Raw genomic sequence first — 144,179 nt, 5'->3', positions numbered from 1 at the left:
AATTTCTTCTTAAAAGAAGTATCTGTTCAGATCCTCTGCCCATTTTTTAATAGGGTTATTTGCTTTTTGGTTGTTGAGGCATGTGAGTTCTTTATATATTTTGGATGTCAATGCCTTATCAGATATATCATTTATGCATATACTCTCCCAAACTGTAGGATGCCTTTTTGTTCTACTGATGGTGTCCTTTGTGGTACTGAAGCCTTTTAGTTTGATATAGTCCCACTTTTTCAATTTTGCTTTTGTTTCCTTTACCCGAGGACATATATTCATGAAAAAGCTGCTCATGTTTATATTCAAGGATTTTGCCTATGTTTTTGTCTAAGAGTTTTATGGTGTCATGACTTTGATTCAGGTCTTTGATCCTTTTTGCATTTACTTTCATTTACAGAGTTAGACAGTAATCCAGTTTCATTCCCTTATATGTAGCTGTCCAGTTTTGTGAACACCATTTGTTGAAGAGGCTGACATTTCCCAATTGTATGTCCATGGCTCTTTTATTGTATACTAATTGACCATGTATGTTTGGATTAATATCTGGACTCTAGTCTGTTCCATTGGTCTATGGGTCTCCTCCTGTGCCAGTACCAAATTGTCTTGATTATTGTGCCTTTGTAGTAGAGCTTGAAGTTGGGGAATGTAATCCCCATGCTTTATTCTTCCTTCTCAGGACTACCTTGACTATTCAGGGTCTTTTGTGGTTCCATATGAATTTTAGAAGTATTTGTTCCTGTTTGTTGAATTCTGTCAGTATTTTGAGAGGGATTGCATTGAATCTGTATATTGCTTTAGGCAGCGTTGCCATTTTAACAATATTATTTCTTGTTACCCAAGATCATAGGATGCATTTCCATTTATTAGTGTTCTCCTTAATTTTTTTTGTGAATGTCTTGTAGTTTTCAGAGTACAGGCTTTTCACTTCCTTCATTAGTTTTATTTCCAGGTATTTTATTCTTTTTAATGCAATTTTGAGTGGAATTGTTTTCATGATCTTTCTTTCTGCTAGTTCATCATTAGTGTATAGAAATGCAACACATTTCTGTGTATTAATTTTGTATTTCTGCAACTTTGCTTAATTCAGATATTAGTTCTTGTAGTTTTGGAGTGGATTCTTTAGGCTATTTTTTGTACAATATCATGTCATTCAGTTTGCTTATATTTTGTTGAGTATTTTTACATCTATGTTTATCATGGATATTGGTCTGCAGTTTTATTTTTTTTGTTGTGTCTTTACCTGGTTTTGGTATTTGAGTGATGCTGGCTTCAGAGAATGAGTTCAGAAGTATTCCCTCCTCTTCGATTTTTTTGGAAAGGTTTAAGGAGAATGGGTATTATGTCTTCTCTAAATGTCTGATAAAATTTAGCTGTGAAGCCATCTGTTCTGGGGGTTTTGTTCTTTGGTAGTTTTTTTTATTACTGACTCAATTTCTTTGCTAGTAATTGATCAGTTAGATTTTCTGTTTTTTCCTGGGTCAGTCTTGGAGGGTTGTATATTTTTAGAAAGTTGTCCATTTCTTTAAGGTTATCCACTTTGCTAGCATATACTTTTTCATAGTATTCTCTAATAATTCTTTGTATTTCAGTGGCATTTTTTTACTTGATAAGTCTATGTAGGGATTTATCTATTTTGGTTATTTTCTCAAAGAACTAGTTCTTGGTTTCATAATTCTTTCTATTATTTTATTCTTCTCTATTTTATTTCTTCTCTGATCTTTATTATGGCAACACTTCTACTAAGTTTGTGCCTCATTTGTTCTTCTTTTTCCAGTTTCAATGACTGGATTTATACTGTTTATTTGGGATTGTTATTCCTGCTTTAAATCATCCTGGATTGCAATAAAATTTTCTTAGAAATGCCTTTGCCACATCACAAAGACAACTTGTTTCACATATATAGGTGCTCCTGTGTTGGGTGCATCGATATTTATAATAGTTATATCCTCTTGTTGGATGGACACCGTTATCATTATGCAATGTTCTTCTTTGTCTCTTGTTATTTTCTGGTTTGAAGTCTATTTTATCTGATACAAGTATTGCATCTCTGCTTTTTTCTCTCTTTTGTTTGAATGAAATATCTTTTTCTATCCCTTCACTTTCAGTTTGTGTATGTCTTTTTTTTTTAAGTGAATCTCTTGTAGGCAGTGTATAGGTGGGTCTTGTTTTTTTATCCATTCTACAACTCTGTATCTTTTGATTGGTGCATTAAGTCCATTTACATTTAGGGTGATTATCAGTAGATATGTAATATTGCCTTTGCAGGCTTTGGATATGTGGTTACAAAAGGTACTAGGGAAGTTTCTTTACTAACTAGCAGTCTACCTTAAGTCACTTATTATACTATTATAATCAGTCTTATTATTCTTTTTTCTCTCCCTTCTTTTACTTCCTCCTCCACACTTTATATGTTAGGTGTCATATTCTGTACTCTTTGTGTATCTCTTGATTGATTTTCTGGGTAGCTGATTTAATTTTGAATTTTTTTATTATTGGGTATGTCTACTTCCTTTGCTGTGGTTTTATTTTCTCTGGTGACAGCTATTTAGTCTTAGGCACATTTCTATCAAGAGCAGTCTCTTTAAATACAGTGTAGAGATGGTTTGTGGTAGATAAATATCCTCAACTTTTGCTTATCTGGGAATTGTTTAATCCCTCCTTCAAATTTTAATGATAATGTTGCTGGGTAGAGTATTCTTGGTTCGAGGCCCTTCTGTTTCTGTGCATTGAATATATCATGCCACTCCTTTCTGGCCTGTAAGTTTTCTGCTGATAAGTATTATGATAGCTTGATGGGTTTTCCTTTGTAGATGATCTTTTTTCTCTCTATGGCTGTTGTTAATACTCTGTACTTGTCCCTGATCTTTGCCATTTTAATTATTATATGTCTTGGTGTTTTCCTTCTTGGTTTCCCTGTGTTGAGAGCTCTGTGGACTTCCATGGCCTGAGAGACTGTTTCCTTCCCCAAGCTTGGGAATTTTTCAGCAATTATTCTTCAAATAAACTTTCTGTCCCTTTCTTTCTCTCTTCTTCTTATGGTACCCCTATAATGTGAATATTGTTCTGTTTGGATTTTTCACACATTCCTCTTTATATTCTTTCATTCTTAGAGATCCTTTTTAATCTCTCTGCTGCAGCATCTCTGTATTACTGTTCTCTGATTTCTATTCTATTCACTGTCTCCTCTACCTAAACTAGTCTTCTTTTAAATCCATCCATTTGTTTCATTTCAATTATCTCCCTCCTGAATTCATCCCTTACCTCTTGAATATTTTTTCTGTAGCTCCATAAGCATGCTTATGACTTTTGTTTTGAAACACTTTTCAGGAAGATTGGTGATTTCCATCTCACCAAGCCCTCTTCCTGGTGTTTGATTGATTTGGTATTGAACAAGGTTATTCTGCCTTTTCATATTCCTGGAGCTAGGGAGTAGTTGCAGGTGAGTGGCATTTGTGTCAGCTGGGAGGACAAAGTCTTTCCTGCTTGCCCTTCACAGTGCCAGTCTCTGCTGTCAGAGCCTTTAACTGCACACAGTGTGTGGTCTCTGGGTTAATTCCCTAAACTGCTGTGGGCAGAGTGGCCCTTGTGATGGCGTAGGATGATGGCAGGGTTCACAGATGAGCAGCGTGGGATCTGCCGTGGTTACAAAACCCCTTCTTGGCTTCACATTTCAGCATCCATCTACCCTGTCTGTGCCATTCAATCATGTACAGTGAGCAGGCTCTGTGTAAGCTGTGTTGTTGTTTTAGGTGGGGCAGCCCTCTGGCTGTTTTGCAGCTATGGCAGGGACAGCTAGTTTGCACTTAGGTGCCAGAAGGGAGGAAGGAGTGGGACGCTGCTTATCACTTGAAGAGCCTCAGTGCTTCATTGCCAACCAGGGGAATAGGGATCCTGGAGCTCCTGAAAGTTCCCAGCCTGCTGGGATGAGTGTGCCAGGATGAATTTTGTTCACCTTCTTCTCCAAAACCCTTACCCCTTTTGCAGTCCTATGACTGTTGACAGGTCCCTTTAAGTGCCTGCTTTTCTTTAGTCTCAGGGCACCCAGTTGTGGAAACTTTTTCCCAGTCTTAGTATCAAACTTTGCTTTTCAGCCCCTCTAATCTCCATACCACTACACAATGTGGGTCTGTGCTCCCAGTGTAGATTTATAGGGCTGGATATTTAGTAGTCCTGTGCCTCCACTCCCTCCACACTCTGATTCTCTTAATCCCACCAGTGACCTGGGTGGGAGGAATGCTCGTGTCCCAACAGGTCATGTCATTTTTACTTTACCCTTTTCCATGAGATGTTGACTTCTCCCAGATGTAGAGTGGTTGGTGTACTGCTACTTCTGTTCACTCATCTAGGAATAGTTGTATTTGCTGTATTTTCAAAATGTGTGTGGTTTTGAAAGGAGATTTCCACCACAACTCGAGCCACAATGTTTTCTCTACCTCCACTCATATTATAGTCTTAATGACACTTGTTCAGTCATTAGGAAGTATGTTCTGTAAACATTGATGCTGGGTAAGTATAATGCAGGGTTGCTAAATGTTCTTGCCTATTTACCAATATGTAACTCCATGTTGTGACATCCTTATTACTGATGATGCAATTAGTTTAAAAAGATACTTATGAGGGAAGTAGTAATAGGGAATACATGTTTCTTAAATGGATACATGAGGGCAAATCTTTTCTATTGAAACAAGCAATATGCAATTTAAATTACAATGCTGTAAAACAAGAGAATTTGAATACTTTTATCCTGTTTAGTCAGTACAAAAAAGTTGATGAAATACCATTATTTCAAGGAAAACAGCTTGTAAGAATAGAGTTGAGAAATCTATTTACATGGACTTAATGGGTTGAAGTGGAATATACATATATCAGGAGAACTTACAAATTTTTTCTTCAGTAAAATGATGCAGGCAGCTGATCTTATATACATTAAGGATATTGGTCTGTAGTTTTCCATTTTTTGTATTTTCTTTGTATGTTTTTAGTGTTAGAGTAATGTTGGCCTTAGAGAATGAGTTTGGAAGTGTTTCCTCTTCTATATTTTGGAATACTTTAAGAATGGGTATTAATTCTTTAAATGCTTCACAGAATTCACCTTTGAGTCCATCTGGTGCTGCTTCTTTGTTTGTTGTTTATTTTGATTACCAGTTCAAATTTTTTAATGGTAGGTTGTCTGTTCAGATTTTGTGTTTCCTCCTGTATCAGTCTTGCAGGATTGTACATTTCTGGGAATTTGTCCATCACTTTTTGCTTCTCCAATTTACTGCCATGTAATTTTTCATAGAATTTCCAATAATTATCTATATTTCAGTATTGTTGATTGTACCTTCCTTTTTCTTTCTGATTATGTTTACTTGTGTCTCTCTTTTTCCTTGTTAAGTTTGGCTAGGTGTTTGTCTATTTTGTTTATCTCAATGAACCAGCTCTTGGTTTCATTGATTTTTTTTCTCTTTGCTACTTTCTATGTTACTTATTTCTGCTGTGATATTTATTATGTCCCTCGTTCTACTACATTTTGGCTTTGTTTGTTCTTCTTGTCCTATTTCCTTTTCCTTTAGTTGTTGGGGTCTGAGCTGCCAGTGAGGGAGTTGGTGCATTTGCTGCTGGCTTGTGCTTTTCTTGACCAGTTGTGCTGAAGGAGGCCTGGAGAACCATCATACTTCTGTTCTTTCTCCTCTGGAGGGAGTTCCCTCAGACCCCTACCCCTGCACCACTATTCTCAAGACTAGCCCATTTATCAAACTGCTGCTTCTGTGTTGGGTCTTAGTGGGACCAACAGAAAATACCTGTCTATAAGTGAGAGAGACTTAGTCCCCAATAGTGCCCCTGTTCTCCCTGCTGTCCAGCCTCATTAATTATAAAATCCCAATGAATTGTGGACTTGTCTTTCCAGAGAAGATCCCCAGGGCCAGGTGTGACAGGCTCCTGAGCATTTACCTGTTTTCCAACCCATTTGTATCCAGCAGTATGCAGCTCTATTAATGAGTTTCTCTGCCCTTGTGGGATAACAAAAATTGGCCCCACAGCCTGCATTGCTCATTGTCTGTGGACCCAAATTGGGTAAGACTGGGCACTGGAATCCTTGGTGGGACAGAGATGCATGTTTCCTCTGCAGGTGGTAATCCATGGGCTATGCTCTCTGTTTAATTGCCACTGCCAGGAAGACTGTTGCCTTGCTATGCAGCTTCCCTTTTACTCCGATTTGGATCCTTATCCAGGTGGGCTGTGTTATCTATTCAGCAGTCAGTGGGGCTGCTATTAGATCCCTACCCATGAAGAACCAGAGGGCTGGTCCCAGTTCCCTGCAGGTGCTCCTGGTCTTGCCTTATAACCATGTGGTCCTGGAACTCCATTCAGCAGGAGTGGGATTTGAATCAGCTCTTATGCCTGAGCAGCCTGAGCTTCAGTTCTAATCAAAGTCTTTGTTGGTTTTGATCAAGTACGTCTGCTCCCAGGTTCTCTGCATAAATGCAGCCCCCACCTTTGCTGTGAAGATGATCAGTGTGATGGCCATGCTGTCTGGTCGAGCCCTGCTGATTTATACAACTTCCAGGTGCTCCAACAAGGCATCCTGGTGGCAGGGCCACTAGCTACACTCAGCAGTGCTCCCAGCTGTGATCAGCTCCCCTTCTTGAAGGGAAGGTAAAGCAGGTTCCAGGGGAATGGGAGCCTCCACTGGAGACCTCGCCCATGCAGACCTTGCTCTGCCACAGCCTTTGGTTGGAATGAGGCACTCTCATGGCCATGGACATAAGCAAAGCTATGACTTTGGAGACCTCCTTGGAGGTAAGAGCTCTGTCTGCTAACACCTGAGTCTTGGTGGTGGGAAAACTCCCCCTTCTCTCGGACAAGGAGTCTCCCAGGGGTTTATGGTATGACCATGTTTAGTTTTGCAAGAATATGCCTCACTTTCTTCCAAAGTAAGTGTCATTTTGTTTTCCCACAAGAAATGTATGAAAGTTTCTGTGGCTCAACATTCTTAGCAGCATTTGATGTCAATTTTCTGGGATTTTGACATTTCTTAGTGCTCAGTGGTTATCTCTTTGCGGCTTTAATTTGCATTTCTGTGACAACACATGATGTGGGATATTCACATGCTTATATTTTACCTCTGTAAAGAGGCAACTGTGAAGGTCTTTGGAACATTTTTTAAATCATATTGTACTGTTGGATATTTTTAAGTTTTTTAAAAAAATAGTTTGGAATATTAGTCTTTCATTAGGTGTGGTTGTTGCCAATATTTTCTCCTAGTGTGTGGCTTGTCTATTCATTCTCTTGACTGTGGTCCGTAAAAGAAGAACTTTTAATTGTGATGACATCCTGATTGTTGATTATTTGTTTTGTGGGTCATACCTTTTTTGTGTATGAAACTTTATTAGCAAACACATGGTTATTTATGATTTTCTTGGTATTTCTGTTTTCTACATAAATATCTGTAAGTGCTGCATCAGAAATATTTTGAACATTGTATTTCCATTCACATTTGTGTCAATGTATCTATTTTGTTTTGCAACACATTGGCTGTTTATTAGAATGTTGTTTAGTCTCGCTCTGTCTGCATTTTTTTGCTTTACTTTTGTAGTTGATTTCTATTTTCCATTGTGGTCAGAAAAGATATTTGATATTATCCTAGACTTCCTAAATTCATTGAGACTTGTTTTGTGGCCTGACATTGATCACTACAGGAGAATGTTCTATGTGCACTTGAAAAGAATTTATTTTCCTGTTTAGATGGAATGTTCTGTGTACCCCAGTAAGTCCATCCGTTCCAACATGTACTTTAAGGCCAAAATTTCCTTATTGATTTTACTGGGTGAGCTATCCTTTGATGTAAGTGAAGTACTATATGTTCTACTATTATTGTATTAATGTCTCTTTATTCATTCTTGTCTTTTAGTATTTGCCTTATATATTCAGAAAGAGATCGTGAGGATACAGAGAGAGATAATGGGAACAATTACTGAATGGATTCCCTAGAGTCTGGAAAGGGGCTGAGAGCAAAAGCTCAAAGGCAGTGATTGGGTTTAGGCAGGAGGACTGACACGTCATCTAAGGTCACAGAGTAAGAGCTGTGTGTGTGATTCTGAGTCTTGTAGGTAATAGTTGGAGCACTGGAGGAACTGCCTGTGAGATATATGATCACTTCTATTTTCTCAGCTTGAATTAACCCTGTTTTGAGCTGATTCTTGATAAACAAGATGGACAGGACAGAGGCGAGACATGGGGCTTTGCCTCCAGGTCCTGTATCCTGGAATTCAGTGGCTGAAACTGCTGCTCTGGCTTAATTAGTACCACAGCTCTAATGAGATCCTATTGGGCTGACCCCCAAGTTTTTCTTTCACTACCCCTGCGTTTATCCAATCAGCCCACATCTGGATCCTATTAATCCTCATGGGGCCCTTGGCACCTCTCCTTTCCATTGTATCCTGTCATTCCTACCATGATTTTATTGTTTCACCCTCCCTGAGAACCTCTAAAGTGCAAGTAGCCTCACTTATGGGGTGCCTTATATGGGGCAATAATAGTCACTAGAGACCTAAAGCAAGATGGGGGAACTCTATGGAGCACCAGATTTCTCATTCCCATGATGAACAAGTCCTTATTGGGGCCCTAGAGGTCCATAGTATAGATGATATTTTTCTTGCCCAGCTCCCATAACATGTACTGGAGCTCTGCATACATTTTCCAGCTAGTGGTAAATATGGTAAATCTCCCTGATTAGGCCAAACTACCCTGATGCTGTTGTCATCCAATCCTGAAGGGCATTATTCCCTGGTGGGTGATGGGCACTTTGCAAGTGCACCTGGAGGGAAAGGTGAGTCCTCTGGGAAGCCAGTCAACCCATTTCAGGACTCAACATAACAATTTCTCCACCCCCATATAGCAAATTGCAAAAGCCATGTAGGCCAAGGTTCTGACGGCTCCTACCGAAACCGTATGCTCATGTCCGCCAGCTCATCCTGGGTATACAGGTGGAGTATGGAGTGGTCCATAACCTGGGGAGGGGATGGCTCCTCTCACTGAGGAGGTGTGGTAGCCTTCGCGATGGCCCAACAACAGGTAGACCCTTAAACCCACCCCCCATTCTCTCCCAAATCTCCTCTACCGTCTCCAAGGCTGAAGGCACGGCCATTTCCTCCACCTACCCGACAGCCTCCTGCAATGTGGATTCTCCTGCTGCCTCCTCCGTTGCTGCTAACATATCTTCTATGAGTGCAACCTACTTTCTCAATAACTGTCTCTCTTTCGGAAGGGCATCCTGTAGGTTATCATCCTGCTCCTCCACATGATGCTGAACTGTGAATCTGTCCCGCTGAAGTCTCACTCTCTCTCTTTGATAATGCTTCCCAATATCTTGAGAAACATACATCCCACAATCCCAGCTGCCATGTGGCCACTCACGTCCTCTAAGTAATCTTCTATCTCATGGAGGGCTAATTACACAGCTTCTGGTGTCTCCACCCTTCTAGGAGGTGCTTTACCCTTGAGCAATTTCCACTGGGGTCTCCCCAAATTGAAGCCCCATGGATTGGGGGCTCTTGATTGAATCATCACCCCCCACTACAGCAGCAGCTGGGGCCTTCCCACAATCCACATGGGGGTTCCTGAGTATCACCCAACCATCCCTAGGGGCAGTCTGGCATAGGGTTGCTTCCATAATGACAGACTTTGTGTTTAGAGGTCCTGCTCGCTACCAGCAGGTGTAACTCCCTGCTGGATTTATGTTCACAGGCTCAATTAAATAAACCTTTGAAACCAAAATCAGTCAAAGGGAGAAATAAAGTGGGAGAAATATGTTTTTTGCTTATAAGAAATTGCCTACATTTGCTTGCCTATGTCTTTCATGACCAGGCTGTAAAGGACCCCACCATACCTCTCTGGTCCAGGTGTGCCCTCCCTCCCCCTTGTAATCACCTATTGATAGTGAGATGGACTAAGACCAGTGAGAGATTATGGAAATATCAGTTTTACCCACAATTACCATGTGAAAACTACCAAATTTTATTTTAATGAAATCATAACACTCAAAAAGATACTGAAAAGAATAATGATAGGAAAAATAAATGCTAAACTGAACTTTGTTCTGTGACATATTAAAGACAATAATTTGGAATATGACTTACATAATTCAGCAGTTTTCAATTTTTCTGTTATTATTGGGATAGTCCACTCTTTGAAAGATTTGAAGACACCAGACTTTAAAGTTACTTGGCTGGGATGTATTGGTTGATATTTAACATATTTGAAATGATACATTTTATTACAAATATTGAATTTAATAAGGTCATAAACCATTTTGATACAAATTTAATATCTGATATTGTTGACAAGTGGTTTTACAAAAACACGAGTGAGTAACAGAAGAGGCATTATTTTACATTTTCACAAATCTGTTTAATATCTGCCTTAATAGAAGATAAGTTATTCTCAGATATGCCTCTTCACTCACTCTATTGCAATTATTGTGGATTAAAGTATATAGAGAAAATAAGGCCTCATACAGATGTATAGCTGGAAATTGGAAGCATTGATTTAACATCACCAAATAATAGTTAATATTCATCATTGATAGTATGCCAAACTCAACAAGTGATATATTGAAGATTAGTTGGTTTTATAATTGAAAACCACATATTGAACTTTTTATGTGCTGATTTAAATCTACTTAGCACTTTGGATTTTACCAATTCTGATTTTGTAACATATTGTCAATTACCTGGAAGAGATTGGCTCCCAGAGACATGTAAATATTACAAATATGACATATTTCATCATATGTCAAAAAAAGCACTTAAATATCACTACTAATTTCATTAGAAAAGTCTTTAAGTACTATAAAATTGTCAAGCTCATGTGGGGAACATAATCATTAAAATTATAGTTTCGACTTAAAACTCAAATATTATCATGAGCAGCTCAGTTTTAATATTACATTTGCTTCAGGTTTGAGAAAATGTCTGTCAAACACCAAAGTGTGTCAGAAACAGCACCTATTTTTACTAATATATGTAATTTATATTTCCCAGCTTGATTGAGATATTTTTGACTTCTGACTTTGTGTAAGTTTAAGTTGTACATAGTGATAATTCAATTCACATGTATATGGTGAAATTATTACCACAATAAGGATAGTTAGCACATTATCAACACAAGTTTTCCAATACAATCCTGTTAGAATGGCTATCATCTTTTAGACAAGAGATAAATTCTGATGAGGATGTAGAGAAAAAAGGGAAAGTTTGTGCACTGTGGGTGGGCTTAAAACTGGTACATCATTATAAAAACAGTTTGAAGGATCCTCAAAGACATAAAAAAAAGAACTACTAGTATTTCTATTTCTTGGAATATGTCCAATGGAATCAATAACGCTACAAGCTATCTGTAGCCCTGGTTCACAGCAGCATTATTTACAGTAACCAAAACATGAAAAAAAAACCTCAGTGCCTTTATGCAGATGAATGGATCATGATAAAGATTTCAGCCATAAAAATGAGGATTCCTGATATTTACTCTGAGAGAAAGAACACTGCCGCAGGTGGACCCAGAGGGAACATGGATTCAGACTGCAAAGAATATGGCATTTAGGGAGCACAGTGTAAGGGGGCCAGGGAATATCAGGGCTGGAAGGGATCTTGGAAATTGTCTAGTCCAACTACTTCATTTAAGAGTTGGGGAAATTAAGGGCCTGATAGAATAAGTGATTTTCCCAGGATGAAAAAAGGTAGTAAGTAGCCCAGCCAGGAACTCCGCTCATCACTTTTGCCCCTCCTCTGAGAGCTTCCTTTTACTGGTAAGATTTAGCTGACTGGAGCCAAGGAGTCGAGATCGATTAAACAAGTTAAACTGAGAAAAAAACCATTAGGTTTTCAGTGTGATTTCTGCCGGTGTAGGGAGCCTTAGTGGAGTTTTAAGGAAGATAACTGCAAGAAGAAGTGGTTCAAGAATAGTGTGAATCATGAACAGTAATGGGTAAGGGTTGAAACTGCAAGCTAACACAGATGGCTGTGGCCCTGCCTTGTGTGGGAGGGTGTAAACTCCCCCAGAGGCACGCTCATGCTGGCGGGTTGGAGGAAAAGAGGAAATTCTTCAGGGGGAGAGTACAAGCTGTTGATGGCCAAACTGAAATAACTGTATAGAACTGCATAGGACTGTAAGTAGATTCATATACTGTAGAAGTTTGTACAAAAGGTACAATTAAGAAATTATATAGCCATCCCTATCTGAGTCCTCTATGTAATAATCATTCAACAAACACAGCAAGGAACCTGAAACTCAGAGAGAAGAGTTGATTTGTCCAAGGTCACATGGATGACAAATGACTGAGTCAAACTCAAGTCTAGTGCCATGTCCACAACTAGGATGTCTTAACCTGGGATCCACGGATCCTCAAAGAGTTGATGACTGAGCCTCTAATGTTTAATAAACCTTGTGAAGATAAAAAAAAACATGGATGGATCTTGAAGGCAATATGGTAAGTGAAATGTCAGAGACAGAAAAATAATACCATTTGATTTCACTTATTTGTGGGAACTAATAAGTAATCATTACAGAAACTGAGATCAGACTTGTGGTTACCTGGGGCAGAGGGTATAGAGAAATGAAATTGGTAAATACATACTGGGATGGTATATCCAAAATTATGACCAGAGTTAATGCAGGTACAGCATGGTGGCCGTAGTTAACAAATATTGAGTTGTATACTTGCAAGTTGCCAAGGGACTAGATCTTAAATATTTTCACCACAAAACTTTCAGATGATATTTCATTGTGGTTTTGTTGTGCCTTTCCTAATGCCTAGTGATGCTGAGCATCTTTTCAAGCACCTCTTGGCTATTTGTATGTCTTCTCTGGAAAAGTGTATACTCAGGTCTTATGTCAATTTTTAACTTGGATTATATAGTTTTACTATCCATGGGTTTGTATAACTAGCCACTTGAAGTACTGTTATAAATTACTGGCACATTAGGGAGAACTGATGGATTGGGAAAACATGGCCTGAGTATAATCTGGCACAAAACATACATTTTTTTGATACATATTTTTCCTGAGGTGTTGTTGATATACAAAATTATATTGGTTTCACTTATACAAAAGAGTGATTTGACAGTAATCTACATTATTAAATCCTCATCTCAACCAGTGTAGTTAATATCTGTCAATAAAGAAAAGTGTTACAGAAAAAATTGATGATATTCTCTATGTTATGCTTTCATCCCTGTGACTAATTTGTTATTGATATTTTGTGCCCCTTTATCCCTGTCCCACTGCCGCCAAGGTAACCACCAGTCACTTTTCAGTATGTATGAGTCCACCACTGTTTGGGTCCTTTTGTTTTGTTTGTTCTTAAAATTCCACAAATAAGTGAAATCATATGGTATTTGTCTTTCTCTACCCAGCTTATTCCAGTTAGTATAGTACCCTCTAGGTCCATCCATGTTGTCACAAATGGCAGGATTTCATTCTTTCTTATGGCTGAATTATATTCTTCTGAGTACGTGTACCATTTCTTCTTTATCCATTCATCTATTGATGGATTTTTTGGTTGCTTCCCTATCTTGGCTATTGCAAACAATGTGGCAATAAATATAGGGGTGGAAATACTTTTTCAAATCAGAGATTTTTTTTTATCTTTGACAAATGCCTAGAAGTGGAATAAGTGGATCATTTGGCATTTCTATTTTGAGTGTTTTTGAGGAACCTCCTTAAAGCATTTCCTGCATCAATTTATTCTCCACATCAGTGCAGGAGAGTTCTCTTTTCTCCACATCCTCAACAGCACTTGTTATTTCTTGTCTTGTGAATGGTGGCCATTCTGACTGATGTGAAGTCATACCTCATTGTGGTTTTGATTTACATTATCCTGATGATTAGTGATATGGAACATCTTTTCTCATGCCTATTAGCTATCTGTCTTTTATGGAAAAATGTCTATTCAGGTCCTCTGCATACTTTTTAAATTTTTATGGGGTTTTTTTGGTGTTGATGCATGTGAGTTCTTTATATATTTTGTATGTTAACTCCTTATGAAATAAATCATTAAGAATATATTCTCCTATACTTTAGGATGCCTTTCTGTTCTGCTGCTGATGCCTTTTGCCATAAAGAAGATTTTAAGTTTGATGTAGTCCCACTTGTTTACTTTTTATTTTGTTTCCATTGCCCAAGATATGTCCAGGAAAAAAATTGCTCATGCTTGTAGTCAAGAGTTTATGCCTATGTTTTCTTCTAAGATTTTTATGGTTTCCTGTCTTACATTCAGGTCTTTGATCCATTTTGTCTTTACTTTTGTGTATGGACTTAGACAATAATTCAGTTTTATTCTCTTGAATGTAGGTTTCCAGTTTCCATTACACCAGTTGTTGAAGTGGCTGTGTTGTCCTCATTGTATATTCATGGTTTCTTTGTCATATATTTATTGACAATGTATGGGTTTATATCTGGGCTTTCTATTTCACTCCATTGATCAATGGGTTTGTTCTTGTGCCAGTAACAAGTTGTTTTGTTTACTGTAGCTTTTTAGTAGAACTTGTAGTCAGGGAGTATAATACCCCCAGTTTTGTTCTTTCTTTGGACTACATTAGTTATTCATGATCTTTTGTGGTTCCACATGAATGTTAGAACTATTTGTTCAAGTTCATTGAAAGATGTACTAAGCTACAAAAAGAGCCTCAATAAATTAAAAAAGATTGACATTGACATTCTCAGACCATAGTGGTATGAAACTAAGAAGAAATTACTCAATAAAACAAAAACGCCTACAGGTAAAGGGAGGTTAAACAACATGCTTCTAAATGATCAGTGGATAAATTTATTAAAATAGAAATCAAGTAATACATGCAGACAAACAAAAACAAAAATTCAACAGCTTGAAATCTGTTGAGCATGGTGAAGGCAGTTCTAAGAGGAAAGTACAAAGTGATACAGGCTTATCTCAAAAACAAAAACTAATCCCAAATAAAAAGTCTAAACACACAATTAAAAAACTAGAAAAAGAACAACAAATGAAACCCGAAGTTCATAGATGGAGGGACATAATAAAAATTAAACCAGAAAGTAATTAAATATAGAAGGATAAAATAATAGAAAAAATAAGCAAAGCCACAAGCTTCTTCTTTGAGAAAATGAGCATAATAGATAAACCCCTAGCCAGACTTATCAATAAGAAAAGAGAGTATACAAACATAAACAAAATAGAAAACAAAGAATAGTCACAACAGGCATCACAGAAATGCAAAGAATTATGGATTTCTATGAAAAATGATACACAAATAAATTGGACAAAGTAGAAGAAATGGACAACTTTATAGAAAAGTACAAATTCCAATTTGATGCAGGACAAAACAGAAAATCTTAACAGATGAATTACCAGCAATGAAATTAAATTGGTAATTGAAAAAACAACAGTTCTGCAAACGAAATTCCTGAACTAGATGATTTCACAGTTGAATTCTACCAAACATTTGAGGAAGTGCCAATACTCATCCTTCTCAAAGTATTCCAAAAAGTAGAAGAGGAGGGAATACTCCCAAACTCATTCTATGAGATGTGTATCTCTTTGATACAAAAACCAGGAAAACACAACACAAAAATATAATATTATAAACCAATATCACTGATGAATACAGATACAAAAATTCTCAAAATATTAGTGAACAGCATTCAAAACTACATCAAAAAGTTCATCCCTCATGCCCAAGTGGGATTTATTCCAAGGATGGTACAATATTCATAAATCAATCATTATCATACACCCCATTAACAAAAAGTATAAAAACTATCATCTCAATAGTTGCTGAAAAATCATTTGAAAATATTCAACATCCATTAATGATAAAAATACTCAACAAAATGGGTATAAAGGGCACATAACATAATTAAGGCCACATACGACAGCCCCACAGCCAACATAGTAATTAACATGAAAAGCTGAGAGCTTTTTCTCTTAGATCAGGAACAAGACGAGGATGCCCACTCTCACCACTTTTATTCAACATAGTTCTGGAGGTCCCAGCCTCCATATAGATAAAAGTCATCCAGATTGATAAGGAAGAAATTAGACTGTCACTATTGGCAGATGACCTGGTATTATATATAGAAAACATTAAAGATCTTACCAAAAAACTTAGAACTATTGCTGAATTCAGCAAGGTTACAGAATAAAAAATTAATGCACAGAAATCTGGCATATTCCTATATATTAAGAACAGACTAGCAGAAAGAGTAATAAGGAAAACAACTTTTTTACTATCATTAAAAAGAATAAAATATCTAGAAATAAACCTAATCAAGGAGGTGGAAGACCTTTACTCTGAAAATTATATGTCACTCATGATAAAAATTAAAGAAGACACCAATAAATGGAAATCCATGCCATCCTCATGGATAGAAAGAATTAACATTGTTAAAATGTCCATCCTGCATAAACCAATTACACATTCAAAGCAATCTCTATCAAACTGACAACAGTCCCCATATTACTAATCCTCAACCCTACTAGTGTGGTTGCTATCTCTTATCATAGAAAGATGCTACTGAATCATTGACTATATTCTCCATTTTGTACTACTGTACTATGATCACATTATATTATGATTGAGAATTTTTGTGCCCCTTTATACTACACACTTTCCAAATCCTCCCTCTTGGTAACCACTAGTCACTTCTCAGTGTCTAAGAGGCTGCTGCTGTTTTGTTCATTCTGTTTTGCTTTGTTTTTACATTCTACACAAAAAATGAAATCATGTGGTATTGTCTTTCTCTACCCACCTTATTTCACTCAGCATAACACCCTCTAGGTTCATCCATGTTTTTGCAGAATTTCTCTTCTCATTATGGCTAAAATAATATTCCATGTTCCATATTCTCTCTATTGATTCATCTACAGATGGACAGCTCAGTGGCTTCCATATCTTGGCTATTATAAATAATGTAGTGATAAATAGGGGCATGGGTATCTTTTCAAATCAGGGGTTTTGTTTTCCTCAGGCAAATTCTTAGAAGTAGAATCACTGGGTGGAATGATTTATTTTTTAAAGACAGGTTGGCCTATCCCCAGAATTGGGGAAGGGTGGAGACACCAGAAGCTGTGGAATTAGCCCTCCATGATAGAGAAGACTGCTTAGTGGCACAGAGTAGCCATGTTGAGGTCAGGAATGTGGGATGTTTGTGTTTGAGACAGTGTGAAGGGTTATTGAGAAGAGAGTCACACTTCAGTGTCACTTAGAGGAGCTGGGCAGCAACCTATCTGATGTCTTTAGGAAAGAGAGGCAAGTATTGAGAATATTGAGAACTGAGATTTTGCTCCTGGAAGATGTGTTGGCAGCGAGGGAGGAGACAGCTGGAGAATCTGTGTTACCAGAGGCCAAGGGAAGAGGGAGGAAAGAGCCATGCCTTTAGCCCAGGAGATTGTAGAGGAGATGTTGGGGGATTATGAGGGGTTGGCGCTGAGGGAGGAACTTTTGCTGAGGCCGCGCCTGACGTACCAACCCCTCCCATATTAAAGGCCCACCCAGGCTATGACTGAATGGAGAAGTGGCAAAGAGCCCCATGAAGGTCTTGAGTACCCAGATGTGGGTTGATGTGATAAAGGCTGGGGTAGTGAAAAAGAAACTTGATGGGAAGCCCGAAGTATCTTGTCGGACCTTCAGCACCAAATAAAGCCAGAGTAGCAGTTCCAGTCGCTGAGGTCCAGGACACAGAAACCAGAGGCAAAGCCCCATGTGCTGCCTGGGTCCCTGCAAGACTTCCTGTGGGACAGTACTCAGGCTCTGCCTGGGCCCTCACCCCCAAGGAGGACACCTGGGTATCATGGTTTGACTTGGGAAGGAAGTCAAAGTCTGTATCTTGGGGGACATGCTTGGGTCTAGAGACTACATGTAAAATCAGTAATCATTGGTCCCCATGTATGTACGATGAGTCCTGGTGCCAGTGATCACCGTAGCTCAAAGTTGTCTAATTTATGGCGATGCTGAGTATTTTCTTGAGACCCTTCCACAAGATGGCCATGGGGATAAGGCAATCAGAGTGATTAAATCCCAAATACCACTACGGATAGGTTGTTTACCCCCAGAGGACTATGCAGTGTACATTTCTCCCATCCCTGAATATGTTTTCGGGGTTGATATCCTGCAGTACCTGTGGTTACAGACCACTGCAGGTGAGTTCAGACTGAGGGTAACCTAAGTAAAGGCAGTTCTGAGGGTATATGCTAAGCACCCACCTATAGCTCTGCTTATACCTAGGTAAGTGACAAATACTACTAAGCAGTATAAATTGCCTGTAGGGCACAGTGAAATTGGAGAAACTCTATAGGAGTTGCAGGAGGTGGGAATCATGTTGCTCACTCAGTCCTTTTAATTCCTCGGTATGGCCAGTGAAAAAGGTAGATGAGTCCTTATGAATGATCATGGATTACAGGGAATTGAATAAAGTTAAAACTCCTTTGCATGCTGTTGTTACCTCTGTAGCAGCTGTCATGGACACTCTTAGTCATGAACTAGGGATGTATTATTTTGTTGTGGACCTTTCTAATGCTTTCTTCTCTATTGACATAACACAGGAAAGCCAGAAAGAGTTTGCCTTCATGTTGGAAGGCTGGTATTTGACATTCACTGTCTTTCCACAGGGATATCTCCATAGTTCCACCATTTGTCACAGACTTGTAGCCCAGGACATGGCCACATGGAAAAAACCACCGACAGTGTGTCTGTATCACTGCATTGATGATGTCATGCTCATGTCTGATTCTCTTGCAGATTTAGAAGGGGCAGTTCCTAGGCTGCTCCAATATCTACAGGAGGAAGGATGGGCTGTGAACAGCACCATGGTTCAGCGACCTGGTTTCTCAGTAAAATTCTTGGGGGTTGTCTGTTTGGGTAAAACTAAAGTCATCATAGAAACCATAATAGACAAGCTTCAGGCTTTCTCCACCCCTACAACTATGGCAATATTACAAAAGATTTTGGGTCTTTTGGGCTACTGGAGAGTGTTTATCCCATATTTGGCACAAACTTTAGAGCCATTATACTGGTTGGTATGAAAGGGCATCAGGTGTGACAGGGATGAGACATGTGCAGCTGCTTTTGCTGCTGCTAAGCAGGCAGTCAAGGCTGTACAGGCCTTGAGTATAATGGACTCATCAAGGCCCTGTGAGCTGGATGTTCATGTAACCAAAGGTGGTTACGGATGGGGCCTTTGGCAGTGGCTTGGATGGACCTGCCCACCTGTTCGATTCTGGCCACAACTATGGAAAGAAGCAGAGTTCTGGTACACTTGACAGAGAAGCAACTGCCTGCTGTGCTCCATGCCTCACTGGCTATGGAGCCCACCACCGGAGCAGCTCTGACCAAGATAATAACCACCTTTCCCATCGCGGGGTGAGTGCAAGCCTGGACCCAAATGCCATGGAGTGGTGTGGCACAGATGGCTACACTGGACAAACGTGCCACATATTACAGCAGTGTAGCATCCTTTCCAGTAGCCCCTTAAGCAGAGAACTCCAGTGCTTATTGATGCCAGTGATGTACCAGTGGGAAGCAGAAAGAACTTGCTTTTGTTCTGTTAGTAGCTAAAGCATCATGAAGAACACAGGGAATCACAGCGGAATTGGCACGTGAGGCAGATCAGAACGTGCAGTGTCAGCAGCATGTGGAGCTGTGAGTGAGCACAGCACACAGTGGCCTGCAGCCCCGTCATCACATGTAGGGTCCTGCTTGGGCACCAGGCTGTTGTCTGGAGGAAGAGGATTTAATAATACAGGTGACTGTTGAAACACTGTGTTGTACACCAGAAACTAATATCAGATTGTATATCAGTGATACTTCTATTAAAAAAAGAAAGTAAACTCCTGGTGGAAATGAGCCTTCCCTCCACCCTCCTACCCCTGCCATTTCTAATTGCATATGAGCCTAGGAGGGGTAGAAGAACTTCATTAGGATATGATAAAGATACAATGGAATCTTACAGTCTGGATTCCAAGGGCCAGGGATACACTTTTCAACCCCTCTGTGCACACTGAGTTTCTGGGAAAAGGTAGACCTGCTTCATTAGCCGTGAAATGATACAGCAGTAAGGTCACACCAAATCTAGGAAATATGTAGCTCAATATTATTTTCTAAATTATAGAATCATTGTGGCTTGTAGAGGTACGATTATAGTGGGTTTTGTTAATTAAAAAAACACCACTGATGCAATACATTTTCAAAACTATTTTACTAAATAACAGTGATATTATTAATATCTTCTTCTGTTGGCATGTCAAATAGGAATTCTAGATTACTTTGAAAAGTCTTTATTAATATTGCTAAATAAATTTGCCAGCCACTACTCAAAATATGCCACAGTAATGTTCCACTGATATCTCTATATGTTATTTCCATGTGTCTGAAGAACATTCCCAAGTGGTAAAATGCTACATTAACTTTAAGACACTTCCTCATTATTTAAGTGGTAAAATATTAAAATGATATATCTTGTAATTAAGGAGGGACCTCTCTCTAAAATAATCAAATACATTAATCTGACTTAAATTGTATAATTCCAAGGACTTTCCCCACAGTCAATTTTATGTCCCTGTTTCTAAGGCTGTATATGATGGGATTCAGTGATGGAGGCACCACTGTGTAAAACACAGACAGCGTGCTATCTAGGTCTGACATCACCTCAGAGGCTGGCTTCAGATAGACCACGGCACCTGTTGTTAGAAACACAGTCACAACAATCACATGAGGGAGGCAGGTGGAGACGGCTTTGGACCCGGCCTCCAGGGAGGACATCCTGAAGACAGCAGCGAAGATGTGCACATAGGAATATAAGATAGAGATGAAACAAACCAGTGTAATACTTGTACTAAATGCAGTTATTGACACTTCTTTTATATTCAGTTTAGTTTCTGAAATCAAAATAATTTGAGGAATATCACAGAAGAAATGATGGATTTTATTGGAACTAATAGTTGTGGAAAAAGTCAAGGCAGTGTGTATGGTTCCATAGACACCCACAGTGATGTATGATGCCACCACCATCCGCCCACAGGCGCCCTTGGTCATGATGGTCTCGTAGTGCAGTGGGCGGCAGACGGCCACGTAGCGGTCATAGGACATCACTGTGAGGATGACTATTTCAGCAGAACAAAAACTCACAAAGAACAGCACCTGGAAGATGCATCCAAGGAAGGATATTTTGTTCCTATTCATCAGGGAGTTGAGAGCAAATTTAGGAACAGTGACAGAGATGTAGCAGAGATCTATGAATGACAGGTTCTTCAGGAAGAAGTACATGGGTGTGTGAAGCTGAGGATCCCAAGTGATGAGAATGATGATGAGGCCATTTCCTAATAGGGCTGCCAGGTAAGCCACGAGGAACAGGCAGCCATGGAGGGTTTGCATCCTCGGGTCCTCAGAGAATCCCAGTAGGAGGAACTCAGTGACACTTGTTTGGTTGATCACTTCATGCAGTGACATATTCACAAGAGGAAACTGTTTTCTGTAATTATAATCATAGGGATAAAGGAAAATAGTACCAGCAGTGCTAAAGGATATATTAATTATCTTATCTGTGGTCAGTATTTCACAATCTTTGTGTAAGTATATACATAATTCATATGTATATCTCTATGTAAGTTGTATACATTAAAAATACATTTTATGTGCCAATTAATGTTAAAAAATTGAAAATAAAATATAGGGTACAATTTTAGTGAAACATTAAGTTGATAAAGTTGTAATTCTAGCAGTGTAATTAACTTTAATGATTGCAAGCTTCAGAGATGCTTTGGTTTTCTATTATAGTGATGGGTGCATAAATGTTTAATAAGTGACTAGCATAGCTGGATAGGGACACCATTTAATGTTCGTCAAATCCAATGATGTTATTATCACCATTATGGCTGCAACAGCTCACCAATGTGCCATACCTAACACTGAGTTAGGAAGAAATGCTCCAAATTTCTCTCCAAGCAGTTACAGGAAACTGTAGCTTAAAACAGTTACATAGCATAAAACAGGTACAAAGAAAACCTCAGGTGCAAGTAAAGACTAAGGTATTTCTGGAAACTTATTTACACATCCTCATTAAGTGCATAGATATTTAATATTGCTCCCTGGTGTTATTTGTTATCTTTAAAAATGAGTTAGCCTTGAGTACAGCATGGTCATTGAAATAATCCAGAAACAAAATGCGATATGCTATATGATTCCATTTATATGGGATCCCTGAATAAATTCATGTAAACAGAGACTAGATGGTGATGGGAAGGGCTTGGGGAATAAAGGAACTTGAAGTGCTTGTTAATGGATACAGAGTTCCAGGTTTGCAAAACAGAAACATTTCTGGACATGAGTGTGAAGATGGTTGCCCCACTATGTGACTAGTTACCACCATTTGACTGGACACTTAACAATGGTCAGAATGAAAAATTTATGTGACCTATATTATAACCACAATTAAGAATAGTTTAACATTGAAGAGCCAAATTTTTCTAACACTCGGAATAGATTCCCGTGATATGAATGTTTGAAGGAAGATAAATGATAGTTCTTATTGTAAAGTCACATAATTAAAAATATGCCCAATTTTGAACATTTCTCAGATATTTTGTTGGAACTTTTCTGATTTGTGAAGAGGTTATTCAGAGAAGTTACTCCATTTCTGAATTTCAGCCAGCTTACTTTGGGGAAAAAAGGGGAATTTTTTACAAGTTTATAATGAGGACTATAAGATTCTTGTGATATAGGAGAAATGACAGATCAGGGGCCAGAAAAATTCTGGTTTTCAGTCTGAGTCTACCACGTAGGGGGTGAATTACCTTGTGATACATTTTAACACTATAGGTGAGTAATTTGTGTAACAGTTATCAAGACATTACGTGTGGAGTCCCATGGAAGTTTCTAAAGAGGAATAGGCATATTGTTTATACAGTATTTGGAATGAGGTGAACATCAGTGTCTATATGAAGCTAGTATAAGAGTGAAAGGCATAGATATTTATTATTAGATATTGATAATAGACATTTATTTAGTATTTACTGTATATCAGATAAAGTTAAATGTAGTGGTTAAAAACAAGGTTACACATTTTTGTGTGTGTTCCTTAATATTGTTCCTTCTAGTTCTAGACATTTGTCAGAATACATAAACCTTCTGGGACTAAGTCATCAAATTGATGCAGGACAATTCTTGGCACTAAATTAATTAATATGTATTTAGGAGTCTGAAGTACTTTACTAATAAAATAATTTTGGCATTGCTGATGGTCATCAACACTAATGAATTGTTGAAGATATTGAAGTTGTTATTTCTTAATAATTTTAGTCTGCACAGTGAACAAGAAAGTAAGGTGCCAATACTGTTATAATTTCACAATTTAGGATAGTAAGAGAGAGAGGTTGACTGTTGCCCCACTTCCAGACCCAATGTAAAGGCATATAGCCAGTAAAATTGCAGAGATGGGAGAGGAAGGTGGTTTCATTGACTTCTATGCATCCCTGTTCTGTGAAGAGACACAAGATTACAGAGATACTGGCAGGTTGAAGACAATAGATGTAGTTTAGAAAACAATAAAAGGTAAGTTTAATTTTAAGCCAACATGAATATTAATGTATAGAAAACTAGAACCAGGCTATGTGAGTGGTGCAAATAATTTCATCTTAATAGTTCCTGCCATTCTTATGAATGGAAAGCATGTTTGTATATGTATGCAGCTGGTGGGCTTAAATATTGGTGAATGGACAGGAGTAATAGAACATTGTCTCAATTAGAGCATGTTCAATCTTTGAGTTTTGTAATAAGAATTAATTATGTATCAAATACTACTTGTGTTTGCACTTTCAGAATATATTCTTCCCAAATCGTTTACTTCACTCTGGGCCTAGATGATAGGATCCTCCACCTCTAATTTCAGCTTTTTCCAATTTATAAGAAATTTTATGAATTCAATAGGAACAATGGCTGAACTTCTAATTGAAAATTTCAGGACTCAACAAAATTATGTTTTCTCCTCTTCTGACCAGGGCCTTAATTAGCATTGCCTGTTATTGAGAGATGATGTTCTTAACTCTTTGTTCAGTGTCTCTGTATTATTTATCTAAGATATAATTTAGCAGTTTTTCCTCATGTCTAAATGGCTTTATAAAGTCCAATCAAATAACAAAGGATGTATCTATAAAATGGAGTCCATGAAGAAAGTGCTGGAAACATTTCTGATAAGGTCTGAGTGCAATTATAGATTTCCAAATCCCACCTGAACCTGGATTGCATATGTATATGAATCAGCAAATATAACTCAGTCCCCTAGTCTGATGTGTCAGCACGAACTATTGCTGTGGCTTAGAAAACAGTACTGTGCTGGATTCCACATCATGACTGCCCACTGATGCCGAATTTGGCAAAGATAGTTGGCAGGCTCATTCCCAGGTCGAGCTGCTCCCAGTCTATGTGGTCCACTGGGGTTGGAAGCTCCCTCATCCAGAGCACCTGAGTGCTGAGACAGGAAATGCTGTTGTCACTTTTGTGGATCCTGGACACCACTTCTCTTGGTGGCAGAAGAAATGCTGAGATATAAAAGCACTGTGTTTTAATTGCCATAATGCAATTCTGCACATCAAACTAATTTCAGGGATAAAATATTCACAATTGCTCATTCTCTGACAAGGATAAAACATATTCTGGTAATGGAGATGCACTTTAAAACACATATGAAAAGCCCTAAGATGTTGATACATTTTTCAGATAAATTATTTTATAATAAATCACTAGAATAGTGGGATATTTCTCTCCACATCTATTTTAGAGCCTTGTACAAAGAGATAAACAAAGAGAAACCTCTTGTCTGTATTCTAATTTTGTTGTGTTTTTTCTTATCACTGTTTAATCATGATGGGTGAGAGCTTGCGAATTATTTTCCTTTCTGGCTTACAGGATGATCTGTAGGGTTAATTTATGTGTAAATAAAAATATGCATATCAGAATACATTTTGAATATGTAACATTAAAATTTTCACTTTCTCACAAATTAAACACAAAAAATGCAATAATTTTTCTCAACAATGAAACTGAAAGATGGTTTTAGGCATACATAAGCAAAGGTACCCAAAACTGCATGTTCTTGCAGGATATGAAAAGTGTTTAGATTTTTAACTTTACTGTATGATTTTTTCTTATATTTGGGAACACAGTGGGACCAGAAAAAGTACTACTTACTGTATTTATGTGTAGGTTTTGACAGAAGACTTTATCCATATCAAACCCTAAGTATATTTTCCTATTTTTGTTTATATGAGTGTGCGTTAGCACCCACACCTGTGTATGAGTGTGTGTCTCTTTTTCCTTCTGCTCACAACTACCTTTTTTTAACTCTGAGCTTTTTCTCTTTTAACTGTATCTGAGACAAAATAATTGAAATTTTCAATAAAACTCATGATCATTTTAGAATAAATGTAGGATATTGAATCAGAGTCTACAGATGTACAGGTGAAAGAATCACATCTAACCATTCAATTGGACAACATGTTAGAAAAATAATACTTTCTATAGTCAAGGAATATTTTATCCTATCCAAAAGTGCTAAATCAAGGTTACTTACATTTTGACCATGCATGAATCTCTGAAAAGCTTTGCTATGAAGGAGACTGTTTCCTTATTACAACAATTTTACATGTGACTTGAACTCCCAATCTTCAGATATTCTCTTCATCCAGGAATATTTGTTCTAATCTATTGTAATGGGAAGTTGTATTCGGCTTCTATCCCACCAGGAACTAGGGGAACACAGCTGTTCTCTCACTGAGAGATCACATTATGTCTCTCTAAAAAGAGGCACATGGTTGCAGGTTGGAAGCTGTGGGGTCTCCCCTGAGTCCTTCCCAGAACACCCAGGAGAGGAGGAGGAGGGAGCAGAGCAGGAGGGGCAGCTGCCAGTCAGGGACCTGGGGCATCAGGCCAGGGAAAAAACCCACAGGTCTGCCTCAGGGAAAAGTCTTTCTTTGTGATGCTGGTTGGTGGGAAAGGACAGGCTTTACAAAGTAGCTCAACATTAAGCTAGGAAATCTCTGAGAGAGTTAAAGTCCCTGATGCTGATCTACCAAATTAATTTTTCCATCACCTAAAAGTACGAAACCTTTTCTGAGAGCCACTACAAAATGCTATTGTTTAGAACCAGAATTTTTATAATTCAAATTTAAATAGTGAGTCTTTACAATATGTCCATATCTATCACAGACATATTCTTAATTGAATATTCATAATATGAGGAATATACTGCAGAGACCATTTGAGCTAATTTCTGCCGTCATTGTACATGTTTCTTTGGTTTTACATTAAAAATTATGTTACCTTGGGATATTAAAGAGTATTTATCTCATTTATATTTCAGTGACAGGTATTCATTTTTAAAATTAGGGTCTAGTGCTAGTAATGAAATGTGATTTAAAAAATGTAGAAAAATTAATGTATTTTCTGCAAGGATTATCAGTTTCATGAATTACTATTTCCTTCTGCTGAAATAGATGTGCTAATTATTATTTGACATATTATCTTGTTATATTTTTCCTTTAACATGATAAAACCAAGAGTAATTATTGAAAATGTATAATGAGTAGGAAATGCTTAACATTCTGCCTGAATCACACAAAGAACATAAAATTCTATTTCAGAGAAAGGTTTTGAGGAGGGAATGCACTGCTAAGAAACCTACAAGTAGCTTCCAAAAGTGTGTAGAAATATGAGATGCACATTTCAGATATGTAACATTTAGAAGGCTGAAATTGTGGACAAAGAATAAGAGAGAAACCCTTCTTTCTATCAGAAGGAGATTCTCTTATGTGAGAAATTCTCAAGTTGGATGGCACCTCAGTCCACTGAGAGGAAGAACAAGTAGCTGAGAAAAGAAATCATGGAAATACTTGCTAACATCAAATTCAAGTTCCAAACCCTCCCACAGGGCCAGTTTGTTACGGCTGCTGCATGCACAGGTCACAGATCCCAGAATTATCATAAATTACTCAGGGCCTTGATGTTCCCAAGTAAAAAGCAGGGTCATATTTTTGGGGCTTGGGGATCTGGGGTCCACTTCAGGGCTTGTCTTCCTGGTGCCAACCCAGGGTCAGGGTGTCTGATGTGGAACACAATCCCTTCAAGTGAAAGTGCCATATTTTGGGATCCCTCTTCTGTGCAGGGTCAGTGCATCTGGGTGGGGATCCATGAAAGACCTTCTTTGTGCCTCTCCTAACTTTGATATCTCTCTTTTGTCTTTTGCTGTGGAGGCGCTGTTCTTATAGTTCTCAGGTTTTTATCAGTGGATAATTATTCTATGTGAACATTGAATTTGCTGTGTTCATGGGTGGAGGTGAATTTTGGGTCTTCCTACTCTGTCATTGTGAAACACCATCCAGTGTTTGTATTTTACATTTTGGTATACCACCCATTTTGTATTAACCTTTATTATTTATACATTAGAAATTTATCATTTGATGGGTTTTCAAAAACACATACACACTTTCAGTACAAATCCATATCAGGAAATTCTTTCACAAAATATTCCTGATGCCCTAATTCAGCCACCCTCTGTATCTTCCCTTCATTAGCAGCAACTATTAGGAATTCTTTTCCAGAATAGTTTGACCTGATCTTCATATATGTGGACTCCACTATATGACTTTTTAGTCCAAATAACATTTTGATACTCAGCTACTTGTTGCCGATGTCAGTAGGGTTTTCTTTGTTTCCCTTTATAGTGTGGCTGATAGTAAGACACTGAGGGAATGTGCCAGAATTTGTTGATTCTTTGATTGACAGACTCATCAGTTGCTTACATTTTGGGGCTACTACAAAAAGCATTTTATGAAAATTCCTTTAGAAGCATTTTATTCAAAGAGGCTCATTTCCATTAGACAATATCTAGGAATAAAATTGATCTGCATGTGTTTGATAAGTAACTGCCATTAATTTAAGGAGATATTGTTGTACATTCTCACAATGCCACGTAAAAGAAATGAGAGTTCTTGTTGCAGAATATCCTCATCAAATTCAGTATTTTAATCTTATTTTTAATTATATAATTATAATTTTGGGGGGATTATTATCTGTGCTTATTGGGCTTTGCTCATCTTACACTGTGAGATGAGTTTTCCGGTCCTTTCCTACCTTTATTTGGTCATTTGTCTATCTCTGAGTTGCAAACATTTAAGGGCAGGTGTTTTAAAGATTTCAAGATCTAACAAATCACTAATGTGTATTGTTCTGGGAGACAATTTCAGAAGTTATTTCAACGTGTAGGAGTAACTGAAGTGCTATTATTTTCATGGGGATTGACCAGGTAAGATGTGGACTGAAAACTACTAGAATCAACAATTTGAAGGTCATTAACTGCCTTTGATGAGAGGTGCAGGGTGCAGTATTTGGGACACTGACTGGTCATTGTGTGCTTAAGAGAAAATAGCATGGGATGGTTGGAGACAGAACAATAATATTTGTGGTCCTGAAGCGTGTTTTAGTAGTTCCCCCAACATTTGTCCAGTACTGTATTTAAAAATCTGTTACCTTTACTAATAGTGTGTTAGCCTCTTAAACTCTATAAAGTGTGAGTTTTTCTGGCCCAGGTCAGGTCAGTGCATTCTCTAGTCCCTCAGTGATATGCCTCCTTACTGAAGGGCTGACTCGGAGATGGAGATGGGTCTCCCTTAGTAATGTCTCCATCTCTCCTGCCATTTTTTATTTGGTTATTTATCCCACATTGGGTAGAAAGTGTCTGGTCAGGCCTCATTTCTTCCTAGGAATGATTTGCTCTGTGTGTAGGAGTAGATTTGGTGTATGTGTGTGGAGCAGGACGCTGTGTCTGGCTCTTTATGTCCTGCAGACTTGGAATGCCTCCAGGAATGAATATTTTAAACAGTAATATTTCCATGGTTAAAGAAATTTTTCTATAGTGAGTAATGAATGCAACAGTTGGTGCATTAAATTTCAATTAAACAAAGATCCTGTCTTCTTTGGGTGTTGTGCATATTATAATATTAATGACACTTGATAAATCCTTAGGAAGTATTTTCTGTAAATGTTGATGCTCTGGAAAGGATAATGTAGGGTTGCTAAATGTTCTTGCCAGTTTATGAATGTGTAACTTGCATGTTGAGATATCATTTTTACTGGTGATGCAATTATTTTAAAATGCTACTTATAAAGGAAGTAAGAATAGAGAATACATATTTCATAAATATTTAGCTAAATATTTTTTATTAAAACAAGCAATATGCAATTTAAATTACAATGCTCTAAAACAAGGCAACTTGGATACTTTTATCCAGTTTACTAAGTACTAGAAAAGGAGATGAAATACCATTATTTGAAGGAGAATGGCTTTAAGAATAGAGTTGGGAAATATATTTATATGGACTTAATGGGTTGAAGTGGAATTTACAAATATCAGGAGAATATAAAAATTTTTTTCTTCAGCAAAATGATGCAGGCAGCTGATCCTTGTCTTTCATAACAGGGTGATTGGCATTCATAAATGTGAGGTTGTAAAGTGTATGAAGTTGTAGGGGCTCTTGAAACAACATATCAACAAATCCATGCATAAGTCATCCAATTTATATTTTTGATACTAAGCTAGTGATTCAGTTGAAAAATTGCATGCACATAACATGTTTGCTTTATTTAATATTTGGCTCTTAGTTTTCCTGGACATTCTAAACATGATAAATAAAAGGTAGATCGCACAAGAGCCAAGCGATTCTGATATGTTTGTTGATAAATTATGTAGTTCTGTAAGTGTGTATAGATGTGTGTGTGTGTGTGTGTGTGTGTTCTAATACATTAAGTTTCTAGTCATGAAGTAGAAGAGGTGTTTAGAGAAAATACCCAAATGTCTGTCCATTTGTAGTGCCCATGAGCTACAAGGAAGTATTTAAGACAGTGCCATTTATGCAGTTCCTCATAGATTCTCCTTAAGTGGCTTCTCATTTTTTTATACTTTTGTGGTATCTTTCAAAATTAATCAAATTTAATATATATCAATTTATCATTACTAATATTATGATAACTGCTTCTTTCTTTAGTGTAAAAAATTCTTTTGTAACCACAAGTTTGTGAAGATATATTTGTGATCTTCTAGATGGTTTATTGTTTTGCTCTTTACATTTCTATATTCCTTCACTACGGTCTTTCATTTCCTCATGACAAGGGATAGAGATCAAGAATAACTGCTTCTATAATAATTAAGAAGGTCTTTTTACCCATGTCTCTGTAGCAGAAATTTTTTATATGCCTACTGTGCAAAATTCTTATATGCCTAGTGCCTGTATTTGAGTGGGTCAGTTTTTGAATTCTGTTTTTTCAACTAATCTGTGTTTCTCTGACCAAGTCCTTTAACTATGGGCATAAGAAGTCTTGATATTTGATGACATAAATCTTCCAGGTTTTTTTAATTACTCGAGGATCTTTAAGTAGTCTCAACCATGTGAACTTCTTTAATACTTCTTCATATTTGGCTTTTTCAATTTCAGTGTGAACTTTAGGGTGAACATTAAATCCTGTTGAATGAATGTACTTAAACTGAAGTTTTGATCCCAAGAAAAAACTATGTTTCAGTTAAGTAGGTGCTTTTTTAGTGGTGTACCTTCTGTGTAAACACTTGGGAATTTTCAGTAGTGAACTTACACTTGGGAATTTTCAGTAGTGAACTTCCAAGTTTTTAGTTTGGTCTTGTGAATTACATTTAATCATTTTCTAATGGCATTTTATTTCATAATAGAATATTTTCTACATATAGAATTATATTAATTCTAATAGTTTGTACACAGAATTTTAAGAAATCACTTTACTGAGGTATGATGGACATAATGGTTGATGAATACAACTCAATGATCTTGGGGATCAGAATAACCCATGAAACCTTCATCACCATGACACCACAGACACATCCATCACCTCTGGAGGTTTCTTCATCCCCCTGAGCAAATTTGAAGTACACAATAGAGTATTTTTACTTATAGCCACTGTGCTGTACAGTGGATATACAGGATGCATTGACCTTGCATAACTCAAGGTTTGCACCCTTTGGCCATTTCCGCCCCCAAGTTACCTCCATTTTATTCTCTGCTTCTATGAGTTTGACTATTTTAGCTTCCATATAAAAGTTAGATAATTTATGGTTTATCTTTATGTGTCTAGCTTTTTCCACTTTATGTAATATCCTCCAGGTTTATAAATGTTGTCAGGAAGGACATATATTCCTACATTTTAGAGATGGAATATTTTTGACAAATATCCCTAAGCACACAATAAATACACTTAAAAGATTTTTTCCAACATTTACTATAATTATTTTACATTTTTTATTTCGTTGTCCATATAATCCGGAGCAAGTTTAGATTATATTATCTCTATCTTTTTCTTTAATTTAGAATAATAATTGTTCCTTAATCATGAATTAGGTATATCTATGAGAAAGAATATTTGTAATATATCTCATGATATTTTATCTAATCTCTTGATTTGTGGATATTGTGTTGGTTTTACTATATATAAAAGAGTAACAATATGAGTAATTAATAAAAAATAAAGCATACAGCTTGATCATTTTTGTAAACTTACTAAGACATTGAAACAACCTAATAAATCAAGAATAAATATTACTTCCATTGCAACAGTAGACATTGACCTTTCAAAGTGAAATAATTGAATGACTTCAAACTGTCAATTATTATGCATGACTTTATGTCTTTTATTAATGGAATTATCCTGTGAGGTTTGCTTTTATAACTCTCCTTTTTATTGTGATTTTGATTGTCTGAATCAATATTGTTTTTCTCAATGTCACCATCAGTAAATCATAATATAACTGTTTAACTGGGTTTCAGCATTGTGTTCGTTTCCAGTATGGGTCCCATGAATTACTGGACATGTGTTTTCATGAATGTAGGTAGGCATTTCTGCTGGAATCCCACAGATGGCTGTGTCCTGGGTAAGTGGATGCCCAAGGCATGCCCCCAAATGCCTCCACACCAGAGCTGAATTCAGGGGGGAAGCAGGAGGGGGCTCCTGACCAGGAGGACAGGCCCCTTGAGTTTCATGTGACATCACCTCTGACATTGCCCAGAACAAAATCACATGTTCTTAAACAGTTGTAATGGAGACTTTTTTTGTAATGTCCAACTGTCAACTGTCATGAAGAGCACGGGGAAATATCATCACTGACATAAGGCACTTACTGAATGTGTACTGTAAACATATTGTAGCAGTGGGACAGTGTGGTGCACAGGTGGTCTTGCCTCCTTGTCCTGGAGAGGGACATACCTGGGAAGCCTCTTCTCAGGAGGAAGAAGGTAAAAACGCTAGGAGAAAGTAGCCTTCACTCCACTCACACATCCCTGTATTTTCTATTTAATTGTGAGCCTAAGAAGTAAAGGAAAACTGCATTTTTCTGTTATAAGGATAAATGATCTTTCATTCTGACAGTGTGAATATTGAGGACCAGTTTCATACCTGGTCCAGGCTGTCAATACTGAGGTGCTGGGGACATTAAAGATAGGGTGTGGGTTCATATGATGTGAAAAGTCATAGCAGTAAGGGCACTAAAATATAGGAAATGTGAGCAACATATTTTCTGAACTGCAGGATTGTTCTTTTGAAGGGCAGGTTGTATCAACTACATTGGATTTGGTTTAATAAAAGATACTGCAAATGAATGTTTTTCAAAAAAGGAATACATAATATGTGTTACTCATATCCTCCTAAACTATTTTGCAATGAGGAAGTCTAGATTTACTTTTTTTGGGGGGGAGAGAGCATCTCTCATATTTATTGATCAAATGGTTGTTAACAATATAATTCTGTGTAGGGGACTCAATGCACAATAATTAATCAACCCCAAGTCTAATTCTCAACAGTCTCCATTCTTCTGAAGCATAATGAACAAATTCTTACATGGTGAACAAGTTCTTATATAGTGAATAAGTTATTAGATTTTCTTTTTTAAAAAACATATTCATATTGCAAAATAAATTTTGCTAGCTACTGCTCAAAATATAGCACAGTAATTGTGCCCCACTAATGTCTTTGTTTTTTTCCATTTGTAGAACATTCTGCACTGACAGCTCTACTGCTTTCCCAAATTACTAAGATACTACATTAATAATATGATACATGACCTTAATATAAATGGTATAATTTGAAAGGGATATGTGTTTGAACAAAGGAGATAACTCTAAACTACCCAAATATATTTAATCTGACTTAATTACTACAACCGCAAGGAATTTTCCTAGAGTTACCTTTATGTCCAGGTTTCTAAGGATGTATATGATGGGGTTCCCTGATGGAGGAACCACCGTGTAAAATACTGACAAAACCAGGTCTACAATGGACTTCAATTCAGAGGCTGGCTTCAGGAAGACCACGGCACCAGTTGAAATAAATACAGTCACAACTACCACATGAGGGAGTCAGGTGAAGAGGGAGGAGATCCTTGAGACAGCAGAGAAGATGTGCACATAGGAATATAAAATAGAGAGAAAACAAAGAAGTGAGATACTTGCACCAAGTGCAGTCAGTGATGCTTCATTTTTGTTCATTTTTGAGTCTGAGATCAACATAATCTGAGGGATATCACAGAAGAAATGATGAATTTTATTGGAACTAAATGTTGTGGAAAATGTCGCTGCCATGTGCATGGCTGCATAGATTCCCACACTGGTGTATGAAGCCACCACCATCCGCCCACAGGCCCCCTTGTTCATGATGGTCTCATAATGCAGCGGATGACAGATGGCCACATAGTGGTCATAGGACATCACTGTGAGGATGACTATTTCAGCGGTAACAAAAGTCACAAAGAACAGCACCTGGAAGACATATCCAAGGAAGGATATTTTGTTCCTATTTACCAGGAGTTGAGAGTAAATTTTGGGACAGTATCAGAAATATAGCTGATATCTATGAATGACAGGTTCTTCAGGAAGAGGTACATGGGTGTGTGAAGCTGCGGATCCCATGTAATGAGTGTGATGATGAGTTTATTTCCTAACAGGGCTGCCAGGTAAGCCATGAGGAACAAGACACCATTCAGGATTTGCATCCTTAGGTCATCAGAGAATCCCAGGAGAAGGAACTCAGTGACACTTGTATTGCAGATCATTTCATTCAAGACTGTGGACCTCAAGAGTGAACTTTGTACTGTAAACAAACATACACAATAACAGAAGATGTTACTTAGTTGTGTTGATGGACATGAGAATTACCTGTAGTGACCATTTCACACGTAGCATGTGTATGTGTTTGTCTATACCTTTTCATTGTTCATACCAGTTATAAACATTTGCTAAGTTACTGCAACCCTGTGTACCTGTTTCACCATTTTCTACCAGGACTGTTCTAAATTAATTAATACAGATGTTTAGAAGTTTTTGAAAAACTTTGAAAAAGAAAAAAATGAGAATTGAACAAGTGGGACTACATCAAACTAAAAAGCTTCTGAACAGCAAATTGTACCATCAGCAGAACAAAAGATATCCAACATTATGGGAGATTATATTCATAAGCGATTTATATGATAAACGGTTATCATCCAAAATATCTAAAGAACTCATTTGCTTCAACATCCAAAACACAAATAACCTGATTAAAAAAATGGTTGGAGGACCTGAAGACCCTTCTCCAAAGAAGAAATAAAGTGACCAACAGGCACATGAAAAGAAAGGCAAGTCAGAACAACAGTGTGATATCACCTAACACCAGTTAGGATGAGCGATATCACAAACACAAGAAATAACAGATTCTGATGAGCATGCAGAGAAATGGAAATCTCCTACACTATTGGTGGGAATGTAAATTGGTGCAACTGCTGTGGAAATTACTATGGAAGTTCCTCAAAAACTAAAAATACAAATATATTTGAGCCAGTAATTCTACTTCTATGAATTTACCAGAAGAAAACAAAATCCCTGTTTCAGGAAGATATAAGCACCCCTATGTTCATTGGCACACTATTTGCAATAACCTGTATGGAAGGAATGTAAATGGATAAAGAGGTGGTACATGTACCCAATGGAATATTATACAGCCATTAAATGGAAAGAAATCCTGTGATTTTCAACAAGGATGGATCTAGAGGGTTTTATGCTCAGTAAAATAAACCAGAGAGAAAGAGAAATGCCATATGATTTCACTTGTATGTGGACTATAAAAACAAAGTAATACAGAAGGGACAAAACAGCACTGGGCTGAGAGACACTGAGAAGTGATGAGTGGTTACAATGGGGGAGGGTTGATGCAGTATGGGTGGGGGAAGGGGATAAAGAGGCACAATATTTTCAATGACAATATAAATTTGTCACAGCATTGAGAATATAGTCAATTATTCTTTAATATCTAAGTTGAATGTAACCACAGTAGAGGTGTGAGGATTTAGCAATACAGGTAAACAGTTGAACCACTGTATTGTATATTTGAAACCAATATAAAATTGTATGTGGACAATAATACAATAAAAATGATTTGGCAAATGCGATGTTCATCATCAACATTGGGTGTTGAAGATATTGAAGTTGTTATTTATTAATAATTGTAATCAGCACAACAAGAAAGAGAGGACAGTACCAATACTATTATAATTACACAGCTAAAGAAGTAAGACACGAAGAGGTTGGCAGCCCCCTTGCCCCACCGAGGTTCAAGGGGCATAACCAGCAAGAGGCACAGATAAGACTGGGCAGTGGTTTCTTGGACTTCATGCCTTCCTGTTTTCTGTTTTCTGCAAAGACACCATGTATATACAGTTGCTGGCCAGCAGAAGGGAATGGATGCAGCTTAGTAAACAATAAATAAAATTTAACATAACAGGAATTATAGTTAATTGGAAAATAAAACCAGGCCATTGGATTGCTGCTAACTTCATCTCAGTAGTTCCTGCCATTCCCACTGGACGGAAAGGGTGTGTTTATACATGTGCACCTTGTGCACATAAACATTGGTGAGTAAAGGAAAAAACAGGATAATATTATCTTAATTAAAGGCTTGCCTCAATTTGGCCACATTTTTTAAGTATTTGTTATCAATTACAGAGTATTTATACATTTTAAGAATAATTTCTCCTAAGATCATTCATTTATTTCAGTCTGGGTCTAAATGGCAATGACCCACCACCTGTGGTTTCAGCTATTTCCTAACCTGTGGGAAGTAACTCAAAATTCCAGGAGTCGACAAAATGTACACATTCATTTCCTCTGGTCATGGTCTAAATATGACTACCCATTGTTGAAAGACATAGTTCCTGGCTTTGTTTTCCAAATCTGACTGAACCTGAATTTCATGTTTGTACAAATCAGAAAAATGTAATTCAGTTTCCCAGTAAGACATGTCACTGTAGCTATTGTGCCTTAGAAACCCCTGCACTACATCTGAAGGCTTGATTAACACTCACCTGATGATGCAGACCTTTCCAAAGAGAACAGGTAGGGTATTCCCAGGTGAGGCCACTCCAGTCCAGCTTACTGCTGTCTGATACTTCCTAATCCAGGGCACCTGAGGGTTGAAGAATGAAAAATCTGTTGTACTGTTTATGAACCCTGGACATTTTTGTCTTGGTGATAGATTTATATGCTGAGGCATTGCTACGTAAAAGCACTGTTTTAGTTACCACATGCAATTACACATCAAAATAATTTGGTGTAATGGCCTAACAACTCCTCATTTCTGACAGGTATAAAGCATAGTTCTGTAATGGAGGTAATACTGTAAAACATAGATTTACAAAATATGATGTGATTGCATTTGGCAGATAATGTATTTTATAAGGGAAGCCCTAAGAGTGAGATTGTTTCTCCACATCCTCTATTTTACAGAGAGTCAAGGATAAATGGATAATGAAAGAGGAATCCATTTTTTCTTTGTTATAATTTTGATAACCATTGCTTCTGATGTTTGCTCAGTCATGACTGGCAAGAGCTTGTAAATCATTGCACTTTCTTGTTTTCAGAATGATCTGCAATATTATTTAATGCATGAATGAGAAACATTCTTATATTTTCGACTGTAACACTAATTAATAATGCACACTAACTTTCTCATAATTCAAATTCAAAATATTATCAGAATTTATTTTTAACCATTAATTTGGAAGATGATTTTTAAGAATATGTGTAGTGGCAGAAGTGCCAGATTCTAGAAGTTCCTGTTTGACATAGGAGAATATATTTTTGTTTTAGTTTACTATAACAGATTTAGTATTGGGCAGTAAAAATGCAATTGCATATTATATATCAGTGAGTTGGTTATGATTTGATAAAATGACTTTGTGCCACATTCCTAATTCTATTTTTCTATTTGTATGTATATATGTGTATATCGGTGTGAATGCATGCATATGAGTCTCTGTGTTTTCCCTTATGCTCACTGAGTTTTTAACTCCAGGCTTTTTCACTTAATTGTATCAGAAAAATATTTAAATTTTTCAATAAATTAAAGTGAGAATAATACAGGTTTTAGATCAGCGTCTATATATCTAGAGGTGAAAGTATCACACTTATGTATTTACTAGATAATATGTTAGAAATATCATATTCTCTATCATAGAAAGGAATATTTTTCTGTCCTTTAAACTAACAAACAAGTACTACTCACATGGTGATCATGTTTTAAACTCTGAATATGTGGGATTTAGAGAGAATACTTCCTTATTATAGTACCTTCACATGTGCCTTGAACTTTCCAATCTCCATAGAATGTATTGATCCAGGAATATCTGCTCTCATCTAATGTCATAGAAGCAAGTAGCAGGCTTCATGCAACCTCAGGAGTTGGAGAACCTCAGAAAAGGTAAATGATTACAGCTCTGAGGCTGTGATGTGTCTCAAAATATTTCAAGAACACCCAGGAGAGGAAGAGGTGAGACAGGAGGGACCAATATAGGTTGCTGTAGTTTGGGGATCTGGGAAATTTCAACAGATTTTCAACTAATTTCCCTTGGGTAATTTCAGGGTAAACTATTTCTTTTATGGTAATGACTATGGAAAAGGGAATATGCTCAAAAAAACAGGTCTGTTTTGGCTCAGAATTATCATGGAATCTGGGGTCATCAGAAATCGGAACAATGAATAAGGTCATGCTGTCAGGGCTCAGGGACCTCGGGTCACCTACAGATTTCGCTTAGCTTTCACGTATCTGTGAAAATAACCAGGGAATTTGTATGCATGTCTTTTCCCTTTGAAGACTTTTCTACTTATTTTTTAATATAGTTATTGCTACTTAATTGGTGTTACCATTGCTGTCATTGAGGTTTATTAAAATTATCTTTTTATGATACCACTTCAGATAAAGATTTATTTAATAAACTTGTTATGAAGACATACCCATGACACTGGATTATCTGAAATTATGTAAGTACTCCACTCTGATTTAAATAAAGTTCTCATTTTCTTAAACTATCATCAAATCTTGTCATTGTTAAAAACTTGTAGTACAATCCAGACCATTTCTTTATTTTATGAATGCTACTAACAACCAATAAAATTATTTTGAGTATCTATTCGAATAAGTCTAAGTGCTTTAAAAATGCATAAAAGTGGTGAGTTGAGAAAAAGGAGGAAGAGCGTGTTGGCAACGTAGAAACCTCCTCCCAAGGAAACTCTCTCAGAGATGCAGGCTGACTCTATATTGCACATTTCTCTTTGTCAAAGGGAGAAAATGTTAAAACATTGGGAATAATCTATTCAGAGTGTAACAATTAATGTCATTGGGAAAATACTCATTACGTTCTCTGTCTGAAAATATGAGGGTAATTGCAAAACACTGGTTATGTCGATTGTCAACAACGTGCAATCATATGTGCTTAGAAAAGCCAAGGTACATGTGGTAAATAATACAGAAACAGCAATACATGATTCCATTCATTGGTTGCTCAATTTGGGAAGATAATCTTTATATTCACATCCCCCTGTATATTATTCCATTTCTTCATTTATCAGGATATTTCTGTCTTCTCAAAATCTCTATTTCACATCATGGTTGTCCACCAGTCTTAGATTGGGGAAAGAAACAGATTATTAATAAGCCCAAATACATTTCCTCAGCAAGAATTCTGTTACAACACAGTCTTCCCTTAACCTTCCATCCTATTGGGTATTGTCAGCTATGGACTGTATGCTGAATAGTGCATCTCCAAAACTTACTCATCGTGCATGACTGAAAGTTTTCTATCCTTGGCCTTCACCTAAGTCCGTTTGACCATCATCCTCCCTCCCCACTTCCTGGTGAATGCCACTTAAACCGCTGCTTCTATGAGTTTGTCTATTTTAACACCTATGTGAAAGTGAGTTTATACAGTATTTGTCCTTCTCTGGCCTAGATCATTTAGTACAATATCTTCTTGGTTTATCCATTTTGTTGCAAATAGCAGGTTTTCCTTCTTCTTTTGTGGTAGAATACTTTTGATAATTTACACAACAGGTACAATTTTGTTTCTTTTTTTCCCAGTGTTTGTTATATAAATTATTATTTTCTACATCTTACTACATTGTCCAGGAAATTCAGAGTAAGATTGAATTATAACATCAATATGTTTTTCTTGCATTCATAACAGAAGAAAAGAATATTTCAAATTTATGTTTGAAGTTTGATGTTTGTTGCTATAGTTACTCTTTATTAGAAAAAACATGGTCCTAGCATTCCTTTTTTCTGAGATATTTTTAATTAGAAGGGGTTATTGAATTTTACTCAAATAGCTTTGATTCATTTTTGATATACTTTTCATGAAGTATAGTTGATGTACAGTATAATATTGTTTAAAATATGCAATGTAGTTGTTCAACAGTTATAAACTTAATTAAATCCTCACCCTTACTAGTGTCATTACTATCTGTCAACATAGAAAATGTTCAACACTGAATGAGTATATTCTCTATACTATGCCTTTATTCTATGAGATCTATTTTTCTCAAATATTTGTTAGAATTAAATAATGGTGTTTTGAATCATCTCATGTAGAATGTGTTATTTGAAATTTTGATTTATTTAAAAGATGCAGAAATATTTCTTCTATTATATTCTTATGTTAACTTTGCTGAAGATGCTTAGAATGGTGTTTCATTTTTATAATTTTATATGTATGGTGTAATATTTGTAATTATACCTTCATGAAATATTTTCCCATAAAAATTACACCCCTCACAAGTATAAATCTATGAAAGATAATGAAATTAATATACCCTACATGGATCACTTATGAAAACCAATAGAACACATCTTGAGTAGAATAGAAACCTTACTTTGACCCTTTGCAAGAGGTAGTAACTAGACTATTTCTTCATCTGTTTCATCAGGAATTTCTTAATTTTATTAGTGTTTTCACACTTCCAATCTTTTTACCAATGTTTAACATATGCAAGCTTTATTTGCTATTTTGCTTTTTACTGATATTGTCTTTGTTATACTGTTTATACTATTTATATGTGATAATTACTAGCTACTGCCCAAAGCACAGCACAATAATAGTGTTCCACTTATATATCTAATGTTATTGTTTCCATATTTCTCATCTACATTTTGCAATGATAGATCTATCAATAATTTGAAATGCTTCAAATGGTACATTCATGTTGTGATACATACCCATTATATCAGTGGCAAAGTTCAAAATAACGTTTGTGGAACTAAAGAGCACCTCTCCCTGAACTACCGAATTGTATTTAAATAGTCTTAAATACTACAATTCCAAAGACTATTCTCAGAGTCAGTTTTAATCTTTGTTTCTAAGACTGTAAATGATGGGATTCAATGATGGAGGCACCACTGCGTAAAACACAGACAGAGTGATATCAAGGTCTGACCTCACCTCAGAGGATGGCTTCAGGTAGACCAATGCACCTGTTGAAACAAACACAGTCACAACAACCAGATGAGGGAGTCAGGTGGAGAGGGCTTTGGACCTGCCCTCCAGGGAGGAGATCCTTGAGACAGCAGAGAAGATGTTCAAATAGGAATATAAGATAGAGATGAAACAAGCTAGTGAGATACTTGCAGTGAATGCTGACACTGACAGTTCGCTTATGTTGATTTTGGAGTCTGAGATCCAAATAATCTGAGGGTTATCACAGAAGAAAGTATGGATCATATTGGTAGTGAAAGTTGTGGAAAATGTTGCTCCAGTGTGCATGGCTCCAGAGACCACTGCACTGATGTATGAAGCCACCACCATCCGCCCACAGGCCCCCTTGTTCCTGATGGTCTCATAGTGCAGTGGACAACAAATGGCCACATAGCGGTCATAGGACATCACTGTGAGGATGGCTACTTCAGCAGAAGCAAAACTCAAACAAAAAAGCACTTGTGAAATACATCCAAGGAAGGATATTGTGTTTCTGTTCATCAGGGAGTTGAGAACATATTTAGGAACAGTGACAGAGATGAAGCAGAGATCTATGAGTGACAGGTTCCTCAGGAAGAAGTACATGGGTGTGTGAAGCTGAGGATCCCAAGTAATGAGCGTGATGATGAGTCCATTTCCTAACAGGGCTGCCAGGTAAGCGATGAGGAAGAGGACACCATGGAGGATTTGCCTCCTCGGGTCCTCAGAGAATCCCAGAAGGTGAAACTCAGTTACTCCAGTGTGATTGATCATCTTGTTCAATGGCAAGTTCTCTGAGTGATCTGTATATTGTAATCAAACACATGGAAAAGAAGGAAAAATTTACCTTCCCGTGTAAATACATACATTCTCTGCACTGATTATTTCACAATATGCTTGTGTATAACTACACATATAAGTATGTATATATATATATATGTATATTTACATATCAAGTTACACGTAAAATACATAAAATTTTGTTTGTCTAATAGACTCTCAAAAGTTACAAAAAAAATAAATGGAACAGCTTCTAAGAAATTTAAGCTATTTGGTTGTTTCTAATTGAGGATATTAATATTTCTACATCCCAGTTGCAGAGAGAGATTGGTTTTATGTTACTGTAATGGGTTCATCCATGTTTAGCAAGTGCTGGGATAATAGGATGAGCTGATCTTTCAGTGTTTATCAGTTTCTGTGGTGTTAATGTTTCCATCATGGTTGTGTCACTTCACCAACATGATTCACAACAGTGAGTAACATGCTCGGAATTTCTCTTCAGCTGTTACCAGAAACTCCAGTGCATCATTATAATTTCAAATAAAACCAACACAGCAAGCTAAAACCAAGGAATTTCTGGAAATTTATTTAAATATTTTCATTATGTGCATAATAATTAGTTTTCTTGTTGGTTTTATTTATAACTTTATGGATTAATGAGCCATGAGAACCTTATACTAATTTAAAAAATTGCATCACAAAATGACAAATATTGTGTGATCCCCCTTGTATGAGGTACCTAGTGTAGTTCAATTCCTATGAACACAGATTAAATGGTGATTGGGAGGTGAGGAGTTGGTAATGGAACTTGGAATTCTTGTTTAGTGGGTACAGAGTTTCAGTCTTGCAAAGGTAAACAGTTCCGGAGATGGACAGTGAACATGGTTGCTGACCACCAGGCTGTACACATAAAACTATTTATGATGGAAATCATATGTCATTGGTATTTTGCCATAGTTACAAATAATTTAGCCTAGATGTGTAAAAGTGGGTTTTTTTTTATACTTTCAAAATGCATTCCCTCTAAAATGAATGGGTCAGGAAGGGTAAATGTTAGGGTGTATTTTTAAGAAAACACCCTGAAAATCATATTGTTTTCCTACATGTCAGAAGTTTTTCAGAAATTTCCTGATTTGTGCAGGAGATATTTTTAAATTTTAAGAAACTTCTGAATTTCAGACAGGTCGTTTGGAGAAAAGGGGGAAATCCTTTTCAGGCTTATAATGAAGTCTCTGTGAATTAGTTTAATGTAGCAGAAAGAACACAGACCAGGGATTAGAAAGTGTCTAGTTTACAATCTGAGTGTCTTCTACTCACGAGTTACCTTGTAAAACTTGCCTAATATGTTAGATGACTTAGTTTTAGATCTAGTTAGTAAGAGATTATAATGTGAAGTCCCATGGGTTTATGAACTAGAAGGGGCATAATCTGTATTCACTATCTGACACAGGTAAAAATTCAGTGTATAAAAAGCTACTAAATAAGAAAATTTGTATAATAGGTAACAATCATTTAATATTTATTGTTTCTGATGAAATGTAAAATATAGTGGCAAAAAGCAAGGCTGCTGAAGCCAAAATTTTTAGGTGTGTGAGTTCCCATTGTTCCTCACAGACTACGGACATTTGCTAAATTACATAAACCTTCTGCTCCTAAGTAATTGTTTTATTTCAGGACTATTCTAGGTACTGAATTTGTTAATAGATACTCAAAAGTTTTTGAAGCACAATATTAAAACAAGATTTGGCAATGGGGATAGTATAAACTTTGAGTTGTTGAAGATTGCTTATTATTAATTTTAATCTGTTCAGCAAACAAGAATGTAAGGCACCAATATTATTGTCACGTCACAGGTGAGAATAGTAATACATAGGTAGGTGGACAGCTTCCCTGCCTCCTGCCCCAATGTCAAGGGGAAAAGCAAGTAAATGCCAGAGTGGGTGGGGAAGTGTTTTTTTTTTACTTCTGTGCCTGTCTGTTCTCTGCAAAGTTGCACAGTATAAGGAGCTGTTGGCAGCCTGGAGGCTCTAAATGTAGTTTAGTAACGAATAAAAAGATTACTTTTTAACACAAAATACATTTTAATGATTGGAAAATGAGACCTAGCCAGTGGATCACTGCTGCAGCTCCACTTCAGTTCCTGCCATTCTCACTGGGGCAGATGGTGTGGTCATGAGCAGCTGGTGCACTTAAATATTGGCGAGTGACGGGGAGGAAGGGAAACCTCATCTCAATTAGAGGTATGTTAAATTCTTGTGTTTAAAAATAAGAATTTTTTTGTAGATCACATGTTATTTATGTTAACATGTTCAGAATATTTTCTTCTCAAAGTCTGCTTACTTCATTCTGGGTCTGGATGGCATAGTTTTGCCACCTATAGTCCTATTATTTCTTAACTAATAAGAAATATATTGTCTTAAGTAGGATGAATGGTAAGAATTCTAACTCAAAATTACAGTTCTCAGCAAAAATTGTATGTCCTCTTTCTCTGGCTATCATATTGATTACCATCACCTTTTATTGGAAGAAACAATTCCTGACATTTGTTCCGTTCTTGTGCCTTAATTGTCAGTGATGTAATACAGCCAATTCTTCCTCATTTCAAAATGGTTTAATAAAGACCAAACAATTTCATGAATCACAAAGGATCCATTAATGAAATGCAGCCCATGTAGCTGGGGTGGAAACATCTCTGTTACTCCCTGACTGTATGGATTTCCCAATCTCATGTGCAGCTGGGTTGCATGTGTGTGTGAATCAGCAAATATAGCTCAGTCTTCCCACATTATGTGTCACAGAGTCATCAGTAGCTGTGACTGAGAAAACCGTAGCATGTCCAAAGACTGGATCCACACTGTCCCAACGGTGCAGTATTTGCCAAAGACAAGGCTGCCTCATTCTCAGGTCAGCCCCTCCCACTTTGTCCAGTCTCCGGGCTCTGACACTCCCTGAGCCAGAGCATCCGAGTGCTGAGATGTGAAATACTCGTTGTCATGTTTGTGGACACTGGACACACCTATCCCGGTGGTAGATTGAACTGAAGCATCTCTACATAAAAGCGCTGTGTTTTAGTGTCCACACTGCAATTCTACAATAATTTCAGGGCTGAAAACATACAATTGTCTGTTTTCTGACAAGGAGGAAGCATAGTCCTACAAAGGAGGTAGTACTCTAAAAATATATTAAAGAGCCCTGAGATGGGAATACATTTGTCAGATAATTTCTTTTGTAAGAGGAGGCTACAAGAGTGACAGAGTTCTCTCTAAATCTACTATTTTAGAGTGAGACATGGTCACAGGGAAAATGAGAGAGCAAACCCATTTGTTTCTGCATTATAATTTCAGTAAATGCTGTATCTCTTAATTGTTTAAAAATGATTGGTGATAGATAGCAAATAATTTCCCTTCCTGGCTTGCAGAATGACCCATAGGATTAATTTATGTGTAAATACAAAGCATTCTAATGGGAATATATTTCGAATATGTAACAGTAACTTAAAATGTACACTAATTTGTTCTTATATTAAAAGTAAAACATTCCCAGAATTTATTTTAATAGTATATTTGGGAGTAGATGAATTTTAAGAATGTGTGAGCAGAGGTAACATATTCTACAGGTTATTGTGGGTTAGAAGTGAGAATATTTGATTTTAACATTTTATGTGTTATACTTAGAAGTACATTTAGACAGAAAAATTTTCCATGTACTGAATTCTAGTGAGTTCATTACAATTGGGCAAAATCAATTCATATCACATTCCTAAGCAAATTTTACTATTTGTGTGTGTGTGTGTGTGTGTGTGTGTGTTTGTGTGCATGTATAGGCATGCAAGCATGAGCTTTTGTGTGTGTCTTTTTCCATAAGCTCACACTTTTGTTGTAACTCTAGGGATTTTCTCTTTTAGTTGTATCTGAGATAAAATAATTGTAGTTTTTAATAATATTCAAGTTCATTTTAGAATAAACATAGTTGTTAAATCAAAGTCTAAATATCTACAAGGAAAAGGAGCACATACAGCCATTTAATTGCAAAATATGTTAACAAAATAATAATTTTTCTTCTCTAGATAAGAGTATTTTATCTCTTCAAAAGTGCCATATAGATGTTACTTACATGGTGACAATGGATCAGTCTCTGACAGTATGGGATAAAGAAGGGGCTAACATCCTTATTCCAGCAATTTCACATGTGACTTGAATGCTCTGATCTTCAGAGATTCTCTTCATCCAGGAAGATTTGTTCTCATCCAGTGTAGTAGAAAGAGCTGGTGGATTGTGTCTCAACAGGAACAGGGTGAACTCAGTTACCCTCCTGTGAGAAGAACCATTTCTGTGTGGTCTGAGGAAAAGGTGAATTGTTGTAACTATAAGGTGGTGATGTGTCCCCTAATTCCATTCAAGAACACCGAGGAGATGGGAGATGGAACAGGAGAGGGAGCTGTAGTTTGGCAACCTGGGGAATTAAAGCAGAGAGTGAATCCCCAGGTCAACTTAAGGGAAAGTATTTCTTTTGTGATGTTGGTTTCTGAGAAAGAGACTGGCTTAATAAAAGCCCATCGTTAAGCTAAGAAGCCTCCAAGAGAGTTAAATCCCTGATGCTGAGCTAAAAAAAAATAGTTTGCCTATGAACCATTATAAAAATCTGTTACCTAGATCTATAATTTTTATAAATAAATGTTAAGTATTAGGTCTCTTATATGTTTCTATATGTGTACTTACACAGACATATACCCTTAACTGAATATTCATAATATATGGGATATATTAGAGTCCATTTAAGCTTATTCCTGACTTTACAGTGCATGTGTCTTTTAGTTTTATACCAAAATTATATAACCTAGTATTTCTTTAAAAGTTTCTTTCCTTCCTTCCTTTTTTTGAAAATTATAGTTTATATACAATATTATATTCGTTTCATGTTTTAAAACAGTGATTTGACCATTATATATATTACTAATGCTCACCCCAACTAAAGTAGTTGCTATGTTTCAACACGGGAAGGTGTTACATGATTACGGCCTATATTCTCTATGCTGTACTTTCATCACCATGACTAATTTTATAATGATTAAGATGTTGTGCCTCTTTAACCTATTTACCTATTTCACCCACAGACCTCATACCCTCCCCCATGGGAACCACTAGTTACTTCTCAGTGTCAATGAATCTACTGCTGTTTTGTTCATTTTGTTTAGTTCTCATATTCCACAAATAAGTGGAATCTATGGCATTTCTCTGTCGCTGCCCAACTTATTTCACATAACATAATACCCTCTAGGTCCACCCATGTTTTCACAAATGGCAAGATTTCAATATTTTCTATAACTGAATAACATTCCATTATGGATATGTACCACCTCTTCTTTATCCACTCACCTTGATGGACAGTTTGTGTGTTGTCCTGTGTTGAGTATTATAAACAATGCTTCAGTAATCATCGGGGTGCATGTATCTTCAAATCACAGATTTTGTTTTTTTATTTATATTTCAGTTACAGATATTAATATTTTTAAATTAGGATCTGATGACTAGACAAAACTAATTTTAATTATATAACAAGATTAACATGTGTTTTCTGCAGACAGAAATAATGTCATATAATTACTATTTCCTCCTTCTGAAAGTGATGATCTTACCCCTACTATATTAGTTAAATTCTGGCATCTTTTCTCTTTACACTGATGTAAAGTAATCATTGCAAATGTACAATGTGTGAGTAGCTGCTTGTATTACTGCCCGAATCACATAAAGAATATAAAATTCATATCTAGAGAAAATTGTTTGAGAAGGAAATACTCTGCTTAGAACTCCAGAAATAGCCTCCAAAGTGTGTAGAAATATGAGGTGCACTTAACAGATATGCAGCTTCTACAAGAAGAAATCTTAAGAAGTGTAGAAAGAATTGCAGAGAACCTCTTATTATATCTAAAGGAGATTATCTTTTCTGAGAAGGAGCTCGAGAAACTGGAAGTCATCTCTCTCCACTGGAAGGAAGCTCAAGGAGCTGAGAAAAGACAATGATCCAATCAGGGAAATACTTGTTAACATCAAGGTCAAGTTCTCTGCACAGCTCACAGGGGCCCAGGGCTGTCATGGAATCCCAGGGTCATCAGGTCCCCAAGGAAGGAGCAAGGGTCAATTCAATAATGACATCTTGAGTTTTCTCATTTAGAATGTTTTTTAATTGAAAATTAATTTCATAAATACAAAAAGATTATTTTTCTTATGTCAATTTTGGTAAAGTTGTATATTAGAATAATGTTTCATTTATCCAATATTTTATATTTTGACATAAAACTTATTTTGATCTTGGTTGATTTTCCCATAAAATTGTAAATTCATAAAAGCATATGTAAATAAAATATGATATAAATATACCCCTTTATTGACCACACAAGAAAAGCAACAAAACACATCGAAAGAGTAGAAGCCTCCTTTGACTCTTTATTACTACAAAATCAGTTTCAAAATGGTTTTATTAATTTTATTAGTGTTTTCAAAGTTCCAGCATTCTTCCATTTTAAGCATTTGTAATGTGTTGTATTTTTTAATTTACTTTTTACTAATATTATCTGTTCTATATTGTTTATTCTCTTTTCTTTGTGATAAGTTACCTGTTTCTTTAAATTTTCAGATAATGATGTGACCTTTGATATTGATTCTTTTAAAATTTGTTATATATAAGGTTAAACATGACCATTTTTCTTTTTTTTAGTTTTGTATCATTAATGTATAATTACATGAAGTACATTATGTTTACTAGGCTTCCCCCTTCACCAAGACCGCCCACATACCCCTTCATGGTCACTATCCATCAGCTTAGTAAGATGCTGTAAAATCACTTCTTGTCTTCTCTGTGTTGCACAGCCCTCCCCGTGCCTCCCCCCACATTATACATACTAATCGTAATGCCCCCTTTCTCCCCCCTCCCTTATCCCTCCCTGGCTTCCCACGCATCCTCCCCAGTCCCTTTCCCTTTGGTAACTTAGTCCATCCTTGGGTTCTGTGATTCTGCTGCTGTTTTGTTCCTTCACTTTTCCTTTGTTTTTATAGTCCACTTATGAGGGAAATCACTTGGTACTTGTCTTTCTCCACCTGGCTTATTTCACTGAGAATTTTTCTTTAATCATGACTTAGGTGTAACCTATGAGAAACATTATAGTGTATTTTCAATATATCTCAGGTCAATGTATGTACAGAGATTTTTCTGTATTTGACTTTGAATTATGTCCGCACTCGTAATTTTTTCTTTATAGCAAAGTGTAAAATAGAACTTCATTCCCGTGTCCTTGCCAGAATTCCTTTGGAGAGTGAGTGATAGTCTGAGATGTTGCCTCTTCTCATGCACAGATGGCGCCAGGAAGTACACAGGCATGTAAGACAGTGACCAGATGTACCCCGGACACCCTGACTGATGGACTGATAAATAACATATCCCAGCTTCAAACCGCATGTAACCTGTCTCCAAACAAGGAACATTGTTTTTTAATAAGTAAAACCATTCTATGAGTTTTACTTTATGTCAGTTTCTTTTTGCTTATGGTGGTAATTACCTGAATAATTTTTTCCTCAATGTTGTCATCAATAAATCATAATACTAGTTTTTAGCATTATGCTAGTTTCGTTTGTGCAATGTGAAATTCCTGTACATGTCATTTGGTTCATTTAGACGGGCACTTCTGTTGTCATGGGCCGGTAGATGCCAGTTTCATATGCATGCTCCCCAGGGCTCCACACCACAGCCGTATTCCTGTTAGTATCATAGGGGTAAGGAGCAGACCCTGAGCTGTGAGGACAGCTCTCTCAGCTTCCGTATCCCTTTGAGTCAGACTGTTCCCTGACCTTAATAAAATGTACACAAAGAGCTGCAATGGCGGCCTTGTGTAGTAACAGAATTTCATGAGCAGCACAGGCAAATCAAAGCACTCCTGACTCGTAGCGCTTGCTGAATGTGCACTGTGAGCAGTGTGGGGGTGCAGTGGGACAGCATGGTGCGCAGGCGGCCTCAGCCTCATCACCTTGTGGAGGCTCACGTATGGGCAGCCGGCTGTTCTCAAGAGGAAAGAAGTGAAACACTAGGAAAAAGGAAGCTTTCCTCCGGCCTCCCTTCCTAGCAATTTCTCTTTACGTGCATTGGAGTTGTAGGGAAGCTTCACTTATACATTATAATGATAAAAGGATATTTCTCAGGCTGATGATAAAAATACCAATGGCAAGCATCTCATACCTGGACTGTGCTGAGCACAGAGATCCCGGGACCTGATGGATGTGCTCCCACTTGCTAGGAAATGATACTGTAGGAAGGCCACTCAACACTGAGGAAATACATATCTTTCTAAAATGTAGCATCATTCTGGCTTCTGGAGACCCAGGTTGTACAAATTACATTGGATTATATCTAGTAAAGAAAGCAGTCAAGGCAATACTATAAAAAACATTGAATTAAAAAGTATATTAGTAACTTCTGTGTTATCAGTTAGAAAATCTAGGTTTTAAAATTCTATATATATATTGCTAAGTAAATGTTGTTAACCACTGTCCAAACATACCACACTAATTGTGCTCCACTGATATTTGTTTCCTTCTGTTTCTCTGAATAATATTCTGCAATGGGAGCTCTATCACTAATCCCAAAGAGCTAACATACCACATTATTGCTAAGATACATCTAACCTGGGTAAACGGAAAAATTTGAAAAAATAATGTGTCTTAAGAATGAAGAATCTCTTTTTAAACTACACAAATATATTTAATTTAACTTAAATGCAACAATTCCTAGGACTTTTCCCAGAATTACTTTTATATCCTTGTTTCTTAGGCTGTATATGATGGAATTCAAAGACGGAGGCACCACTGTGTAAAATATAGACAAAATATTATCAAGAATGGTCCTTGACTCAGAAGCTGGCTTCAGATAGGCCAAGGCACCTGTTGAAACAAACACAGTCACAACAACCAAATGAGGGAGGCAGGTGGAGAGGGCTTTGTATCTGCCCTCCATGGAGGAGATCCTTAAGACAGAAGAGAATATGTGCACATAGGAATATAAAATGAAGATGAAACAAGCTAGTGAAATACTTGCAGTGAATGCTAAAACTGATGCTTCATTTATGCTCATATTGGAGTCTGAGATCAAAATTATCTGAGGGATATCACAGAAGAAATGATGCATTTCGTTGGAAGTAAAAGTTGTGGAAAACGCTGCTGCCATGTGCATGGCTCAAGAGACCCCTCCACTGATGTATGAAGCTACCACCATCCATCCACAAGCCCCCTTGTTCATGATGGTCTCATAGTGCAGTGGATGGCAGATGGCCACGTAGCAGTCATAGGACATCACTGTGAGAATATCTACTTCAGCCAAAGCAAAACTCAGATTAAAAAGGACTTGGAAAACACATCCCAGGAGAGATATTTTGTTCCTCTTCATCAGAGAGTTAAGAATGAATTTTGGAACAGTGACAGAAATGTAGCAGAGATCTATGAATGACAGGTTCTTCAGGAAGAAGTACATGGGTGTGTGAAGTTGAGAATCCCAAGTAATAAGGGTAATAATGAGTCCATTTCCAAACAGGGCCTCCAGGTAAGCCATGAGGAACAGGACACCATGTAGGGTTTGAATTCTTGGATCATCAGACAATCCCAGAAGAAAAAACTCCGTGACACCTGTGTGGTTGATTGACATCCAGTGGCTCCCAAAGAGTAAGCTGTGTACTGCAACCAACACACAGAAAGAAAACAGTATGCTGCCTGCTTGTGCTAATGGATGTGTTGATTATCTTACCTGTGGTCAATATCTCACAAACCATGTGTGTCTATTTATATATATAGAAAGTATATGTATGCCTATGTATCAAGTTGAACCCTATAAATATATACAATATTTTTATTTTCTTATACCTCAAAAAGCAGGAAAAATAACATACATGTAGTGGGTTCTTTCAAAATTAAGGTATTAATTTGTATGTCTAAGGATGGAGATTATTCTTTCAAATTCTCAGTTGCACTGATCTATTTATTGGTTTTGTGTTATTGTGACTGGCTCATGTATGTGTGACAACATCTGTGATGGATGAATGGGTTGATATTTCAGCATTTGCAAATTTATGTGATGTTTCCCAATAATGGCTTTATCAAATTACCAAGGTAATATCCACTAACACAAAGTAAGTTATGCTCAAAATACACGTCTAGCCGTTAGAAGAAACTCCAGCATATCCGTATAAAAGAGTTTCAAATGAAACCAAAGTAGGAGGCAAAGACCAAGGTGTTCCTGCAAAATTATTTACTTGTTCATAGGTTTTAATTTTACTTCTTGGTTTTATTGTCTTTGAAGATGAATGAGTTTTGAATCCATCAAATAATCTAGTTAGAAATGATTAACACAGTGATTCCATTGAAGTGTGGTAGCTACAGGAAGTGTCTCTACACAGAAAGCACATGATGATTGCTGAGGTCTTGCGGAGAATGGAATGTGCAGTTATGCTTTATGAGGTTAGAGTTTCAGCTTCTCAGTATGAAATAGTTCTGGAGATGGATGGTGAATGGATGCCCAGCAATGTGAGTGTAGTCACCAGCACAGAAATACAGTTAAAAATAGTTAAGAGTTCTTATTGTTCCTGCCATTTCCCAAAATATATTAGTTTAAAAACCTTCTAACTTTCAACAATGATATCTCTGAAATGAATGAAGTATGAAACATAAATTGTAAGGTACATTCTAAAATAATAGCCAGATAAATATTCCCATTATCAGAACACTTCTAATTTGTACAAACGATATTAATTTCATGAACTTCTAAATTTTAGTCAGCTTCATTGGAAATAAAGGGGGAATTCTGTATTGATTCATAATAAAGAGTCTGAGAATCAGTAGAACATAGAAGAAAGGACCAGGGGTTAGAAATATTTTGGTTTTCAATCTGTCTGCCTTGAACTGGGTGAATTACTTTGTGAAACTTTGTGAATATTTTAAGTGACTAAATTTTACAGCTAATTAACAATAGGTTATAAGTGAAGTCCTATAGAAATTTATTCAGCAATTTGAGTACTGTGTGCACAGTATTTGCCACAAGGTAAACATTCACTATAAACAGATACTAAATAAGACAAAAAACAGGTAACATTTGCTTAGTATTTATTGTGCCTCAGAAAGTTAAGTATAGTGATTGAAAAAGCAAAGCTACAGAAGTCAGAACTGTGCCCTTCTCACTGCAGCTCACCACACATAGGCAGTTGCCAAGTTGTGTAAACCCTTGTGTTTGTTTTCTCACTTCTTGCAGATCTGTTCTAGACACTAAATTAGTTAATGTAAATAAGTGACTGAAACCCTTTGTTGACTGGAAGATTTTGGCAATGGTGATGGTCATCATCAACACTGAATTGTTGGTGATGCTGAACATGTTATTTATTATTAATTTTAATTTCCTCAGTAAACAGAAGAAGATTTACATACTACTCTCATTTCACAGCTGAGGACAGTAACACAAAGAGAGGCCAACAGCTCCCTGAACTCCCCCAGTGTCATGGGGCATGGCCTGTAAAAGGCAGAGATGATACTGGAAAGTGGTTCTTCTGGTTTCCATTCCTGCCTTTCCTCTGCAAAAACACAAAGCACAGCACGGAGAGTTCATGGCAGAAAGGGGGCAATGTGTGTATAACCTAAATGAAAGGTTGTTTATATAGCCCAAAATATATGTTAGATAATAGAAATATAGGATCGGTCCATCTGGTTACTGCTAACAACTTCAATGCAGTAGTTATCACCATTTACTCAGGACAGACATGGTGTGTTTATACGTGTGCAGCTTGTTCCCTTAAATATTGATGAGTGAAGGGGAAGGAGAGAACATTATCTCAATTACAGCCATGTTTAAATACTCCTAGATGTGTTTTTTAATTGAGTTAATTATCACATACTATGTGTCTTCTACATTTTCAGGTTAATTTGCAAGACTATTTGCTTACTTTAGATGTCATTGTTCCATCACTTACAGTTTCAGCTGTTTCATAACACATAGGAAACTTCCTGTCCTAGGTAGGAGTGATGGCACAAATTCTAACTCAAAATTACAGGGCTCCAGAAGACAATGGCATGATATAATTAATGAAATGAAACAGAGGGCCTCGAACCAAGAATAATGTATCCAGCACGATTATCATTAAATATGAACAAGGGATTAAACAATTCCCAGACAAGCAGAAGTTGAGGGAATTTGCCTGCCACAAACCACATTTACAGGGCATCTTACAGGAGCTGATCTAGATGGGAGCACTCCTAAAAAGAGCACAGAACAAAACATCCAAAATATGAAGAAGGGAGGAGAAAGAATAAGAAGGGAGAGAAGTAGAGAATCATCAGACCATGTTTATAATAGCTCAATAAGCGAGCTAAGTTAGACAGTAAGATAGTAAAGAAGCTAACCTTGAACATTTGGTAACCACAAACATAAAGCCTGCAATGGCAATAAGTATATACCTTTCAATAATCACCCTAAACGTAAATGGACTGAATGCAACAATCAAAAGACACAGAGTAATATAATGGATAAAAAAGCAAGACCTATCCATATGCTGCTTACACGAGACTCACCTCAAACCCAAAGACATGCACAGACTTAAATTCAAGCGATGGTAAAAGATATTTCACACAAACTAAAGAGAGAAAAAAGCAGGTGTTTCAATACTAGTAACAGAAAAAAATAGACTTCAAAATAAGGAAAGTAACAAAAGATAAAGAAGGACATTACATAATGATAAAGGGCTCAGTCCAACAAGAGGATATAACCATTATAAATATGTATGTACCCAATACAGGAGCACCAACATATGTGAAACAAATACTAAGAGAATTAAAGGAGGAAATACAATGCAATGCATTCATTTTAGGAGACTTCAACACACCACTCACTCCAAAGGACAGATCCAACAGACAGAAAATAAGTAAGGGCACAGAGGCACTGAAGAACACACTAGAACAGATGGACCTCATAGACATTACAGAACTTTACAGCCAAAAGCAACAGGATACACATTCTTCTCAAGTGCACATGGAACATTCTCCAGAATAGACCACATACTAGGATACAAAAAGAGCCTCAGTAAATTCCAAAAGATTGAAATCCTACCAACCAAGTTTTCAGACCACAAAGGCATAAACCTAGAAATAAATTGTACAAAGAAAGCAAAAAGGTTCACAAAGACATGGAGGCTGAACAACATGATCCTAAATAATCAATGGATCAATAACAAAATTAAAATGGAGATGTAGCAAAATATGGAAACAAACGACAACAACAACACAAAGCCCCAACTACTGTGGGATACAGCAAAAGCAACCTTAAGAGGAAAGTATATAGCAATCCAGGCATATTTAAAGAAGGAAGAAAAATCGGAAATGAATGGTTTAATGTCACAATTATCGAAATTGGAAAAAGAAGAACAAATGAGGCCTAACGTCAGCCGAAGGAGGGACATGATAAAGATCAGAGAAGAAATAAATACAATTGAGAAGAATAAAACAATAGCAAAAATCAATGAAACCAAGAGCTCGTTCTTTGAGAAAATAAACAAATTAGATGAGCCTCTAGCCAGACTTATTAAGAGGAAAAGAGAGTCAGCACACATCAACAGAATCAGAAATGAGAGAGGAAATATCACGACAGACCACACAGAAATACAAAGACTTAATAGAGAGTACTATGAAAACCTATATGCTAACAAGCTGGGCAACCCAGGAGAAATGGACAACTTCCTAGAAAAATACAACCTTCCAAGAGTGAGCCAGAAAGAAACAGAAAATCTAAACAGACCAATTACCAGTAACGAAATTGAAGTGGTAATCAAAAAACTACCAAAGAACAAAACCACCGGGCCAGATAGATGTACCTCGGAATTTTATCAGAAATACAGAGAAGACATAATACCCATTCTCCTTAAAGTTTTCCAAAAAATAGAAGAGGAGGGAATACTCCCAGACTCATTCTATGAAACCAACATCACCCTAATACCAAATCCAGGCAAAGACCCCACCAAAAAAGAAAATTACAGACCAATATCCCTGGTGAATGTAGATGCGAAAACACTCAACAAAATATTAGCAAAGCGAGTTCAAAAATACATCAAAAGGATCATACACCATGACCAAGTGGGATTCATCCCAGGGATGCAAGGATGGTACAACTTTTGAAAATCCATCAACATCATCCACCACATCAACAAATAGAAAGACAAAAACCACGTGATCATCTCCATAGAAGCTGAAAAAGTATTCAACAAAATTCAACATCCATTCATGATAAAAACTCTCAAAAAAATGGGTATAGAGGGCAAGTACTTCAACATAATAAAGGCCATATATGATAATCCCACAGCCAACAGCATACTGAGCAGCAAGAAGGTGAAAGGTTTTCCTCTACGATTTGGAACAAGATAAGGATGCCCACTCTCCCCACTGTTGTTCAACATAGTACTGGAGGTCCTAGCCATGGCAGTTAGACAAAACAAAGAAATACAAGGAATTCAGGTTGGTAAAGAAGAAGTTAAACTGTGACTATTTTCAGATGACGTGATATTGTACATAAAAAACCCTAAAGTCTCCACTCTGAAACTACTAGAGCTAATATCGGCATTCAGCAACGTTTCTGGATACAAAATTAACACACAGAAATCTGTGGCTTTCCTATACACTAACAATAAATTAATAGAAAGAGAAATCAGGAAGATATTTTCATTCACAATAGCATCAAAGAGAATAAAATACCTAGGAATAAACCTAACCAAGGAAGTGAAAGACCTTTACCCTGAAAACTATAAGACACTCGTAAGAGAAATTAAAGAGGTCACTAACAAATGGAAACTCATCCCATGCTCCTGGCTAGGAAGAATTAATATCGGAAAATGGCCATCCTTCCCAAAGCAATATACAGATTCGATGCAATCCCTATCATACTACCAACAGCATTCTTCAATGAACTGGAACAAATAGTTCAAAAATTCATATGGAACAGTCAAAGACCCCGAAGAGCCAATGCAATCCTAAGAAGAAAGAATAAAGTGGGGGGGATCCTGCTCCCAAACTTCAAGCTCTACTACAAAGCCACAGTACTCAAGACAATTTGGTACTGGCACAAGAATAGAGCCACAGACCAATGGAAGAGAATAGAGACTCCAAACATTAACCCAAACATATATCGTGAACTAATATTCGATAAAGGGGCCATGGACATACAATGGTGAAATGACAGTCTCTTCAACAGATGGTGCTGGCAAACTGGACAGCTACATGTAAGAGAATGAAACTGGATCACCGTCTAACCCCATACACAAAAGTAAATTCAAAATGGATCAAAGACTTGAATGTAAGTCATGAAACCATAAAACTTTTGGAAAAAAACATAGGCAAAAATCTCTTAGACATAAACATGAGTGACCTCTTCTTGAACATATCTCCCTCGGCAAGGGAAACAAAAGCAAAAATGAACAAATGGGACTATATCAAGCTCAAAGCTTCTGTACAGCAAAGGACACCATCAATAAAACAAAAAGGTATCCTACAGTATGGGAGAATATATTCATAAATGACAGACCCGATAAAGGGTTAACATCCAAAATATATGAAGAGCTCACACACCTCAACAAACAAAAAGCAAATAATCCAATTAAAAAATGGGCAGATTAGCTGAATAGACAGTTCTCCTAAGAGGAAATTCAGATGGCCAACAGACACATGAAAAGATGCTCCACATTTCTTGTCATGAGAGAAATGCAAATTAAAACCACAATGAGATATCATCCTACACCAATAAAGATGGCTACTACCCAAAATACAAAAACAACAAATGTTGGCGAGGTTATGGAGAAAGGGAAACCCTCCTACACTGCTGGTGGGAATGTAAATTAGTTCAACCATTGTGGAAAGCAGTATGGGGGTTCCTCAAAATGCTCAAAGTAGAAATACCACTTGACCCAGGAATTCCACTTCTAGGAATTCACCCCAAGAATGCAGCACTCCCGTTTGAAAAAGACAGATGCAAGCCTATGTTTATCGCTGCACTATTTACAATAGCCAAGATATGGTAGCAACCTAAATGTCCATCTGTAGATGAATGGATAAAGAAGATGTGGTACATATACACAATGGAATATTACTCAGCTATAAGAAAAAAACAGATCCTACAATTTGCAACAACATAGATAGAGCTAGAGGGTATTATGCTCAGTGAAATAAGCCAGGTGGAGAAAGACAAGTACCAAATGATTTCACTCATATGTGGTGTATAAGAACAAAAGAAAACTGAAGGAACAAAACAGCAGCAGAAGCACAGAACCCAAGAATGGACTAACAGTTACCAAAGGGAAAGGGACTGGGGAGGATGGGTGGGAAGGGAGGGATAAGGGTGGGAAAAAAGAAAGGGGGCATTATGATTAACATGTATAGTGTGGGGGGCCATGGGGAGGTCTGCGCAACACAGAGAAGACAAGTAGTGATTTTATAGCATCATACTATGTTGATGGACAGTGACTGTGAACGATTATGTTGTGGGGACTTGGTGGAGGGGAGAGCCTAGTAAACATAATGTCCTTCATGTAATTGTAGATTAATGATACCAGAACAAAACTAATGAAAAAAAGTTACAGGCATCAACAAAAAGTACATTTCCTCCTCCTCTCTCCTGGTGGTCTTAAACACCCTTAGCCATTAATGAAACACTTAGTTCCTGGCTTCTGTTCATTGCCTACACCTTAGTTATCAGAGATATAGCACAGCTAATTCCCTAATTATGTTAATACATTTCCAGATTCCACATGCACCTGGATTGTGTATGTACATTAATGAAATAGCAAATATCGCTCCGTTTCCCAGTATACTTTGTCAGTGTCAACGATTTCTGTGGCTCTGAAAACTCTTACATGTCTGAGGGCTTTGTTAACTGTGGCCTAATGGGCAGCTTTTGCCAGAGGTAGTGGGCAGGCTCCTTCTCAGTCTGGCCTCTCCAGGCCTGCTCAGCCTCCTGAAGTCTGACAATCCTCAATATGAGGCATGAAATGCTGTTGTCATTTTAATGAACTCTGGGCACCACTTGTATGGAGGTAGTTGAAATGATGAAGCATCTCTGCATAAAAGTGCCATGTGTTAGTGGCCATATTGCAGTTCTGCCCATCAAAGTAATTTAAGTGCTAAAAACTCACAATTTTTAATTTTTCTGGCAAGAGTAAAGCACAACAATGTATTGGGGATAATGCTGTAAAGCACACATTTATAAAGCCCTAAGATATGTATACGTTTGTCAGTATCTTTTGTAAGGGAAAAATGGAAGAGAAAGAGTTCTCCATAAGTCCTCTAATTTAGAGAGAGCCATGGACCAAGAGATAAAGAAAGACATACCCATTTCATTTGTATTATAATTTTGAGAAACAATGCTTCTAATAATTACTTAATATGATTGGTGAGAACTTGTGAGTCATTTCCTTTCCTAGCTTGTAGAATGCTATGTGGAAATAATTTATGTGTAAATAAGAAATTTCTAATCACAATGTATTATGAATACATAACATTATTTAAAATGTATACAACATTCTCATAAATGAAATGCATGTGTCAGAATTTATTTTGTCCATCTGTAGGATAGGCTTAATGAATGTAGAAGCTACAGGGTCCCATATATGATGTATACATTTTTATTTTTACTGGCAAAATTTGGTTATATTTAGTAACACATTAAAGCAGGAAAAAACCAAACTTACTGTGTTTCTGTGAAGTGATTATATTTACAAATGATTTTATCTATATCATATTCCTAATTCTGTTTTCCTTTTTATGTGTATATGTGCCTGTCTGATTATCCCTTATGTTCGCAACTGTCATTTTTAACTCTGGTTGTTTTTTTTTATTGTATCTGAAGCAAAAGTTGAAATATTCAATAATATTCATGTTCATTTGAGAATAAATGTGACTTTTGTATTAGGGTGTACACATGTACAAAGAAAGGATCAAAGTAATTTAATTGGATAATATATTAGAAAAATAATGTTTTGAATACAGATAAGGAAACTTTCATCCACCCTCAAATATCAAATAGTTGTTACTTACATGGTCCTTACGTGTTTATCTCTGAAAATCCAGGCTGTAAAATAAAGTATTACCTCACTACAGGAATTACACATGTGTTTTAAGGTCCTCAGTCTTCACCGATTCTCTTCAAGGAAGGTTTGTTCTCATCTAATGTAATAGAAATTAGTAGCAGGCTGTATCCCAGCAGGAACTGGGAGAACTGTTATCCTCTCACTGAGAGAAGAAACTCCTCAAGTTATTCTAAGGAAAAGGTGAATTGTTCCATCTATGAGGTGGTGGTGTGTCCTGTAAGTCCTTTCAAGAACACCCAGGAGGGGTAGAGTTGGAACAGGAGAGATCAAACGGTGGTGGTTGTAGTCTGGGGCCCTGGGGAAATAAAACTGACAATAAGCATGGAAGTATATTGAGGGGAAAGTGTTCCTGTTGTGATATTGGTTGGGGAGAACATGACGGGCTCAACAGAGCAACTTAACATTAAGCTAAGAAATCTCAAATATCCCTGATGCTGGGCCACCAAATTAATCATTTGAGTATATAAATGTACAAACATTGCTTATGAGTGATCTAAAACACTTGTTCAGCTAGAACAATAATTTGTATAAGAAGTTAAATAGTAGATCTTTACTATATATAATTATTGTTAGTAAAATATTAATTATATGTACAAGTAATTATATGTCTACTTTCACAGACATGTACATTAAATGAATATTCATATTATGTGAAATATCCTAAAGAATCTATTTAAGCCCATTTCTGACATCATGGTTCATGATTCCTTGGTTTTAAATGAAAAAATATATTGATTAGGTGTTCTTTAAAAATTACTCACTTTATTTATATTTCATTTACAGATGTTAATATTTTAAATTACAATCTAGTGGTTAATTACAACAACTGCTTGTGAAAATGTAGCAAGAGTAAAATGTTTTTTTCTGGGATGATTAATTTCATGCAATAATAACTTACTTCTGCCCACTGAAATAGATGTAATTATTTTTCTATTACTTGTGATACTGTAATACTGTTCTTTTAAATTAGAAAAATAAAAATAATAATTGTAAATATGCAGTGTAGAAACTGCTTAAAATAATTCCTGCTTCTCGTAAAGAACATATAATACAACTCCAGAGAAAAATTGTTTGAGCAGGATATACCCTATTTAAGAATTCAGTATTAATTTGCCAAAGTGTGTGGAAATTTGAGCTTCATGTAGCAGAAATGTAACAGCTGTAAGAAGACTCAAGTCTTGGAGAAAGGATTGGAATGGATCATTTCTTTCTCTCAGAAAGATAAATTTTCTATAGGAAAAGAACTCAGGAAAGTTGGAGGACAGCTTTGTAAACTGAGAGAAAGCTCAAGGAGCTTGGAAAAGAAAATGACCACATCCAGCAAATGCTACTTAACATTGGGTTGAAATTCCAGGCTTTACCAAGTGACCCTTTTATCATCTGCTCCATGCACAGATCACAGAGTCACAGAATTAGTATGGGATCATGTGGGTCATCATACACACTAGGAAGGAGCAGAGCCACACTCTCCGGGGGCAGGCATCTGGGGTAACCTGGATTTGACTGGCTTTCTCAGCACCTGAGCCCGACACCCGCAGTCACAGTGGAAATTCTACCTCTGTAGGCAGGTTTTTTTACATTTGATATGTAGAAAAGTATTCTTTATAACATAATATACACAATAAGAATGCATTTGTTTATTACTACCTAGTGTTTATTATACTAAATTATTTTATATATTTTATTGCATTAATGAGGAAATCCTGAGTACAAGTAGGTTATAGCATCAGGTACATGTTGGAAATTCCTAAATGGCTGGGTCACTGGTTAGGTGAATATCCAGGATGCCAGGCTCATGGGCATGCTCCCCAGGGCCCCACACCACAGCTGCATCCCATGAGCACCATGGGGTAAGGAGGATGGGGGCCCCTGACCATGAGGACATGTCCCTTAAGTTTCATGTCACATTATCTCAGACATTGCACAGAACTTAATTACAAATTTACAACTAGGTGCGATGGAGGGTTTTGAAAAAACAAAGCATCATGAAGAGCACAGGGAATCCCAGCAGGGTTGGCACGTGAGGCAGATCAGGACGTGCAGTGTCAGCAGCATGTGGAGCAGGGAGTGAGCACAGCACACAGTGGCCTGCAGCCTCATCACCATGTGCGGGAGCCTCCTTGGGCACCGGGCTGTCATCAGGAGGAAGCAAGCACAGTTACAGGAGGAAGGAGCCTTCCCTCCGCCCTCCCAGCCCTGCCGTTTCTAATTACACATGAGCCTGCAAGGGGAGAAAAACTTCACTTTGATACAATAAAGATAAAATTTCTCTGTCTAAAAGTCTATACACCAAGAAGCAGGGGCTCATATCTGGGCCAATCTGTGCACACTGAGATTCTGGGAACAGAAGGACATGCTTCATTGGTCAGAAAATGATACAGCAGTAAGATCACCCAAATCTAGGAAATATATAGGAAAATTTTGTTTTCTAAATTGTAGAATCACTCTCATTTGTGGAAGCCCAGGTTGTTCCAATTTCACTGGATTGTGTATATAAAGAACACTGCTGATGCAATAGTTTCTGAAGTTATTGCCCAAAATAAAAATATTATTAATACCTTCATTTGTTGGCATTTCTACTACGAAGCCTAGATTTGTTTTCTTTTTATTAATACTGCTAAAGTGACTTTGTGAGCCACTGTCAAAAACATACCAGAATAATCATGTTCCACTGATATCTGTATTTTCTCCATGTGTCTGAAGAACATCCTTCAATGTCACCTCTATCCCTTATCACAAGTGGCTAAAGTTATATGTTAATTTTATGATACATCCCCATCACATAAATTCTAAAATGTTAAAATAATATACCTTGGTACTAAAGAGAAACTTCTTTCTAATCTACCTGAATATATTTAATTTGGCTTAAATGCTACAATTCCAAGGACTTTCTCCAGAGTCAGTTTTATGTCCTTGTTTCTAAGGCTGTAAATAATGGGATTCAGGTATGGAGGCACCACTGTGTAAAACACAGACAGAGTGCTATCCAGGTCTGACCTCAACTCAGAGGCTGGCTTCAGGTAGGCCAAGGCACCTGTTGAAAAAAACACAGTCACAACAACCAGATGAGGGAGGCAGGAGAAGAGGGCTTTGGACCTGCCCTCCAGGGAGGAGATCCTTGAGACAGCAGAGAAGATGTGCACATAGGAATATAAAATAGAAAGGAAACAAACTACTGAGATACTTGTAACAAATGCTGTCACTGATGCTTCATTTATGCTCATTTTGGAGTCTGAGATCAAAATAATCTGAGGGATATCACAGAAGAAATGATGTATTTTGTTGGAAGTAAAAGTAGTGTAAAAGGTTGCTGCCGAGTGCATGGCTCCAGAGATGCCTGCACTGATGTATGAGGCCACCACCATCCACCCACAGGCCCCCTTGTTCATGATGGTCTCATAGTGCAGTGGACGGCAGACGGCCATGTAGCGGTCATAGGACATCACTGTGAGGATGGCCAGTTCAGCAGAACAAAAACTCACAAAGAACAGCACCTGCAATATGCATCCAATGAAGGATATTGTGTTCCTGTTCATCAGGGAGTTGAGAGCAAATTTAGGAACAGTGACAGAGATGTTGCAGAGATCTATGAGTGACAGATTCTTCAGGAAGAAGTACGTGGGTGTGTGAAGCTGAGGATCCCAAGTAATGAGCGTGATGATGAGTCCATTTCCTAACAGGGCTGCCAGGTAAACCACGAGAAACAGGACACCCTGCAGGGTTTGCATCCTCGGGTCGTCAGAGAATCCCAGAAGGAGGAACTCAGTGACCCCTGTATTGTTGGTCATCTCATCCAGTGGTGTGGTTCCCTAGAGTGAGCTGTTTTCTGTAATTGAAATCATAGAAATAAAGGAAAATGGTATCTACATGTGCCAATATATTATCTCAACTCTGTTGATTATTTCACAATGTGTATATAGTCATATTTATAAAATGTATATGAGTATGTTTGTATTAAGTTAAATATTAAATACTAATAATAGACATAAATATCTGTATTGTCCAATTAAACTAAAAAATGTGAAAAATAAAAAAGGAGAATAGTTCCAAGAAATAAATTAAGATGTTAAGGTTGTAATTCCAGCAGCGTAATTAACTTTAGTGAATCCAAGCTGCAGTGACGCATTGGTTTTCTGTTATAGTGATGGATGCACAAAAGTAAGAGAGGCAGAGATGGATGGATGAGGTGACCATGTAATATTTGTAGGATCCAGTGTTTTTTTTTTTTTCATCATCGTGGCTGCACCAACCCCCCCAACGTGTTTTACCTAACAGTGAGTTAGGAAGAAATGCACCAAAGTTCCCTTCAAGCTGATACAGGAAACTCTACCTCAGTGTGTAAAAACAGTTCCAAGAAAACATAAGCAGAAGGCGAAACCAAGGTCTTACTGGAAACTTACAAACACATTGTCATTATGTGCATAGGTATTTAATATTGTTTGTTAATGTTATTTGTTATCTTTAAACATGAATTAGCCTTGAGTACAATATGGTTATTTAAATAACCTAGTCACAAAATGGGAAATGCAGTATGATTCCATTAATATGGGGTTCCTGGAATAAACTCATATATCCAGAGACTAAACTGTGACGGGAAGGGCTGAGGGGGTGAAGCAGCTCGGAGCTATTGTGTGATGGATGCAGGGCTCCAGTTTTACAAAAGGGGACCATCTGGAGGTGGGGGTGGGAGGCTTGCCCAGCGACGGGACTGTTGACCACCACGTGGCTGTACACTTAACAATGGTTAGACAGAAATATATGTTACCTGTATTTTGCCACAGTTAAAAAAATACTTTAACATTGAGAAGTCAGAATGTTTCACACTCAGAAAGGATCCCTGTGATGTGAATATTTGAAAAATAATAAATGGTAGTATACATTTTAAAGTGATAGCCAAAAAAATGCCTAATTTTCAACATTTGTCAAATACATTTTGGAATATTCCTATTTTGTGCAGAAAGTTTACAAATAATTTAATACCTTTCTGAATTTTAGCCAGCTCATTTGGGAAAAAGTGGAATTTCTAAAGGCTTTAAAGACTCTGAGATTCACGTAATTTAGGAGAAAGGAAAGATCAGGGATTAGAAAAATTCTTGCTTCAGTTTGAATCTGTGTTGTCGTGGGTGAGTTAACTTGTGGTATTTGATTAATGTTATGGATTACTACATCACTTACTTGTGGTATTTGATTGATGTTGTAGATGACTAAGTGTTATGACAGTTAAGAGATTATATGTATAGTCCATTAAGAGTTTATCAAGGGCAATAGGCATACTTTTATATAACGTGGAATGTAGTAAACATCAATGTCTATAAGCAGCTACAAAATAAGACAGTTAAAATAAGAATTTATTATTTATTTTCATTATTATTAAACATTGATAATAGACATTTAGTATTTACTGTGCATCATGCAAAGTTAAATGTTGTGGGTAAAAGCAAGGCTACCCACATTTTTGTGTATATTCCTTATTGTTGTTCCTTACTAGTAATAGACTTTCATCAAGTTACTTAAACTCTCTTCCTATATCATCAATTTGATGCAGGACTCTTCTAGGCACTAAACTAACATATATTTAGAAGGCCCTGAAGCACTTTACTAACAAAATGATTTTGGAATTGGTGATGGTCATCATTGTTAATGAATTGTTGAAGATCTTGAAGTTGTTACTTATCAATAACTTTAGTCTGCACAATTAACAGAGAGTAAGGTGCCACTATTGCAAGGATTTCAGAATTGAGGATAGTAGGACAGACAGAGGGTGACTATTCCCCCACCTCCAGCCCCAGTGTAAAGGGACAAAGCCAGTAAATGGCCTAGATGAGAGAGGATGGTTTTTCACTGACTTCTATGCCTCCCTGTTCTCTGAAGAGACACACAGCATAGGGAGATCTTGGCAGGCTGTAAGCAATAGATGTAGATTAGAAATCAATAAAGTACATTTAATTTTAATCCAACATGAATGTTAAATTATAGGAAACTAGAACCAGGCCATTGATTGGTGCTAACAACCTCATCTCAGTAGGTCCTGCAATTCTCACCAATGGAAAGGGTGTTTAAGGACATGTGCAGCTACTGCACTTAAATATTTGTGTATAAACGGCAGGAAAAAGAGAATGTTCTCTCAATTCAAAGCATGTGTAAGTCCTTCTAGTTCTGTTTTTTAATAAGAATTAATTATGCATTACTTATTGCTTGTGTTTACACCTTCAGAATATATTCTTTCCAGTATATTTGTTTACTCCACCCTGGGTCTAGATGACAAGACCCTCCACCTCTAATATCAGCTTTTTCAAATTTCTAAGAAATTTTCTGAATTCAATAGGAAGAATAACAAAACTTCTAACTAAAATTCCATGGGTCACCAAAAGTTACATTTCCTCCTCCTCTGGCCATGACCTTAAATACAATTGCCTATTATTCAAGTGTTCCTGATTTTTGTTCAGTGTCTCTGTCTCAATTATCTAAGATATAAAACAGCAATTTTTTCCTCATCTTCAAATGGCTTTTATAAAGTCCAAACAAATAACAAAGGATTCAACCGTGAAATGGAGCACATGAAAAAGTGATGGAAACATTTCTGATAATGCCTGAGTACATTTATAGATTCCCAAATCTGACCTGAACCTGGATTGCATGTGTATATGAAACAGCAAATATAGCTCAGTCTCCTAGGATATGTCAGCATCAAGTATTGTTCTGGCTTAGAAAACTACTGTGTCTGGAGTCCAGATAATGACTGTCCAGTGAGTGATGCACAATTTGTCAAGATAGTGAGCAGTCTCATTTCCAGGTCGAGCCATTCCCCGTCTATGTGGTCTCCTGGGTTTGGAAGCTCCCTGACCCAGAGCACATGAGCGCTGAGACAGAAAATGCTGGTGTCCTTTTTGTGGATCCTGGACACCACTTCTTTTGGTAGCAGAAGAAATACGGAGTCACCTCTACAGAAAACCACTGGGTTTGAGTGACCACACTGCAGTTCTACACATAAAACTAATTTCAGAGCTGAAATACTCAGAACAGCTCATTCTCTGATGAGGATAAAGCATATACTGGTAATGATGATGGTGCTGTAAAACACACATATGAAAAGCCCTGAGATGTGGATACATTTGGCAGATAAATTCTTTTATAACAAATTTCTAGAACAGTGAGATATTTCTCTTAAATCTATTTTAAGGAGAGCTTTGGAAAAAGAAATAACCACAGAGAAACCCTTTTTTCTGTATTATAATTTTGATAAATGTTTCTAATCATTGTTTAGTTGGCAAGGGCTCATGAGTCATTATCCTTTCTGGCTTACAGAATGATCTGTAGGGTTAATTTGTATGTAAATAAAAACATACTTATTGGAATATATCTTTAATATATAACATTAATTAAAATGTTCACTATCTATTTCATAAGTTAAATACTATATATTGACAGAATTTATTCTCAAAAATGAAATTGGGAGGTGATTTTAGAATACATAGGCAAAGGTATCCAAAATTACAGGTTCTTGAAGGATACGAGAGAGGTGTTTTGATTTTTAACTTTACTGTGTGACTTTTTGTTATATTTTGTAATTCATTGGGACAGGAACAAATGCTACTTACTGTATTTCTGCGTATGTTTTGACAAATGGCTATATCCAAACCACATTCTTATACTTTTCTATTTGCATATATATGAGTGTGCTTTTGCATGCCTACATGTGTATGCATGTGTGTCTGCTTTTTCCTATGCTCACTACTATCTTTTTTTAACTGTGGGATTTTTCTCTTTTAATCGTATTTGAGACTAATTGAAATTTTAATGAAACTCATGATTATTTTAGAGTAAATATAGGTTTTGAATCAGGGTCTACATATATACAATATCAGATGAAAGGATCAAACTTACCAGAAAACTTTGTTAATATGTCAGAAAAATAATCCTTTGTATAGACAAGGCATATTTTTTTCTATCCAAAAGTGCTAAATAAAGGTTACTTACATTTTGATCATGCTTTAATTTCTGAAAAGCTTTGCTATAAAAGACTGTTTCCTTATTAAAAAATTTTGCATGTGATGTGAAGATTCTCTTCATCCAGGAAGATTTGTTCTAATCTATTGTAATAGGAAGTAGTATTAGGCCTCCATCCCACCCGGAACAGGGGGAACTCACTTATCCTCTCACTGACAAAAGACCATTTTGTGGATCCCTAAGAAAAGGCACATGGTTGCAGCTCTGAGGCTCTGGGGTCTCCCCTATGTCCTCCCAAGAACTCACAGGAGGGGAGGAGGAGGGAGCAGACCAGGAGAGGCAGCTGCCAGTCAGGGACCTGGGGAATCAGACCAGAGAATAAACTCACAGGTGTGCCTCAAGGAAAAGCATTTCTTTTTTGATGTTGGTTGGGTGGAAAAGGACAGGCTTAACAAAGTAGCTCAACATTAAGCTAGGAAATCTCAGAGAGAGTTAAAATCCTTGATGCTGATCTACCAAATTAATTCTTTCAGTACCTAGAAGTGTAAATGTATTCTATGAGCCATTATAAAAAAGCTGTTGTCTTGAACAAGAGTTTTTATAAGGAAAAGTTAAATATTAGTTCTTTACAGTGTCGCTACGTCTAACACAGACATATCTTTAATTGAGTGTTCATAATATGTGGAATATACTAAAGAAATCATTTGAGCTAATTTCTGCCTTCATTGTGTATGCTTCTTAGGTTTATATTAAAATTATATTACCTAGGGGTTTTTAAAAGAGTGTTTATATTATTTATATTTCACTGCAGGTATTAATATTTTAAAATCAGGATCTATTGTTAGTTATAAGAAGTAATTTCAGAAATCTATAAAAATTAACATATATTCTGTATGGATTAACAATTTCATGAATTATTATTTCCTCATGCTGAAATAGATGTGATTATTCTTATTTTACTTGTTATCTATCTTCTGTTTCCTTAAATGCTGAAAGCAAGGGTAATAATTGCAAATGTATAATGAGTAGGAAGTGCCTAAAATACTGCCTCAGGCACATAAAGAACATAACATTCAACTTGAGAGAAAAATTTTTTATGAGGGAATGCACTGCTTAAAAACCCAGATGTTGCTTCCCAATGTGTGTCGAAGTAGGTGATACACATTTCAGACATATAACACTGACAAGAGGGCTGAAATCATGGACAAATAATTAGAGAGAAGCCCTTCTTTCTATCAGTAGGAAATTCTCTTCTGTGGGAAATTCTCAAGTTGTTTGGCGCCTCTGTCCACTGGGAGGAAGCTCAAGGAGCTGAGCAAAGAAATCATCAGGGAAATGAGCAGGGTCATATTTTCAGAGCTCAGGGATCAGGAGCCCTCTCCAGATTTGATTTAGTTTTCACACAAACTGAGACCTGAACACTCATAGTTACAAGATAACATCTATGAGGAAAAGCAGTGATGGTGGCCTCAGAATTGGTGGGATCCCCACTGGAGGTGAGGGACTTGGAGGATTGTTAGAGAGTAAATCTGGCACAAAACAATCTGAGATGCCTGGTGTGCAACACTTGTCTGGGGAGCACCCCAACTGTATTTAAGATGGAAAAGATGAGAGCGGATTAATGATGGCAGTGTGAGACGTGAGAGAGAGGCCTCCTCCCAAAACCACACATAATACGAAAATATAGTTAATTCAACTAATCCTAAAAGGACAACAGGAAAGAAGGCTGTGTCAGACTGCATAAACCTTCAGAAAAGAACAGACCTCACAGAAGAGGGTAACATACCAAAGCTGTGATCCAGCAGGACCCAAGCCCTTCCCTAACCACAGCTCACTGTCAGGAGGAAGAGAAATAGTGTGGGGAGGAGGTGGAAGCCTAGGGCTGCTGAACACGCAGCCCTGGAGATCTCCTCTGGGAGCATGAACCTACATTGCATGTTGTTCTGGAGATTACTAGGGTTGGAAAGCTAAAATATGAGAAATTATTGGAGAGACAGATTCCAGCTGCTATGGAAAACATGATCCATTTCTTACTGCTCAGGGAAAAAAGAAAAGGGGGTAGTCTGGGAGACTTCCTAACAGTGAGAGGGCTGCTAAAGGAGCAAGGATTTCACAGAGCTTGCTGCTCAGGAGAAAGGACATGTGGACAAAATTGTCAAGCGCATACTGCCCAACAGATTGGGAAGTTTTAGGAGCTTCAGGTGCTCCATCCCCCTGGCTGGCTACACAGCTACGAGGCACCCCACCATGATATGCAGCCTGTTGCACCTTCCTCCTGGCCAGCAGAGGCTCACAAAGCAGCAGCTGTGGAGTCAGGCCAGCTAGAGGAAGTCCCCTCCTACAATCCTAAAACTGCAAAGCATAGAAGCTTACACCTATGTGCTCTGCCCACTAGTTCTGGCAGTGGAGACAGGCACAGCAGCTGGGAAAACAGATAAAGTTCTTTCCAAACACTAGGCACCAGCGCTATGCCACTGTGACCTGCAACATCGTTCCTGAGGCTGAGTAACTCCAGAGAGTAGAGCTTCTGGGCACTAGAGAGTGCCACATACAAATATGAAACGTCAAAGGAACCTGGTTCAAACAAAAATTCCCCAAACACCTGAAACAGGGACAAGTGAAACTGAACTCTTCAATATTTCTGGAAGAGATTTCAAAATAAAAATCATAAACATGTTCATGCAGGTACAAAAATATTCAAGAACTCTTGGGAGAATTTAGGACTGAGATTCAACCATTAAGGAATGCAATATCTGAAATGAAACATAATGGAAAAATTTAAAAGCAGATTAGATGTAGAGGAGATGATATATGGAATTGAAATTAGAAAAGAGGAATACAAAGAAGCTGAGGCAAAGAGAGAAAAAAGGATCTCTAGGAGTGAAAAAATATTAAGAGAACTGTGTGACCAATCGAAATGAAATACTACTTGCCTTTTAGGGTACCAGAAGACAAGAGAGTAAAAGGGATAGAAATGGTCTCTGAGGAAGTAACTTCTGAAAAATTCCCCAATCTGGTTCTGGTAATTTCCTTCTGGGGAGTTTTTTAAAATTATTATTACCTATTCTATGTCATTACCTCTAATTTGTTCAAATTTTCTTTTTATTCCTGGGTCAGCCTTGGGTAATTGTACATTTCTAGAAATTTATCCCATTTTTCTAGGCTGTCTAATTTACTGCTATATAGTTTGCATAATTTTCATATAACTTTTTAAATTTATGAGATATGTAACTTCTTTTTCATGTCTGATATTGTTTCTGTGTCCTCTCCTTTTTTTCTTGGTAACTATGACTATATATTTTTTCATTTTAAGAAGTTTATTTTTTAAACGACTTTATTCATCATTTATTGCCTATTTGTTTATTTATTTATTTACTATTTTTTATCATTAATCTACAATTATATGAAGAACATTATGTTTACTAGGCTCTCCCCTATCCCAAGTCCCCCCAACAAACCCCATTACACTTTCCATCAGCATAGTAAGATGTTGTAGAATCACTACTTGTCTTCTCTGTGTTGCACAGCCCTCCCCTTTCCCCCACCCCCCACATTACACATGCTAATCATAATACCCTATTTCTTCTTCCCCCACCCTTATCCCTCCCTACCCTCCCATTCTCCCCAGTCTCTTACCGTTTGGTAACTGTTCGTCCATTCCTGGGTTCTGTGATTCTGCTGCTGTTTTGTTCCTTCAGTTCTTCTTTTGTTCTTACACTTCACAGATGAATGAAATCATTTGGTATTTCTTTCTCCACTTGGCTTATTTCACTGAGCATAATTCGCTCTAGCTCCATCTATGTTGTTATAAATTGTAGGATTTGTTTTCTTCTTATGGCTGTATAATATTTCATTGTGTATATGTACCACTTCTTTATCCATTCATATACTGATGGACAGTTGGCTGCTTCCATTTCTTGTCTATTGTAAAGAGTGCTGTGATAAACATAGGGGTGCATCTGTATTTTTCAATCTGGAGTGCTGCATCCTTAGAGTAAATTCCTAGAAATGGAATTCCTGGGTCATATGGTAAGTCTATTTTGAGCATTTTGAGGAATCTCTATATTGCTTTCACAATGGTTGAACAAATTTACATTCCCACCAGCAGTGTAGGAGGGTTCCCCTTTCTCCACAACCTCGCCAACATTTGTTGTTGTTTGTCTTTTGGATGGTAGCCATCCTTACTGGTGTGAGGTGATATCTCATTGTGGTTTTAATTTGAATTTCTCTGATAACTAGTGATGTGGAGCATCTGTTCATGTGTCTGTTGGCCATCAGAATTTTTTCGTAGGGAACTGTCTTTTCAGCTCCTCTGCTCATTTTTTAATTGGATTATTTGCTTTTTGTTTGTTGAGCTTTTATGAGCTCTTTATGTATTTTGGATGTAAAGCTTTTACCGGATCTGTCATTTACAAATATATTCTCCAATTCTGTAAGGTACGTTTTTGTTCTATTGATGGTGTCTTTTGCTGCACAGAAGCTTTCATCTTGATATAGGCCCACTTGTTCATTGTTGCTTTTGTTTTTATTGCCCATGGAGATATGTTCAGGAAGAAGCCATGAATGTTTATGTCCAAGAGATTTTTGCATATGATTTTTTATAAGAGTTTTTTGGTTTCATGACTTACATTCGGGTCTTTGATCCATTTGGAGTTTACTTTTGTGTATGGGGTTAGACAGTAATCCAGTTTTATTCTCTTACATGTAGCTGTCCAGTTTTGCCAGTACCATCTGTTGAAGAGACTGTCATTTCCCCATTGTAAGACCATGGCTCCTTTATTGAACATTAATGGACCATATATGTTTGGTTTAATGTCTGGCGTCTCTAATCTGCTCCACTGGTGTGTGCCTCTGTTCTTGTGCCAGTACCAAGTTGTCTTGATTACTATGGCTTTGTAGTAGAGCTTGAAGTTGAGGAGTGAGACCACACCCCCCCTACTTTATTCTTCTTTCTCATGATTGCTTTGGCTTTTCGGGGTCTTTGATGTTTCCATATCAATTTTTGAACTATTGTTACAGTTCATTGAAGAATGTTGTTGGTAATTTGATAGGGATTGCATCAAATCTGTATATTGCTTTGGGCAGGGTTGCCATTTTGATAATATTAATTCTTTGTAGCCAAGAGTATGGGATGAGATTCGATTTGTTAGTGTCCTTTTTAATTTCACTTAAGAGTGTCTTATAGTTTTCAGGGTATAGGTCTTTCACTTTTTTGGTTAGGATTATTCCTATCTATTTTATTCTTTTTGACACAATTGTGAATGGAATTGTTTTCCTGATTTCTCTTTCTATTGGCTCATTGTTAGTGTATAGGAAAGCAACAGATTTCTGTGTGTTAATTTTGTATCCTGCAACTTTTCTGTATTCCGACATCAGTTCTAGTAGTTTGGGAGTGGAGTCTTTAAGGTATTTTTATGTACAATAACATGTCATCTCCAAATAGTGACAGTTTGACTTCTTCTTTACCAATCTGAATTCCTTGTATTTCTTTGTTTTGTCTAATTGCCGTGGCTAGGACCACCAGTACTATGTTAAATAACAGTGGGGAGAGTGGGTATCCCTGTCTTGTTCCCAATCTCAGAGGAAAAGATTTCAGCTTCTCGCTGTTTATTATGATGTTGACTGTGGTTTTATCTTATTTGACCTTTATTATGTTGAGGTACTTGCCCTCTATACCCATTTTGCTGAGAGACTTTATCATGAATGGATGTTGAATTTTGTTGAATGCTTTTTAAGCATCTATGGAGATGATCATGTGGTTTTGTCTTTCTTTTTGTTTTTATGGTGGATGATGATGATGGATTTTCGAATGTTGTATCATCCTTGCATCCCTGGGATGAATCCCATTTGGTCATGGTGTATAATCCTTTTGATATATTTATGAATTCGGTTTGCTAATATTTTATTGAGTATTTTTGCATCTATGTTCATCAGATGAGTTTGGGAGTATTCCCTTCTCTTCTATCTTTTGGAAAACTTTAAGGAGAATGGGTATTATATCTTCTCTGCGTGTCTGATAAAATTCCGAGGTAAATCCCTCTGGCCCAGGCGTTTTGTTCTTGAGTAGTTTTTTTGATTACCGCTTCAATTTCTTTGCTGGAAATTGGTTTGTTTACATTTTGTGTTTCTTCCTTGGTCAGTCTTGGACGGTTGTATCTTTCTAGGAAGTTGTCCAATTCTTCTAGGTTTTCTAGCTTCTTAGCATATAGGTTTTCATAGTACTCTCTAATAATTCTTTGTATTTCTGTTGGGTCTGTCCTGACCTTTCCTTTCTTATTTCTGATTCTGTTGATGTGTGTTGATTCTGTTTTTCTCTTAATAAGTCTTGTTAGAGGCTTATCAATTTTGTTTATTTTCTCAAAGAACCATCTCGGTTTCATCGATTTTTTCTATTGTTTTATTCTTCTCAATTTTGCTTATTTCTTCTCTGATCTTTATTATGTCCCTCCTTCTGATGACTTTAGGCCTCATTTGTTCTTCTTTTTCCAGTTTCGATAGTTGTGATGTTAGACTATTCATTTGGGTTTGTTCTTCCTTCTTTAAATATGCCTGGATTGCTATATACATTCCTCTTAAGACTGCTCTCGCTGCATCCCACAGAAGTTGGGGCTTTTTGTTGTTGTTGTCATTTATTTCCATATGTTGCTGGATCTCCATTTTAATTTGGTCATAGATCCATTGAATATGTGGAAGTGTGTTGTTAAGCCTGCATGTGTTTGTGAGCCTTTTTCCTTTCCTTGTACAATTTATTTCTAGTTTTATTCCTTCGTGGTCTGAAAATTTCGTTGGTAGAACTTCAATCTTTTTAATTTACTGAGGCTCTTTTTGTGGCCTAGTATGTGGTCTATTCTGGAGAATGTTCCATGTGCACTTGAGAAGAATGTGTATCGAGTTGCTTTTGCTGTAAAGTTCTGTAGATGTCTATTAGGTACATCTGTTCTGGTGTGTTGCTTAGTGACTCTGTGTCTCTACTTATTTTCTGTCTGGTGGATCTGTCCTTAGGAGTGAATGGTATGTTCAAGTCTCCTAAAATGAATGCTTTGCCATCTATTTTCTCGTTTAGTTCTGTTAGTATTTGTTTCACGTATGCTGGTGTTCCTGTATTGGGTGCATATATATTTATAATGGCTATATCCTCTTGTTGGACTGAACCCTTTGTCATTATGTAATGTCCTTCTTTATCTTTTACTTTCTTTGTTTTGAAGTATATTTTGTCTGATACTAGTACTATAACACCTACTTTTTTCTCTCTGTTGTTTGCATGAAATATCTTTTTCCATCCCTTGACTTTTAGTCTGTGCATGTCTTTGGGTTTAAGATGAGTCTCTCGTAAGCTGCATATAGATGGGTCTTTTTTTAAATCCATTCAGTGACTCTATGTCTTTTGATTGGTGCGTTCAGTCCATTTATAATTAAGGTGGTTATTGATAGGTGTGTACTTCTTGCCATTTCAGGCTTTAGATTCATGGTTACCAAAAGTCCCAGATTTCTTTCATTACTGTCTGTCTACATTAACTAACTTAGTATGCTGTTACAAACACAATCTAAAGTTTCTTTTCTATTTCTCCTCCTTCATTCTTTATGTATTAGTTATCAAATTCTGTCTGTCCCTTGATTGACTTTGGGGATAGTCAATTTAATTTTGCATTTGTCTCACAATCAGCTGCTCCACCCTCCCTACCATGGTTTTACTACCTCTGGTGACAGCTATCCAACACTAGGAACACTTCCATCTATAGCAGCCCCTCCAAAATAGACTGCAGAGATGGTTCGTGGGAGGTAAACTCTCTCAGCTTTTGCTTATCTGGAAATTGTTTAATCCCTCCTTCAAATTTAAATGATAAACTTGCCAGATAAAGTAATCTTGGTTCCAGGCCCTTCTGATTTATGGCATTAAATACATCATGCCACTCCCTTCTGGCCTGTAAGTTTTCTGTTGAGAAGTCTGATGTTAGTCTGATGGGCTTTCCTTTGTATGTGATCTTATTTCTGCCTCTGGCTTCTTTTAACAGTTTGTCCTTATCCTTGATCTTTCCTGCTGGGAGCCATGCTACTCAAGCTGTGTAGCGAAGCTCATGCTGAAAGAAGACCCCCATAAGGCAGGAGCCTTTGCAGCTGGCTCCCTCTATTACCCACCTTGATTTTGTTATTTTCCATTATACTATTGACTTTGTTTTTACTTGCATTGTTGCTAAAGACTAAGCTAACCTTTGCTAAGCAGCACGGAAAAGTTGAGAACATAAACTTCCCCAAAGCTTTTCAGGACAGTGCTCCTGAAGAATAGAACATGCAGGGGCCAAATGGCAATCTTAGCATAATGTGCCGTAACCTGCTGTTAGTTAGTCAAACATTGACCACCCCATTTCCACTGAGAATGCCCCCCTTGTTTATAATGCTACTGAAGCTAGTGATGGAAAGTTTTGTAGAAATAGAGTCATGAGAAAATATTGAATAGAAAAACCCTGTTGACACTTAATTAATCATCTCATGTTTTCTTACCCCTACTACTTCTATAGTTTGTTTTTCTTCTTTCCTAATTATGGCCATTTACTAGAATTTGTGCCTCATATGTGAAATTACCAAGTACAATACTTTTCCAGGAAGTAAGGATACCTCAAAACAAGTGCTGGGCATAGAAGCCATGGAGCATAAATCTGCAAAGAAGTGAAAAATTAACCTTTTCAAAAAATATTACTTCTCTCTCACTTACCAGCTTTATATCCCCCTGTATGGCCCCGTAAGATGGCTGGTTAGCCAGAGGTGGGTACCATTCCTCAAGAGAGGAACAATCTAAGACAGGCACAGTCACAGGGGGACCAACAGGTGAGAAAAAGGGAGCCAGAAGAGGTGAGGCTTAGAACCTCAACCCCCCCACCCCCAGTTTTGAGAGAAATCTTCTACACCCATGGATGTTTTGTTGCCCTTGCCTAGCTTGGATTAAGACCTGGTCTGTAGGCACAAACCTGATCATCTACACCTGCCTTCTTACAGTTCTAAATCATGCTTTCTATCTATATCTTGCATTTACCTACTACATTAACATTTTATTAGATTCACATATAAAGTATAAAAATCAAATGAATAATCATACATCATATTTGACTTGATTGTTTATAGTTTAAGGTTTGTAGTTAAAACAGAAACAGTTTCTATGATATGAAAGCCCTTGCATTTTTCACCATGTAAAAACTTGTTTAGTCCCTTCAGTAGTGGAGTCTTAAAGACCTGTGTACCATATGTCAAGGAGATTTTGGTATCTACGCAGAATAAAGAGAAATGTAGATAAGAAGGAGAAATTTAATTTGCTGCCTACTGTGCCCTATAAAGGAGTATAAAGTGAAGATATGAGTTTATGATTTTAGATTGATTATAAATTTATGAAATCCTCTAAGAAAATTTTTGTGGGAAAGAATCCTAGCTAACTGTGGCACTAGGTGACCTGTATTTCACGCTGAGCTGATAGACTCCATAGTCACTGCTACATACTGCACGCTCCTATGGTCACTTGCACTACTTAGAAACTGCATTGCATGAAAACGTAAAACACAATAGAGTACATGTTATAAGAAAAGTTTTAGTCAAAGAACAGAAAAACAATCACCTGTATAACGCTTGAACAACCATGAATAGATTAGAAAGTAAAAGAAAGAAAAAAGCTTGCCTATACTATTAATCAACTGTGTATTCTAGTTAATCATCAAAATAATAAAAAATAATCATATCCTTGTGGAAAATGGTATAAATAAAGCTGTCATTGGCACTTTGTCGAGAGACCACCTCCATCTGACTCCATGTCCTGTCTCTACACATGCTGAATCTGTCTCATCCTTTTGGGCTTCACACCCCCCTCACTGGAGCTGGACTCTGGCACTTTCCCATTTTAATTACTATGTGCCTTGTTGTTGTCTTCCTTGGGTCCCTTGTGTAGGGGGATCTGTGGATCTCCATGGCCTGAGAGACTATCTCCTTCCCCAGATTGGGGAAGTTTTCAGGAACTACGTCCTCAAAGACACTTTCTAGCCCTTTCTCTCTCTCTTCTTCTTCTTCTGGTATCCCTATAATGCGAATATTGTCCCACTTCAAATGGTCACACAGTTCTCTCAATATTCTTTCATTTTTAGAGATCCTTTTTACTCTCTGTGCCTCAGCTTCTTTGTATTCCTCTTCTCTAGTTCCTATTTCATTTATTGTCTCCTCCACCGTATCCAACCTCCTTTTAATACACTCCATCGTGTTCTTCAACAATGGATCTCTGAGCTGAATTCATTCCTGAGGTCTTGGATGTCTTTCTGTACCTCCATTAGGTTGTTGATTATTTTTATTTGAACTCCCTTTCAGGAAATGTCACAAGGTCCATATCATTTAAATCATTCTTGGGAGTTGGCTTTTCCTGTTTCTGTATGGCACCCTCTAGTGTCCAGAAGCTCTATTCTGGAGCTGCTCAGTCCCTGAACTGTGTCGGGGATTGCAGGGGAGCGGTACTGGTTCCTAGGGGTAGGAAAGAGCTGTTCCCCACCTCCTGGCTCCTGTGCCTGTCTCTACTGCCTGAGCCAGTGGACTGGTCACATAGGTATAAGTTTTTGTCCCAGAGCAGCCAGATATGGATCCCTGATTTCCACAAGCAGCCAGAATCCCAGTCTTCCCTGGAACTCTGCCTGTATTAACTTTCCAACCTGGTAGTCATGCGAGTCTCATGAAAGCACCATGAAATGTAGGTTTGTGCTCCCAGAGCAGGTCTGCAGAGCTAGGTATTCAGCAGTCCCAAGCCTTCCACTCCCTCCCTGCTCTGTTTCTCTTCCTCCTACAGGTGAGCTGGGGTGGGGGAGGGCCTTGGGTCCAGTGAGCCACAGCTCTGGACGTTACCCCGTTCAGTGAGGTCTGCTCTTTTCCCCAGGTGTATGCAGTCTGATGCGATCCTCTTTCCTGTTGCTCTCTCAGGATTAGTTGCACCAATTACATTTTCTAATTGTATCCAGTTTTAGGAGGAAGCCTCTGTCTCTCCTCTCATGCTGCCATCTTTAATCTGGTAAGTATGACTATTTGTCTGTTTCCTTTACCTGCTCAAAGAACAAAGTCATGTTGTTATTGATTTTTTCTGTCATTTTATTAGTCTCTGTTTTATTTATTTGTTTTCTGATCTTTATTATGTCCCTCCTCTGACTACCTATTGGCTTTGTTTATTCTTCTTTGTCTAGTGCCTTTTCCTTTAGTTTTTAAGTTTTGTGCTGCCAGTGAGGTAGAGAATTTAGAGCTGGCTCCTGCTTGTGCTGACTAGTTGGGCTGAAGGAGGCCTGGAGAAGCATTATACTTCTGCTCTCTCATATCCCCATCCCTGCAGCACACTTCCCAAGGCTAGCATATTTTTCAAAATGCTGCTTCTGTGTTGGGTCTTATTGGAACCAACAGGAAATGACTGTCTTTATAAGGGACAGAGGCTCAGTCCCCAATAGTGCCCCTGTTCTCCCTGATGTCCAGCCTCATTAATCATAAGAGCCCAGTGAAATGTGAACTTGTCTTCCCAGAGCAGATCCCCAGCGCCAGATTGGCCATGCTCTTCAGCATTTACCTGTTTTCCACTCCACTAATATCCCTCCTGCTTCTAGGCTGGGATGGGGGAACATCATGAATCCCAGTTGATATGGTTCTGCCCCTTTATCTTTGCCATGTGTAGAAAGTCTCTTCTGCAGTCTTCAGGTCACTTTGAGATTTGTTGATGCTTAATGTAGTTCCTTCCTTGGTGTGCACTTTGGAAGAGGTTTTCACAGTGACCTCCTCCTCTGCTGACTCCTCACTGGTATATGATTTTTCATAGTATCTTATTATGAACTTTTTATTTCAGTGGTATCAGTTGTAAATGATACCTCCTGTTTCATTTACAACGTTGTATTGTGTCTTCTCTGTTTTCTTTTATTTTTTAGGTGTTTGTTAATATTGTTGATCTTTTCAAATAAGCCCCATATGTCATATAGCCTGTAAGTTATTTGTTAATTAAATATATGGATATTATGGCACGCTGAATAAGTAGACACTATGGTCACATAGTACCTTGTCAGAAATAACCCTCCACATCCGAGGTCTCATTATGATGGCATGAAAACCTCCAGATTGAAGCAAAATTTTAAAATACCCACAAAAAGCAAGAAAAGTTATAATTTATTGCTTCTAAACCCCAGGTAAGGGAACTCCTGCCTCCCAGGTCATGACTGAGCAGGAGGTAGAGAGCGGGGTGAGAAGCACCTAATACTTATTAGAGACTGTGGGGGAAACTCTAACGTTTTGCAGGCTCAACTCTGAGTGATTATTTTAAATGGTGGCCTGGGAAAAGCACAGTGGGAATTGCGGGACTATGTAACTCAGGTCTTTGTCTAAATGTTCAGACTCTGATTGTGAGCAAGATTCTCATACTATAAAATGCCTAGGCAGCAACTCGAAATGTATGTTTTCTCATTATAAGCCAGCACTTGCATTGGTTAAACTTTTCTATTGTTTTTCTTCTAACTTTTGACTCTGTTTTTTTTTCCCCCTAGTTTCTGGGAGCACAGATTTAGGTTGTTTATTTGAGAGGTTTCTTGTTTCTTAATGTAGGTGTTTATTGCCATGTACTTCCCATATGGAAATTTTTCTGCATCATATGATTTTCAGTATGTTGCATTTCCATTTTCATTTGTCTAAAAATACTGTTTTTCCACTTTGATTTCTTCTTTGTTCCATGGTTTGTTTTTTTCAGGACACTTTTCGTTTTCTTATGTCATTAGCTTTTTCTATTTTTCATCCTTATTGATTTTAGTTTCACATAATTGTTAGAGAAGATACTTTGTATCGGTTCAAGTTATTGAATTTGTTCAGAATTTTTTTGAGGTCTAATGGATGATCTGTCCCCAAATATGTCATATGTTTACCTGGAAAGATTCTGCTCTTGTCCACTGCTAAGTTCTATATATTTCTGTGAGCCACATTTTGTCTACATTCTTCAAGTTCTGTTTTTATATCAATATTCAATCTGGATGATCCATTATTCTTTGCTTCCTATCTTGCTGTCTTACATATGTTTTTATATATTCTGATATCATTATGCTTTGATGTTTTTGTCATGTACTTTTGTGTAATAATACCAACTTTCCTTGTAGTTATCATGCAACTTAAATGACATATCTTAATATATAACACTTTAAGCGAACAACTAATGTTCAGTAGCCCTCCTGATCTTTGTACTTTTACTTCTCCTCCCCCTCACATATTGGTAATGGATGCTACAGATTTATACTTTTAAAAATATTTTCTATCCAGCATATTATTTTTATTATGGTTATATTTACTGTGTTTTCAACTTTTGATCTAGAGATATCAATATAAGTTTTAAGGTGCAGTTTTACTGTATTAGACAAACTTTGAATATATTTTAACTATTACCAGTGAATTTTACCCTATCTTCTTATATTATGATGATAATTATACTTATTTTACTTCCACTCAGATAACTCACTTAAGCACTTTTGGTAAAGTTGGTCCAGTGGTGATGAAGGCCCTCAGATTTCTTTTTGGAAAGTCTTTATCTGTTATTCACTTCTAATCTACAGCTCTGCTGCTTATGGGAATCCTACTTGCCAGTATGTTTTTCTCTCCTTATTTGATTATATAATCTTTTTCTCTCCCAGCCTGGAAATTTTTGTTGACTAATACCCTGGCAATATTATGGTGTTTCCTACCTAAAGATTTACTTGTCTTTTGTAATCACTCATGAAATTCCATTTGTCACTGAGTTTGGACCATTTTCTTCTAATGTGTCTTAAGTGCAATACTAACTGAGCTCAACATTTTTGTGTTCTGTGTTCTTGTGGATCCTAATGGATTTTTCTCCTTATGTTTGGGAGTTTTCAGACCCTATTTCTTTGAATATACATTTTGTTCGGACTCTCTTCTCTTGATGGAATTCCCATAATGGGGATGCTGCTACTTTTGATTATGTCTGTAATTCCCACAGGCTGGCATTTTAACAGGCTTTTTCATTTCTTTCTCTGGTTAATTTCAACCATCTTGTGTTCTAAGGGAAAGATTAATTCATTGACATGGTTAAATTATCAATTGAACTTCTATTGAATTCTGCAGCTCATTGAATGTCTCAGCTCTAAGATATTGTTAATATGTTTGTTTCTTTTTAAATTTCTTTGTGTGTACCTGTCTTGTTTTTCTAGTTTCATTTGGTTGTCTCTGAGGGGCGGAGCCAAGATGGCGGCGTGAGTAGAGCACTGGAAATCTCCTCCCTAAAACACATAGAGCTATGAAAATATAACAAAGAAAAATCTTCCTAAAATAGAGACCACAGGACACAGGACAACATCCAGACCACATCCACACCTGCAAGAACCCAGCGCCTTGCGAAGGGGTTAAGATACAAGCCCCGGCCCAGCGGGACCCGAGTGCCTCTCCCCCCGGCTCCCAGCGGGTGGAAAGAAACCGGAGCGTTTTTTTTTTTTTTTTGGCGAGTGCTTTTTGAAAGCCTTAAAGGGACAGGGACCCTGGTGCTAGGGAGGCAGGGCGGTGGGACTGGTTAGCGGATGACTGGGACCGGCGCCTGAGGACAAAGAATATCCCACATTTTTCCCTGTGGGACCAGTGGCCGGGTGCCTGAGACCGGCACTTGAGGACGGAGGAAATCACGCATTTTTCCCCTTTTTTTTTCTCTTTTTGGTGAGTGCTTTTTGGAAGCCTTAAAGGGACAGAGACCCTGGTGGTAGGGAGGCAAGGCGGTGGGACTGGTGAGCGGGTGCCTGGGACCGGCGCCTGAGGACAAAGAATATTGCGCATTTTTCCATGTGGGACCGGTGGGTGGGTGCCTGAGAACGGTGCCCAAGGACAAAGAATATCGCGCGTTTTTCCCTGTGGGACCAGAGGGCGGGTGCCTGAGACCGGCACCTGAGGATGGAGGAAATCACGCGTTTTCCCCCTTTTTTTTTCTCTTTTTGGCGAGTGCAATTTGGAAGCCTTAAAGGGACAGGGACCCCGGTGCTAGGGAGGCAGGGCGGCAGGACTGGTGAGCGGATGCCTGAGACCAGCGCCTGAGGAAAAAGAATATCCCGTGTTTTTCCCTGTGGGACCAGTGGGCGGGTGCTTTTTGGAAGCCTTGAAGGGACAGGGACCCTGGTGCTAGGGAGGCAGAGCAGCAGGACCAGTGAGTGGGTGCCTGGGACCGGCGCCCGAGGACAAAGAATATCGCACATTTTTCCCTGTGGGACCGGTGGGCGGGTGCCTGAGACCGGCACCTGAGGACGGAGGAAATCGTGCGTTTTTCACCTCTTTTTTTCACGTTTTGGCGAGTGCTTTTTGGAAGCCTTAAAGGGACAGGGACCCCGGTGCTAGGGAGGCAGGGCAGTGGGACTGGTGAGCGGGTGCCTGGGACTGGCGCCTGAGGAGAAAGAATATCCCACGTTTTTCCCTGTGGGACCAGTGGGCGGGTGCTTTTTGGAAGCCTTGAAGTGACAGGGACCCTGGTGCTAGGGAGGCAGGGCAGCAGGACCAGTGAGTGGGTGCCTGGGACCAGCGCCTGAGGACAAAAAAAAACCGTGTGTTTTTTCCTTTTTTTTTTTTTCTGTTCCCTCTCTCATTGTTGCTGGTGTTGTTTTGGTTTGGAGAGTGCTTTTTGGAAGTCTTAAAGGGGCAGGACAGGTCGCTTAGACCAGAGGCAGGGAATCTGGGGATCTCTGGGCACTCTAACCTCCTGGGCAGCAGGGAGCACAGAGGACCCTTACGGAGATAAATAGCCTCCTGGCCACTCCCCCTCCAATGGGGCTCCACCATCTTGGAGGAACAGCCCCAGCCAGGCCAGACCCACAGCAACAGCGGAGATAAACCCCATAGCAACCGGGCAGGAAGCAGAAGACCTGTCTGCACAGAGCTGCCCAACACACAACCCACTAGAGGTCGCTAATCTCCCAGGAGAGGAAGGCGACAACCCAACAAGAAGGGAAGCTCTTCCAGTGGTCACTTGTACCAGCTCTGCAAACTATCTCCATCACCATGAAAATACAAAACTACAGGCAGACAAAGATCACAGAGACAACACCTGAGAAGGAGACAGACCTAACCAGTACTCCTGAAAAAGAATTCAAAATAAAAATCATGAACATGCTGACAGAGATGCAGAGAAAAATGCAAGAGCAATGGGATGAGATGCAGAGAAAAATGCAAGAGCAGTGGGGTGAAGTCCAGAGGGAGATCACAGATGTCAGGAAGGAGATCACAGAAGTGAAACAATCCTGGAAATATTTATAAGCAGAATGGATAAGATGCAAGAGGCCATTGAAGGAATAGAAGCCAGAGAACAGGAACGTATAGAAGCTGACATAGAGAGAGATAAAAGGATCTCCAGGAATGAAACAACACTAAGAGAACTATGTGACAAAGCCAAAAGGAATAATATTTGTATTATAGGGATACCAGAAGAAGAAGAAAAAGGAAAAGGGATAGAAAGTCTCTTTGAAGGATAGAAAGTCTCTTTGAAGAAATAATTGCTGAAAAATTCCTCAAACTGGGGGAGGAAATAATCGAACAGACCATGGAATTACACACAACCCCCAACAGAAAGGATCCAAGGAGAACAACACCAAGACACATAGTAATTAAAATGGCAAGGATCAAGGACAAGGAAAGAGTTTTAAAGGCAGCTAGAGAGAAAAAGGTCACCTATAAAGGAAAACCGATCAGGCTAACATCAGACTTCTCGACAGAAACCCTACAGGCCAGAAGAGAATGGCATGATATACTTAATGCAATGAAACAGAAGGGCCTTGAACCAAGGATACTGTATCCAGCACCACTATCATTTAAATATGATGGAGGGATTAAGCAATTCCCAGAAAAGCAAAAGCTGAGGGAATTTGCTTCCCGCAAACGACCTCTACAGGGCATCCTACAGGGACTGCTCTAGATGGAAGCACTCCTATAAGAGCACAGAACAAAACACACAACATATGAAGAATGGAGGTGGAGGAATAAGAAGGGAGAGAAGAAAAGAATCTCCAGACAGTGTATATAATAGCTCAATAAGCGACCTAAGTTAGGCAGTAAGATACTAAAGAAGCTAACCTTGAACATTTGGTAACCACGAATCTAAAGCCTGCAATGGCAATAAGTACATATCTCTCAATAGTCACCCTAAATGTAAATGGTCTTAATGCACCGATCAAAAGACACAGAGTAATAGAATGGATAAAAAAGCAAGACCCATCTATATGCTGCTTACAAGAAACTCACCTTAAACCCAAAGATAAGCATAGACTAAAAGGCAAGGGATGGAAAAACATATTTCAGGCAAACAACAGTGAGAAGAAAGCAGGGGTTGCAGTACTAATATCAGACAAAATAGATTTCAAAACAAAGAAAGTAACAAGAGATAAAGAAGGATACTACATAATGATAAAGGGCTCAGTCCAACAAGAGGATATAACCATTCTAAATATATATGCACCCAATACAGGAGCACCAGCATATGTGAAGCAAATACTAACAGAACTAAAGAGGGAAATAGACTACAATGCATTCATTTTAGGAGACTTCAACACACCACTCACCCCAAAGAATAGATCCACCGGGCAGAAAATAATTAAGGACACACAGGCACTGAACAACCCACTAGAACAGATGGACCTAATAGACATCTATAGAACTCTACATCCAAAAGCAACAGGATATACATTCTTCTCAAGTGCACATGGAACATTCTCCAGAATAGACCACATACTAGCTCACAAAAAGAGCCTCAGTAAACTCCAAAATATTGAAATTCTACCAACCGATTTTTCAGACCACAACAGTATAAAACTAGAAATAAATTCTACAAAGAAAACAAAAAGGCTCACAAACACATGGAGGCTTAACAACATGCTACTAAATAATCAATGGATCAATGAACAAATCAAAATAGAGATCAAGGAATATATAGAAACAAATGACAACAACAACACTAAGCCCCAACTTCTATGGGACGCAGCAAAAGCAGTCTTAAGAGGAAAGTATATAGCAATCCAGGCACACTTGAAGAAGGAAGAACAATCCCAAATGAATAGTCTAACATCACAGTTATTGAAACTGGAAAAAGAAGAACAAATGAGGCCTAAAGTCAGCAGAAGGAGGGACATAATAAAGATCAGAGAAGAAATAAACAAAATTGAGAAGAATAAAACAGTAGCAAAAATCAACGAAACCAAGAGCTGGTTCATCGAGAAAATAAACAAAATAGGTAAGCCTCTAGCCCAACTTATTAAAAGAAAAAGAGAATCAACCCAAATCAAAATAATCAGAAATGAGAATGGAAAAATCACGACAGACTCCACAGAAATACAAAGAATTATTAAAGACTACTATGAAAACCTATATGCCAACAAGCTGGAAAACCTAGAATAAATGGACAACTTCTTAGAAAAATACAACCTCCCAAGACTGACCAAGGAAGAAACACAAAAGTTAAACAAACCAATTACAAGCAAAGAAATTGAAACGGTAATCAAAAAACTACCCAAGAACAAAACCCCGGGGCCGGACGGATTTACCTCGGAATTTTATCAGACACACAGAGAAGACATAATACCTATTCTCCTTAAGGTGTTCCACAAAATAGAAGAAGAGGGAATACTCCCAAACTCATTCTATGACGCCAACATCACCCTAATACCAAAACCAGGCAAAGACCCCACCAAAAAAGAAAATTACAGACCAATATCCCTGATGAATGTAGATGCAAAAATACTCAATAAAATATTAGCAAACAGAATTCAACAGAATATAAAAAGGATCATACACCATGACCAAGTGGGGTTCATTCCAGGGATGCAAGGATGGTAGAACATTCGAAAATCCATCAACATCATCAACCACATCAACAAAAAGAAAGTCAAAACCACATGATCATCTCCATAGATGCTGAAAAAGCATTTGACAAAATTCAACATGCATTCATGATAAAAACTCTCAGCAAAATGGTAATAGAGGGCACCTCTATTACCTCAACATAATAAAGGCCATATATGGTAAACTCACAGCCAGCATTATACTGAACAGCGAGAAGCTGAAAGCATTTCATCTGAGATCAGGAACCAGACAGGGATGCCCACTCTCCCCACTGTTATTTAATAAAGTACAGGAGGTCCTAGCCACGGCAATCAGACAAAACAAAGAAATACAAGGAATCCAGATTGGTAAAGAAGAAGTTAAACTGTCACTATTTGCAGATGATATGATACTGTACATAAAAAACCCTAAAGAATCCACTCCAAAACTGATATCGGAATATAGCAAAGTTGCAGGATACAAAATTAACACACAGGAATCTGTGGCTTTCCTATACACTAACAATGAATCAATAGAAAGAGAAATCAGGAAAACAATTCCATTCACCATTGCATCAAAAAGAATAAAATACCTAGGCATAAACCTAACCAAAGAAGTGAAAGACTTATACTCTGAAAATTACAAGTCACTCTTAAGAGAAATTAAAGGGGACACTAATAAATGGAAACTCATCCATGCTCATTTGGTTGTCTCTGTGTTCTTGTATTTCACTAACATTTTCAGAGGGATTTTCTGGATTATTCCGTCTGATATTTCAGAGATCTCCATTTCTTTAGAGTCAGTTATTGGAGGTTTGTTGATTTCTTTAACTGGTGCCATGTTTCCCTGTTTTTCCATAGATGCCCTGTGTGAATGGCAGCACATTTCAGTGAGTGGGCCCTTAGTCCAGACTTTAGGTCTCAGTCACGGACAGTGCACACCAGTCAGCCCAGATTTTTTCCTGGGTGTGTCATAAAGCACATGGGGCTTCCTATCAGTGTTTGATATCAGGGGAGGCTCTGAACTGAGATTTACTATCAGGGGTGGGGTCCCCTGTATGACATATTGAAAGAGACACCTGATTCGGTGTCCTGACAAACAAGGGTGTAGAATGTGCTCTGTGTTTGCCTTGGCTTGCTGGCAGGCTTCCTAAATAATTGGGACTGTTAATATACTTAGCAGTGTGCAGCTCTATTAATGAGTTTATCTGCCTCGTTGGATAACAAAACTGGCCCCACGGCCTGCATTGCTCATTGTCTGTGGACCCAAATTTGTTAAGACTGGGCACTGGATTCCCTGGTGGGACAGAGCTGCAGGGTTCCTCTGCAGGTGATAATCCATGGGCTGTGTTCTCTGTTTAAGTGCCACTGGAAGGAGGACTGTTGCTTTGCTATGCAGCTTCTCTTTTACTCTGATCTGGCTCCTTATTCAGTCAGGCTGAGGTATCTATCCTGAAATCAGTGGAGCTGCTATCAGATTCCCACCCATGAAGAATTAGAGGGCTGGTCCCAGTTTCCTATAGATGCTCCTGGTATTGCCTTATAATAACTACATGGGCCTGGAGCTCCATTCATCAGGGGTGGGGTTTAAATAAGCTCTTCTGCCTGGGCAGCATGGGCCACAATTCTAATCAAGGTATTTGCTTTGATCAAGCCCACCTACTCCCAGGTTCTCTGCATAAATGGTGCCCCTGCCTTTGCTGTACAGATGATCAGTGTGATAAACACGCTGTCTGTTCAAGCCCTGCTGATTTATATAACTTCCAGGTGCTCCAACAGGGCATCCTGGGTGGCAGGACCAGGAGCTACACTCAGCCGTGATCCCACCTGTGATCAGCTCCCCTCCTTGAAGGGAAGGTAAAGCAGGTTCCTTGAAGGGAAGGTAAAGCAGGTTCCAGGGGAGTGGGAGCCTCACTGGAGACCTTGCCCATGCAGACCTTGCTCTGCCACAGCCTTTGGTTGAGATGAAGCACTCTCGTGGGCATGGACATGAGCAAAGCTACAACTTTGGAGACCTCCTTGCAGGGAGGAGCTTTGTCTGCTAACACCCTAGTGTTGGTGGTGAGAACCCTCCCCCTCCTCTGGGACAAGCAGACCCTCAGGGGTTTATGGTATGACCATGTTTAGTTTAGTAAGAAAATGCCACACTTTATTCCAAAGTGACTATCATTTTGTTTTCCCACAAGAAAAGTTTAAATGTTTCTGTGGCTTAACATCCTTGGCAACATTTGATGTCAATTTTCTGGGATTTTGACTTTCTCTGTGTTCAATGGTTATCTCCTAGTTGCTTTAATTTGCATTTCTTTGATAACATAGGATGTGTGATATTTATTCATGTGCTTTTTGGCATCTCTGTGACATCTTTGTTGAGGCATCTGTGAAAGTCTTTGGAACATTTTTAAGTCAGATTGTACTGGATAATTTTAAAAGTTCTTTGCACATATGGGATATTAGGCTTTTAGTAGATGTGGTTTTTGCCAATATTTTTTTCTAGTCTGTGGCTTGGCTTTTCATTCTCTTGAGAGTGATGCTCACAAGAAGAAATTTGATATTTTAGTGAAATACTGACTGTTGATGATTTGTCTTTTTGCATCATGCCTTTGTTGTATTAAAAGTTTATCACCAAACTCAGGGTCATCTATGATTTTATTGGTCTTTTTGTTTTCTTCATAAATACCCATAAGTACTGCATCCCAAATACTTTGAAACACTGTGTTGCCATTTGCATTTGTGTCAATGTATTTTTTGTTTGCTAGTTTGGTGACACATTGATTGTTTAATGCAATGTTGTTTAGTTTCCATGTGTTTGCAGTTTTCCATTTTACTTTTGCAATTGATTTCTATATTTATTCCATTGTGGTCAGAAAAGATGCTTGATTTTACTTTAGGCTTCTTGTTTATTGAGACTTGTTTTGTGGCTTATCATTGATGTCTTGTCAAGTATGTTCCATGTGCACTTGAAAAGAATGTGTTTTCCTGTTCAGATGGAATGTTCTGTGTACATCAGTAAGTCCATTCATTGCAACATGTCATTTAAGGCCCAAATTTCCTTATTGATATTACTGGGTGACTTATCCATTGAAGTGAGGTACTATAATCCCCTACTATTAATGTATTAGTGTTTCTTTATTACTTTTTGTCTCTTAGTATTTGCCTTCTATATTTGACAAAAATTTTAATGATAAAAGAGAGATAAAGAGAGCAATTACTGAACTGTTTTCTTAGAGTCTGGGAAAGGGGCTGTGAGCTAAAGCTCAATGAGAGGAATTGGGTTTAGATAAGAGGTCTGACACTTCATCTGTGGTCACAAAGGGAGAGCTGAGTGTGTGATTCTGAGTTTGGTAGATAGTACTCAGAGCACTGGAGGAATTGCCTGTAAAATATACTTTTATTTCCTCAGTATTGTCTCTCTGACCCAGTTAACACTGTTTGGAGCTGCTTTGTGACAACCAAAATGTATCCCATAAAAATTTCTACTTTGTTGACTGAAACATGCCTGTCAGTAGTTGGGTTTGGGCAGCCATGCAATAAGAAGGGGCTTCTCTTCTGGTTTAAATGATTTCTCTCATGACCTACATTGCATATAGGTCAAAGATACTCTGATATTAGATAAAGAGTTGTTAATTATTTCTATGAGAAAACTTTTCAACAATTATTCTGAAAGTATTTGTTAACTGGCCACAAGGGTATAAAATTTATTCCCATTTTCATATTCATTCAATCTTTTATTTCTTTTAAAGAAATGTATACATCGACTTAAAAGATATTCACACAATGGGAGAATATTATATTCCTACAAAAAGTGAATTGCGCTAAACTTAGCTCATCTAGTGAATTTGACCATAGAGAAATACAAAAAATGATATTAAATTTTGTGATGCAAAGTCAGCATAGATATGTGCAGTACTTATGCAAACTGGAATATAATTACATAACTTTAGGAATATATTAACATCATGCATCAATTAGCTTTATAGCATAACAAAGCTGCTAAGAGCTCTGTAGTGTAAATAGGCATCATTTAGCCATTATTTAGTATATTGTATATTTGGGCAGGTGGTTCTTAAAGTCTGAGTGATCTCACATGAGCTTGTGCATGTATTTACTGCATGGGATAGCTGGAACCTACTGAGTGATGGGTAATTTTGGATGCTCAATATTCCATCTAGAAATGAATTTCTATCCTTGTGGGGTAATGGTGGTGACTGGTATTGTGACTGTCATAAGTGAGCTCCCTCTCCAAGGCTTGTTCACCTGGTCGTCTCAGCATTCAAAGCACTGGAAGAAGGCAAGTCCCAAAGAGCAAAAGTGCTTTTCAAAACCCCATGTTATACCTGTAATGAATGTCACCTTGGCTAAAACCAATCAGAAGGTCAGTCAGAGAATCTGTTTCAAAAGGTATAGATAGTGGGATGGGAAGTATTTGAGCCATTTTTAATCAGCCTCCCATAATCCAGTTTAGCTAAACTGGCCCTGGAGGGACATAACACTCTAGTTTATAAACTGTTCTTATTTTGGGTGTTCTATTATAGAGATGAATGACCTGGACTGTTAATTTTTAGTATCCTGTAAAGCTGCATTTGTCTGGGAACCCCACAACCAACTTGCTGATTGCCAGGGATAGCTGTTCACAGTGAAATCTGTTTTTCTCTTTCTTGTGCATTATCAGTCCATTTGCACTAGTTGATGTATAATATTGGTTTCAAATACACAACACAGTGGTTCCACAGTTACCCACATTATTAAATCCTCACCCCCTGTAGTGCAGATATTATCTGTCAACATAGAAAGATCGTACAGAACCACTGCATATATTCTCCATGCTACACTACCAGCCACGTAACCAACTTACATTACAATTGAGATTTTTGTGTCCTTTTATCCCCCTCACCTTCCCCACCCACACACCCAATTTCCTCCCTCAAGGTAACACCTAGTGACTTCTCAGTGTCTATGAGTCTACTGCTTTTTTAAAATTTATTTTGTTTTTAGATTCCACATGTAGGTGTAATCACATGGTATAGTTTGTTAATAACAGTTTTTGCTCATTCTGTAGTTTTAAAATTACCTATACATAAGGCTTAAAGACAAGTGCCGCAGTATTTCTTGGTGTTTCAGCAAAAAAAAAAAAAAAAAAAATCAACCATAGAACATGTTAAACATATAGAAATATATAACATGAATATTTAACAATTGTTAATCTGCAGAATTTAATGGCTACATGCATTTAAAGATCAAAGCTATCATGACTTGCTATATGATAGAATATCATTCAGCTTTACAGTGTATATGTAATAATTATTTTAGAAAACCAATTTTGCTCTGTAAAGACAGAATTTCTAAAACACCCATGGGCAGTAGGAGGAACATAGAAATATGGATAATATCTTGATGAACTCTGCTGGAAATATCAGTAGCAATGTCATTTTCTTCTTTGTGCATAATTATGTAATAAAAGTTTTAAATATTTTTTACTTTCTTTTCCTCAATAAATAATTTTGCTCTGAGTTTGTGGGTGATGGGAACTTTCAATTTGATCTTTTTGTTTAAATAATGCCTCCAAATAATAAGAATTTGTATATTTTACATGTGTCGTAAAGTCTTGGCAATGTGATAAATACAAATAAGATATATTAATATTCATAAATGATGGGAATAACAATTTAAAATCAAATCCACATGGCCTATAAACACGGGCACTTCATAGATCCAGACCTAATTCACCCACCCCCTCAGCCTTCTCAGCCTTCTCACACTGTGTTTTCTCTCCCAGAGTCACACAGAGCTCACCCCTCCCTCGGGGCCAGGATGTCTGGGGGCATCTGCTCTTCCCCACTCTGCTGTGTGCTCATCCCTCACTGTTTTCCCATGTCTGCTCACAAAACTGTTTCCAGTGATGCCTTTAGAGTGTTTCTTTTATATTATTGTAGTATGAGCACCTAACACTAAGTCTTACCTCCTAAAAGTTTTTTAGGTGCACATCACAGGACAATCACTACAGGCATGATACTGTGCAGTGGGTCTCTAGAACTTACTCATCTTGCCTAACTGAAACTATACCCATGGAGATGCAAGTACCCATTTTCCCTTCCATCAGCTCCTGGCAATCATCATTATATTCCCTGCTTCTATGACTGACAATTCAGATACTTTATGTAAGTGGAATCACATAATATTTTTCCTTCTGTGATAGGCATATTTCACTTTGCTTAATATCTTCCATGTTATTGCAAATGGCAGGATTTCATTTCCTTTAAAGGCTGAGTAACATTTCATTGTGTGTGTATATGACACATTTTCTTTATTCATCTAGACATTAATGGATATTTAGGACATTTCCATTTCTTGGCTATTGTGAATAATAGGAATGTAAACATGGGGCTACAGATACTGCCACAAGATCCCAGTATTTAAATTTAAATAAAAAATGTTTTTCCCGGACACCCTCCATAACCCACTTATTTGTATTACATTTGCGTTATTAACAGTAATCAATATGCAATTTACTAAACATTTTATTTACTCATTTAGTCTATCGTCCATCACTTCAAATAGAGTGCAATGTTTACTCTTTGATGTGTTATCAGTAACTAGACAGAGCCAGCCACAAAGAAGGTAGCCATTAATATTTGCTCAATAAAGCATATGAATGTTTTTCAATATATCAAAAATTTTAGCTTGTTTTATTTTCCAGAAATTATATCTTTGAAATATTTTATATCAATGTTTAGCACTAAATTGTATTCTTAGTTTCCTTTTTTTGTTTTTTTGAGAGGGCATCTCTCATATTTATTGATCAAGTGGTTGTTAACAACAATAAAATTCTGTATAGGGGACTCAATGTACAATCATTAATGAACCCCAAGCCTAATTCTCAACAGTTTCCAATCTTCTGAAGCGTAACGAACAAGGTCTTACATAGTGAATAAGTTTTTCCATGGTTAACAGTGCAAGGGCAGTCATATCACAGAAACTTTCAGTTTAGATCACTCATCATGAACTATAAACAATCAAGTCAGATATGATTATTTGTTTGATTTTGATTTTTATACTTGATTTATATGTGAATCCCGCATTTCTCCCTTATTATTATTATTTATTATTATTATTATTATTATTATTATTATTATTATTATTTTAATAAAATGCTGAAGTGGTAGGTAGGTGCAAGATAAAGGTAGAAAACATAATTTAGTGCTGTAATAGGGCAAATTTAGATGATCAGGTGTGTGCCTGTAGACTAAGTATTAATCCCAGCTAGACAAGGGCAACCAAACATCCACAGATGCAGATTTCTCTCAAAACATGGGGGTGAGGTTCTAAGCCTCACCTCTGTTGATCCCCAATTTCTCACCTGATGGCTGCCCTGCGACTGTGCCTGTCTTAGGTTGTTCCTCCGTTGAGGAATCTTACCCATCTCTGGCTAATCAGTCATCTTCTGGGGCCATACAGGGAAATGTAAAGTTGGTAAGTGAGAGAGAAGCAATATTCTTTGAAAAGGTTAGCTTTTTACTTCTTTGCAGATTTATACCCTGTGGCTTCTATGCCCAGCATTTGCCTTGAGGTATCTTTACCATTTGGAGAAATTATGATACTCGGTAATTCTTGATATAAGGCATGAATTCTACTAAAGGGTTGTATTAGGAAGGAAGTACAAAAGCTATAGAAGTAGCAGACGGAAGAAAACATGGGAAGATTGATTATTTCTTTGACATATCTTCTTGTAGAGTACCATAAGGATATAAACGTTTTAACACACTGCTAATTAAATTGCTTACACACATTAACATTATATGAAAACAGCTACATAACAAAAGCAGACCTACAATTACCAGCCATATCCAGTGAAACCAAGAAAACCAGTTTGGTACCCTAGGCATTTGTGAAAACTTATCAATGATATGATGGATACTGTCTAACTGAATTTGAATAGTTTGAGAAAAACTAGACAAATTAAAACAACACATTCCTGGGATCTGTTCACATCCCATATGTTCTTTTAACAGTATAAAGTCTATAGTCGCACAATTTTGGAGCACTGCAACGTGCACTTCTCCTAATTTTTGGTTGAGTTCCAACAGTATAGATCCAGTCAAATTTGTTGTTTTACTGTATGCACAGGCCAGCTTAGATATCTCCTTCTTCATTCTAATGGCAAGTCCGGGAGCCGGTGGGATGAATGAAGCTTCAACTGCAACAGCGCCAGGATATTGTTGAAGTTTTTTGATGATCATCTTCTGGAATGACTTTTCTAGAGGATGTTGATGTTGGAAGCTCTTCTCCATATAGTATCTTAATTCGTTTTCTGGGTAGCCAAATTAGGCATTGATCCTCTGTATAAACACAAACAAACATTTGCCCACACTTTCATATGACCTTTATACCATTGTGAAGAACATATTGGTGATCACCACACAGGAACTGCTTTTTTTTTAAGAGAAAGCAATATTATCAGAAAAATATACTTCCATAGCTGATCATCTTACACCCTTTAAAAGATCAAAATTAAGGTTATGTAAAGCATACATTATTCATTGATTTGCAGTTAGTTTTATACTATCAGGGAGTAATCCCCCTTTTCTTTCTCTTTTCTTTTGTTATCATTGATCTACAATTACATGAAGAATATTATGTTTACTAGGCTCTCCCCTACACCAAGTCCCCCCCACAAACTCCATTACAGTCACTGTCCATCAACACAGCAAAATGTTGTAGAATCACTACCTGTCTTCTCTGTGTTGCACAGCCCTCCCATTTCCCCCACCCACCACACTGTATATGCTAATCATAATACCCCTATTCTTCTTCCCCCCCCTTATCCCACCCAACCCTCCCATTCTCCCCAGTCTTTTTCCCATTGCTAACTGTTAGTCCATTCTTGGGTTCTGTGATTCTGCTACTGTTTTGTTCCTTCAGTTTTTCTTTATTCTTATGCTCCACATATGAGTGAAATCATCTGTCATTTGTCTTTATCCACCAGGCTTATTTCACTGAGCATAATTACCTCTAGCTCCATCCATGTTGTTGCAAATGGTAAGATTTGTTTTCTTCTTATGGCTGAATAATATTCCATTGTGTATATGTACCACATTTTCTTTATCCATTCATATATGATAGACACTTAGGTTGCTTCCAATTCTTCACTATTGTAAATAGTGCTGCGATAACCATCGAGGTGCACCTTTCTTTTTCAAACTGGAGTGCTGCATTCTTAGGGTAAATTCCTAGAAGTGGAATTCCTGTGTCAAAAGGTAAGTCTATTTTGAGCATTTTGAGGAACCTCCGTATTGCTTTCCACAATGGTTGAACTAATTTACATTCCCACCAGCAGTGTAGGAGGGTTCCCCTTTCTCCAAAACCTCACCATCATTTGTTGTTGTTTTTTGGCCTTTGGATGGTAGCCATCCTTACTGGTGTGAGGTGATATCTCATTGTGGTTTTAATTTGCATTTCTCTGATAACTAGCGATGTGGAGCATCTTTTCATGTGTCTGTTGGCAATCTGAGCTTATTTTTTGGAGAACTGTCTATTCAGTTCCTCTGACCATTTTTTAATTGGATTATTTGTTTTTTGTTTTTTGAGGTGTATTAGCTATTTATATATTTTGGATGTCAAGCCTTTATTGCATCTGTCATTTACAAATATATTCTCCAATACTGTTGGGTACCTTTTTGTTCTATTGATGGTGTCTTTTGCTGTACAGAAGATTTTCAGCTTAATATAGTACCACTTGTTCATTTTTGATTTTGTTTTCCTTGCCTAGGGAGATATGTTCAAGAAGAGGTCACTCATGTTTATGTCTAAGAGAATTTTGCCTATCTTTTTTTCTAAGAGTTTTATGATTTCATAACTTACTTTCAGTTCTTTGATCCATTTCGAATTTACATTCATGTATGGGGTTAGACAATGCCAGTTTCATTCTCTTACATGTAGCTGTCCAGTTTTGCCAGCACCATCTGTTGAAGAGACTGTCATTTTGCCATTGTATGTCCATGGCTCCTTTATCAAATATTAATTGACCATATGTGTTTGGGCTAATGTCTGGAGTCTCTAATCTGTTCCACTAGTCTGTGGCTCTGTTCTTGTGCCAGTACCAAATTGTCTGGATTACTATGGCTTCATAGTGCAGGTTGAAGTTGGGGGGAGAGATCCCCCCACTTTATTCTTCTTTCTTAGGATTGCTTTGGCTATTCACGGTCTTTGGTGTTTCCATATGAATTTTTGAACTATTTTTTCCAATTTGTGCCTCTTATCCTCTCCATCAGTTTCACCCACCCATCACATCTCATTCCCCACTGTGATCACCAGTCTCTTATCAGTGTCTGTAACTATTACAGTTTTGTTCATTTTGTTTTGTTTTATATTTATATTCCTCTTCTAAGTGAAATCATGTGGCATTTGTCTTTCTATGAATGACTTATTTCACTTAACCTAATGCCCATTAAGCTTATCTGTGTTTTTGGAAATAGCAACACTTATTTTTTCTGGCTGTATACTTTTCCATTGTATATATGTCCCTCTTCCATCTCATTCATTCATCTATTATTTTCATAATTTTCAAGTATTTCTTTGGGTGTGCATGTAGCACCAGACCAAATGTGGTTACGGGTGCTCTATGGCTTCATCTATCGATGAACAACTCTTGTAAAGAATGCAACAATAAACATAGGGGTGCATATAGCTTTTCAAATCAGATTTTTTTTCCTTTGGTAAATTCCTGGAAGAGTAATTACTGGGTTGTTTGGTATTTCTACTTTAGAGTTGGAGGAACCTCCATTCTGCTCTCCACAGTGGCTGCACCAATTTACATTCCCACCATCAGGGTAGGAGGGTTGTCATTTCTCCTCATCCTTTAAAAATTTTAATATATAAAGTTAAACCTGACTACTGTTCCTTAACCATGAATTAATTATATCTATGAGAAAGATTATAGAATATTTGTACTACATATTATAATTTATCTTATCCTTTGATTTGTGGATATTGTGTTATAAGTTTTTACTGTATATAAATTGTAACAATATGAGTAATTAACAAAAAATAAAGCATACAGCTTGATCATTTTCATAAACTTACTGTGGGATTGAAACAGACCAACAAATCAAGACTAGAAATTACTACCATTTGAACAGTATAGTTTTTGTGCACTTTCATTCATTAACCTTTCAAGGTGAAACAACTGAATGACTTCAAACTGTCAGTTAGTATGCATGACTTTATGTCTGTTAGTAATGGAATCATCCTATGAGGTCTGCTTTGAGTAAATCTCATTTTTATTATGATTGTGATTTTCTGAATCAATATTGTTTTCCTCAGTGTCACCATCAGTAACGTAATATAACTCTTTAACTAGGCTGTAGCATAATGTTAGTTTCCAGTGTGGGCAACATAAATTACTGGACATGTCTTTACATGAATGTAGGTAGGCATTTCTGCTGGAATCTCATGGATGGCTGTGTCCTGAGTAAGTGGATGTCCATGGCATGCCCCTAAATTCCTCTACGCCACAGCCACATTCCCATGAGCACCACGGGGGGAAGGAGGATGGGGCTCCTGACCATGAGGACATCTCCCTTAACTTACATGTCGCTTCACCTCTGACACTGCCTAGAACATAATCACATGTTCTTTAACAGTTGTAATGGAGGCTTTTTGTAAAGGCCAAGTGTCATGATGAACCCAGGAAATAGGACTGTTGACATAAGGCACTTACTGAATGTGTGTAGTAAACATATGGTTGCACTAGGACAGTGTGGTGCACAGGTGGTCTCGCCTCATTGTCCTGGAGAGGGACATACCTGGGAAATCTCTTGTCAGGAGGAAGAAGGTAAAAACACTAGGAGAAAGTAGTCTTCACTCCACCCGCATACTCCTTTACTTTCTATTTAATTGTGAGCTTAAAGGAGAAACAAATACTGCATTTCTCCACTGTAAAGATAAATGATCTTCATTCTGACCGTGTGAACAGTAAGGACCATTGTTTGATACCTGGGCCAGGGTGTCCACACTGAGCTCCTAGGGTCAATAAGAACTGGATGTAGATCTACATGACATGAAATGATGCAGCAGTAAGGGCACTAAAAATATAGGAAATGTAAGTAACATATTTTCTAAGCCATAGGATCGTTTTTGTGAATGGCCAGGTTATATCAACTATATTGGATTTTGTTTAATAAAGAACACTGCCAATTAAATTTTCTTTTAAAAATAAGTAATATTCTGTTATTACTCATATCCTCCTAAACTAATTTTGCAATGAGGAAGTCTAGATTTTTTTAAAAACCTATATATTTATATTGCTAAAGAAATTTTGCTAGCCACCGCCCAAAATATACCACAGTAATAGTGTTCCACTGACATCTTTGTTTTCTTCCATTTTTCTGAAGAACATTCTGCACTGACATCTCTACTGCTATTCCCAAATGACTAAGAGAGAACATTAATAATATGATACATCCCTTTACATGATTGGTAAAATTTGAAAGGGATATGTGTTTGAACTAAGGAGAATACTCTATCTAATCTAGTCAAATATATTTAATTTGACTTAATTACTACAACTGCAAGGAGTTTTCCCAGATTTACCTTTATGTCCTTGTTTCTAAGGCTGTGTATGATGGGGTTCACTGATGGAGGAACCACTGTATATATAGACAGAACCATGTCTACAATGGACCTCAATTCAAAGGCTGGTTTCATGTAAGCCAAGGCACCTGTTGAAAGAAACAAAGTCACAACAGCCAGATGAGGGAGGCAGGTGGAGAGGGCTTTGGACCTGCCGTCCAGGGAGGAGATCCTTGAGACAGCAGAGAAGATGTGCACATAGGAATATAAAATAGAGATGAAACAAGCTAGTGAGATAATTGCAACGAATGCAGTCACTAATATTTCACTTATGTTCATTTTAGAATCCGAGATCAAAATAATCTGAGGGATATCACAGAAGAAATGATGGATCTTATTGGAACTAAACGTTATGGACAAAGTTGCTGCTGTGTGCATGGCTCCAATCATCCCTGAGGTGACATATGAAACCACCACCATCCACCCACAGGCCCCCTTGGTCATAATGGTCTCATAGTGCAGTGGACTGCAGATGGCCACATAGCGGTCATAGGACATCACTGTAAGGATGAATAATTCAGCAGCAGCAAAAGTCACAAAGAACAGCAGCTGGAAAACACATCCAAGGAAGGATATCTTTTTCCTATTTATCAAGGAGTTGAAAGCAAATTTTGGGACAGTATCAGAAATGAAGCAGAGATCTACGAATGACAGGTTCTTCAGGAAGAAGTACATGGGTGTGTGAAGTTGAGGATCCCAAGTAATGAGCATGATGATGAGTCCATTTCCTAACAGGGCTGCCAGGTAAGCCACGAGGAACAGGCAGCCATGGAGGGTGTGCACCCTTGGGTCCTCAGAGAATCCTAGGAGGAGGAACTCAGTGATACCTGTATAGTTGATCATTTTATCCAATACTGTGGTCCCCAGGAGTGAACTGTGCACTGTGAACAAACATACACAATAAAGAAAATGTTGCCTATTTGTGTTGATGGACATGTATATTATCTGTAGTGGCCATTTCACAATGTGCAGTGTGTGTGTGTTTGTGTCTATAGCATCTCTTTGTACTTATCAGTTTTAGACATTTGTCAATTTTCTTAAATCCTGCATACCTGTTTCATCATTTTCTAACAGGACAGCTTTAAATTAATTTATTTATATGCTAAGAAGTTTTTGAGCAACTTTTTAAAAGAAAACAAAATGAGAAATGAACAGGTGGGACTACATCAAACTAAAAAACATGTGTACAGCAAAGGACACCACCAGCAGAACAAAAAGAAATCCAGCAGTATGGGAGAATATATTCATAAACTACTTAGCTGATAAAGGGTTAACATCCAAAATGTCCAACGCACTCATTTGCCTCAACATGCAAAAAACAAATAACCTAATTAAAAAATGAGCAGAGGACCTGAGCAGACACTTCTCCAAAGAATAATATGGCCAACAGGCACATGAAAAGATGCTTCACATCACTAATCATCAGGGAAATGCAGATCAAAACTGTAATGAGATATCACCTCATACCAATTAGCATGGTCACTATCCAAAACATAAGAAATAAAAAATGGTGGCAAACATGTGGAGAAATGGGAACACTCCAACAGTGCTAGTGGGAGTGTAAATTGTTGCAAATGCTATGGAAAGCACTATGGAGGTTCCTCAAACAACTGAAAATAGAAATATATTTGACCCAGTAATCTCCTAGGAATTTACCTGAAGAAAACAAAATCCATGATTCAGGAAGATGCATGCACCTTGTTGTATTTGTTGTTGGTGCTGTATTTGCAGTAGCCAGTATGGAAGGAACCTAAGTGCCCATCATTAGGTGAATGGATAAAGAGGTGGTACATATATACAATGGAATGTTATTCAGCCATAAAAAGGAAAGAAATCCTGTCATTTTTAACAACATGGATGTATGTAGAAGGAATTATGCTCAGTGAGATAAGCCAGACAGAGTAAGAAAAATGCCGTGTCATTTCCCCTTTGTGTAGACTATTAAAAAAAAGAGAAACAGAAGGAACAAAACAACACTAGATTCACAGACTCTGAGAAGGGACTAGTGTTACAGCGGGGGAGGGGTTCGGGTGGGCCGCAGCGGAGAGCGAGGAGGGTAAAGAGGCACCATAATTTGCAATGAAAATATAAATCAGTCACAGCATGGGGAGTATAGTCGATTATTCTGAACATCTTTCTAAGTTGATAGTAACCACACTACAGTGTGTGAGGATTTAATAATAGAACCACTGTGTTGTGTGTTTGAAACCAATATGAAATTGTATATCAACAATACTTCAATAAAAAAGATTTGGCATTGGTGATGTTCATCATCAACAGTGGTTGCTGAAGATATTAAAGTTGTTATTTATTAATAATTGTAGTTAGAACAACAAGCAAGAGAGTAAAGTTCCAAGACTACTGTAATCTTCCAGATGAAGAATTGGGACATGGAGAGTGGACACCACTCATTGTCCACCCCAGTGTCAAGGCTGGGCAGTGATTTCTTTGACTTCTATGCTTCCCTGTTTTCTTTAAAGACACCCTGAATACAGAGTTCCTGGCCAACAGTAGGGAATCAATGTAGCTCAGAAAACAATAAAAAAGTTGGGTTTTTTATCCCAACATTAATTATCATTAATTAGAAAATAAAACCAAGCCTTTGATTGAAGCTAACAGCTTCATCTCAGTAGTTCCTGCCATTCTCACTGGATGGAAAGGGTGTGGTCATATGTGTGCAGCTTGTGCACTTAAACGTTGATGAGTGAAGGGGGAAAAAAAGGATAATATTCTCAGTTAGAGACATGTCTAACTCTACCAGGACTTATAAGTAAGCATTTATTATCATTTAAACAGTATTTATACTTTCAGAATAATTTATTCCCAGTTTATTTGCTTACTTCAGTCTGGGTTTAAATGGCAACTATACACCACCTAGAGTTTCAGCTGTTGCTTAACCTCTGGGAATTCTAACTCAAAATTCCAGGGGTCAACAAAATGTACAGTTTCTCTTCCTTTCATCATGGTCTAAATACGACGACCCATTGTTGAGAGACATAGTTCCTGGCTTTGTTTAGTTTCTGTGCCTTAGTTCTCAGATGTATAATACAGCATGTCCTTCCTCACCTCTAAATTGTTTAAAGAACTCTGAACAAATACCAAGGGACTTAATTTCAAAGATGATTCTTAAGAAGGTGTATGTAGGCAGAAGTACTAAATACTACAAGTTCCTGTAGTGTATAAGAGAAGATATTTTGCATTTAGTTTAGTATACATTTTTTACACTTTGGAATAAAAATTTTGAAATTGCTTATTATACATCAATGAGTTGCTTATAATTTGATAAAATGACTTTATCTATACCACATTCCTAATTCTACTTTTCTATTTGTGCGCATATGTGTGTATGTGGGTGTGCATGCATTTGTGTAAGTCTGCGTGTGTTTTCCCTTATGCTCTGTTTTTAACTCCAGAATTGTTTTAAATTTTATGAGAAAACACTTGCGATTTTTAAATTCAAATATAATTAATTTTAGAAGAAATGCAGGTTTTATATCAGAGTCTATATATCTAAATGTGAATGTATCACACTTAACCATTTAGTTGGATAATATGTGAGGAGTATAATCTCTTTATTTGTCATAGTCAAGGACAGTTGTCTCCCCAAAGTGCTAAGCAAGTGTTACTCACATGGTGATTGTCCATTAAGCTCTGAAAATCTGGCATACAAAGACTACTTCATTATAATGACTTCACATGTGCCGTGAACTCTCCAATCTTCATAGATTCTCTTCACCCTGGAAGATTTGTTTCATCAGAACCACTTCAAAAACTCTAAGAAAATGGTGAATGATTGCAGCTCTGAGGCTTTGATGTTCCTCAAGAACACCCAGGAGAGGAAGAGGTGAGAGAGAAGAGACAAGCATAGGGGGCTGTAGTTTGGGGAACTGGGAAATTTCAACAGATTTTCATCAATTTCCACTGGGTCTAATTCAGGAGAAAGTATTTCTTCCATGATACTGACTGTGGAGGAGGGAGCATGCTCAACAAAACAGCTCAACATGAAGCTCAGAATTCCCCAGAGATTTCCCAAGAAATCCCTGATGCTGAGCTACCTAATTAATCATTTCATTACCTGAAGTGGAAACCTTCCTTATGAGCCATTATAAAATATATTTTGTCTGCAACAATACTTTTTATAAATAATAGTTATCTATCAGGTCATTAATATATCTTTACCTCTATGCTTGCACAGACATATACACGAAGTGAATATTCACAATATATGGGCTATACTTAAATAGTTTATTTATGCTAATTCCTGCCTCCATGGTACCTGCTTCTTTGGTTTTATATTAGAACTGCTATTGTGTAGGGGTTCTTTAAAATTCCTCTATATTTCAGTAACAGGTATTAAGATTTTTAAAATTAGCATCTAGTGCTTAGATGCAACTGGGTTTGAAAGTCTAGCAAGATCAACATGGGCGTTCTGTAGCAAATATAAATTTCATAATAATGTAATTATTATTTCCTCTTGCTGAAGTATTTATTTTAGATGTTTTGGTATTTTATATTTTTCATTAAAGACGAAAAATAAAAATAATAACTGCAAATATACAATGTGTATGAATTGCTTAGAATATTGTACAAATCACATAAAGAACATAAAATTAAATTCCAAACACATTATTCTGAGGAAACGCACCATTTAGATACCCAGAGGCAACTACTCAAAGTGTACAAATATGAACTGAGCTTATCAAATATACAACTACAATAAAGAGAAGGGTGAAGATATTGAGAAATTATTGGAAAAAAATAATTGTTTTTGCCTTTGCTTTTGGTATGATGCACAGAAAAAAACATCACTAAGACACATGTGAAGGAGTTCACTAAAAATATTTTCTTCTAGGAATTTTAGGATTTTGGGTTTTATGTTCAGGTCTTGAAGTAATTTTGAGTTAAATTTTATGTAAGATGTAACATACTGGTCCATTTTCATTCTTTTGCACGTGGCTGCCCAGTTTTCCCAACATAATTTGTTGAAGAGACCATCCTTTTCACTATGTATTTATTCGGCTTACTTATAAGTGAATTAACTATCTTGTACATGTTTATTTCCAGGCTCTCTATTTTTTCCAAGCATATATTTGTCTCATTTTAGGACACAGCCATACTGTTTTCATTACCATAACTTTGTAGTATAGTTTGAAATCAGGGAGCATGATGTGTCTAAATTTGTTCTTCTTTTTCAAAAATGCTTTAGCAATCTGGGTTTATTTGGGTTCATACAAATTTTAGGATTGGTTGTAGTAGTAAAACATGCCATTATAATTTTGATACCAATTGGATTGAATCTATACATGCTTTTTGTAGTATGGACATTTTAACAATATTAATTGTTCCAATTCATCAGCATGGAATATCTTTACAGTTATCTGTGTCCTTTCAAATTTCTTTCCGCAATGTCTTTTAACTTTCAGTACACAGGTCATTCTTATTGTTTATGTTTTTTTAATTATAATGCTTTCAGTTGCAAATGAATTTGTTCCCTTAATTGCTAATTATAATAGCTTGTGATCAGTGTATGGAAACAAAACTGATTTGTGTGTATTAGTATCATATTCTGCTTCTTATTTTATTTACTTGTTCTAATGGATTTCTGGTGGGGTCTTTAGAATTTTCTACGTAAAGTATCATGTCATCTCTAAAGAAAGTTTTTCTTCTTTTCCAAGTTGAATGTTGTTTATTTACCTTTCTTGTTTAATTGCTGTGGCTAGGAAATCCAGTGCTATGTGGAATGAAGTGCCAGTAATGGGCATTTTTATTCTGTTTCTGATTTTAGAGGAAAAGCTTTGAGCCTTTAATTCACCACTGATATGATCTTAACACTGGGGTCTTTAATACGTAGCCTTCATTATGTTTGGTTATTTTCCTTCTATAAACATTTTATTGAGTTTTTATTGTAAACTTATGCCTAATTTGAAAAATATTTTTCTGCCTCTATTGAGATGATCATGTGTCCTTTATCCTTCATTCTGTTAATGTGGTATACCAATGTGATTGATTTTTAGTTATTATGCCATCCATGAATCCTAGAAAAATTTATTTGGGGTAGTACATGACATTTTAAATTTACTGGCAACAGTCTGCTAATATTTATTGAGGATTGTTACATTTACATTCATCAGGATTACGGGCTTTTAATTTCCTTGGTGTCTTTAGCTTTAATAGGGTTATCCTGGCTATGTTAAGTGTTCATGCCTCTTAAATTCTTTAGGAATATTTTGAGAAGGATAGTACTGACATTTATTTAAGTGTTTGGTAGAATTCACTAGTGAAAATATTCAGTGCTGTGATTTTGTTTTTTATGGTTTTTAAAATTAGTTGTTCAATTTAATTATTGTAATCATCCTTTTTGCATTTTCTCTTTCCTCATAATTCAAACTTTGAAGTTTGTATGTATCTATTTACTATTTCTTCAAATTTTTCCAATTTTTGTCATAAAATTGTTCCTAGTAATGGCTCTAACCCTTGCATTCTGTGGTGTCAGCTGTACCTTACACTTTTTCATTTATAATTGTGTTTATTTGGGCCTTTTCTCTCTCTCATTTGGATTACACTGTCTGGAGGATTACATATATTGTTTATGATCCGAAAGGACTTGTTAGGACAGTGATCTCTTCCATTGTTGGTGTTTGCTATTTAATTTATTTCCCCTCCTATTTTTATTATATCCTTCCTTCTAGTAACTTTGGGTTTTACCTTTTCTTTTCTGTAGTTTAAATGTAAAGATTGATTTTTTCCAAATGTTTCTTAGTTTTCAAGGTAGTCCTGCATTGCTATGAATTTCCTTCATAGAACTGTTTTTGCTGCTTCCTATAGATTTTGGCAATTTTGTTTCCATTTTTATTTGCCCCAAGGTATTTTTTAATTTCCTTCTTGATTTCCTATTGGTCCATTGGCTGTTGAGTAGCACAGTGTTTAGTGTCCTTGTGTGTGTATTTTTCCAGTTTTCTTTTTGTAATGGATTTAGTTCTATCCTGTTGTAGTAGGAAAAGATGTTGATATGATTTCAGTCACCTTGAATATATTAGACTTGGTTTGTTGCCTAACATGGACCTATTCTGGAGAATATCCTATGTGGATTTATAAAGAATATTTTCTTTAGTTTGGATGAAGTGTTTTGTATATACCTATTAAGTCCATCTAATCTAATTTCTTTTAAAGCCAACATTTCCATATTGATATTGTGTCTGGATCATCTATCCATTGATGGAAGTGGGGTATTAATACCCTCTACTATTGTGTTACTGTCAATTTCTCCCTTTATATCTATAATATTGCTTTATATACATAGATGATCTTATACTGAGGGCACAGAGATTGGCAAATGTTATTTCCTGCATTTGGATTGTACCTTTTCTTACTTTGTAATGTTCTTCTATGTCTTCTGACACAATATTTGTTTTAAAGTACTTTTCTTGTCTACATATAGCTACTCCAGTTTTATTTTCATTTCTATTTCCTTTTTCTATTTCATTTCCATTTTCTTTTTCCATCCCTTCACTTTTGGACTGTATGACTTCTTATCTGAAGTGAGTCTCTTGTAGGTGGTATGTAGATATGCCTAGATTTTTCTTTTATCTCTTCAGCCATCCTATGTCTTATGATTGGAGGATTTAGTCCATCATAGTTAAAGTAATTATTGATAAGTATGTACTTCATGCTGTTTTTAAAATTGTTTTCTGGTTGTTCTTGTAGATCTTCTCTCTACATTTCCTTTCTCTTGGTTGTTTCCCTTGTAGTTTGATGTTTTTCTCTGGAGTTGTGTTTGTTTTCTTTGATGTGCTTTTGTGTATTATAGATTTTTGATTTGTGGTTACCTTGAGGTACATATATACTGGCCAATATACATAATACTCTATTTAAGCTGTTAGTCACTTAAGCTTGAGTAGTCTAAAAGTACTGCAGTTTTACTCCTTCCACCATATTTAATGCTTTTTGTTTTGTGTATCTCTTTACTACATATGTAGTATCTCTTTACTACATATTGAAGCTATAGTTGATTTTAGTATTTTTCACTTTTATATTCATAGAACATTTTTAAGTGGGTGATTCATGGTCTTTACATTTACCTGTATTCAGTTTTTCTAATTACAGCCTTTCCTTTCTTCTTAAAGACTCTTTACCATTTCTTTTAAAGCTAATTTAGAGGTCATGAACACCTTTAACTTTTGTTTTAGGAAATATTTGTTTCTTTTTTAATTATGAATGACTGTCTTGTTCTGTAGACTATTCTTGGTCTTAAGTTTTTCCCTTTCAGCACTTTAAATATATCCTGCCTCTTCTTTCTGGCTTCTGAAGATTCTGAAGAAAAATCAGCATGTGACCATATGTTTTGTTCTGCTGTCTTTCGATCTCTCATTCTCTTTAACTTTGGCCTTTTTAAGTGTGATTTGTTTTCCTGTTAGCTACTTTGGCTTCATGTTGTTTGGAATCTCTCTGCTTCCTGGACCTGGATGTCTGTTTCTTAACTGAGCTTAGGGATGTTTCCAGACATTATTTCTTCAAACCAGTTTTCTTCCCCTTTCCCTCCTTCTTATCAATCTAGGACACTTATAATGTGAATGTTCCCATGCTTGATATTGTCCCACAAGTCCCTTACACTGTGTTCATGTTTAAAAATTTGTTTACTTTAGTGTTGTTCTGATTGGATGACCTTCACTATTCTGTCTTCCAGATCACTGATCCATTGATCTGAATCCTCTAACCTTTCTTGATCCCACCTATTGTATTCTTCATTTATTTTATTTTATTCTTCAGCTCTCATTTGTTCTTTCTTATACTTCCAATTTTTGGTTTTTCCACTGTGCTTCTCTAATTTTTTCCTGAGTTTGGTTACCAACATTTTGACCATTATTTTGAACTCTTTGTTAGGCATATTATGTCCATTTCATTAGTAGATTTGCTGTCATTTTCCTTGTTTCATCTTCTGGGATATATCCTTCTGTCTCCTCATGTTGTATGACTTTCTGTGTTTGTAGCTAAGAACTAAGCACAGCCAATATTTCTCTCAATTTCAGGAATAGCCTTGTGTAGGAGATTCCCTTATTTAGGCAGCATGTGCCTGGCATGTTTGGCAGGTTAGATGGACCTAATTTGGAAATTTTTCCCCATTCAGTAGGTTGTATTTTCATTTTGTTGATAATTTCTTTTGCATTTTCATTTGGTAAAGTCCAAGTTGTTTATTGCTGATTCTTCTGCTTTCTGTGTCATACTCAAAAATATATTGCCAAGATGCACATGAAGGAAATACTTTTATGCTCTCTTCTAAAAGTTTTACATTTTTCTAGTCTTCATAGTTATGGAGATAATATTTGTGAATAGTGTAAGGTACAGATGCAATTTTTCTCTACATGTGAACCTTAAGTTTTTCCAGCACCATTAAGAAAGGGAATTTTTGCAAAGACTATTCTTGTTCTCTTGTCAAATATGTTGGATAAATGTCAACTTTCTTTCTCATCCTTCATTCCTGTCCCATTGGTCTATGTGTCTGTTTTATGATGAAACTATACAGTTTCAAATTCATACCTTTTTCATTTAGTGTGAAGTCAGACATTTGATGACTATTGCTTTGTTCTTCTTTCTCAGATTTGCTCTGGATAATTTATATGTATCCACAAAAGATCCAGATTAGCCAAAGTAAGTCTGGGAGAAAAGAACAAACGTTTCTTCATTTCCTTTTTCAGTTCAAATCTGCCATTATTTGACTCCTTGATCCACACTCATGTTTTAATAGACTGTATTTTAAAAAGTTTTAAATGCATAGCAAAATTAAGGGGTTGATATAGAGATTCCCATATGCCCTCTACTCTCATACATGCAAAGATTCACCATTATCAACAATGAACCCCAGAATGGAAAATGTATTAAAATTGATGAGTATCCTTTGACCCTGAAAGTCCACAGTTTACCTTAGGGTTCACTCTTCATGTGTATACTCTATGGATTTGAACATATGTACTCTGATATGAATGCACCATTATGGTGTAACACAGAGTATGTTCACTGCACTGAGAATCCTGCATTAATACTTATTCATCCTGTCTCCCCTTTTCCCCTAGGCAATCACTGATATTTTCAATGTTCCCAGAGTTTTGTTCTTTTTCTAGAAGCTCATGTTTTTCAAACCACACTCTAGGTTGCTTTGTAAGGTTGGCCTTCCACTGGTGATATGCATTTATGATTTGTCTGTGTCTTTTTCATAGCGTGACAACTCATTCTGTTTTAGTGTTGACTGATATTCTATTGTTGAGTGCAACCCACTTTATCAATTCACCTGCTGAAGGAGATCATGGTTGCTTCCATGTTTAATAATTATGAATAAAGCTGGTGTTGACGGCCTTTTCTAGGCACTCCTGTGCACATATACCTTCAAATCCTTTGGGAAAATGTCAGGAAGTGCAGTTGCTGGGTCATATAGCAAGAGTATGTTTAGTTTTGTAAGAAATGGCCAAACTATCTTTCAAAGCAGCTACACCGTTATGTATTCCCACCAGCAACATATGAGAGTTCCTTTTGCTCAACTAACGATGTGATTTCATGTGGCTGGTTCTCTGGATTTTGGCTTTTCCAGTGGGTGTGTAGTGGCATCTCACTGCTGCTTTGATGCACTTCTGTGATGGTAGATGATGCAGAGCATTTGTTCATATGCAATTTGATGATGTGACTGTTACAGGCTTTGGCATATCCTACATCAGATTGTTTTCTTGTTGTGCTGAATGTTCTTTGTACAGTGGTCTATCAGATATGTATTTGTAAATGTTTTCTCATAAGCTGGGACTTATCTTCTCACTCTCTTGACAGTTCCCTGAAAGAGAGGAAATTGTTAAATTTTTTGAAGTCCAGTTTATCAGGTATATTTTTCATGGATCATACCTTTGGTGCTGTATCTAAGGGCATCACCAAGCACAAAGTCATCTATATTTTCTCATATATTATCTACTAGGAAATTTATGGTTTTAGTATTGAATAATGAATGACACACACAATATTATTGTGTTTCAGGAGTAGAAGATACTGATTGGATATATTTATATTATAAAATGATCACTGTGATAAGCAAGTTATTATCTGTTAAACAGAAAAAACACAGGTCCATCACAGGGTCACATATGCTAGGCCAAATCACCAAATTAGGACTTAGTACTTAACTTAATTGTACTTCACCCTCCCCAGAAATGTAGTGGTCAGTCACAAATTTCTATTGATCATCAATAAAATAGTCCATCATTTGTACCCTCTCCATTAAACAAAAGATATAATCCTTTTGAGTTTGCTGCTGCCCTGCTCACAATTTTTAAGGATTATTTTTGAGCAACATGGTTGCTATTTTTGCATTGATTTTTCAGATATAATTCTCTTTGCAGGGCAGATGAACATGAGCTTGTAGACAGTAGTACCTGGGTCTGTTCTGAGCTGGCCATATTGCCTACCACTCAGTTTGGTTAGTTTTCTTTCAAGTTCAGCTGAACTTACAGAAGGTTCTGCCCAGATCTGAACCCTTACCTTCCAGATCATAATTTCCTGGGTGGAAAACTAGACAAAGTTCTACAGGAAGGTGATATTTTATATAAGGACCTGTTGGCCAGGATGCAGTAACATCTTTTGGTAATTGCTACTGTTTGCATGTGCATTTTTGGCCTTGTTTTATGTAAACAAGGATATTTCCAGCAGGACAAAATAGTCATTATAATTGGTGGGCAAAATCCGACTGTTGAAAGGCTGTTAAGGTGCTCACCACATCAAGAATACTCCATGATATCTTGTTTATGGAGTGGGTTAGATACTAATTCAATCACCAACCTCAAAAAAGCTTCCGTGCAAGGAGTGACATTGCAAAACAGGCACATTCCTCAACCCCATGGCATATTCCTTTGTGGTATCACATCCACTCCAAGAAACAGAAAGGTTTTTGCTAATGAGGTATTTAAATTGTAAAGAGTCAAATCACCACCTTCCGGCTACAAAAACTGAAGTTCTGGATGCATTGAATATCTGGGAAATGTGACAGAATCTTAATAAGTTTTCTGTGTGTCCTGTGAACTTGGCTTAGTGAATGTCGGGTTGGAGACCCTGTGGCCAGACAGAAATGTGTATTGGACTCCATTTGTGGCCAAAATGGCTAGACAGAAGTGTGGGTTGATTTACATTTGCAGTTTTAGCTCTACCAGTAATTGCCAGCCTTCTAGGGAATTACAACCTAGAATGACTGTGGCCCTTATGAAGTACATTCCAGTTATATAAAATCATTTAAAAGTGTATTTAAAAAAAGTCTTTAAAATTCCAGATTAGTTTCATTAACAGCAGCAAAAAGCTAATGAGAAATGGAAGATACAAGATCCTTCAACAAAAGATATGAGATTGAGCACTTCCTTCTGTAAAAATCTATCCCAATAAATGAATGAATGAATGAGTAAACAAATAAATAAATAAAAATAAAAACATAAAAACTCAATCCCAGTTACCCACTTCTAAAAAGAGCACATCAGTGTCAATAAAAGTTTGCCGAATTAGTTGCTTAGTGACATGTGTATGTGGGGCCCTCCCAGAGTTGGCAAAACTGAGCGAGTTTCTGCTGAACTGCTACGTTAGTGCCTTAGAAAGCCTAGGTGGGAACTCTGGTATGTAGCTGAGCATATAAAGGGTCCCGGAAACACTGGCAGAAGCCTGCAAAGGTCAAAATTCTTACCAGAATCATCTATTCCAAATTTTTCTCTCTGGTGCACAATGAGAAAATAAAATAAAATTTCCTGTTGTGTCTTCCTTTCCAAATCCAGACTCACTGGTTATTCATCCTCTTTCTCCCACTGATAGTGATTGCCTTCTTACTTGTCTCGTTTTACATCCTAAGACTGGGTTTGGCTTTCTGCCTGTTTAGGACTTGCAGGTTGCTGAGGACTGTTGGCTACTTTTGAGAATGGCTCTGGGTTGTGAGAAGGTAGCATCTTTTGCTTCTCTTTAATGAACTCTTGAGTTCATCGGGTTGTTGCATACTGTCAGAATTATTTAATATTTATCCCAGGTAGGACTTGACAAGATGTTTGAAAGGATTTAAAAGCTTATTGTTAGCATTTGGCCAATCGAAACTAATATTCCAAGCCTGATAGAAATTATTTAAGACTTTTCCCTTAAGCAAAACATGCACAGAAGGAAAGAAAAACATTCTAAGATAGACTGATGGTTGTGCCAGTCATCAGTATCATTTAGGTGGCATCCCAGTTATGTGAAGAATTAAATACAGCTGTCTTGTTTTGAAAATCTAATATTTACAGGACCAGAGGTGTGACTCCAGTAACAATTCAAAGTCAACCAATCCTTTTACCAAATCCAAAACCTACCCTATTTGACTGTAATGGCTACTAGGTACTGTAGAAATTCTCCCATGAAAGGAATGAAGGAACACCTAGGAAGAACATGTATTTTTTTGTGTGACTTTCAGATATAAATGTTGCACTTTGAACTTCAAAACTGCAGAGGTCTATACAAGCATTCCAGCTGAGATCATTTTTAAGGTTTCAAGGATTAACAAATTAGGAATGTATGTTGTTCTAGAAGCCAATTTCATAATCTGTTTCAAAAAAAAAGAAGAAACCTAAGCTGTGATATTCTCATAGTGATGGGTCAAGTAAGATGTGGACCTTAACTGACTACTGGAATTAAAAACGTGAAGGTCATCAACTACTTTGACAAGACAGGTATGGTGGAATTTTGAATGAAATGCACAATCAGAGTGGGTTTTAGAGGATATAGCAGGGGAAGGTGGGAGACAGCTGTAGATAATTATTTTCAAGGATATTTTTGTGAATGGGAGCAGACATTTTTTGATAATTTTCAGGAGCACTTAACTAAAAAGATTATTATAAAATTACAAAATGCTATATTTGCAAGACAATTGGAATATCCACAGAGAGAACAATAAAAGTGTTGTAATGCAAGATAGATAAATAGAACGATTCCTGGATGGATTCCCTAGATGCTGGGAGAGAGGATGAGCACTAGTGCAGAAAGGGAGGAATTGGTCTTAGATAAGAAGATCAATACTTTCCTCTGCGGTCAAAAATGTAGTGCTGAGTAGGTGTTTTCTGAATGATGAAGGCAGTATTCAGAGCAGAGGAGGCAATGCCTGTGATGTATCATCTGATCACTTCTATGTCCTCAGTATTGCCTCTCAGCCCCACTTTATCCCATTCTAGGCTGCCTTGTGATAAGTAATTTGGAATCCATAAACATTTCAATTTTTTGACTGAAGTTATGTTTTTCAGTAGGTGGTGTTGGGGGATCACACAAAGGACAGGGGCTTGTCTTGGATCTAGAGGTTTCCTTTCTCTTTCAATGGGATGACTGCTAGTAAGTGGAGGTGAGTGTTTTCAAAGTTTTACTGGTTTTCTAGGTGGGTTCCCAGCAAGGCCTTACATCCCTTCACCTGGTGGCTTCTCAGCAAGATTCTGCTTGAAACAGCACATAGTTCCTGTGTACCCAGCCTGTGTACCTCAACACACTTCTTCACCCACCACTGGTCTACAGCCATATGCCCTCTTCTGTCATATGAAACACCATTTACAGATGCTCTTTCCCAACATGTCCCCCTGTCAGATATGTATGCATGCTGTAGAGCACTCTTTCTATCAACAATAATGTTACATATTAAAAAGGAAACTCTTTCATGGACCCAATCTGACTCTATATTGCACATTTCTCTTTGTCAAAGGGAAGAAAATGTTAGAACATTGGGAATACTCTATATAGGGAACAACAATTAGCATCCTTGGGAAAAGATCTATTACATTATCTCTCTGAAAATAAGATTGTAGTTGGAAAACATTGATTATGTCAATTGTCAACAATGTGCAATCATACATGTTTAGAAAAAGCAAATACTTGTGGCAAATAATACACATGGCAAACACACCAATGCCTGATGCTATTTGTGGTTGCTCACTTTGGCAAGATGCTCTTTATATTTGCATCGTCTTATGTTTTATTTCAGTTCTTTGATTATCAGGATATTTCTGTCTTCCCAAAATCTCTATTTCACACAGTGATTGTCATCAGTCTTAGACTGGAGAAAGATACAGATTTCTAATAAGCCTAAATACATTGCCTCAGCAAACATTCTGTTACAACACAGTCTTCCCTAAACCTTCCATCCTAGTGGGTATTGTTAGCTATAGACTGTATGCTGAATACTGGATCTCCAAAACTTACTCATCGTGCATGATTGCATGTTTGCAGTCTTTGACTATCAACCACCTCTCTTTGACCACCATCCCACCTCCCCAATTCCCGGTGAATGCTATTTAAATCTCTGCTCCTATGCATTTGACTATTTTAGTTTCTACATGAAAGTGAGATTATACAGTATTTGTCCTTAAGTTTCTGGTCTATTGCACTTAGTACAATGTCTTCTGGTTTATTCATTTGCAAATAGCAGGTTTTCCTGCTTTTTAGGTTTGGAATATTTTTTGAAAAATTTTCCAATATACACAATAGGTAAAATTTTGTTTCTTTTTTCCCAATGTTTGTTATAGATAATATTATTTTCTATATCTTATTACATTGGCCAGGAAATTCAGAGTAAGTTGAGATTATAACATTAGTGTCTTTTTCTTGTATTCAAAACAGAAGAAAACATGTCAAATTTGTCTGAAGTATGATGTCTGTTTTAGTTATTGTCAGAAATAAGATGGTCCTAACATTCTTTATTATCTGAGATTTTTATAATCGGAAGGGGCTGTTAGGTTTTACTAAAATAGCTTTGATAATTTTATTGATATATTTTTATTGAAACATAGTTGGTATTCATTATATTGCTTAGAGTATGCAATATAGTTATTCAACAGTTATATACATTATTAAATTTTCATCCCAACTTGCAGACACTGTCGGTGTAGAAAATGTTACAGAACTAAATGACTATATATTCTATGCTGCAACTTCATTCTATAGGGATATCCTTTTCTCTAACAAATATTAATGTCTTGAATCTTATTATTTTGAATGTTTTAATTAAAAATTTGATTTATTTAATAGGTACAGAAATATTCTTTTTTCTGTTTTCTTAATTGCAGTGAAGATGTTTAGAATAGTGTCTCATTTTTTGAGTATGTTATATTTTTGATATAACATTTCTAATTATGTCTTCTAGATATATTTTCCCATAAAAATTATGCACCTCATATGTATAAGTCAATAAAATATAATGAAATAAACATACCTCTATATTGATCATGTAAACCAGTAGGACATATCTACAGAGTAAAATTGGAGCCCTCCTTTGAACCTTTGCAATAGGTAGTAACTTGCTTTTTTCTTCATTAATTTCCCCAGGCATTTATTAATTTTATTAGTGTTTTTAATTTGCAATATTTTCTGTATGTTTAACATTTGTAAGCTTCTTTTACTACTTTGCTTTTTACTGATATTATCTATACTGCTTATAATTTTTTGTGATAAATTTCCTTGTGCTTCTTAATTTTGAGTTAATAGGCTATTGATTACATCCCATTTAAAATATCTAAATGCAAAGCTAAACCTGAACATTTGTCTTTGATCATGACTTAGGTACACCCTATGAGAAACACTATAGAGTATTTGTATTATAGCTCATTTCAGTGTTATGCTCATTTTGACATTGAGATTCCCTTCCTCGTCTTTTGTTTTGGCTTATGGGTAAACTATTGTAAGTTTGTTTCATTTTTATATCATTATAAGAATATGAGGAAATAGATCATAAGCATATAACTTGATCATTTTTAACAGCATTAACATACCATTTTAACTAGAACCAAAATCAACAAAAAGTGCACTTACATTCCAAGAGTATCGTCTTTGTCCCATTTCAATCCTTAACCATAATAAAACAATAAAATGACTTCAAATGATCAATTTGTATGCATATTTTTGTTTTTTAAAAATTGAATCATTCTGAGAGTTCTGCTTCATGTCTGTCTCCTTCTGTTAATGATGATGATTTTCTGAATCAATGTTAGTTTTCTCAGTGTCGCCATCACTACATCATAATTCAGCTCTCTATTTTACAGCATTATATTAGTTTCTTGTTTGTGCGATGTAAAATTGGTGTCCGTATCTTTTGGTGACTGTAGGTGGGCATTTCTGTTGGAAACCCGTGCAATGCTGTGTCATGGGTCAGTGTATGTCCAGGATGCCAGGCTCTTGGCATGCTCCCAAATGTCTCCACACCCAAGCCACATTCCAGTCAGCAACATGGGGAGAAGAGGTGTGGACTCCTGACCTGTAAGGACATCTCCCTTAAGTTTCACAGCTCTACTGACAAGTGTACTGTTATCAACATGCTGGAGCAGTGGGACAACACGGTGCACAGATCACCTTAGCCTAACCATCCTGCAGAGCAGCATGCTTGGGCAGCAGGCTGCTCTCAAGGAGAAGCACACTAGGAGGAAGGAGGCTTCCCTCTACCCTACCATCCCTGCGCAGTTTACTTATATGTGAGCCTACAAGGGGGAGGGAGCCTTCATTTATATGTTATAAAGACTCTGACAGTCTGAATACCGATGGTCAGGGTTTCATGATCAAGACGAGCTGGGAAACAGATTCTGGGAACACATGGATTGCTTCCACTTGCTGTGATGAGATAAAGCAGAAATTCACCCAAAATACAGGAAATGAAAGCAGCAATACTGTTTTCTAAAATGTAGAATCATTCTGGCTTCTGAAGGCTCAGGTTGAAAATTAAATTGGATTTTGCTTAACAAAGAACATTGCTGATACAAAACTTAAAAAAATATGAAATACAATGATTTTTAAAAATTGTGTTTCCCAATATTTATAAAAAAATTATTAGGCGCAGCCCAAAACAGCACAACAATAGTGTCACACTGATATCTGCTGTTTTATATTTATAATGTTACTGAAGTACATCCTGCAATGAAAGATCAATCACTAATCTGAAATGGTAAAAATAAACATTAATATTGAGATACATACCACTATATCAATGGTAAAGCTGAAAATAATATGTGTTTAGAACTAAAGAGCAACCACTGCCTAAACTACCCAAAAAACTCTCTTAATTTGGTTTATATTCTGTAATTCCTAGGACTTTCCAAAGAGTCTGTTTTATGTCCTTGTTTCTAAGGCTGTAAATGATGGGATTCCATGATGGAGGCACCACTGTATAAAATATAGACAAAATCATATCTAGGTCTGACCTCAACTCAGAGGCTGGCTTCAGGTAGGCTAAGGCAGCTGTGGAAACAAACAAAGTCACAACAACCAGGTGAGGGAGGCAGGTGGAGAGGGCTTTGGACCGGCCCTCCAGGGAGGAGATCCTTGAGACAGCAGAGAGAATGTAGGCATAGGAATATAAAATAAATAAGAAACAAGCCAGTGAGGTACTTGCACCAAATGCCATCACTGACAGTTCATTTATGTTCATTTTGGAGTCTGAGATCAAAATAATCTGGGGGATATCACAGAAGAAATTATGGATTTTACTGGAAATAAAAGTTGTGGAAAATGTCGCTGCTGTGTGCATGGCTCCAGAGACCCCCCCACTGACATATGAAGCCACCACCATCCACCCACAGGCCCCATTGTTCATGATGGTCTCATAGTGCAGCGGATGGCAGATGGCCACGTAGCGGTCATAGGACATCACTGTGAGGATAAACAATTCAGCAGAACAAAAACTCACAAAGAACAGCACCTGGAAAACACATCCAAGGAAGGATATTGTGTTCTTGTTCATCAGGGAATTGAGAACAAATTTAGGAACAGTGTCAGAAATGTAGCAGAGATCTATGAGTGACAGGTTCTTCAGGAAGAAGTACATGGGTGTGTGAAGCTGAGAATCCCAGGTAATGAGCATGATGATGAGTCCATTTCCTAAGAGGGCTGCCAGGTAAGCCACAAGGAACAGGTAGCCATGTAGGGTTTGCATCCTCATGTCCTCGGAGAATCCCAGTAGAAAAAATTCGGTTACCCCTGTATTGTTGATCATCTCATCCAATGATGTGGTTCCCAAGAGTGAGCTGTGTAATGTCAACAAACATATGCAAAAAAAAGGAAAATGTTACCTAGTTGTGTTGATGGACATGTCAAATTATCTGTAGTGTCCATTTCACAATGTGTAGTGTGTGTGTGTTTGTATGTATATCTGTGTGTGTTAATGTATGTGTATATCTACAGATGAATATAAGTATTTTAAATATATAAAATTTTTATTCAATTAACATTTCACTTAGCATAATACACTGTAGGTCCACCCACTTAGTAAAGAAAAGGGAAGATTTCATTCTTTTTTATGGCTGAATAATATTCCATTGTGTGAATGCATCTCATCTCCTCTATCCATTCATCTTTTGATGGACACTGCTTGCCTCCATATCTTGGCTACTCTAAATATAGCTGCCAAGAACATTGGTGTGAATATATCTTTTAAAATACATTACTTTTTTTTCTACCATATGATTTCAGTTTGGGAAATTGAGAAACAAAAATGAACAAACCAAAAAGAAATAGACTCAAACACAGAGAATGCGTAGTTGGTTACCATGGTAGAGCAGATGGGTGAAATAGGGGAAGGGGATAATGATACAAACTTCAAATTATAAAATGATTTAGTGACAGGATGCAACTATGTCCTAGGCAACATAGCTCAAAATATAATAGCTTTATATGGTGACAGATGGTAACTATACTTACTGTGGAGCCCTTAGTAATGTGTATAATTGATCAATCATTATGTTGTTCATCTTAGATCAATGAGATATGTATTTTAATTTTAAAAAATAGAAGAAAAATATTTTTCCATTATACGTCAAAAGAAGAGGAAAAATAAAATCGCTTCTTTAAAAATTAAGGTGTAAAGTTGTATTTCTAAGCGAGGAAAAGTTACATTTCTAATCCAAGTGGCAGGACTGCTTTGGTTTTTTTAGTACAGTGACGGGCTTACAAATGATTAATGAGTGTCTGGGGTTGAAGGATGAGCTTATCGAGTAGCATTTGCCAATTTCTGGGGTGTTGACAGTCTCATTATACGTGTATCAGTGAATCAGTGTTATGCAGCTCAAAGCAGAGTGAGGACGACACTGTGTGTTGCCATTTATATAAAGTACCTAGAATAGTTAAATACATATAGACAGGGAGCAAATGCTCATTCTGAGAGGCTGGGGGCAGAAGAAACTTGGGGTTCTTGTTTCATGGGTAGCCAGCTTCTTTGGGGGAAAATGGAGAATTACTTACAGTTTCAAAGTGAGAACTCTGAGAGTCAGTTTAATATAGGAGAAAGGACCAGGGATTAGAAAAATTCCTTTCACTGTGATTCTGTGATGTAGTGGGCAAATTACTCTGTGTCATTGCCTAGGATCATAGGTGGTTTCACATTACAACTAGTTAGCAGGAGATTATAATGTAGAGTCCAGTAGAAATTTATTAAGTGGTGTGGGCATTGTTAGTATAATTATTTGGAAAAAGGTACACTTTCTCTTCCTCTCAACATGATCTAAATAGCACTAAACATTGTTGAAAGACATTGTTCCTTGCTTTGTTTAGTTTCTGTGCCTTTATTCTCAGATATATAAAGAGCAAGTTCTTCCTCACCTCTAAATTTATGAACTCTGAGAAAATACCAAGGGACTCATTCTATGAAACAGAATCCTTGTAGTTAAGGTTGGAAAGTTCTCAGATTCACCCTGACTATATTTGTAGATTTCCAAATCCACCTTAAACTATATTTCATGTTTGTACAAATCAAAAAATGTAACTCAGTTTCTCAGTATGACGCCACTGCAACTATTGTGTCTTAGAAACTCCTGTACTGCATCTGAAGGCTTGATTAACACTCACCCGACAATGCAGAATTTGCTAAAGATAATGAATGGGTGGGCCATTCCCAAGTCAGGCCACTCCCACTTTGTCCAGTCTACTGCTGCCTGACACTCCCTGATCCAGAGCACCAGGGGGTTGAGAAATGAAAAATCAGTTGTATTTGTGGACCCTGGACACTATTTGTCTTGGTGATAGACTGATATGCTTAGGCATTTCTACATAAAAGCACTGTGTTTTAGTCCCCGTATTGCAATTCTATGCATCAAACTAATGCGAATGTAACAGCCTCACAGCTGCTCATTTCTGACAAGGATAAAGCATAGTCTTGTAATGGAGGTAATAGTGTAAAACACAGATTTACAAAATAGGATGTGAATACATTTGGCAGATAATTCATTTTATAAGGGAATCCTGGAAGAGTGAGTTGGTCTCTCCAAATCCTCTGTTTTAGAGAGCCAAGAACAAATGTGTAATGAAAGAGGAATCCATTTTTTCATTTGTTATAATTTTGATAAACAGTGCTCCTGACATTTGATCAGTTATGATCAGCAAGAACTTGTGAATCATTTCACTTTCTTACTTGCAGAATACTCTGCAGGATTAATTTATGCATAAATAAGAAACATTCCTGTATTTTCAATTGTAACACTAATGTATAAAGCACACTAATTTTCTCACAACTTAAATTCAAAATGTGATCAGAATGTATTTGTAACTATTAATTTGGGAGATGGTTTTTAAGAATGTGTATATAGGCAGCAGTACCAAACACTACAAGTTCCTGTGGAATATAAGAGGATATATTTTGATTTTAGTTTACTATAAAATTTTTAGTATTTCTCAGTAAAAATTTGCAATTACTCATTGTATATCAGTGAGATGATTAGAATTTGATAAAATTACTTAATCTATACCACATTCCTAATTCTACTTTTCTATTTGTGTGCATATGTGTGTATTCAGGTATGAATGCATATATATAAGTCTCTGTGTTTTACCTAATGCTCACAGTATTTTTAACTCCAGGATTTTTCTCTTAATTGTATCTGAGACAAAATATTTAAAAGTTTCAATAAAATAAAATTAAAATTAAATTAGTTTAAAAAAAATCAGGTTTTAGATCAGGGTCTATTTATTTAGAGCTGAAAGTCTCACACTTATGCATTTATTGGATAATATGTTAGAAATATAATCTTTTCTATCATAGACAAGGAATATTTTATTGCCCTAAAAGTGACAAACATGTGTTACTTACATGGTGATCATGGTTTAAGCTCTGAAAATCTGGGATGTAAAGAGACTACCTCATTACTGTGACTCCACATGTGTCTTGAACGCTCCAATCTCCATAGATTCTCTTCATCCAGGAAGATTTGTTCTCATATAATGTCATAGAAGCAAGTAGCAGACTTCATGCTACTTGAAGACTGGGAGCACTTAGTTATCCTCTAATGAGGGAAGAACCACCTTAAATCACTCTAAGAAAAAGGTGAATGATTTCAGCTCTGGGGTTCTGATGTGTCTCAAAATATTTTCAAGAACACCCAGGAGAGGAAGAGGTGAGACAAGAGAGACCAATATAGGTGGCTGTAGTTTGGGGATATGGGAAATTTCAACAGATTTTCAACTATTTCTCCTGGGTCTATTTCAGTGGAAAGTATTTCCTTAATGATACCGAGTGTGGAGAGGGGAACATGCTCAACAAAACAGGTCCATGTGAAGCTCAGAGATCTCCCAGAGATTTCCCAAGAAATCATTGATGCTCCACTTCCTAATTAATCATTTCATTACCTGAAGTGGAAACTTTCCTTATGAGCCATTATAAAATATACCTTTTCTACAACAATAATTTTTATAAATATGTTATCTATTAGGTCTTTAATATTATCTCTACATCTATGCTTGCATAGACATATACATTAAGTGAATATTCACAATATATGGACTATACTAAGTAGTTGATTTGTGCTAATTTCTGCTTCCATGGTACACATATCTTTAGTTTTATATTAAAAATATTATTGTGTAGGGGTTCTTCAAAATCCACTTTATATTACAGTAATGCATATTAAGATCTTTAAATTAGAATCTAATGCTTACATAAAACTGGTTTTGAAAGTCTAGCAAGACCAACATATGTGTTCTGTAGCAATGATTAATTTCATGTTATTATTAGTTTCTTTTGCTGAGGTACTTGTTTTACGTATTTTGGTCTTTTATATATTTCATTAAAATTATGACAAGTAAAAATAATAATTGCAAATGTACATGTGTAGAAAGTGCTTAAATACATCAGAAATCACATAACGAATATATATAGAATTACATTCCAGACACATTATATTGAATAGGAAATGCACTGTTTAGAAATCTAGAGGTAGCTTCCCTTAGAGTGCTGAACATTTCATATATACAGCTAATATTAATAGAAGGATGAAGACATGGAGAAATAATTGGAGAACACCTTTTCTATCAATAGAAGAGTGTTTTGCATGAGAAAAGAGCTCAAGAAGCTGTAAGTCATTTCGGTCGGTCAACTGAATGAAAGGTCAAAGGACTGAGTAAAGTTAATGATCACATGAGGGAAATACTTGCTAACATTAAGTTCAAGCTCCAGCATTTCTCAAGTGGCCCTTTTGTTTCTACTTTTACCCACCCAGCTCACAGTGGCTCAGAATTATCATGGAATCTAGGGTCATCAGGAATCTGAACAATGAATAGGTCATGCTGTCAGGGCCCAGGGGTCTGGAGTCACCTACAGATTTCCCTTGGCTTTCACAGTATCTGAAAATCACCAGGGAGTTTGTAAGCATGTCTTTCCTCTTTGAAACCATTTCTATTCATCTAATTTAGTTATTGCTGTTTAATTGGTGCTACCATTTTTCTCATTGATGTTTGTTAAAATTAGAATTTTAAGGTTCCACCTCAGATGAAGATTAATTTAATATACTTGTCATGAATACATTATTCTCATAACATTGGATTATCCAAAATTACATAAGTAGTCCATTCTGATTTAAATGAAAGAACCCCTATTTCTTAAACCATCATCAAATTTTGACATGGCCAGAAACTTGTAGAACAATCCAGATAATTTATTTATGCTACTAAGAACCTATAAAAATATTTGAGTATTTTTCTGAATAAGTCTAAGTGCTTTAGAAATACAGAAAAGTGGTGAGCAGAGAAAGAGGTGGCAGAGTTGGTCGACAAGGTAGAAACCTCCTACCAAAAACATACAAAACACAAAAATACAGCAAAACAACAAAACCTGAAAATGACCTGATGTCTGCAAAACAGACTACCTACATATGGGGAAGAAAAGAAGACCTTCTGTGTCTGGGACCTACAGTACTGTGATGAATAAAAGTGATGAGAGTGGGTATCCTTGTCCTTTTCCCTAACTTAGAGGAAAAGTTTCAGTTTTTCAATGTTAATTGTGTTTTTTTATGGGTTTTTGTATATCACCTTTAATATGTGAGGTATATACCCTTTATACCCGTTTTGTTTAGAGTTATCATGAATGGATGTTAAATTTTGTCAAATGCTATTTCAGTCTATGGAGATGATCTTGTGGTTTTTGTCTTTCTTTTTGTTCATGTGAGGGATGATGGTGACTGATTTTTCAATATTGTAACACCCTTGCATCCCTGGAATAAATCCTTCTTGGTCATAATGGATGATCTTTTTTGTGTATTTTTGATTTCTGTTAGCTAATATTTGTTTGAGTATTTTTGCACCTATGTTCATCATGGATATTGGTCTGTAATTTTCTTTTTTTATGGTGTCTTTGCCTGGTTTTGGTATTAGACTGTTGTTGGCCTCATAGGATGAGTTTGGAAGTATTCCCTCCTCTTCCACATTTTGGAAAACTTTAGGTAGGATGGGTATTAGGTCTTCACTAAATGTTTGACAAAATTCAGTGGTGAAGCTATCTGTCCAAGTATTTTGTTCTTAGGTAGTGTTATGGTTACCAATTCAATTTCGTTGCTGGTAACTGGTCTCTTCAGATTTTCTGTTTCTTTCTTCGTCAGACTTGGAAGGTTGTATTTTTCTAGAAAGTTGTCCATTTCTTCTAGGTTATCCAGTTTGTTAGCATACAATTTTTCATCGTATTCTCTTATAATTCTTTGTATCTGTTGGTGTTTGTAGTGACTTTTCCTGTCTTATTTCCGATTCTGTTTAGTGAATGTGGACTTTTTTCTCTTGATAAGTCTGGCTAGGGTTTTATCTAATTTGGTTATTTTCTCAAAGAACCAGGTCCTGGTTTCACTGATTCTTTCTATTGTTTTATTCTTTTTTATTTTATTTATTTCTGCTCCAATCTTTATTATGTCCCTCTTTCTAATGACTTTGGGCATCATTTGTGCTTCTTTTTCTAGTTTCATTGTGAGTTTAGATTGTTCATATGGGATTGTTCTTTCCTGAGGTAGGCATGTATTGCAATATACTTCCCTCTTAGCATGGTCTTTGCTACATCACACAAATTTTGTAGTGTTGAATTATTGTCATTTGTCTCCATAGATTGCTTGATCTCTGGTTTTATATGGTCATAGATCCACTGATTATTTGGGAGTATGTTGTTAATCCTCCATGTGTTTTTAGGTTTTTAAATTTTATTTGCATAATTTATTTCTATTTTCATACCTTTGTGGTCTAAGAAGCTGGTTGATACAATATCAATCTTTTTTAATTTATTGAGGCTCTTTTTGTGGCCTAGTATATAATCTATTCTTGAAAATGTTCTATGTGCAGTTGAGAAGAATGTGTATCCTACTTCTTTTGGTTGGATTGTTCTGTACTTGTCTCTTAGGTCCATCTGCTCTAATGTGTTGTTCAGTGCGTCTGTCTTCTAACTTATATTCTTTCTGTTTTATCTGTCTTTTGGAGTGAGTGGTGTGTTGAAGTCTTCTAAAATGATTGATAGTATTCTGTTTCTCCCTTTAATTCTGTTAGTATTTGTTTTGCATATGTAGGTGCTCCTGTGTTGGATGCATAGATATTTATAATGTTTAAATTCTCCTGATGGACTGACCCATATTATCATTATGTAATGTCCTTCTTTGTCTCTTGGGACATTCTTTGTTTTCAAGTCTATTTTGTCCGATACAAGTACTGCATCTCCTGCTTTTCTCTCCCTATTATTTGCATGAAATATCTTTTCCATCCCTTGACTTTTAGTCTATGCATATCTTTTGGGTTGAAGTGAGTCCCTTGTAGGCAGAATATAGATGGGTCTTGTGTTTTTATCCATTCAGTGACTCTATGTCTTTTGATTGGTGCATTCAGACCATTTACATTAGGGTCATTAATGATAGTATCTACTTATTGACATTGCATGCTTTAGATTCATGTTTACCGAATGTTCAAGGGTAATTCCCTTATTATCTAATAGTCTAATTTAACTCACTTAGTATGCTATTACAAAAACAATCTAAAGGTTCCTTTTATCCTCCTTTTTCTTCCTCCTCAATTCCTTATGTGTTAGGTATCAGATTCTGTACTCTTTGTCTATCCCTTGACTGACTTTGGGGTTAGTTGATTTGATTTTGTATCTGCTTAGTAATTAATTCTTCAGTGTGGTCTTATTTCCTCTGGTGACAGATATTTAGCCTTAGGAACACTTCCATCTAAAGTCATCCCTCCAAGATATAGTATAGAAATGGTTTGTGGGAGGTAAATTCTCTCAACTTTTGCTTATCTGGAAATTCTTTAATCCTTCCTTTAAATTTAAATGATAATCTTGCCAGGTAGAGTATTCGTGGTTCAAGGCTCTTCTGTTTCATTGCATTAAATATATCATGCCACTCCCTTCTGTCATGTAAGGTTTCTGTTGAGAAGTCTGATGATAGCGTGATGGGTTTTCCTTTGTATGTGATCTTCTATCTCTCTCTGGCTGCTTTAAATAATCTGTCCTTATCCTTGATCTTTGCATTTTATGTCTTTATATGTCTTGGTGCTGTCTTCCTTGGGTCCCTTGTGTTGGGAGATCTGTGTATCTCCAAGGCATGAGAAATATCTCCTTCCCCAGATTGGGGAAATTTCTAGCAATTACCTTCCCAAAGACATTTTCTATCTCTTTTTCTCAATCTTCTTCTTCTGGTACCCCTGTAAGATGGATTGGCCACACAGTTCTCTCAATATTTTTTCATTCCTAGAGATTCTTTTCCTCTCTGTGACTCAACTTCTTTGTATTCCTCTTTTCTGATTTCTATTGCATTTACCATCTCCTCTAATTCACTTGATTTGCTTTAATATCCCTCCATTGTATGTTTCATTTCAGATATTATATTCCTTAATGATTGGATCTCAGTCCTGAATTTGTCCCTGGGTTCTTGAATATTTTTCTGTACCTCCATAAGCATGTTTATGATTTTTATTTAGAAATCTTTTTCAAGAAGATTGATGAGCTCGGTTTCACTTGGCCTTCTTTCTGGTGTTTATGGGATTTTGGTTAGAACCAGGTTCCTTTGATGTTTCATATTTATATGTGGGCCCCACTTGTGGCACAGAATTTCTCCTTTCTGGAGCTTCTCATCTTCTGGAGTGATGTCAGGGATTGCAGGGGAGTGGTACTAATGCCTGGGGGAAGGAAAGAGATGTTTCCTGATTCCCTGCTGCTGTGCCTCTCTCCACTGCCAGAAACAGTAGTCTGAGCTCACAGGTATAAGTCTCGATGCTTTTCATTTTTAGCTGCCATAGGCAGGGATTCTCTCTGGCTGGTCTGACATCAGGGCATGGGATGCCAGTTTGCAAGCCAGTACTGGTTGGCTGGGAGGAATGTGCAGCAGGGTGCGTGTAATCATGGGGGGCTTTGGATCTGTATCACTGGCCAGGGTAATGGAGTTACTGAAGCTCATGGAAGTTCCTAACCTTCTGGGCAGAGTGTGCCTGAGCAATTTTCTCCTGAGCAGGAAGCTCTGTGCAGTCCTTGCCGCTTTAGCAACTCTCTCACTATTAAGAAGTTTGTCAGACTGCCTCCCTTTCTTTATTATTTTTTTAAAACAAAGTAAATCTATAATTACCATCCATCTCCAGTGAAACCAAGAAAACCATTTAGGCACCCTAGCCATTTGTGAAAATTTGTCTATGATATGACGCATATTGTCCAACTGTACTTGAACAGTCTGAGAGAAATCAGACAAATTAAAGCAACCCATTTCTGGGATCTGTGCACATCCCATATGTTCTTTGAACCGTAGATAGTCTATAGTCATAAGATTTTGGAGTGCTACAACTTGCACCCCTCCCAACTCCTGGTTGAGTTCCAACAGTACAGATCTGGTCAAATTCGTTGTCTCAGTGTATGCACATGCCAGCCTATACATCTCCCTCCTCATTCCAATGGCAAGTCCAGGAAACGGTGGGGTGGATGCAGCCACAACCGCAGCATCGTCCGGATGCCTGTGGAGGCTTTTTGATGATCATCCCCTTCCACAAGTCCTCCAGAGAGTGCTGATGCCAGGAGCTCCTCCTCATATCGTATCTTAGTTCATTTTCTGGGTAGCCAAGCTAGGCTGCGATCTTCTGCATAGAAACATACAGACCCTTTGCCCACATTTTGACATGACCTCTATACCACTGTGTAGAACTCATTGGAGGTCAGCACACAGGAACTGCTTTTTTTTTTTTTTTAAGAAAAAGGAATATTATCAGAAAAGAGTACCTCCATAGCTAATCATCTGACACATTTTAAGTGATCAACATTAAGGATATTTAAAGCATGCGTTGATCTTTGATTTACCAATAGTTTTATCCTATCAAGGAGTAATCCCCATTTTCTTTCTTACTTTCTTTTTTTTTAATCTTTAATCTACACTTACATTAAGAATACTATGTTTACTATGCTCTCCCCTATATCAGGTCCCCCCAAAAAACCACAATACGGTTACTGTCCATCAGCTTAGCAAAATGTTGTAGTATCACTAATTGTCCTCTCTCTGTTGTACAGCCCACCCTCCCCTGTCTCCCTCCCCCCCATGCATGCTAATCTTAATACCCCCTTCTTCTTCCCCCCCTTATCCCTCCCTGACCACCCATCCTCCCAGATCCTTTCCCTTTGGTACCTGTTAGTCCATTTTTGGGTTCTGTAATTCCACTACTGTTTTGTTCCTTCAGTTTTTCCTTTGTTCTTATACTCCTCAGATGAGTGAAATCATTTGGTATTTCTCTTTCTCCACTTGGCTTATTTCACTGAGCATAATACTCTCTAGCACCATCCATGTTGCTGCAAATGGTTGGATTTTTCCACTTCTTATGGCTGAGTAGTATTCCATTGTGTATATGTACCACATCTTCTTTATCCATTCATCTACCGATGGACATTTAGGTTGCTTCCAATTCTTGGTTATTGTAAATAGTGCTGCGATAAACATAGCGGTGCATCTGTCTTTATCAAACTTGATTGCTGCATTCTTAGGGTAAATTCCTAGGAGTGGAATTCCTGGGTCAAATGGTAGGTCTGATTTGAGCATTTTGATGAACCTCCATACTGCTTTCCAAAATGGATGAACTAATTTACATTCCCACCAGCAGTGTAGGAGGGTTCCCCTTTATCCACAGCCTCGCCAACATTTGTTGTTGTTTCTCTTTTGGATGGCAGCTATCCTTATTGGTGTGAGGTGATACCTCATTGTAGTTTTAATTTGCATTTCTCTGATAATTAGCGATGTGGAGCATCTTTTCATGTGTCTGTTGGCCATCTGTATTTCTTTTTTAGAGAACTGTCTGTTCAGTTCCTCTGCCCATTTTTTAATTGGGTTATTTGTTTTTTGTTTGTTGAGGCGTGTGAGCTCTTTATATATTCTGGATGTCAAGCCTTTATTGGATCTGTCATTTTCAAATATATTCTCCCATGCTGTAGGGTTCATTTTTGTTCTATTGATGATGTCTTTAGCTGTACAGAAGCTTTTGAGCTTAATGTAGTCCCACCTGCTCATTTTTGCTGTTGTTTTCCTTGCCTGTGGAGATATGTTCAAGAAGAGGTCACTCATGTTTATGTCTAAGAGGTTTTTCCTAAATTTTTTTCCAAGAGTTTAATGGTTTCACGACTTACATTCAGGTCTTTGATCCATTTTGAGTTTACCTTTGTATATGGGGTTAGATAATGGTCCAGTTTCATTCTCCTACATGTAGCTGTCCAGTTTTGCCAGCACCGTCTGTTGAGGAGACTGTCATTTTGCCATTGTATGTCCATGGCTCCTTTATCAAATATTAATTGACCATATATGTTTGGGTTAATTTCTGGTGTCTCTAATCTGTTCCACTAGTCTGTGGCTCTGTTCTTGTGCCAGTAGCAAATTGTCTTGATTACTATGGCTTTGTAGTAGAGCTTGAAGTTGGGGAGTGAGATCCCCCCTACTTTATTCTTCTTTTTCAGGATTGCTTTGGCTATTCGGGGTGTTTGGTGTTTCCATATGAATTTTTGTATTATTTGTTCCAATTCATTGAAGAATGTTGCTGGTAATTTCAGAGGGATTGCATCAAATCTGCATATTGCTTTGGGCAGGATGGGCAATTTCACGATATTAATTTTTCCAGCCATGAGCATGGGATGAGTTTCCATTTATTAGTGTCCCTTATAATTTCTCTTAAGAGTGACATGTAGTTTTCAGAGTAGAAGTCTTTCACTTCTTTGGTTAGGTTTATTCCCAGGTATTTTATTCTTTTTGATGCAATGGTGAATGGAATTGTTTTCCTGATTTCTCTTTCTATTGGTTCATTGTTAGTGTATAGGAAAGCTACTACAGATTTCTGTGTGTTAATTTTGTATCCTGCAGCATTGCTCTATTCCAATATCAGTTCTAGTAGTTTTGGAATGGAGTCTTTAGGGTATTTTATGTACAGTATCATATAATCTGCAAATAATGACAGTTTAATTCTTCTTTACCAATGTGGATTCCTTGTATTTCTTTGTTTTGTCTGATTGCCGTGGCTTGGACCTCCAGTACTATGTTAAATAACAGTGGGGAGAGTGGGCATCCCTGTCTTGTTCCCGATCTCAGAGGAAATGCTTTCAGCTTCTCGCTGTTCAGTATAATGTTGGCTGTGGTTATATCATATATGGTCTTTATTATGTTGAGGTACTTGCCCTCTATTCCCATTTTGCTGAGAGCTGTTATCATGAATGGATGTTCAATTTTGTCAAATGATTTGTCAGCATCTATGGAGATGATCATGTGGCTTTGTCTTTCTTTTTGTTGATGTGGTGGATGATGTTGATGGATTTTCAAATGTTGTACCTTCCTTGCATCCCTGTGATGAATCCCACTTGGTCATGGTGTATGATCCTTTTGATATACTGTTGAATTCTGTTTGCTAATATTTTATTGAGTATTTTTGCATCCATGTTCATGAGGAATATTGGTCTGTAGTTTTCTTTTTTGGTGGGGTCTTTGCCTGGTTTTGGTATTAGGGTGATGTTGGCTTCATAGATTGAGTTTGGGAGTATTCCCTCTTCTTCTATTTTTGGAACACTTTAAGGAGAATGGGTATTATGTCTTCTCTGTGTTTCTGATATTATTCCGAGATAAATCCGTCCTGCCCCGGGGTTTTTGTTCTTGGGTAGTTTTTGATTACCGTTTCAATTTCTTTGCTCCTAAGTGGTTTGTTTAACTTTTGTGTTTCTTCCTTGGTCAGTCTTGGGAGGTTGTATTTTTCTAGGAAGTTGTCCATTTCTTCTAGGTTTTCCAGCTTTTTGACATATAGGTTTTCATAGTAGTCTTTAATAATTCTGTGTATTTCTCTGAAGTCTGTCATGATTTTTCCATTCTCATTTCTGATTATGTTGATTTGTGTTGATTCTCTTTTTCTCTTAATAAGTTTGGCCAGAGGCTTATCTATTTTTTTTATTTTCTCAGAGAACCTGCTCTTGGTTTCGTTGATTTTTGCTATTGGTTACCAAAGGTTCAAGGTTAGCTTCTTTAGTATCTTATTGCCTAACTTAGCTCGCTTATTGAGCTGTTATATACACTGTCTGGAGATTCTTTTCTTCTCTCCCTTCTTATTCCTCCTCCTCCATTCTTCATATGTTGTGTGTTTTGTTCTGTGCTCTTTTTAGGAGTGCTCCCATCTAGAGCAGTCCTTCTAGGATGCCCTGTAGAGGTGGTTTGTGGGAAGCAAATTCCCTCAGCTTTTGCTTGTCTGGAATTGTTTAATCCTGCCATCATATCTAAATGATAGTCATGCTGGATACAGTATCCTTGGTTCAATGCCCTTATGTTTCATTGCATTAAATATATCATGCCATTCTCTCTCTGGCCTGTAGGGTTTCTGTTGAGAAGTCTGATGTTAGCCTCATGGGTTTTCATTTATAGGTGACCTTTTTCTCTCTAGCTGCGTTTAAAACTCTTTCCTTGTCCTTGTTCCTTGCCATTTTAATTATTATGTGTCTTGGTGTTGTCCTCCTTGGATCCTTTCTGTTGGGGGTTCTGTGTAATTCTGTGATGTGTTCGATTATTTCCTCTCCCAGTTTTGGGATGTTTTCAGTAATTATTTCTTCAAAGAGACTTTCTATCCCTTTTCCTCTTTCTTCTTCTTATGGTTCCCCTATAATACAAATATTATTCCTTTTGGATTGGTCACATAGTTTTCTTAGTGTTGTTTCATTCCTGGAGATCCCTTTATCTCTCTCTATGTCACCTTCTATACGTTCCTGTTCTCTGGTTTCTATTCCTTCAATGGCCTCTTGCCTCTTATCCATTCTGCTTATAAATCCTTCCAGGGATTGTTTCACTTCTGTGTTCTCCTTCCTGACATCTGTGATCTCCCTCCGGACTTCATCCCGTTGCTCTTGCATTTTTCTCTGCATCTCATCCCATTGCTCTTGCATTTTTCTCTGCATCTCTGTCAGCATGTTCATGATTTTTATTTTGAATTCTTTTTCAGGAGGACTGGTTAGGTCTGTCTCCTTCTCAGGTGTTGTCTCTGTGATCTTTGTCTGCCTGTATTTTTACCTTTCATGGTGATAGAGATAGTTTGCAGAGCTGGTATGAGTGACAGCTGGAAGAGCTTCCCTCCTTGTTGGTTTGTGGCCTTCCTCTCCTGGGAGAATAGCGACCTCTAGTGGCTTATGCTTGGCAGCTGTGCGCAGACAGGGCTTCTGCTACCTGCCCATTTGTTATGGAGTTCATCTCCGCTGTTGCCGTGGGTGTGGCATGGCTGGGGCTGCTCCTCCAAAATGGTGGAGCCCCGTTGCAGGGGGAGCCCCGTTGCAGGGGGAGCAGCCATGAGGCTATTTATCTCAATAAGGGTCCTCTGTGCTTCCTGTTGCCCAGGGGGTTAGAGTACCCATAGATCCCCAGATTCTCTTCCTCTGGTCTAAGTGTCCTGTCCTGCCCCTTTAAGACTTCCGAAAAGCACTCTCCAAACCAAAACAACAACAGCAACAACAAAAGAGGAAAAAAAAAAAAAAAGAAAAAAACACTTGATTTTCTTTGTCCTCAGGCACTAGTCCCAGGCACCGATCACTGGTTCTGCTTCCGTGCCTCCCTAGCACTGGGGTCCCTGTCCCTTCAAGGCTTCCAAAAAGCACCCACCAAAAAAAAATTTTAAAAAAAGGGAAAAATGCGTGATACTGTTTGTCCTCAGGCGCAGGTCCCAGGCATCCGCCCACTGGTCCTGCTGCCCTGACTCCCTAGCACTGGTTTCCCCGTCCCTCCAAGGCCTTTAAAAAACACTTGTCAAAAACAAGGGAAAAACACACGACCCTCTTCATCCACAGGTGCCGGTCCCTGGCACACACTCACTGCCCCTGCCACCCTGCCTCCCTGGCACTGGAGTCCCTGACCCCCTAAGGCCTCCAAAAAGCACTCACCAAAAAGAAAAAAAAAGGGAGAAACGCGCGATTTTCTTTGTCCTTAGGCGCTGGTCCCAGGCACCCACCCACCGGTCTTGCTGCCCTTCCTCCCTGGTATTGGGGTCCCCGTTCCTCCAAGGCTTCCAAAAATCACTTGCCAAAAAAAAAAAAAGGGGAAAAACGTGCGATTTTCTTTGTCCTCAGGCGCCAGCCCCAGGCCCCCGCCCACCGGTTCCGCCACCATGCATAAGTAGTTTTGGGAAAAAAGCGTGATTTTCTTTGTCCCCAGGCGCTGGTCTCAGGCACCCGTTCACCAGTCTTGCTGCCCTGTTTCGCTGGTATTGGGGTCCCTGTCCCTTTAAGGCTTCCAAAAAGCACTCGCCAAAAAGAAATAAAAAAGGGGGAAATGCGCGATTTACTCCGTCCTCAGGTGCCGGTCCCAGGCCCCCGCTCATCGGTCCTGCTGTCCTGCCTCCCTAGCACCAGGGTCCCTGTCCCTTTAAGGCTTCCAAAAAGCACTAGTCAAAAAAAAAACCACTCTGGTTTCTTTCCACCCGCCAGGAGCCGGGGGGAGGGGCGCTCAGGTCCCGCCGGGCTGGGGCTTGTATCTTACCCCGTTCGCAAGGCGCTGGGTTCTTGCAGGTATGTATGTGGTCTGGATGTTGTCCTGTGTCCTCTGGTCTCTATTTTAGGAAGAGTTTTCTTTGTTATATTTTCATAGATCTATGTGTTTTTGGGAGGAGATTTCCACTGCTCTACTCACGCCGCCATCTTCAACACTTGTTCCTCCCTTTCTTTTGTCCCAGAGCAGCCGGATTTATATCCCTGCTTAACACAAGCAGCTGGAATCTCAGTGTCTCCACATATTTTGCCTGCCTTAGCTTTACAACCCACTAATATCCAGAGCATTATGCAATGTAGGTTATACTCCTAGAGCAGATCTCCAGGGCTGGGTGTTCAGCAATTCTAGGTATCCACCCCCTCCCCACTGGGTTTCTTTTCCTTCTGCCAGTGAGCTGGCATGTGGGAAGTTGTTGGGTCCTGCAAGATCTCATATTTTGTACATAACCCTGTTCCATGAAATCTCTTCTGTTCTCCAGGCATATGCAGTCTGGCACAGCCTTCTTTCCTGTTGTTTTTAAGGATTAGTTGTATTAACTATATTTTCATGTTGTATGTGGTTTCGGGAAGGGGCCACTGTCTCGCCTCTCATGCCACCATCTTTTCTTATGCTTCTGGGTCTTGCTTTTTTACCCATTCTGTAACTCTGTCTTTTTGTTGGTGCATTCAGTCCATTTATATTTAGGGTGATTATCAATAGATATGTAATTATTGTCATGCAGGCTTTAGATATGTGGTTATTAAGGTTCAACAGCAGCTTCTTTACTATCTAACACCCTAACTTGACTTGCTTATTACACTATTATAGACACATTCTAAAGATTCTTTCTTTTTATTTTTCTTCATTCTTTTTCTTTGTCCTCCCTTCTTATGTTAGGTGTCATATTCTGTACCCTTTGTGTATCCACTGTTTGACTTTTTGAGTAGCTGATTTAATTTTGAATTTGGTTCATAATTAATCCTTCTACGTCCTTTACTGTGGTTTTATTTTCTCTGGTGACAGCTATTTAGCCTTAAAGGCACTTCCATGTAGAGTAGTCCCTTTAAAATACACTGCAGATATGGTTTGTGGATATTAAATTCCATTAGCTTTTGCTTATCTGGAAATTTTTTAATCCTTTCATCAAATTTAAATTATAATCTTGCCAGCTAGAGTATTCTTGGTTAGAGGCCTTTTTGTTTCATTTTATTAAGCATATCATGCTACTCCCTTCTGGACTGTAAGGTTTCTGCTGAGAAGTCTAATGATAGCCTGATGGGCTTTCCTTTGTATGTGATCTTTTTTCTCTCTCTCTGGCTGCTTTTATTACTCTGTCCTTGATTTTTGCCATTTTAATTTTTATATGTCTTGGTGTTTTCTTCTTTAGGTCTCTGGGAGATCTGTGCACTTCCATAGCCCTATAGAGTATTTCTTTCCCCAGACTGGGGAAGTTTTCAGCAACATAATAGAGGCCATATATGACAAACCCACAGCCAACATCATACTTAACAATGAAAAGCTGATAGCTTTTCCTCTAATACTGGGAAGAAGACAAGGATGTCCACTCTCCCCATTTTATTCAACATAGATCTGTAGGTCCTAGCCATGGCAATCAGACAACACAAAGAAATAAAAGGCATCCAGATTGGTAAAGAAGAAGATAAACTGTCACCGTTTGCAGATGACATGTTATTGTACATAAAATACCCTAAAGAATCCACTCCAAAATTACTAGATCTAATATCTGAATTCATAAAAGTTGCACGATACAAAACTAATACACAGAAATCAGTTGTATTCCTATACACTAAAGGTGAACTATCAGAAACAGAAATCAGGAAAACAATTCCATTCACAATTGTATCAAAAAGAATAAAAATACATAGGTATAAACCTAACAAAGGCAGTAAAAGACCTATACCCTGAAAACTACAATACACTCTCTAGAGAAATTAAAGATGGTACTAGTAAATGGAAATTCATCCCATGCTCTTGGGTAGGAAGAATTAATATTGTTAAAATGACCAACCTGCAAGAGCAACCTACAGATTCCATGCAATCCCTATCAAAATAGGGGCAGCATTCTTCAACAAACTATAACCAATAGTTCTAAAATTCATATGGAATCACAAAATACCCAGAATAGCCAAACTAATCCTGATAAGGAAGAATAAAGCAGGGGGTTCATGCTTCCCAACTTCAAGCTCTACTACAAAGCATCAGTAATCAAGATAATTTGATACTGGTCCAAGAACAGACCCACAGAACTTTGGAACAGAATAGAGAATCCAGATATTAACCCAAGCACATATGGTCAATTCATATATGATAACATAGCCATGGATATACAATTTAGAAATGACAGCCTCTTCAATACCTGGTGTTGCTAAAACTGGACAGCTACATGTAAGAGAATAAAACTGGATTAAAGTCTAACTTCATACATAAAAGTAAACTTGAAATGGATCAAAGACCTGAATGTAAGTCATAAAACCATAAAACTCTTAGAAAAAAGCATAGGCAAAACTCTCTTGAATATAAACATGGGCAATGTTTTCATGAACATATCTCCTCAGTCAAGGGAAACAAAAGCAAAAATGAACAAGTGGGACTTTATCAAACTTATAACTTTTGTACAGCAAAGGACACCATCAGTAGTACAAAAAGGCTTCTGACTTTCTGGAAAAATATATTCATAAAATACATATCCATTCTCCTTTCTCAGTCCCTGACATCCAAAATATATAAAAATCTCATGAGCCTCAAAAACTAAACAGCATATAACCCAATTAAAAAATGGGAAGAAGATCTGAACAGACACTTCTACAAAAAAGAAATTCTGATGGCCGACAGGGATGTGAAAAGATGATCCACATCACTAATCATCAGAGAAATGCAAATTAAAACCATAATGAGATTTCACCTCACAACAGTTAGGATGGCCAACATAGAAAATAATAGGAACAACAAATGCTGGTGAGGATGTGGAGAAAGGGGAACCCTCCTAACACTGCTGGTGGGAATGTAAATTAGTTGAACCCTTGTGCAAAGTAGTATAGAGGTTCCTCAAAAAACTTAATATAGAAATACCATTTGACCCAGGAATTCCACTCCTAGGAATTTACCCTAAAAAAACAAGACCACAGATTAAAAAAGACATATGCACGCCTATGTTTATCACAGCAGTATTTACAGTAGCCAAGATATGGAAGCAACCTAAGTGCCCATCAGTAGGTGAATGGATAAAGAAGAGGTGGTACATATACACAATGGAATATAATTCAGCCATAGCAAGAAAACAAATCCTACCATTTTCAACAAGATGGATGAAGCTAGAGGATATTATGCTCAGTGAAATAGCCAGGTGGAGAAAGACAAGTACCAAATGATTTCACTCCTCTGTGGAATATAACAACATAGCGCAAACTGAAGGAACAAAACAGCAGTAGACTCACAGGACCCAAGAATGCACTAACAGTTACCAAAGGGAAGAACTGGGGAGTGTGGGTGGAAGGGAGGTAGAAGGGGAATAAGAGGCATCATGATTATCACACATAATGTGGGGGTGGGGGATGGGGAAGGACAATTAGCACAGAGAAGACAAGTAGTGACTCTGTAGTATTTCACTATGCTGATGGACAGTGATTTTAATGGGGTATGTGGGGGTGACTTGATAATTGGAGGAATCTAGGAACTACAGAGTTGCTGATGTCAAACCTGAGCATAAGATTGTATATCAATGATACCTTAATAATCAAGAAAATCTTGATGGAGTATAGTTGATACCAACACAAATTCCAATTTTGTATCCATGAAAAAGCAGTATCCTTCACTTAAGTAGGTGTTCTTTAGTTGTATAGTTTTGGAATAGAGACGTGCATTTTCAGTACATTATTTCTCCGTGCTTATTCTTGTTGTAATATAATATTTTAAAATATTTTCTCATAGCGTGTTTTCCTTATAATGGAATCATGTTTTACTATATGTACATTTATTCATTGTAATCATTCATATACAGAATTCAAAATATCAGTTTATTTAGGTGTGAATGACATACAGATTATGCACATATTCCGTGTGCACAATTCAATAGTTTGGGGATAGTTGTGTACCCATGACATGATCACCATCATCGAGGCCATAGACACACCATCATCTCTCAAAGTTTCCTCATGTTCCTTTCAGTATTCTTATGTCATGGTAAGATCTACTCTTTTATCAAGATTCAAGTGAGAAATATTGTTAGGTACATATAGTTTTCTTTATAATGGATCTCCAGAAGTTATTCATTTGCATGACTGAATGTTTGCCCATTTTGACCATAACCTGCCCATTGTTCTCCTTTCTCAGTCCCTGGCAACCACCATTTTACTTTCTGCCTCTGTGAGTTTGACCATTTTAGATTTGATACAAAAGCCACATCACATGTTTGTCTTTTTCTGTCTGGTTTATTTCACTTAACAAAATGACTTCCAGCTATATGTGTGCTGTGGAAACTGGCAGGTTTCCCTACATATTATATGTAAAAAAGTATTTTTGTAACATTATATACACAACCAATTAGGGCACATTTGTTTATTTCCACCCAGTGTTTGTTATAATAAAATTATTTTATATATTTTATTCCATTGATGTGGAAATCGTGAACACAAATTGGTTACAGCACCAGGGTCCTGTTGGAAAATCTTGGAATAGCTCTGTCACTGATTAAGTGAATATCCAGGATGCCAGGCTCATGAGCTTGCTCCCCAGGGCCCCACATCACAGCTGCATTTTGTGAGCACTATGGGGCAGGGCAAGGAGAAGGGGCCTCCTGACCATGAGGAGATGTCCTTTAAGGTTCATGTCACATTACCTCAGTCATGCTCACAACTAGTTGCCATGGAGGCTTTTCTTTAAAAAATGGCATAAACAGCACAGGGAATCACACCCGAAGGGGCGCATGAGGCAAATCAGAACATGCAGTGTCAGCAGCATGCAGAGCAGTGATTGAGCACAGCACACAGTGGCCTGCAGTCTCACCATCATGTGCAGGAGCCTCCTTGGGCACCAGGCTGTCGTCAGGAAGAAACAAACAATGTTACAGGAGCAAGGAGCCTTCCCTCCACCCTCCCACTCCTGCCATTTCTAATTACACATGAGCATGCAAAGGGGAGAAAAACTTCATTTTTATATGATAAAGATAAAATGGAATCTCTCAGTCTTGCAGTCTAAATACCAAGAGCCAGGGGTTCATACCTGGGCAAATCTGTGCCCACTGAGATTCATTGACCATGAAATGATATAGCAGTAAGATCACCAAATCTAGAAAATATATAGGGAAATTTTATTTTCTAAATTGTAGAATAATTTTGGTTTTTGAAGGTCAATGTTTTTCCAATTTCATTGGATTATGTTTGAAAAGACACTGCTGATGCAATAATTTTTGAAATATTGTACCAAATAAAAATATTATTACCCTCATATGTTGGTGTTTCAACGAGGAAGCCTAGATTTCTTTGTAATCCCTTTATTAATATTGCTAAATATACTTTGAAGGCACTGTCAACAAAGTACCACAAAAATCATGTTCCACTGATACCTCTGTGTTTTCTCCATGTGTCTGAAGAACATTGTGCAATGTCAGCTCTATCCCTGTTCCAAGTGGCTAAAATAGTACATTAAGTTTAATATACATCCCCATCACATAAATTATAGAATTTTAAAACAATATACCTTGGAACTAAAGAAAAACTTCTTTCTAAACTACCTGAGTGCATTTAATTGGTCTTAAATGATACCATACCAAGGAGTTTTCCCAGAGATACTTTTATGTCCTTGTTTCTAAGGTTGTAAATGATGGGATTCAATGATGGAGGCACCACTGTGTAAAACATAGACAGAATGACATCCAGATCTGACATCACCTCAGAGACTGGCTTCAGGTAGGCCAAGGCACCTGTTGAAAGAAACAAAGTCACAACAGCTAGATGAGGGAGGCAGGTGGAGAGGGCTTTGGACCTGCCCTCCAGGGAGGAGATCCTTGAGACAGCAGAGAAGATGTGCACATATGAATATAAGATAGAGAGGAAACAAACTAGTAAGATAATTGCACTCACTGCAGTCACTGACAGTTCATTTATGTTCATTTTGGAGTCTGAGATCACACCTAACACCAAGTTAGAAAGAAATGCGCCAAACTTCCTTCCAAGCTCTTGCAGGAAACTCTACCTCTCACCATAATAACAGATACAAGAAAACATAAGCAAAGGCAAAACCAAGGTCTTCCTGGAAACTTATTTACACATTCTCATAATGTGCATATTTAATATTGCTTCTTGGGTTATTTGTTATCTTTAAACATGAGCTGACATAGAGTACAGTTTGGTTATTAAAATAACCCAGTCACAAAATGAGAAATGCTATGTGATTACATTTATACGAGGTCCCTGGAATAAATTCATATAGACAGAGACTAACAGTGGCGGGAAGGGCTGAGGGGTTGAAGCAACTTGGAGTTATTGTTTAATGGATACAGAGTTTCAGTTTTGCCAAAAGAAACAGTTGTGGAGATGGTGTGAAGATGGTTTCCCAACTATGTGAGTGTACATAACACTATTTGACTGTACACTTAACAATGGATAAGATGGAAAATTCATGTTACCTGTATTTTACTGCAATTAATAATAATTTAACAGTGAGCAGGAAGAGTTTTTAACCCTGAGAAATGATCCCAGGAGTGTGAATATTTGAAAAATAATAAATGGTAGTACATATTTTAGAGTCACAGCCTTTAAAATATCCAACTTTCAACATTTGTTGATACTTTTTGGAACACTTATGATTTGTGTAGAAGGTATTAAAAAAAATTAATCCATATCTGAATTTCAGCCAGTTCATTTGGGAAAAATGTGGTTTTTTTTACAGGTTTTTAATGTATGATTTGTGTAATCTATGATTTGTGTAAGTTACTTACACCCTCTGTACCTAAGTCATCAATTTGATACAAGATGATTCTAGGCACTAAATTAGTAAACACATCTTTAGAAGTTCCTGAAGCAATTTACTAATAAAATTCTTTTGACAATGTCATAGTCATCATTACTAATGAATTGTTGAAGATGTTGAAGTTATTATTTATTAATAATTTTAATTGACACAGTGAATAAGAGAGTAAGGTGCCAATACTACTGTCACTTCAAAACTACGGATAGTAAGACACAGAGAGGTTGACAGCTAGCCCTCCTCCTACCCCAGGGTCAAGGGGCATAGCCAATCAATGGCACAGATGGTCAGGTAAATGGCTCCTTTGAGTTCTCCACCTGCCACTCCTCTGAAGAAACACACTCAGCATAAGGAGATCTTAACAGGCCAGAGGCAGTAGATATAGTATAGAAAATGATAAAAGGTTAGTTTAAGTTTAATGAAACATTTATGCTGCATTATAGAAACCTAGAGGCAGGCCATTTGATCGGTGTGAACAATGTCATCTCAGTAGTTTCTGTCATTCTCACTGAAGGATAGGGTGTTTATTTGGGTGTAGCTGTTGCACTTAAACATTGGTGTGTGAAGGGTTAAAAAAGGGTAATATTGTTTAGATGCTTGTCTAAGTTCTGCCAGGTTATTTTTTTGATAAACATTTTTTACCAGTTAACATTGTGTATGTATTTTCAGAATAATTTCTCCCCAGATTATTTGCCTACTTCAGTCTTGGCCTAGTAGGCAATGTTCCACTACCTACAGTTTCATCTGTTTCCTAACCTGGGGGCAATTTTATGTCTTAAAATGAAGGAATGATGAAAATTCAAACTCAAAATTCCAAAAGTCAGCAGAAAGTACACTTTCTCATCCTCTTGTCATGGTCTAAATAACACCAAACATTGTTAAGAGACATAGTTCCTGGCTTTGCTTAGTTTCTGTGCCTTAATTCTCAGATGAATAAAACAGCAAATTCTTTCTCATCTCTGAATTGCTTTAAGAACACTGAAAAAATATGAAGGAACTCATTCTATGAAATGGATTCCATATAGGTAGGGCTAGAAAGTTCTCTGGTTCACACTGACTGTATTTTGGGACTTCCAAATCCAACTAAACATGGATTTCATGTTTGTGCAAATCAGAAAATGTAACTCAGTTTCCCAGAATCACACGTCATTGTCAACTACTGTAGCTTAGAAAACCCTGTACCTTTGGAAAGCCCTGAAGGCTTGATTAACACTCACCTGCTGATGCAGTATTTTCCAAAGATAACTGGTGGGCCATTCCTAGGTCAGGCCACTCCCACTTTGTCCAGTCTACTAATGTCTGACACTCCCTGATCCAGGGCACCTGAGGGTTGAGAAATGAAAAGCCTGTTGTCGTGTTTGTGGAACCTGCACTCTATTTGTCTTGGTGATAGATTGATATGCTGACGCATCTCTACATAAAAGCACTGTGTTTTACTTTCCACATTGCAATGATGCACATCAAACTAATTCTGGTATAATGACCTCACAACTCTCCATTTTTGACAAGGATAAGGCATAGTCCTCTAACGGAGATAATACTGTAAAGCACAGATTTACAAAATATGATGTGAATACATTTGGCAGATAATTTATTTTACAAGGGAATCCTGGAAGAGTGAATTTATCTCTCCAAATCTTCTATTTTACAGAGCCAAGGATAAATGGATAATAAAAGATAAATCAATTTTTCCTATTATAACTTTGATAACCACTGCTTCTGACGCTTGTTCAGTCATGATTGGCAAGAGCTTATGAATCATTGAACTTTCTTCCTTGTAGAATGATTTGCAGGATAAATTTATGCATAAATAAGAAACATATTTTCAATTATAACACTAATTTATAATACATACTAACTTTCTCATTATTTAAATTCAAAATGTTGTCAGGATTTATTTGTAACCATTAATTTCAAAGATGATTCTTAAGAATGTGTATGTTGGCAGAAGTACCAAACTCTACAAGTTCCTGTAGAAAATAAGAAAAAATATTTTGATTTTAGTTTACCATAAAGCTTTTAGTATTTGTCATTTGTCAGGAAAAATTTCCACTTATTGTATGTCAGTGAGTTGGTTATAATTTGATAAAATGACTTTATCTGTACCACACTCCTACTTTTCTATTTGTGTGCATATGTGTGTGTGTGGGTGTGCATTCATGTGTTTAAGGCTCTGTGATTTTCCTTATGATCACACTGTCTGTTTTTAACTCCAGGATGTTTCTTTTAATTGTATTCGAGACCAAATACTTGAAATATTCAATAAAATTAAATTTAATAAAATTTGTTTGAGAAAAAAATACAGATTTTAGATCAGGATCTACATATCTAAAGGTGAAAGTATCACACTTAACCATTTAATTGGATAATATGTTAGAAATATAATCTTATTTTACAATCACAGACAAGGAATACTTTATTTTCCAAAAGTGACAAACAGGTATTGCTCACATGGTGATCATGCATTAAGCTCTGAAAACCTGGTATATAAAGAGACTATACTTCCTTATGTTAGTGCCTTCACATGTGCCTTGAACTCTCCACTCTTCTTAGATTCTCTTCAGCCAGGATGATTTGCTTTCATCTAATGCAATAAAAGTAAGTCGCAGGTTTCATGCTACTTCAGTACTGGGAGAAATTAGTTGTCCTCTGAGTGAGGGAAGAACCACTTTACAGTTTTGTAAGAAAATGCTTAATTATTTCAGCTCTGAGGTTGTGCTATGTCTCAAAATATTTTCAAGAACACCCTGGAGAGGAAGAGACAGGAGAGACCAGCACAAGTGGTAGTAGTTTGGGGATCTAGGGAATTTCAACAGACTTTCCAGAAATATTGTCTGGGTCTATTTCAGGGGAAAGAATTTCTTCCATGATACTGACTGTGGAGGAGGGAACATGCTCAACAAAACAGGTCAAATAAAGCTCAGAGATCTCCAAGGGATTTCCTAAGAAATCTCTGATGCTCAACTACCAAATGAATCATTTCAGTACCTTGAAGTGGAAACACTGCTTATAAGAAATTTAAGGATACAAGTTGTTCGCAACAATAATTTTCAGAGTAAAAGTTAAATATTAGGTCTTTAAATTGTTTCTACATCTATACTTACACAGACATATATACAAAGTGAGTGTTCATAATAAGTTCTATACTAAATAGTGGATTGATGCTAATTTCTGCTTCCATGGTACACATATCTTTAGCTTTTTATTAAAGATATTATTATCTAGGGGTTCTTTAAAATTCCTTTATATTTCAGTTATAGATGTTGGTATTATTAAATTAGAATCTAGTGCTTACATATGTACAACTGGCTTTGAAAGTCTAGCAAGATTAACATATGTGTTCTGTAGCAATGATTAACTTCATGTAATTATTACCTCTTGCTGAAGTACCTGTTTTGGTATTGTATTTTTCATTAAAATTACAGAAAGTAAAAATAATTGCAAGTGTGTTATAAGTGCTTAAAACATTGCAAAAATCACATAAAGAACATAAAATATATTTCCTAACAAAAATTTCTCAGAAGGAAATGCATTATTTAGAAAACAAGTAGCATCTTCCAAAAGGGTAGAAATAGGAATTGAACATATCAGAAATAAAGCTACTAAAAGGAAAATATGGAAAAATAATTGTAAAAAATTCTTTCTATCAAAAGAATGTTGTTTTTCATGACAAAAGAGGTAAAATGTTTTAAAGCATCTGTGTCCACTGAGAGGAAGTTCAAAGAAGTAAGAAAAATCAAATGACTTCACCAGGGAAGTACTTGGTAACATCAAGTTCAGTTTCCTGCCTTTCCAAGTGGCCCTTTTGTTTCTGCTGTTCCCTGCCCAGCTCACAGTGGCAAAGAATTATCA

Source organism: Manis javanica, chromosome 14 (assembly GCF_040802235.1).
Source record: "Manis javanica isolate MJ-LG chromosome 14, MJ_LKY, whole genome shotgun sequence".
In the NCBI taxonomy this organism is placed as follows: Eukaryota; Metazoa; Chordata; class Mammalia; order Pholidota; family Manidae; genus Manis; species Manis javanica.
This window is presented reverse-complemented; position numbering follows the sequence as displayed.